The sequence below is a fragment of the Pelobates fuscus genome, chromosome 6 (assembly GCF_036172605.1).
Source record: "Pelobates fuscus isolate aPelFus1 chromosome 6, aPelFus1.pri, whole genome shotgun sequence".
NCBI classification, from domain to species: domain Eukaryota; kingdom Metazoa; phylum Chordata; class Amphibia; order Anura; family Pelobatidae; genus Pelobates; species Pelobates fuscus.
The window spans coordinates 172,749,416-172,893,594 of record NC_086322.1 but is presented as its reverse complement, the minus strand read 5'-3'; the positions used below and the strand labels follow the sequence as shown (position 1 = coordinate 172,893,594).

Below are 144,179 nucleotides of genomic sequence, written 5' to 3'. Positions count from 1 at the left end.
GGAGACGCGAGGCTTCGGGGTCTGCGGCCTATGCGGGTGGAGAGCGGGGCGGACGGCCGCCGTCCTGCTTTGGAACCTGGCTGCCGCGCAATAGCCCAGTGATGTGTCTCACGGGCCCCTGCTTCCCCCCCTATGGACCGGGGGGGTTATCCCGGTCCTCCCTGGAGGGAACCACCGCCTAATTCTGACACTCCGAGCCCGCCTGACAAAACGCACCGCACGCCTGGGCGCCAAAATGGCGGAGACGCGACTGATGCCGGGAATTGCATCTGCAGCTATCTGCAAGCAGCTCTGCCCACAGGACCACAAGCAGCATACACCATGAGCCTACAGACAAGCGTCGGGCACTCTGAACAGCCCCTGCTTACCACCAACAGATCGAGCCCGGCTCCACGACTGCCTTCCTGGGCGGGATGCCCCCGAGGTTGAAGCCTGCCAGCGGCGAGATAATCGCTGTACCACTCGAACAGAAGCAGACACCAAACACCAGGAGGATGAAAGAGCAGACCACAACCAGCAAACGCCGCAGATCCACCAATGAATAAACGGGTGACACACAGCTACAAAGACTAACACGTGGGGCACACACTCAGCCACGAAAAGGCATCAGCTGACTTGCACTTATTACCAGGCATAGTAACCACTGTCACTTAGCCTCCCATGCCCCAAACGAACTCTCATGAACCCCAACCACTGCTAATCTGCCTAACCCAATCAGTGAACTAGATAAGTCTGCTCATAGATATGAATGCTAAACCTCTAACATATAGTACAACATAGGGACCATACAGGCTCCTTCCCCGGCCGGTGCACCTCTGAGGGCATACCAGCCTACTTAACTGACACCCTCCCTGCTGCTGCAGATGTATCCCAGCTGAGATAGACATCACAGTGCAACCATTAGTCTATACCCTGTTAGCCTCTTTATCCTGCAATTAATCTTACCGTACATACAGTTAAGAAACTCCCTAGCAATGGAGATTTAGCATGCCGTTACACCATAAGGTTATTTTCGTGTTATAAAAAGTGCATTATTATCATCTGTTATATAGCCAGCAGCATTACCATACACGCAGACAGAGGACCTAGATACGCACTACCCAACCAAGCATGTTTGTATAGCTGTATTGTGTGTATAAGTTAATTCTCTAGGCTTTGTTAACAAACAGAGAAAACTAACTGTTAAATCATTTACTCAAAAAAAATAGTGCCTGACTAACAAATGTCACAACTCGTATTACATACTGTACTACTACATACCTTGCAATCGCTGTTGTGGCGTAGCAAGGCTGTCTGTTAATTTTGTGCACAACAAAAATAAAGAATTAAAAAAAAAAAAATAAACAACAATAAAACACACAGTATTTACCTGCAAAGAAAGGAGCAAAGGAAATGAGACCACTGCTTGCAGGAACAGACTGAAACAAAAAGGATTAATGGTGAAGGAATGGGTGTTGCAACAAAAAACAAAAGTATAAAGGAATCCAGGAGACCGGGAATTCCAGGAACAGAATCAAGGAATGAATCCAGAAAACCCAGCATAACGAAAACCAGACATAGAATAGAAAACCAGAAAAATCAAGAAAAACTAAACAAGAATTGTAAAAAGAGTACTGGATACCAAAAGCCAAGGACAGACATATCCACAGAATGGAACAGGACGTGACACCCTCGCTCTGCCGCATTTACCCTATCATATTAAACCCCAAATCCTGCTAGACTCACCTTCTCTTGCACTGTAACACTCCCTTCACCCTACCACACTCACTCTACCACATAAACCCCTCCAATACTGTCCCTCATCTCTGCCACACTCACCCCAAATCCTGTTACACTCTCCCCCACAACCCTGCCACACTCACCCTGTCACATTAACCCCCCTTAATCTTGTCACAGTTCCTCCTCCAAACATAGCACATGCACCCCAAACCTGTGCTACTCCCCCAACTATGCCACACTCACCCTGTCACATTAATCTCCTCAAATCCTGTCACACTCCCTCCTCCATCCATGTCACATCCCCCTATCATTCTCACCCTCTCTCATTCTGTCACACTCACCTTCCCAACCCTTTCTTATTTACCCCCCTCACCATGTCAAACTCTCTCTGTCACACTCACCAACTGAAGACATTCATCATTCGCACACACAGACATGAACCATAGCAAACAATACACAAAGGCCACAGGCAGCCCCCATAAACACAACACACAGCAAGCACCTACCCCACACACAAAGGTAACAGTCACATGCTCACAAAGACATACATTCACACACAAGGATACTCTCGGTCAGACACAAACTTTCAGGCACATACACAGGTAGACAAAATGAGACACACTCAGAAATACACACACCTGCACTTATGTATACATGACTGCCAGGCTATGTAACCATACCCCGTAATCGTGTATACATGATTAGCATAATTGTTAATTAAATGGTTTTATTACAAACTAATTTAGTTTGAAAATTATGCCATAACTTCAGTCAGAGAGCTCACAACGCAGCGGCACAGGGAGCCGCGACACTACAAGCTTCTGAACAACGAATACAGAGACTAGGTCTCTGTATCCAGTGCTGAAAGCCCATCCTTCAATATAACTACAGCACCTTATACAAACAGAATGAACCCCTATTTATTTTCACTTTGGGGGTTAGTGGGGCCTCATGTTTGAGTTTCGCCTAAGGCCTCACAAAGTCTAGAGCCGCCACTGCCCTGATATATACCCTTGCACAGGACAACTCGTGTAACGTTGTGTACAGTGGAAGGTGGCAGTGTGTACAGTGGAAGGTGGCTGTGTGTATAGTGCAAAGTGGCAGTGTGTAAAGTGGAAGTGTACATAGTGCAAGGTGTCAGTAAGTATAGTGCAAGGTGGTAGAGTGAAGTGAGCCGTGGCAGTGTATGTAGTGCAAGGAGGTACCTGGTTATGAGTCAGGATCAAACGGATGAGATGAGAGAAAGCGGTGCAACATAGCATGTGGTGAGAAGGGGCCGAGTCAGTACCATTTTGTCTTTCCAGCTGCTTCTCACTGCATCTCTTGCGGGAAGGGCCTGTGTGCCGTGCAGAGCATTGTCATATTAACCTGTGATAGGGTAAGTGTGGCAGGGTGAAAGGGGGGGAGTGTGACAGGGCTGGGGGTGAGTGTGAGAGTGCGAGAAAGGCTAAGTGACAAGATTAGTGGATGTTAATGTGATAGGGTGAGTGTAGAAAAGCCATGGGAGGTGAGTGTGACAGAACTGGGGGAGTTAATGTGAGTTTTGTAGGAAATGACAGTGTGTCAGATGTGACATTGTGCAGAGAGTGACAGGGATGCATTTGTGTGCAGTTTTATTGGAATGCTGATATATATACACCGCCACATGCACAGATATGCACACACACTCAGAAACACACAGATACACAGGAGCAAAGACACAGGTGCACATACACACTAACACAAGTATACATAAACAAATAGACTCTGACACAAAGGAGTATAGACACACAGCTACACATACGCGCTGAAACACAGGTACATATGTACACATGCACTCTGACACACAGATACACAGGAGCAAAGACACACAGGTTCACATACATGCTGAAACAGGTACACATACACACAGATGTACATACACAGACAAACAGGTACACAGGTACACATACTCTCAGATATACACACACACAGACACACAGGTACACATACACTCAGATATACATACATATACACACATGTAAACATACACACTGGTACAAACACAGACATACAGGTACACATACATTCTGACACACAGGTGCACATAAACAGACAAACAGGTACACACACTGACACACAGGTATGCACAAACTACACACAGGTACATATGCACATAACAATTGACATGTTTTCTTACTTTTGTTGCAGAAGGGTGGAGCTGGCTGGCCTAAGTTGATGGGATTTAGAGCCGGCGCCACCAGGCTTCCTCAGCGCTCTGCTCACTGTGTGCTGCTGCTGCCTCCTACCCATGCGGCTCCCTGTTGGCTGGCCGGGAGGAAGTCACTTCACTAATCTCACTTCCTCCTGGCAGGCCGCGGGGGAACACAGAGACAGGGGCCATGTCTAACACGGGCAGCTGGGGAACACAGAGACAGGAGCCCGGCTGCGACCCGCTAGGGAGACAGAGTGACATGGCCCCGGTTGCGACCATAAGCTTTAATATGCAGCCGCCCGGGTGCTGCTATTAGATTTATGGTGCTCACTTAAATGCTCTTTTCAGAGCAGCGCCCGCGCTCCCCTCTTTCTAGGTGATGCCGGCCTAACTGGGGCCTATATATTGCCCTGTGCATGGGGTATATAGCAGGGCAGTGTGTGAGATATAACTTTGTGTACATACTAAGGGTATGTTGCCCTCTGCTGCTATATATCATTCTAATCTATAAATAATACACTCTTCAAATGTGCTTTAAAATGCATGGTTTTCCCTTTTGTGAGTAAGCATATGACGCTATGATATGGGGCTGGTATAATGACACAATGCTATTGGTCTGGTATAAAATTATTCCCAGGGCTGGTTTTTATCCCCAGTCCGGCAATGATATGGTGTGATGTCCCTGTGTTATGCTTGTAAAAAGGTGCAATTTGCCTTTGTTGTGTTTGCAGTAAGGTGTAATGGCCTGTGTTATGCCTGTGACAAGGTGTGATGTGCCTGTGTTATGCTTGTCATTAGATGTGGTGTGCCTGTACTATGCTGGCAATATGGTGACAAGCATTCCTCGGGCACATCACCACCATCACACAAGTATAATTATGTGTGTGTAAATATATATTTATAATTTTAGGCTGATAACACATATTATCATTGGCATTATTTGGAAAGCATTGTATATGGAGCTTGCTATTTCATGCGCACTAGCAGATGGGAGGGTTGGTACAGCTCCTCACCAAGGGCGCTAGAGATTCTAGGTACACCTCTGGTTAAGTCAGCTGAGTATCTTTTTAAATTTGTATCTTTATTTAGTTAGAAATAACCTAAATTTGTGTGCTGAGTTGTTCTATGCAAACCGTCTGAGTGTGGTAACCTGAGTGTGTTATATAGGTAGTCGTTGTTCAGTAAATCTGAAGTCTAAAAGTGTGTAGAAATGTGTGTATTTGAGTTGCTTGTAGTATTTGTGTGTAGTGGAGATTGTTTGTGGTGTCATGTGGGCTCTTTGTAGTAGAACATGTGTATATGGGTTAACACATATTGTTGTGACCTTGAAAGGAGAGCAAAGACACCCATCCACTGAAATGCTGAAGCTTAGAGTTCCATTGCCTTTACAAAGACATATTTTCTATGTAGTTAAATTACTTATCTGTGACCTTTATAAAATATATCTTCTTTGCAGTTCTTGTTTATGGGATCTGCTAACTTAGATTTAGATGGTAATTTGACAATGTCATAATTAAGTATTTTAAGGATTAGTTGTCATTGTTTTAATATCTTTTTTCCCTCAAATAATTCTCGATGTATACATTCACATACAAGTGTGTGTGGACAATATCACTATAAAAAAATATATTATAAAACTGGGATGTAAAACTACATTGATCCTGAGTTAAAAGATTATACAGGCTGACTTGTTCATAAAGAGAAATTTCAGATGAAGAATAGTATATGTTAACATTGGTTATATTCTCACGTGCATTGAAATGTTGGTTGGACAGTAGAAGTTCCATCTGAGCTAGATTCTTATTTTAAGCCTGGGCAAGAGGCAAGGTTGAGAGATCTCACGTTAATGTCTCCTTCTCTCTCTAGTATTATCCAACATTTATTCCTTTTAAATATTAATCTTCAACTGAACAACGTGTTATTGTTATTCAGTAGCAAGTTCATTTGTTCAGGTGACAACTTTATGTAGCTGTTTAGATCCTCAGTAGTCCAAGTGGTAGCGTTGAGTGAGACGAGTGATTTACGCAGTATGTATTCATAGAAATATCAATTTATATCTATTCTATTATTCAAAGCAACGTTAGAATAAGCAAGGTAAATGGATGCAAACTGTTTAGAATTTAGAATTGACATTGGTCAGCCCAGAACTCCTGTTACATCTCCGGCAGCAAATGGTTACATTTAGTTTGTGCAGCATTTCAAAGTGAAACACTGCACGTACAAACGCCAAGAACCATGCACACTTCAAATCAGTGAAGTCTTCGTTGTGCTTGGAGTAGCCCTTTAAAGGGACACTGTTGGCACTATAACTCTTTCACCTCATTGAATTGATTATAGTGATTGGAGTTACCCTGGCGCTGTCTTTCCCATTAGTGATAAACCATTTTTGAGCAGTTTAACACTGAATGCTGGTCCCTGACCACCCGCAGGCCACATCCTTATAGTCATACCAAAGCATCTCTGCAATTACTACTGTAATAGGGTGAAAGTGGTTAGCTGTCAGTTGGTCGTAGCCAATCGCAGTTGTTTATTCCTTCTCAGGCTAATGATTCCTAATTAGTCTAAGAAGCACAGAGGGGATAGGCTGCTAGGGATTCTTGTTTAGCATTGAAACATTAAAAACAGGTTGATGGTGAATGTATGGACAACACCAGGGAAAGCAGTTACAGTGCTTACTGTGTCCCTGTAAGCAGGGCCATCTATAATATGAATAGGACCCTGGGCAAAGCATTTTCTTGGGCCCTTTGGGCCCCTACCAACCACCAATCACACCCAATCACACTTTTGACCCCAATACAGAGATTCAAAACATACTTACACAGCCATATACACTGACAGATATACACACACACAGACACACTGACACACACACAGACATACTGACACACATACACACACAGAGACATACTGACACACACACACACACACACACAGACATACTGACACACACATAGACAGACATACTGACATACACACAGATAGACATACTGGCACACACTGGCATACTGACATACACACAGACAGACATACACACAGACAGACATACTGACACACACTGACAGACATCCACACAGACAGACATACTGACACATAGACAGAGAGACATAATGGCACACACACACAGACATACTGACACACACACACATGTATACTGACACACACAGCCATACTGCTACCTTTAGCCAACCTCCAGGTTCTTACTTTTTTCTGGAGGGGTGGTTTCCTTGGGGTCCAGTGGCAGGTTGAGGCAGTTGGGAGTTATCTTCTGGAACTCCCCTCCTCCCGCGCGACTCTTATCTCCGGTGGGATGACGTGATGCGCGGCACTCACTTCCTCCCATCCGGCTGCCGAACAGGAAGGGGTCCGGTCATGGTGTTTAAGTGCCACAGCGCCCAACCAGGCCCCTGCTGACACATGCTCCTGGGGGCCTCCTTAGTGTGTGGGCCAGTGCGACTCTGTGCAGCCGCACCGCCTAGTCCATGGGGGCTGCACAAACGACGGGGCCCATGGGGCAGCTGCTATGAGGCCTCCCAGGAGCAACTGGGTCCGGGGCAACTGCCGTGTTTGCCCCGCGTTAAAGACGGCCCTGCCTGTAAGCATCACTTTGGTTGCCCCTGGTCCTGGGGACCCCTACTTTTTATCAGTCTTTTCATCCAAGGACATGCGTTGGGATAATTAAGAAAAAGAACTGACTGCTTTTAGCAATCCACAATGTTAAGATACTAAAATTCACAAACACTTCTGATATTATGTTGCACTTATAAGAGGGGAAACCTTTGTACACTAAGTGCATCCTACTTTGATACGCTAGGCTTATAGTAGATAGCAAATTACTTTTTTGGAAACACATTCCAAAATTGAGAAATAGTTTTTTCTTTCTCTCATACCTTGATATTCCTTTGTGTTTGCATTTCATACTCTAACAAAAGTAAATAATAATTAAAAAAAAGTTTATCTTCCTGATGTCTGATTGGATATCCTGCCAACGATTCAATACTTGTTCTTTTTATTTTTGCTCTAGCACAGCTGGTTGGAGTTTTGCCAGCATTACATACGCCATCAGATTATTTGATCATTTTCAGAAAGCATGGATTGGCACAGTTCAAACATTTAAAGTCTGGTTACACGTTTAAATTTCTGAGTAAATCTCCAATTCATACAGCATACCTCCCAACATGTGAAAGAGACAAATAGGTACACTTTCATTTTATGGGTTATGGGCTGTTCTGAGAATTTCAAGTGACTTACTAATAACAATTGTATAACAAATGCACCTAAATGTGAGTTAGAATAACAAAAATGTATCTTATTTATAGTGATGTACCGAACTGTTCGCTGGCGAATAGTTCCTGGCGAACATAGCGTCCCCCTATTCGTCATCATTGAGTAAACATCATTGAGTAAACTTTGACCCTGTGCCTCACGGTCAGCAGACACATTTCAGCAAATTAGCAGCAGACCCTCCCTTTCAGACCCTCCCACCTCCTGTACAGCATCCATTTTAGATTCATTCTGAAGCTGCATTCTTAGATAGAGGAGGGAAAGTGTAGCTGCTGCTCATTTGATAGGGAAATTGATAGCTAGGCTAGGGTATTCAGTGTTCACTACAGTCCTGAAGGACTCATCTGATCTCTGCTGTAAGGACAGCACCCCAAAAAGCCCCTTTTAGGGCTAGAACATCAGTCTGCTTCTTTTTTTTTTTCTGTGTAATGTAATTGCAGTTGCCTGCCTGCCAGCTTCTGTGTCAGGCTCACAGTGGATACTGTGCCCACTTGCCCAGTGCCACAACTCATATCTGGTGTCACAATAGCTTAAGCTTACATTTAAAAACCAAAACATTTTTTTCACTGTAATAGATTAGTTGTCTGCAAGCGTCTTGGTGTCAGGCCTTCAGCGTGTACTCTGCCAACCTCTGCAAGTGCACTTTGCCACTCATATCTGGTGTCACTATAGCGTGCCTTTAAAAATAAAAAGTTTTTCACTGTAAGCTAATAGTCAGTGTACTTAAAGCGGGTGTCAGGCCTTCAGCGTGTACTCTGCCAACCTCTGCAAGTGCACTTTGCCACTCATATCTGGTGTCACTATAGCGTGCCTTTAAAAAGATATTAAATTTTTTACTGTAAGCTAATAGCAGTCAGTGTCCTTAAAGCGGGTGTCAGGCCTTCAGCGTGTACTCTGCCAACCTCTGCAAGTTCCCTTTGCCACTCATATCTGGTGTCACAATAGCGTGCCTTTAAAAAGAAAAAAAGTTTTTCACTGTAAGCTAATAGCAGTTAGTTGTCTGCAAGTGTCTGGGTGTCAGGCCTTCAGCGTGTACTCTGCCAACCTCTGCAAGTGCACTTTGCCACTCATATCTGGTATCACTATAGCGTGCCTTTAAAAAGAAAAAAAGTTTTTCACTGTAAGCTAATAGCAGTTAGTTGTCTGCAAGCGTCTGGGTGTCAGGCCTTCAGCGTGTACTCTGCCAACCTCTGCAAGTGCACTTTGCCACTCATATCTGATGTCACTATAGCGTGCCTTTAAAAAGAAAAAAACTTTTTCCACTGTTATAGATTGAATAGCAGTTAGTTGTCTTCAAGCGGGTGTCAGGCCTACAGCGTGTACTCTGCCAACCTCTGCCAGTGCACATTGCCACTCATATCTGGTGTCACTATAGCGTGCATTTAAAACCAAAAAACTTTTTCCACTGTTATAGATTGAATAGCAGTTAGTTGTCTTCAAGCGGGTGTCAGGCCTACAGCGTGTACTCTGCCAACCTCTGCCAGTACACATTGCCACTCATATCTGGTCTCACAGTAGCTTGCGCGCATAGTACTACTAATCCAAAAAAAAACGATAGGCAGAGGCAGGCCACCCCGAAGGGGCCATCATGGTCGTGGTGCTGTGATTCCCTTTTGCCCTAGAATAATGCCCAGTTTTCAGAGGCCACGTACCCTGAACTTGAACATTTCTGAGGACATAGTTGACTGGCTAACACAGGACACCCAATCTCCTACAGCTTCCGCTCGGAACATTGATGCACCATCCTCCTCCAGCTTAGCTTCGGGCACCTCTCAAGATACCACTCACCCGCCTGCCGCCACCACCAACACTAGCGCCACAGCCGCTTCACTTGGTATGTCAGAGGAGTTATTCACACATCCGTTTGAAGAAATGAGTGATGCTCAACCATTATTGCCAGAGGATGTAGATAACATGGATATGTCTCAGGCAGGCAGCATTACACATATGGACGTACGGTGTGATGATGATGATGTTGTACCCGCTGCTGCTTCCTTTGCAGATACAAGTGAAGCAGTTGATGATGACGATGCGTCCATGGATGTCACGTGGGTGCCCGCTCGGCAAGAAGAAGAACAGGGCGAAAGTTCAGATGGGGAGACAGAGAGGAGGAGACGAGTTGGAAGCAGGGGGAGGTCGTCGCAAGGAGCTAGTGGCACAGTCAGACAGCATGCATCGGCAGCCAATCAACGCATGCTGTGTCCACCACCAGAATGCCGTCATTGCAGAGCTCAGCAGTGTGGCATTTTTTTTGTGTGTCTGCCTCTGACAACAGCGATGCCATTTGCAACCTGTGTCAAAAGAAACTGAGTCGTGGGAAGTCCAACACCCACCTAGGTACAACTCCTTTGCGTAGGCACATGATCGCACATCACAAACGCCTATGGGATCAACACATGAGTACAAGCAGCACACAAACTCAAAGCCGCCATCCTCCTCCTGGTCCAGCATCTTCAGCCACATCAACCACTGCTGTCCTCCTTTCCCCCTCTCAACCATCCCCCACTCCGTCTCCCGCCTCTAGCAGTTCCTGCTCATCTGCCCACAGTTAGGTGTCTGTCAAGGACATGTTTGAGCGTAAGAAGCCAATGTCAGAAAGTCACCCCCTTGCCCAGCGTCTGACAGCTGGCTTGTCTGAACTATTACCCCACCAGCTTTTACCATACAAGCTGGTGGAGTCTGAGGCGTTCAAAAAAATTGTGGCTATTGGGATACCGCAGTGGAAGGTACCCGGACGAAATTTCTTTGCACAAAAGGCAATCCCCAACCTGTACTCGATTGTGCAAAAGGAAGTAATGGCATGTCTGGCACACAGTGTTGGGGCAAGGGTCCATCTGACCACTGATACCTGGTCTGCAAAGCATGGTCAGGGCAGGTATATCACCTACACTGTGCATTGGGTAAACCTGCTGACGGCTGCCAAGCATGGAATGCGTGGCTCCGCAGAGGAGTTGGTGACACCGCCACGACTTGCAGGCAGGCCTGCTGCCACCTCCTCTACTCCTCCTACTCTATCCTCTTCCATAACCTCCTCAGCTGAGTCCTCTTCTGCTGCTGCATCTTGCTCCACATCAACGGCACCCCCCCAGCTCCCCAGGTACTATTCCACATCCTGGATACGGCAGTGTCACGCCGTCTTGGGTTTGACTTGCTTGAAAGCAGAGAGTAACACCAGACAAGCACTCCTGTCCGCCCTGAATGCACAGGTGGAAAAGTGGCTGACTTCGCAGCAACTGGATATCGGCAAAGTGGTTTGTGACAACAGAACAAATTTGTTGGCGGCATTGAAGTTGGGCAAGTTGACACATGTGCCGTGCATGGCACATGTGTGTAATCTGATCGTACAATGCTTTGTGCATAAGTACAAAGGCTTACAAGACGTCCTGAAGCAGGCCAGGAAGGTGTGTGGCCATTTCAGGCGTTCCTACACGGCCATGGCGCACTTTGCAGATATCCAGCGGCGAAACAACATGCCATTGAGGCGCTTGATTTGCGACACGTTGGAATTCAACACTCCTAATGTTCGACCGCCTGCTCCAACAAGAAAAAGCCGTTAATTAATATTTGTATGACCGGGGAGCTAGAACAGCCTCTGGGGAGCTGGGAATTTTTTGGCCACGTTACTGGACGCTCATGCGCAATGCCTGTAGGCTCATGCATCCTTTTGAGGAGGTGACAAACCTAGTCAGTCGCACCAAAGGCACCATCAGCGACACCATACCATTTGTTTTCTTCCTGGAGCATGCCCTGCGAAGAGTGCTGGATCAGGCTGTAGATGAGCGTGAAGAGGAAGAGGAAGAGTTGTGGTCACCATCACCACCAGAAACAACCTTATCAGCATCGCTTGCTGGACCTGCGGCAACGCTGAAAGAGGATTGTGAGGAAGAGGAGTCAGAGGAGGAATGTGGCTTTGAGGAGGAGGAGGAAGACCAACCACAACAGGCATCCCAGGGTGCTCGTTGTCACCTATCTGGTACCCGTGGTGTTGTACGTGGCTGGGGGGAAGAACATACCTTCATTGAGATCACTGAGGAGGAGGAACGGGAAATGAGTAGCTCGGCATCCAACCTTGTGCAAATGGTTTCTTTCATGCTGTCGTGCCTGTTGAGGGACCCTTGTATAAAAAAGCTGAAGGAGAACGACCTGTACTGACTGTCCACGCTACTAGACCCCCGGTATAAGCAGAAAGTGGCGGAAATGTTACCAAATTACAACAAGTCGGAAAGGATGCAGCATTTGCAAAATAAATTAAAAAGTATGCTTTACACAGCGTATAAGGGTGATGTCACAGCCAGGGCCGGCCTTAGGCATTTAGACGCCCTGTGCGAAAAATCTTCACAGCGCCCCCCCGTCATCCATGTATGCTGTAATGTTTGTGTTGTCGGTGTATGTGATAGTAGGTGTGATGACTGTGTGTGATATGTATGCTATGTGTGACACCCTATTTGTAATGGGTGTATTAACAGTGTGTGATATGCGTGTATTGGTTGTATGTGACACACACACACACACAGAGTCAGACGGCCATACACACACACAGGAAGACATCCACACACACACACACACACACACAGCCAGACAGTCATACACACACACACAGACACACAAAGGCAGACAGTCTCACACACACACACACACACAGACACACACAGGCAGACAGTCAGTCATGCACACAGACACAGACAGTAATACACACAGACACACACAGAGGCAGACAGTAATACACACAGACATACACACACACGCAGACAGTCATACACACAGACACACAGAGGCAGACAGCCATACACACAGAGGCAGACAGCCATACACACAGAGGCAGACAGCCATACACACAGAGGCAGTCATACACACAGAAGCAGTAATACACACAGACACACAGTGGCAGACAGTCATATATACACACACAGGCAGACAGTCTCACACACACAGACACACACAGGCAGACAGTCAGTCATACACACAGACACAGACAGTAATACACACAGACACACACAGAGGCAGACAGTAATACACACAGACACACACAGAGGCAGACAGTCATACACACAGACACACACAGAGGCAGACAGTCATACACACAGACACACACAGAGACAGACAGTCATACACACACACACAGGCAGACAGTCATACACAGAGACACACACACAGGCAGACAGTCATACACACAGACACACAGAGGCAGACAGTCATACACATAGACACACACAGGCAGACAGCCATACACACAGACACACAGAGGCAGACAGCCATACACACAGAGGCAGACAGCCATACACACAGAGGCAGTCATAGATACAGAAGCAGTCATACACACAATCACACACACAGAGGCAGACAGTAATACACACAGACACACAGTGGCAGACAGTCATACACACACACACAGACACACACATGCAGATAGTCATACACACAGACACACAGAGGAAGACAGTCATACACACAGAGGCAGACAGTCATAAACACAGAGGCAGACAGTCATACACACAGACACACACACAGAGGCAGACAGTAATACACACAGACACACAGTGGCAGACAGTCATATACACACACACACACACACACAGGCAGATAGTCTCACACACACAGACACACACAGGCAGACAGTCAGTCATACACACAGACACAGACAGTAATACACACAGACACACACAGAGGCAGACATTAATACACACAGACACACACAGAGGCAGACATTAATACACACAGACACACACAGTCATACACACAGACACACACAGAGGCAGACAGTCATACACACAGACACACACAGAGGCAGACAGTCATACACACACACACAGACACACACAGGCAGACAGTCATACACAGACACACACACACAGGCAGACAGTCATACACACAGACACACAGAGGCAGACAGTCATACACACACACACAGACACACACAGGCAGACAGTCATACACAGACACACACACACAGGCAGACAGTCATACACACAGACACACAGAGGCAGACAGTCATACACACACAGACAGTAATTAACACAGGCAGAGAGTCACACTCACCTGGCAATCCCTGTGGAGTTCATTGTGGAGGCAGTGCAGCTCCTGGTGACTGTTTGGTGGGGAAGCAGGGACTCCTTCCTGCTTCCCCTGCAGCAGTTTTCCGGCGCTTTTAGCTCCGCCCCCGCCGCACGGTAAGCTCCGCCCCCGCTGCAAATTTAAAAAAAAAAAAAAATTTTTTTTTTTTTTTTTTAAATCCCGGCCGGCTGTGCGGCCGCACGGCGCCCCCTGCTCCATGGCGCCCTGTGCGGCCGCACAGCTCGCACACCCCTAAGGCCGGCCCTGGTCACAGCACAACGGGAATCTAACAGGGGAAGAGGTTAAAGTCATCCTCCTCCTCCCACGACCACACCGGCAAGGACAGGACGCTTTATCATCCTGTTGATGGAGGACATGCGGAGATTTTTAAGTCCTACGCATCGCCACAGCCCTTCGGGATCCACCCTCAGAGAACGACTCGACCGACAGGTAGCAGACTACCTCGCCTTAACTGCAGATATCGACACTCTGAGGAGCGATGAACCCCTTGACTACTGGGTGTGCAGGCTTGACCTGTGGCCTGAGCTATCCCAATTTGCGATAGAACTTCTGGCCTGCCCCGCTTCAAGGGTCCTGTCATAAAGGACCTTCAGTGCAGCAGGAGGTATTGTCAATGAGAAGAGAAGTTGTCTAGGTCAAAAAAGTCTAGATTACCTCACCTTTATTAAGATGAATGAGGGATCCCGAAGGGACTGACAGTGGGCGATACATTCGACTAAAAAAGGCCTGATGAGATGAGCTGCCTTGGGCTAAAAATGGTGACCCTATGTAGGAGGAACAGTCCCTATTCTGCTCTGTGTCAGTGTGTATCAGGGTCCCTGAGGACAGGTGTCAATCCATATCTGCCAAGTGACCCTATGTAGGGGGAACAGTCCCTATTCTGCTCTGTGTCAGTGTGTATCAGGGATCATTAGGATAGGTGTCAATCCATATCTGCCAAGTGACCCTATGTAGGGGGAACAGTCCCTATTCTGCTCTGTGTCAGTGTGTATCAGGGATCATTAGGATAGGTTTCAATCCATATCTGCCAAGTGACCCTATGTAGGGGGAACAGTCCCTATTCTGCTCTGTGTCAGTGTGTATCAGGGATCATAAGGATATGTGTCAATCCATATCTGCCAAGTGACCCTATGTAGGGGGAACAGTCCCTATTCTGCTCTGTGTCAGTGTGTATCTGGGTCCCTGAGGACAGGTGTCAATCCATATCTGCCAAGTGACAATATGTAGGGGGAACAGTCCCTATTCTGCTCTGTGTCAGTGTGTATCAGGGATCATTAGGATAGGTGTCAATCCATATCTGCCAAGTGACCCTGTGTAGGGGGAACAGTCCCTATTCTGCTCTGTGTCAATGTGTATCAGGGATCATTAGGATAGGTGTCAATCCATATCTGCCAAGTGACCCTATGTAGGGGGAACAGTCCCTATTCTGCTCTGTGTCAGTGTGTATCAGGGTCTCTGAGGACAGGTGTCAATCCATATCTGCCAAGTGACGCTATGTAGGAGGAACAGTCCCTATTCTGCTCTGTGTCAGTGTGTATCAGGGATCATTAGGATAGGTGTCAATCCATATCTGCCAAGTGACCCTATGTAGGGGGAACAGTCCCTATTCTGCTCTGTGTCAGTGTGTATCAGGGTCTCTGAGGACAGGTGTCAATCCATATCTGCCAAGTGACGCTATGTAGGAGGAACAGTCCCTATTCTGCTCTGTGTCAGCGTGTATCAGGGTCCCTGAGGACAGGTGTCAATCCATATCTGCCAAGTGACCCTGTGTAGGGGGAACAGTCCCTATTCTGCTCTGTGTCAGTGTGTATCAGGGATCATTAGGATAGGTGTCAATCCATATCTGCCAAGTGACCCTATGTAGGGGGAACAGTCCATATTCTGCTCTGTGTCAGTGTGCATCACGGATCATTAGGATAGGTGTCAATCCATATCTGCCAAGTGACCCTATGTAGTAGGAACAGTCCCTATTCTGCTCTGTGTCAGTGTGTATCAGGGATCATTAGGATAGGTGTCAATCCATATCTGCCAAGTGACCCTGTGTAGGGGGAACAGTCCCTATTCTGCTCTGTGTCAATGTGTATCAGGGATCATTAGGATAGATGTCAATCCATATCTGCCAAGTGACCCTATGTAGGGGGAACAGTCCCTATTCTGCTCTGTGTCAGTGTGTATCAGGGTCTCTGAGAACAGGTGTCAATCCATATCTGCCAAGTGACGCTATGTAGGAGGAACAGTCCCTATTCTGCTCTGTGTCAGTGTGTATCAGGGATCATTAGGATAGGTGTCAATCCATATCTGCCAAGTGACCCTATGTAGGAGGAACAGTCCCTATTCTGCTCTGTGTCAGTGTGTATCAGGGTCTCTGAGGACAGGTGTCAATCCATATCTGCCAAGTGACGCTATGTAGGAGGAACAGTCCCTATTCTGCTCTGTGTCAGCGTGTATCAGGGTCCCTGAGGACAGGTGTCAATCCATATCTGCCAAGTGACCCTGTGTAGGGGGAACAGTCCCTATTCTGCTCTGTGTCAGTGTGTATCAGGGATCATTAGGATAGGTGTCAATCCATATCTGCCAAGTGACCCTATGTAGGGGGAACAGTCCATATTCTGCTCTGTGTCAGTGTGTATCACGGATCATTAGGATAGGTGTCAATCCATATCTGCCAAGTGACCCTATGTAGGGGGAACAGTCCCTATTCTGCTCTGTGTCAGTGTATATCAGGGTCTCTGAGGACAGGTGTCAATCCATATGTCAAGGTGTCAATATGTCATATGTCAGGTGTCAATCCATATCCTTTGTGATTTAGGAATGTTAGATGATTTATGCCCTTTATGGATTAAAACCAGACTCTGCATCAACTGTGTAATTTTCCATGGGAGTTTTGCCATGGATCCCCCTCCGGCATGCCACAGTCCAGGTGTTAGTCCCCTTGAAACAACTTTTCCATCACTATTGTGGCCAGAAAGAGTCCCTGTGGGTTTAAAAATTTGCCTGCCCATTGAAGTCAATGGCGGTTCGCCCAGTTCGCCGGTTCGCAAACGTTTGCGGAAGTTCGCGTCCGCCGTTCGCGAACCGAAAATTTTGTGTTCACGACATCACTACTTATTTACACAGACTGATTTCTAAACACATTTATTATAGTTTAAATATACATTACTGTAGTTTGTTTTTTTGCTGTGAAGCTCTTATACACTCAGATACACCAACAACATGGAGTTCCTATAAAAGAGGGTCATTAGGGTAGTAAAGAGGGACAGTGGGATAGAGAAGAGGCACAGAGGGATTGGGGCCCAAAATAGGAAAGGAACTTCCTAAATAGGGGCACTTGGGAGATCACCCCACTAATGAGAGAACATTTGATTTTAAATTTATGGAAATTTAAAGAATCGGTTCACTAAGTAAAAAAAAAAAAAACATCAGTGAGTAATAGCTTAGTAGGAAATGTCAGAATAAAGCATATGACCTACTGGGTCAGAACTTATTTAAAATGCTTTGAGTTATAATTCTAGTGTGAGCATAGTCAAAAAATAACATCCATATACTCTCCTAAAACAAATGAGTTCATTTATATAGTACAATTTGTTACTAAATGGTGGTACAGGTGAACAGTAGACAAATCTGGTATTGGACATTAAACTTTGCATTTATTCTTAGCACCACTAATTGCAGTTCTCTCCTCCCACTATTATTATTATTATTATTATTATTATTGCCATTTATATAGCGCCAACAGATTCCGTAGCGCTTTACAATATTATGAGACTTTCAGGAACGATAGGTTGAAGAGGACCCTGCTCAAACGAGCTTACAGTCTATAGGAGGTGGGGTATAAGACACGCTAGGACAGGAAATAGCAATCAAATAGGGTGGGAGTGAAGCAGAGCTGGAGGAGAGAATAAACTGCTGCCCTTTAGGAGAGAGCAAGGGACAGGTATGTAAGGTAGAGGTTACTCTGGGAGGCCATAGGCTTTCCTAAAGAGATGGGTTTTAAGGCACTTCTTAAAGGATTGAAGACTAGGGGAGAGTCTGATGGCGGTAGGCCTGTGAGAAGTTCTGCAAGCGTGAGTTGGCCGTATGGGTGCGAGCAGCGGTCAGGAGGTGGTCACGGGCAGAGCGGAGGGAACAAGGAGGGGCATACCTTTGGATCTCTGAAGAGATATAAGAGGGGCTAGAATTGTTCAGTGCTTTAAATATATGGGTTAGAACTTTGAATTGACTTCTATAGGATACAGGGAGCCAATGTAAAGAGGGGTGAGGTGTGAGAGGACCGACTAAAGAGGAAAATAAGTCTGGCGGCGGCATTCATTACAGACTGTAGCCGGGCAATATGGCTTTTGGGGAGACCAATCAGGAGAGGGTTACAATAATGGGAGGCACCTCCCAACTGCCACTGTTTAGGAGGCACAGTTCATATTTTGGTCCCAAATCCTTCTTTTCTCTCCTAATGTCCCTATTTTTCTAGGAGTTCCTTATTGTTGGTGTGTCTGTGAGTATAACAGAGCTCTACAGCAATAATACTCTCAGTAATGTGTCTTTAAACTGCAGTAAATGTGTTTAGAAATCGGTCTGTATAGATAAGATACATTATTCTTGTTCTCAATAACATTTTGGTTGTATAAATAAGCATGCATATATTATACCAATTACTAGATAAAACAAGTCTGTTTTTCTGTTACCTGTATACAAAGATTTCATGAACTTCAAACAGTAAACAATAAAACATTTTAATTCAACTAAAACACCCACTAACCAGCCCACACAGATGTATCTGACTTAGATCCAATAACTATTCTAGAATGTAAAATAATAGCCACAAATGCGTAAAAATGCAAGTCTGCTTTAAAAAAGAGGGACACTTAGTAGAAAAAAAAATCAATGAGCTGAACAGCTTAGTAGGAAATGTCAGAATAAAGAATATGAACTACTGGGTCAGAACTTATTAGAATGCTTTGACTTATAATTGTAGATTATTCTAGCTTTAGTGTAACTATAATCTTAATTTTATTAATGACAGGAGGCGAATATTTGCTTAAGTCTCTCTTTACTAGAACTCCACAGCAGCACATTAACATAGAGAGATAAACACCAAAGACAAAAACACAAGGTATCTATATAAGGCTCCTCCTAAGCCACCATTTCCTCTTTCACGCTGCAACAACGTAACGTACACAACAATGACAAAACTAAATGTAGAAAAATATACAACATAACAATGAATGCCATCTGGAAAACTTCGGATAATGGATGAACTTGATCTTCATCCTGCCAAACAGACAATTCTATGAACTGAAGTCGAACCATTAAACTGAAACGAAATAAACAGAATCGAAAACACTGATTAGTGAACGAAATGTACTGATAAAACATAAGTCCCACGATCCAGTACTGATAGAATAAAGACATGAAATCCATCACTAATGACCGTCAATACAATATAACATGCACTTCCCACAACATCACCCCAGACTACCCAACCTAGCCCAGATAATCAGACAAATCAACAGAAATACCATCAATGCAATCCATCCAAAACAAGGGGGGGAAGAAACCAAACTGGGTGGGATATATTCGCCTCCTGTCATTAATAAAATTAAGATTATAGTTACACTAAAGCTAGTATAATCTACAATTTTATAGCATGACAGGAGGCTTCATATTTGCTGTTTTAACGCTCCAACAGCAAAGCAAAAGAAACATAGTCCGACGGTCCAAAATAAACTGGCGCAAAAACTCCTCACGGGACCGGACCGTCACATACGAAAAACGTCCTGAGGAGAAACGCCCATCAAGGAAAAACTCGAAAGCAGTAGCGCAGCTAACCGAATGCACTCCAAGAGTCGCATTCACCCCTGCCAGCGTCAATAACCATCTCCTCCATCGAGATTGGACAGGGGCGAAGGATCGGACATCAGAAACACCTCTGAACAAAACCAGACACAACAAGAGGGCAAACACAGTAGAAAGCTAGCGAGGGGAAAAAACAAGGAACTCCGTCCGAATCCCGAAGAAAAACGCTAAAACCATACTTACCTCCCAGAGGGAAGGGTATTTAGGCGCCGGAGAACGTGCCAGCCTCATCCCCCGTAGAAATCTGCAGACCAGCGGGTCCTGATCGATGGGAAAAAATAGAACACGCGCTGCCTAAATAAATGACTAATCACAAGAACCAGACGGCACAGCCGTCCCAAAACATCGAGGAGGGACAAGACACTCAGCAAGTTGGTCACGGGCCGGAAAAAAGGGTTCAGCATCCTGTCCTAAGCACCAACGACACTATGAAAATCCATGCTGAGAGGAAACTTCCCCTCGTCCCGGGAGCTCAGGGATCCCAGAGAAGGTCCCTGACCAATAGTGACGACGCCCCGACATACCAGGCACTCCCGAAAGAGTCCAAGAGGAGAATTCGAGAGGACGGTAAGAGAAGAGGATCCCGACAAGAAAAAATCCAGAAGCTCCGTGAACCCGACCGATCTCGCCATAGCGGAGTCAACAACACTAAGGACACACGTCGACCACAAACTAGAAGTAACACCCGGGGAATAGAGGCGAAAGGAGGAAACACCTATGCTTCCTGAGAAAAACGACCGCACCCGTTGAAGCGCGACCATCACCGCGCACGCTGGATCCGAGAGTCAACCAAAGCACAACCGAATCTGATGGTCGTCCCGGAGGCGAATAGAGAGCGCCCAGTCGCTGGCATCCTTCCAATGTCTGGAGAACCAATCCGACGTCAGGTTTGACTCCCACGGCAGATACACTGCCTGTAATGCGACGTTGCGCTGGGGCAGAAGCTGGAAATCCCCTTCGTCACCTCCAGTGTGCGAGACCGAGCGCCCCCCAAGCGGTCGGTATATTGCACCGCTGAGACCTTGTCCTTCCGAAGGAGGACGCAGCAGTCCGACAGGTGACTTGCCAGTCTCCGAACTGCCAACGAACTCGCAATCAATCCAGGCGCTTGATGTGGAATTCAGATTCCTTGTTCGACCACGGGCCGCCCGTGGACCCGGTCACGCACATGGCACCCCAACCCAAAGGCGTACAGTCGATTCCAGTACAAAATCTGGGGTTGGTCCGAATATTGTCTTGCCATTCCATGCGGCCATGCGCAGAAGCCACCAGTGCAGACTGGCCTTCACGTCCGGAACAGAAAATCATCTGGTCTGAAGAAGGTCACATGCGTAGAACAGGGGCCTTTAACCGTTGCATGGTCCTGTAGTGTAGTGGGCCTGGGTATATTGCCTGTATCGAGGCTGAGAGGAGGCCCGCCACGCGAGCAAACATTTGAAGGGGAATCCGGACTTGCTGTAATATCCTTCTCATCACCTCCCGGGCGGTTGCCATCAGTGCCAGAGGCAGACGGGGAACGTATTCCATCGCATTGACCACGACACCCAAGAACCCCACCGTCTGGGAAGGTTCCAAAGCTGATTTCTTCAGATTAACTACGAATCCCAGGAGCTCCAATAAGGAGATCGCCGAACGCGTTCGAAATCCGAGCCAGGAGGGATCTTCGCAGAGGACTAGCAAATCATCCAGAAATAACAGGAAACAGACACCCTCTGACCAGAATCGGGCAACCACAAGCGTCAGCAGCTTGGTGAAGCACCAAGGGCCGAGCTTAGGCCGAACGGGAGGCCTATGAATTGGCGAGGGACGCTATTCCAGGTGAAGCGAAGCAACCCACGACCACTCTTGTCCACCAGGACGGAGAGGTAAGCATCCTTCAGGTCCAGTCACATGAACAAGTCTCCCGGCCGGGGAAGGTCCCGATGGAGATGAATGCCCCCCAACTTGAAGTGGTAGCAGACAACGAAGGTGTTCAATTCCCGAAAATTGACCACTGGGCGGAACTCCCCCGACTTCATCTTCACTAGAAATCGAGCCAATGGCGAGCAGAGTCCGAACCTCCGAATCTGTCAAGGAACGTTGAACCCACGCGATGATGGAGACCCCTGGAGGTCCAACCTGCGTCAGTGGGGATTGGAAGTCCATGACCTAATCCCATACAGTCCGATGGACCCATGTATTTGAAGACACTTCCTGCCACCTATCCCTGCAGAGAAACGATCTGACTGTACGTAGTAGAGGGAAATAGAAAAGTGGCAGGAGTTGTACTCACCCGCAGGAAATCTCGCTCGTCCTCTGGCACGGTCTCCACGACCTCTACTCGCCCTTTGAGTGTAGAGAGGTCTGGGCTGGTATGGTGGAAAAAGGGATGGGCTACGGGATCTGTGGGTCCGAAGACCAGCTGGGATAACCGTGAGCGAAACACCTTCTTAATAGAGGACTGTGCTTTATCCAGGGAAGCAAATAAATCGATGTGTTTCTGTAGCTCCTTAATGAAAGGTTCCCTGAACAGTAGGTCTTATTGCCAGGGGGCCCAATTCTTTGAACCCTGGCTCCGATAGCTCGGTGTCCATCCGAAACAGAGCCGTTTACCTGCGTTCGGTGCAGATAGCATTGCCTAGAAGGCACATGGGGTGTAGCGCCCAATCCCGCCTGATGGCCGGGTCCAGGCTCGTACCATCCGTGTAGGCCACGTCCGTCAGGGCCAAAAACCTGCACAAAGGGGCCCAGCCTATCCAGCTGTTCATCTTGCGTCGGGCGGAGGTGACGCTCGACCCCTGTCGTGGGGTCCCGACTCGTACGATTCAAATACGAGGCCGCCAGGGGGTCAAAATCCGGGGCCGTTGACACCTCGTCCGGCCGGACGGCCTGGGGCATTCCGCCCGCAGCTTCATGCGGGCTTCCCTTTCAAGGGGTCTGCGGATCCAGTAGTGCACGAATTGTGCCGAGTGGTCGGGCAGTGACCATTCCGAGGGTCTGTGGTGTCTGATAGACCGAGGGTTAAACAGAGGCTCTCCTGTAGCGTCCAAAAGGCATCGTCTCCCAGCATCGCCGTGGGGGTCTCTGTCGCCGGCGCGTCTTCATCCTCCCAGCGCCAACCGGGACCCTCCCCATGGTCCTCATCCCAATCATCTCCTTCATCCGAGGGAGACAGGGCTGCCCGCCACTCCTCCAGCAGGCTAATGTAGGGGGGGGGGGTAAGGAGGCCACCTCCCCTGCGCCCGAAAGACGGCGGCGCCTGGCCAGTGAGGCTCGATAACTTTGAACCATGTCGCTTCGCCGGAGCCTTGTCCTTCCGGGAGCGTGGTTCAGGGCCTTCGCCCTTCCAATAGCGCATTTGCGCACTTGCCTGCTCTCTTTCGTGAGAGTCTGACTCAGCTGAGTCGTCTGCCAAGCAGGGGGATCCTCTCGCACCCCTGTCTGGTCGTGATTGCGGGAGGGCCCTAGCCAGGGCCGTATTAACATAGGGGCTGATGGAGCTGCAGCTCCAGGTCCAGGCCCATGGAATAGGCCCATTGATTGAAAAAAAATAATGTTTTTTTGGGGGTTTTTTTGGGGGGGGGTTTTTTACACACTACTCATAGAGTTGTTCACCTGGCCGGTATTTATTTATTTGAGGCTGCCTGGCCAGTGCTGATATTGCAGTAATACCGGCAATACAAATGCCGGTATTATTCTCAGTATAAACAGAGATTACTCTGCAATACCATTACCGGCCAGTAGGGATCACTGTGTGTGGAGAGAGGCAGGGATAGGACGTTACAGCATATACCTGCATTGCTCTACTCACTGATACGCTGGGGGAGCAGCTACACAGCACAAAGAGTCCAGACAGCAGCTTCCAGCCTGCAGAAACAGCCTACAGCTCAAAGAAGTGAGGGATGGGGTAAAGGCCACAGGGAGACATGGGGACACTAAGACACTAGGGGACACTATGCGACATGGGGACACATGGAGACCTCTGGGGATGCTGAGACACTTGGGGACACTTGGAGACATGGGGACACTGAGGCAAGGACACATACACACACACACACACATGTGGACACTGAAACACTAGGGGACACTAAGACACTAGGGGACATGGGGACACAGACACACATGGGGACACTGAGGCATGGGGAAACAGACACACATGGGGACATTGAGACATGGGAACACTGAGACACGGGGAGACATGGGGACACAGACACTAGGAACACAATGTCCACAGGTGTCTGTGTCCCCATGTCTCCCAGCCAGTGTCCCTGGTATCTCAGTGTCCCTAGTTTCTGAGTGTTCCCATGTCTCCCAGTGTCCCTAGTTTATGTATGTCCATGTCTCCCAGTGTCCCTAGTGTCTCAGTGTCCCAAGTCTCCCAGTATCCCTAGTGTCTCAGTGTCCCCATGCCCCCCAGTGTCGGTGTCCCCATGCCCTGGGAGACATGGGGACACAGAGACATGGGGATACAGAGACATTGTGATGCAAAGTCTGTGTCCCCATGTCTCACAGTGTCCCCTCGTGACATGGGGACACATACACTAGGGGACACTGGGCGACATGTGGACACTGGGTGACATGGGGACACTGGGAGCAATCCATCTATACAGCAGAATCAAACTAAGTAGTTTTTTGAGGATTGTCACTCCTTGTGATTTACATCATGTGATGTCACGCATACATAATTAGTTATGCAAATTAGTAAGGCCTGTAATTTTTTTCCAAGAAAGGATGCACATACTCTTGCTTAAGTATGGAAACTTAAGAGGGATGTAGAGGAACAAAACTTGTGTTGACTAACTGAAATTAAATTAGTTAAGGTAATGCCGACTTTGGTCTCTCTAACACTGTGCCATGTTCCCTTTCTTCTACACTCACTACATCCACCTTTTTTCTGTCTCAGACTGTATACCAGGAGCTTCTTCCTTCTAGTAAGAAGGTTAGGATAGAAGTGGACCAGCGAATACTAGGGTACAGTCCTTAGAAAGCATAGAGATAGTGCATCATTAGATGCATTTATGCCAAGCTCAGGAAGCTGTTGGCCAGCATGAATGATTGGCAGGCAGTCTGACATGCATTCATGCTAGACTATCCTTCCAATTCTTTGGGCAGACACGCCTCCTTTTTGGGCATGTTCGGCCCTTTCGGAAGTTATGGTTACATGATCCGCGTCACTGGCCCGCCCTTTTACACCGCCCATTGACTTACTGCTTCACTGGACACCGCTGTTAGGGAGTATGGATTTACTTGAAAGATGAAAGCAGAATTTACAGAGAGATTAGCATATTTTAAGAGAATCTGAGTTTTTTTTTATAGCTGCATCCTATGAGTTTCCCTCCGGCAACATCTCCACCAGAGGATGTCTGTTTTAGTGTTTTTGGTCGATAAGATTCTGTACTTAGGCCCCTCATAATTGTCAGCACCAGACCCACTGGGCTCTTAATCCGGCCCTGGCCCTAGCCAGGGCTTTCTCCACAGTGGCGGGCACCGCCGCATTAATCAATGCCTGCAACTTCTGCTCCTGTGCAGAGGCCTCCATAATGTCCGAGAAGATTGTAGGTGATACCTGAGGAGATAGATAACAGGTATCCCTAGCAGGCAGTAGGGGCCGCACCCCTATAATTGGCAGAGGCAAGTATTAACGCATGCAGGCTCAATAACAGGGGTCCAGGAATGGAGCCGCCAGGCCAGTAGCATGCGTAATATGGCACAGACAACGCAGGCCAAATCATGGGGCACAGACAAAGCAGGCGAATCAAGGGGCACTGACAAAGCAGGCCAATCAAGGGGCACTGACAAAACAGGCCAATCATAAGGGCACAGACAAGGCTGGCCAGTATATGGGCACGGGTAGAACCGGCTCAGTGATAAATGGAGGCAGGAAAGCAAATCCCAATAGGTGACACGCAGGTAAATCCTGATATAGGGCGTGCAGGGTGTACCAGGTCCCCAGGTCAGGTCCAGACCAGTGTGGGGATAATGCCACCAAGCAGGGTCCCTCGTAGGAAACATGCATATGCAATGGATAAACCAATCCTCAATTAGTCCAGGCAGCATGCATAGAGAAAACAGGACAGGCACAGGATCCATGTACTGAGTGCGACTGCAGTTAGCAGAGTTTTAAACGACATGCATGCTACTGCTACCTGCATAGAGACAGGGAAAACAGAAAAGAGCCTAGCTAACCCAGTATAGCAGAATATATAGGTTACACAGTGGGTGTAGAAAGGAATAACTGAATGATATAGAAAAGTATTTAGAAAATATTGCCATTATCATCGTTAATTTATTTCCTAGAACTCACTTTTATAAAGCAAAATTATTAGATGTCAGTGACAGCAGTACCTGTAAGGTAGAAACAAATATTTCCAATCCCCTGCAGAAAGGGGAAACAACCTTCCAAAGCATAATGTAACCAGGGATTTGAAATGAGAAATAATGCCACTTAATGAAACGGGAGGCCCTGCGCCTTTAAGTGCAGGGCGCACACGCGGCATGAACAGCCGAGAGCCGCGCACCCCCGGACCCGACCATGCGGTCGCGGGGGAAGGGTGCACAGAAAGCCGAAGCTAAGCGGCAACAACGAGGCCCCTGACCCCTCCCCACGCCGCCCGTGAAGAGAATGCTGAGCGGGGACGCGGGAGGGACAGGGGAGCAAGTAGAGGATTCCCGCCCGGCGTCGAAAGACGGCAGGTGGGAATCAACATGTGAGGCCACCGGAGTCTTTCTCCGTGGCCCCAACAGTCGGCACGGGAGGCGGTCGGGAGACCGCTTCCCGGCGACTGCAAACAAGAACCAACAGGCAAAGGGAAAATGACGAAAAAGGGACAGACGGCAAAATAGAGCCGGAAAAGACAAACATGAAACAGGTGAAAATAAGGCAAAAAAACAGCAGGCAGCCAGAACTGCCAAACAGAAAGCACACAAACCCCAGAAAAAAGAGGCAACAAAACGAAAAAAACGTAATAACACACACAGCATAAACACAGAAAGATATAGGTAATAAAACACACATCCACCCATATAAAAAACAGGAGGCAGTGGTACTCTGACCTGTACTGTCTGCGGAGCAGCAAAGAAAGAGGAAATGGTGGCTTAGGAGGAGCCTTATATAGATACCTTGTGTTTTTGTCTTTGGTGTTTATCTCTCTATGTTAATGTGCTGCTGTGGAGTTCTAGTAAAGAGAGACTTAAGCAAATATGAAGCCTCCTGTCATGCTATAAAATTCTAGTGTGAGCATACATAGCCTTCAGACTCTGCCTAAATAAAGGCTTCTTGATTAGGAACAGTGTTGTGGTTTAAATTCAGCAAACAGCAATGCTTTCTCTAAGGAATGAAGACAAGGAATGGACACAGCAAAAATACGAGCTCGGAGGGCAGTACTCTTCCACACAAGTGTATGGCAGAATACTACTCCTCCGAGCTCGTATTTCTGCTGTGTCCATTCCTTGTCTTCATACCTGAGAGAAAATATTGCTGTCTGCTGAATTTAAACCACAACAAACAGTTATTCAAAATTAGGCTATCATTGTAGACAGAAGCTGTGCAGTAACAAGATGTGGGCTAGCCTGTTTTACTTGAGAGGCCTTTAGGTATTTGTAGGGTTTCTTTTTCTTGGGGATCTCAAGTTTATCCATTCAGACTTTTCCATTTCTACTGTCTGGGGATAGGATTTCTCCAGGGCACAGCTTTTGTGGCATTAGATAAAAATGACACACACATATATATATATATATATATATATATATAACCAAGAGGGCTGCACTCACCTGAACACACATACATTACAAGGGTGCTGCTGGGGCAAATTCATACAACATACAAGATCCAGAGCACTCACACATTTACTAAACAGCAATTTCAAGTTTCACAGAATGAATAGTTTAGTGTTTTGTTTTTTTAAACACTGTACCTAGGCAAAAATAATTGGGGTTTAGTTATAGTATATTATCATACATTGCATAAGCCTGCCACAATGTCAATATACACTATTATTGGCAGGTCCTACTCTATCAGCCTAATGCCTGCTTTTATGAGATTAACCCACTTACTTGGGAAATCCTTCTCCCTGGGACTCTTCTTGCAGTTCAAGGTTAAATAGGTTGTGTGTGTCAATATGTATCTGTGAATGTGTCAATATGTCTGTCTGTGTGTGTATGTGTATATCTGCGCTGGTAAGTGTTTTTCTTTGGTTTTTACTATATATTGGGGCTGATGTGTACTGTAGTCATTTGCAGCCGCCCAGTGATGGGAGTGAGCGCAGGACTTTTCTTTCTGCATTTGTATCCATTTTTTGTATCACTCAGCCTTGTTACAATGCAGCCGCCCATCCCATGTGTTCCCTATTAAGGGTTAATAATGTATAGGGGTGTATATAAAAAAAATACCCCTTTCTGTCTCAGTAGGAATTTTTGCCAGAGGCTCAAGGAAGCAAGGTGAATGGTTAGCGTTAGGACCCACCTAGGGGGGTCTGCCTTGACGTTGGCAGGTGGGCTCATCCTCTCATGGCCATTTAAAAAAAATCTCTAAAAAAAACTCCATTTGTTTAAAAATACATAGGGATTAAGGAGAGAGTGCAGGTAACTTGTTTTTCTTTGGTTTTTACTATATATTGGGGCCGATGTGTACTGTAGTCATTTGCAGCCGCCCAGTGATGGGAGTGAGCTCAGGACTTATCTTTCTGCATTTGTATCCAAGGCTAAATAGGGCCCTAGAATGAGGCACCTGTGACAAGGAGGGGTGCCTCATCCCAGGGCCGTATTTAAACTATTTTGTGCTGTTATACTCTATTTACACAAAACTGATCATACTTCAGTGTGCTCTATTCAGAGTAAACAAAACGTGATTTTTTTAATGCAAAACAGGCTCAGATGTTTTGTTTTTCAAACCAATCACATTACTGTAAGAAATGAATTTGAAAAATAACATACCATAATGTTCCATTTATTGGACCAAAATATGCTGAAAATACCACAAGATCATGGAAACATACACAGTAAAATACCAGACAAGACATGTAGAAAAATGCACATACAATTGCACCTTATTTTGTTAAATGACTTAAGGTTTTACTTTTTTTGGCCAATTTAATGGAAATAAACAGACATATTATCAGATATTTTAACAGACAATCTATCTTCTGTGTTAAAATATGTTCTGAGTAAGTTTCTTACTTAGCATAAAGTTCCACAAATTATGTTAAAAAAAAATGTTGCTTTGTTTCTTGCAAATAAGATGTAAAAGGATTGTACCAAACCTCCCAACTGCCACTGTCTTTAAAGTGTCTTTAAACTGCAGTAAATGGTTTAGAAATCGGTCTGTATAGCTAAAATACATTATTCTTTTTCTCAATTACATTTTGGTTGTATAAATTGTTACTAGTAAGTTAAGAAGAATTTATCAAAACAGCCCCGTCCCTGGTCACAACCTAAAATTAAAGTGTCCCTCTTTGTCCATTTGAAATGTTGGGAGGTATGTTGTTCTTACATTCTACTGTATATCTAATAGGGATCAGTCCAGATATTGCAATTATAGCCTGGCCTATTTGTGTTTGATTGCCTTGTTTTTTTTTCTTATGATGAGAAAATGTTGAAACACTGATATGTTTATTTTAATTTTAGTGAACAACATGAATAAAATATACGTTTAGATATAGTTATAATAATAAAGAAACGTATATTTCTTTATTATTCAATGCTTATTCACTAGTAGTGAATTGAAACCCCAACTGCAATATGTAGGCTAGCAATATTCTCCTTGTAGTCACGACTTTGCTAATTTTAGTTATTTCTAGCATACAACTTGCAATTTGGTTTTCTATTCACTACAGTCCAGCATTAGCGAAAAAAAAACCATAGTAATAATTCACAAAAGTGACAAATGCAGCATCTTGATTTAATAATTGGTTTTGACATTTCATTACCCTCGAGAGTTTGTATTCTGATATTTACATATTTGGAGGGGAGGGGAGGGGAGGGGAAATGGTTCAGAAATATTCTAATAAATATAGTTTCTACATATCGTGTTATAGAGCACTGGCTAATGGTTGCATATATGGATATTCACATAAAGTAGATTACAAATTATATTTTTTGTATATATATATATTTATACATTATTAAACAATCTCTAAATTTGTTTTGTACATAACACTAAACTGCAGCACATCTGATTGAGTCTCACCCTCTTAAAGTCTGTATATATATATGTATACAATGGTACCCAATGCTTGGCACTCACCATCCCCCAGTTCACTTACCACAGTGCCCATCTCTATCATAAATAGCTATCCACAAATAAGGAGAGCACTGGTTGGGTTTTAAAAAACAAAAACAAAATGAAAAACAGAGTACTGCTTTATTAAAAAAAAAAAAAAAAAAGCCCAGTGTTAATAAAAAACAATCAATGTTGATCATTGATGTTAACACTGTGCTGTTTGAATAAGGAAGCTAAATGATTTTGATTCACAAACAAGATATTTGAGTCTAAAAATGCATATATTTTGTGTACATATTATTGGTGGATATGTGAATAGTTAAAAAATAAAGCAATGTATGCAATACGATTTTATTTTAATTATTAATTTGTTTTTTCCAAAAACAGCAGGTGATATTTTTTTTTTTTTTTTAGATATTGTGTGGTATTCCTAATCATTTAAATTTCAGACAGGCTCTTTCGTCATAGAACAGAAAAACCATAGTTGACATATAAATTAGGCATGACAAAAATAAGTTAAATATTCTGCTGATAGACATTTGGACCCTGGTGGCATATATAACACTGCTATGCAAAAATGCAACCAGAATGTAAAAATACTGTCGGTAATACAGTTGACTGGCTAAAATCTAGCATCTCGACAGCATGATATGTCATGCTGGTATTCCACCTGGAAATATATCCTTAAGTGCTCAAAGCCCTTCTTTCCCTCCCTCACAGTTAAAATGCATCCTTGGCATTTCTATGCAACAAGAAAGGAGTGTAGGAGCATGAGGGCTCATTTGAGACAGTAGAAAAATGTGTTTCTCCACTGGAAGAAGAGCAGTACTGGAGCATAGGAGATGGTACGCATTTTTCTATTTTTTTTTTTGCAATACAAAAGTAAACAGAAAAGTAATGTATACTTGGGATTGGTACGTAAATGGTAAATGTTTCCGATTGATATTGGTGGGTATCTGATGGTACCAATGGTGTCCTTTCACTAGTGTGAATTATAGTGAACTGAGAATTAATGTGGACAATGTAAGCCATAATAGCATCCCTTCCACCGCCCAAAAAAAAAAATCTATGTTTTAAATTTCTCTCACTTTGCTTTTTTTGGCCACAATTTTGCAAGTTGGTTCTTAACGCAACTATCCTTTAACCCCTTAAGGACCAAACTTCTGGAATAAAAGGGAATCATGACATGTCACACATGTCATGTGTCCTTAAGGGGTTAAACAGACACCCTTTTTTAAATGAAAAAAAAAAAGTCTTAAACATGTTCATGAAACAAGCTTATTACATGTCGTTGCAGCATCTGGCTCCTTTAAAAATATTGAATATGGAACCAATCTCACAGATTGTATCAAGCACGTTACATGCTTTAATGTACCAACAGTGTAAACATTCATAATTCAATACTTCAATAAGAAGAGTGTGTTTATATATTTCAAAAAAGCCCTATGTGCCATCTATTCTGTTACCTAAGGGATAGAACTATTGGATTTGCTCCCCTTTGAAGTAAGTTTCTTGTGTACTGTGGTAGTACTTTGCGCTTTATGCTTTTTTGTTATGATTAGACAGCTGTATAATTGGATCCACATACATAATAGAATAGGATCTTTATGTCTTAGAAAACATATCAAGATTTAACAAACATATTGTTTGGGAATGTCATATGCCATGAATACATTAGTGTAGTTTATTTTAATTTAAAAAATACTATGTATTTTATATATGTTATTATGAGCGATATATCTAAAAATGGCTTATTTTTTTCAGTTAATACTTTATTGTGCCTTATTGGCATGCGTTTTATCTACATAAAAGTAATGCTTCCAATAATGAAGTGCTATGAAATGCACATTTTATATCTAACATTTTTTCTGTCAAGGCAAAATGTTAGTACATCACATGCAACAATACAATTTCACATTCCTTTATACTCAATTTCCAAAAATATAATTTTAGAGAAATAGTGTTAAATAAGATTTTTTTTTTAAATGTTTATATGATAATGGAAAGACTGTTCTCTTTGGTTTACCCAAAATAGTTTTTTTTTACTGATATCAAGGATTGTAGAATAAAATCAATAATCTTGATGCAGTTAATTGACCTGCACTTGTGTTTTAGTCCATTACGTGAAACACAGAAATGAATAAAAGTGACCACGTGCCATTCTCACGGGTTCAACATGTCTTCATTCTCTGGAATGTTCGCAGAACACAATTGGTCCAGTTCTATAGAATGCTGGGTGTTAAAATTAAAGACTGTATTACAGCCAATAACAAAACAGGTCTGTCAGTCCGGATGGTCAATTAATCCCGCAAGACATCCTTTGAATTAGAATGGAGGATCAACCACCATTAAGAGATTTGTTTTCCTTGTTCGAAGAGACTCTTTATGGGTTATCTGTAGGAAATAGTCACTATTGATTGTATACGTTGTGGTTCATAATATTGGTATTATTCAACGGTTTGCTAGTTGAGGCTGTCCTTGTGGATGCTCCTGTCGGCAATGTAGTAATGTTGATCATGGTTCTTCCACTGGATACTGGTCACATTCATTGGAGCTGTGATTATGTGTGGCTTAGACTGACAGCAACAGCACAGGCAGGACTGGAAATGAAAGAAGATCATATTTTAGAAGATACACACATGTAATAAGTGTACAGCTGTCCAAACACACTGCCTCATTTCATAACTATATCAAAGATTCAACATGTGTAGCTTATTATTCACAATATTTTATTTATAAAGGCATTTCTGATACAAAGCCATTTGAAAACTAAATAAATAAGTACATAATCAAAGCAAAAAGTATCATTGATTTCTTAGGAGTCTTTCTTGTACCACATGTTGGATTTATTCCACCTCTTCATTTTTTTTTTGTATCAGAAAGATTATTGAGGACTTATTAAAGAGGTAGTATGCCTCTCAGGTTTAATCAATAAACTACACATTGTAGGGAATTCATTTACTGATCTGAAACAATTCACCAACTCTGCTGTTGTCCCAGCTTGGCTACTTTAGCCTCAAAAAAACAAATATGACTGTGACATACATTGACAAAGTTGGTGTAAAACATTTACAATCCTTATTTAAACTGGAGAGCTAAACACATTTTATAAAATAGTAGAATAAATGAAAATACAATCTAACAATATTTTATTGTTGATTTTGTAGCTTCAATGTCATTTTAAAATAGTCAATCTTTTCTATGGGAAATAAGGAGTATTCATATGCTTAGCATTCAATAAAGTAAGTTTAAACCCTTCACTTTGAGTGACTGCTTTATTTAAAAAAACAAAACAATAAAAATGTATATTCACTTAAGTGAGAATTTAAAGCGAATTTCAAATTTAAGGTCAGAATAGCTGAACTAGAACAGTTCTCTAAGTGAGCTTACATTTAAAATTCAACAAAGGATGAATAGCTAGCAGATAAACATAGGACGAAATGAAACAATATAATTTACAGATTACATTTTAGAGGTACTTAAAAATGAATTTTAAATAGTGTAAAATTAAACGATTTATTATTTTATATATAATTATTTATTATTTTTACTTTTTGCTTATTATTTAACCAAAAAGTTAATGATGTAACAGATTACGCTTTATATGTCTGTCATTATCTTGCAATATTTTAGGCTGAATATGAAATATTTGGGTAGAAGCACACATTTTTGAAAATATTTGAGATATTCAAAGATTGCATCACATAAAAGAGTAAACTTGACAAATAACCTGTTTATTGAATGTAGTTTTTCATAAATGTCACTGAAACATCTATAACTGGGCAAAATGGCAACACATAGTAAGTACAGTAGCCTGGGTAAAACCAGGAATCTGTACGACAGAGCAAACTGCTGCAGTCTGCAAAAGTCTTCTTTCTCCCTGGTTGCTATTCAGCAGCATTGTACTGTTGACCATTGTAGGTACCGGTACAGTCGGGAAAGGGTGTTCTTTCACAGACTCACTGTCTGATAGAGATGGCATTTTAGAAGAGGTGAATTTGAGCATGGGGTTTATTGTATACATTTTGTATTGGACTGTTTTGCAATGGAAGAAGGGACATATGGTACATACATACACAAGATTGGGGGTAGGGAGGCAGGTTATTATAAAATTAGAATTCCATGACCTGTAACCGTACATATTTTACTGAAACATCTTATATGATTACATCATATGTAGTGTAACTGAGATAATCTGAAAAATAAAAATTAAATTTCTCTTGAACTGGCCTTGACTGTCCTGTAGAAGTTCAAGGGCAATGATTTGTATAAAGACCTATTCTAGAACTAGGTGCTCAACCTAGGTGCTAAACGTGCTATTCTAGAACTAGGTGCTAAACGTACTACTTGTACTTTGCCCTAGATTATATTCAATTATGCCAATACATTTATCAAGTAGTTATTTTGCAGGTACTATATAAAGTTTTCTTACCTGGAAACAGTTTTTGAACTTCTTGCTCACAAAATAGAGAGCTATTGGATTTATGCACGAGTTTAATGCTGCAAGGTTAATACTGATGAAATCCATTACCAACAGAAAACTAAAAAACACACAAAAAAGAGAGAGCGCATTAACATGACATTCTATATTCCTTATTGTTAATTATGGTTTTTACAAACTTCAGAACTTTAAAGCTGTTAAGTTGTGAGGCTAGCGATGACATAGTAATCATATAAAATTAGAGTTGAATATTCACCTTATTTTCCTAAATTAATTTAATCTATACCTACTTATGGGCAGCACACGAAAAGTGTTGCCCTAGCGTATGCAGAATTCAGAAGCTGATTTATTAAATTAAATAATTAGTCAATGAGGAATCCTGCAGAATATACATTATATAAACTGCATGGCATTAGCATGTGCTGAAGTTACAATCCGTTTTCCTGGCACTGCAGGTCCCCTCTCCCTCCCACCCCCCAATCCCCGGTTGCTGAAGGGGTCAATACCCCTTCAGTGACTTACCTGAGGCAGTGACGATGTCCCACGTCGCTGCTTATTCCTCCGCCGCCGCTCCTCCCAGTTATTGTGTCGGCCGGTGGGCGAGACTGATCCCTCCCATGGCTGGGGAGACCTAATGCGCATGCGCGCCAATGCCGCGCATGCGCATTAGAGCTCCCCATAGGAAAGCATTGAAAATGCTTTTCAATGCTTTCCTATGGGGAAATGAGCGACACTGGAGGTCCTCACACAGCGTGAGACGTCCAGCGACGCTCTAGCACAGGTTTCCTGTGCTAGGGACACGGAAGTGCCCTCTAGTGGCTGTCTAGTAGACAGCCACTAGAGGTGGAGTTAACCCTGCAAGGTAATTATTGCAGTTTATAAAAAACTGCAATAATTACACTTGCAGGGTTAAGAGTAGTGGGAGTTGGCACCCACACCACTCCAATGGGCAGAAGTGGTCTGGGTGCCTGGAGTGTCCCTTTAACAAACAAAATCTACCTCTACTTGGAGGTAGTGTGTGTTACAGTATAGTGCCTATACATTGAGTGCGCTCAATGTGTAAAGTGGAATACCACTATCTCCACAATCAATTTTAAACAAAAACACAATATATGGTATAAAACTATATACCAATTAGTAGAGCGCTAATAAATAAATAAGTGAATAAACAAAATAACTTGTGCAGAGGTTGACTTACCCCATAAATAATGTATAATAACAAACTTGAAGGCACATATGAAAAGAAAAAGAAAAAAAAGAGGAAAAATATAAAGTGTAGATCGTCTTGAGAATAATAATTATTAGTAGATAAATAACTAGAACTACTCACATGGTATGGAGCCTATATAATATTGGCTCTGTAAAATGGACCTCTTTGCTTTAGGGCAGCAACACACCACTCACTCTATAGTGTCCCTTTAAGTTTAAGCAATATTCCTGAAATGTTAACTTTAAGTTTTTGATTGGCAGATTTATAAACAGTACATAAACAGTTCTTCAGTCTCACAGTCATGCTAATGTGAAATGTAATAATCTAAAAATGATTGAGTAAATTACCTAAGCAGCTCACATCGCCCAGAATCCATCTCATTGTATACAGTTTTCTTAATTATCCGACTCAAATGTAAAGGGAACCAGCAGAGGGCAAATATCACTACCAGGCAGAAAACAGTCTTTGCTACTTCACGCCGCTGTGTAAGAATATTATACAGAAATTAGTACTCTTACTTAGCAGAAAAAAACACATCTTACATTTTTGTTCCAACATCACATGTGGATTTTTTATGAACAGGCAGCATCCATTTAACCTTTATTTAACCCATTTGAATACATTGATGATATTGTACACATAGTGACAAATGTGAAACTACATAACCTGTAGTGCTTTGGAATTACAGTCTTTTTCCATTGTATTTTATTACATAATGTCCCAATTAACTAAAGGTATTAGAATGGGGTTCGTTTGCTAAAATGGTACTAGAAACTGGTGGTGTACCAATAATTCATTTTTACAGTTCGTCATCCTCTTACCCAGAAAACATGCTTTGTACCAAGTCACTTATACAAATTAACCCAATCTAATATTAAATGTATTAAACAGAACCAATCATTAAATTCATTTTGTGTTAAGTGCTTCAGAGTACATCAAGTTGTTTAATACTCCTGCTCTTTTTATAATGGTTTTATTAAATCTCACCATCAAGCGTTCATTGCAGCTGCACTCACATGAATGTTTTATTTGATTTCATTCATTAGTTTGGATGCTTGTACCCGGTCTGGTTTATATATCACAGCTATCATATTTTTTACAACTCTGTCAGTGGTTTGTAAACTTCTCCTCGGAGAACACAGCCGCAATCACAGTACATCATAGCCAAGTTTAATTAAGATGAAGTGGAGGACATTTATGAACAATATACAATGGTTGGTGTGCCAGTGCTGTGGTATTCTAGAAGAAGAATCTTAGGAGTCCTAGGGTACGCATGTTGCCAAATGGATAAGTTGTGAAAAGATTTACAGTGGCTAATTAGCACTAATCAAAAGAGACATATACTATTTATACAATTCATAATTCAACCAGAACTTTCCAAAACAATGATTGTTTTCAGTATGCAAGAGTATTATAAAGCATAAAGCAACGACAACACTGTACCTGTTTCAGGTGTTCACTGAGAGCTATCCTGAGGCTTCCTTTTCTCTGATGTAACATTTCACAAGTCATTAGGGTGTAGAACACCCCTGTACATGCCAGAGGTACACAGAAATAAAAGCCAAATAGCCACCAATCCTTAGCATCTTTGTAGAACTGTAGGAAAAAAGAAATGTATATATATATATATATATATATATATATATATAGATTGTAAGATCTTGTCCAAATTTGTAATATTTTATCTTGTTTGTTGTTAATGTCTCCTTAATAATATTGTAAACCGGTGTGGAATAGGGTTTTATATAGTTTGTCGCTATATAGACGCCAATAATAATAATAATAATAATAATAATAATAATAATATATATATATTTTTATAATTGTTTGCATAAGTGACTTAAATATATTTTTAAAATACAGTCTAAGGTATAGAAAGACTGACACACATATTGCTTATAACGACAATGTTTGGCGTTAGTGTTATTTATATTATCTACAGTGCAATACATCAAGTATACATCTTGGGTTAGCATGTGCTTGGTAAACAAAGAATACTAAAATGAAGGTAAAATGACTGAAAAATAAATGGAACATGATCATGCTGACATTATGTTAATGCTGATTTGTGTTGTTTACAAAAAGGTTCTAAAATATTCAGATCTGAGTTGCACCACCAGTTCATAAGCAACATTATATCTATAGTTTGTAATGTATTTTCTACCTAATTACATCCATCTATACATTTCCATTGAGATTTTCTCCTTGACCATGAATGCTTACTGGTAGGTTAACAGTGTGATTAAGATTGTCGACATTGATGGCACTCAACAGGGACCAAACTAAGTCCTTCAAGTGACTGATGCAGTGACAGAGGTCAAAAGGTCAGTTGGTGCTTAATCAAGTCAAAGAGGTTTGTCATTTAAGCTCCTTAGTATCCTCCTTGAACACAGTGATTTAGATCTCCAGGGAACCTCGCAGAAATTCCCTGTAGGCACGCAAACTGTATTTCACAGAAAAAAATGCTGAATTGTAACTTCTCACTTCTAATAGGATTAATTACTACTTTTCTGTCAATATAAGTGTTTGTTTCAAGATGTTCCTATAGAACCAAACAAATGTGACTAAACAAAAACCCAGTGGAGTAACATAAGGCCTTCCATTGTAGAGAAAGGAGCAATATTTTAGTATACCATTCTGTGATACACTGTATAAAATATAACAAGGAGCAAAGTAGAATTTGTTCCCACCCACCATGCGCCGTGAATTAAGCCATGTAAACATTAGAATTAAATACAAGCTCTTCCCAAATAGACAACCTCCACATGGCAGGCAGTTCACTTCTTCATCTCAAGAATAATTAAAGGGACACTGTAGGCACCCAGATCACTACAGCTAATTGAAGTGGTCTGGGTGCTGTGACCCTTTTGCACTTAGTGTTGCAATGTAAAACATTGCCGTTCCAGAGAACTGCAATGTTTACATTGCATCTCTAAGTCTGCCCTCTGTGGCTGTCTACCAAACAGTCACTAGAGGGCTTTCGGAATTCAAACATACTTTTGGTCCGTTATCTGACGTTAGACGTCCTCACTGACCTCCAGCGTCAGATTTGCCCTATAGGAAAGCATTGAATAATGCATTCCTATGGGAAGGTTTAATGCACGGTTGACGTCGGCGGGGGAGGCTTATTTTGCTTGAAATCACCATAAACTCAGGGGAGGTGTTTTTAATATTTTTAGAATTAATTTTTTTCATTGGTTTATTGAGTCCTTTTTGGTGTTATGTTCACTAGGTCCTTAACAGTGTAGTTATACAGACACTCCTCCCTTACCGACCGGGTTCCGTTCTTACGACTCGGTCGTAAAACGAATTGGTCGGTAAGTGAGGATGCAGTACAGAGCATGCGCACCAGTGCAGGTCTATGTTTGGGGAAATTTCCCCGAACATAGACAAACACAGCTGAGCAGGGAATCCCTCAAATCTATGTTCGGAGAACGTTCCACGAACATAGATTAGATGGCTTCCCTGCTCTGGTGCGTTTTTCTATTTTCAGGGAAATTTCCCCAGAAATAGATTAAAGGGTGTGCTTGTCTATGTTCAGGGAAAATTACCCGAATGTAGACATACACACCAGAGCAGGGAATCCCTCAAATCTATGTTTGGGGAAATTTCCCAGAACATAGAAAAACGCACCAGAGCAGGGAATCCTTCAAATCTATGCTCGGGGAAAATTCCCAGAACATAGACTAGCTCTCTAAAGTGGGGAATCCCTTAAACCCCACCCTAGAGTGTTGGTCGTAAGTGAGGGCAGTCGTAAAACTGGTAGGTCGCAAAGTGAGGACCACCTGTACCTTCATTGGAAGGATTGTGATTGTGTAAGATTGCATGTTAAACATAAGGCACAGGGCCCTTTCCCCTAAACTAATAATAATGGTAAAACTCCTGTCAAAAAGTTTAGGAATGATGAGATGGGGATTGCTTTGGCATAGTTAAGAGCTCTAAAAGCTGCTAGCGAGTACTTAATTCAAAATATAGATTGGGATTTATCGTACATTCTAATTTCATTCTATAACTGAAATCATTAAAAAGGTTTAAGCCGAATGGTGATTAAATAACATTAACATATAATCATATGCACGTGCATCAAGAGACCGTGGAAAACTTAGTTAAAGCTCCAGAATGCTGGAAACGTTTGCCTATCCATACTGACTGTTGATGAGTGTGTTGTGTATGTCTACATAAAGGTCTTCGAAGAGGGACTGTGATTTCACTAGACTGAAAATAAGCGCGAGATCCAAGTTCTGTGTACAAACAGGATTCTAGGAGAATCTGAACTTTTTAGAATGAACTTTATTTCCAAACACTCATTAAACACTCTTGAGAGACACTGACAAACCAATATTATGCTTACCATACTCTCAAGAGCGTTTACTCACAGGGAGAATTTCTATCTCAGTGGACAAGCAAAGAACAAAGATATAATGTCACAGAACTCAAAGTATATTTCACTTTTTGCCAACAATAATTTTACATTTCATCCATAGCATCCATTTCCAGGCGGCTGTCAATAAAAAATAATAATAATAAAGTCATAAATGAGTATGTGATTATACAGTAAAGAGAGCACTGTACATTGTAAGCTAGTGGACTCAAAAGAGGTTACTATAGACATCTTGGGAGGGCTTACTTGTGAAGGAGAAGGGATTATCGGAGTATGTGTTGAAGCCAGATGAGTTGTACCAAGAGTGCTTGATTAGGAGGAGGTTGGCGCTCAGGAAGGGGTTGGCTTATAGGGGGCCATGAAACATATTTGTAAAGACATAGGGATGGTGACTGTGTGTAATTATTTCAGTATTATGACAAGAACGAGACATCTTCACTGCATTTGAGAATCTTAATATTTCTCGGCAGTCAGATGCATATAACAAAATTTTTAATTAAAAGTAAAACGTTATTAAATACATTACCGATTTTAGACTTGATTTAATATTTTGGAACAAGCTTTTCAAATTTAAGATATTTGTATAACCTTTTAAAATGTTTTATATTCTGAAGAAAAATAATAATAATCATTATATATTTTGATAATTATATTTTTACATTATACATTTTTTCTAAATTAACATTTTGAAAAAAGAATGTTAGAAAGTTTAAAAAAAATGGAATCAATTGAAAAGCTAATGCAAAAATATTAAATCGAGGCCTTTGTTGTAAATACGAGGGCAAGTGCAAGGTTGTCAGCAAGCAAAGGATGTAAAAAAGATGGGGATGGGAAAGGGGCCCGGATAGACATTTGTGGCCTGAAGAGAACACATTTCCCTGTACAAACCTACTTTGTCTGTAAAGTTTTTGGGTAAGCCAATATTTGCAGACTTTTCTATTGGTGGACAAGTATTGTAGTTTCTTCCAAGAATTCAAACATATAGCTATAATAGTATAAAATGTTAGTTTGAGTTGTTAACCTTTTACAATTAAACTGCACTGGAAATAAAAACTAACATACTTGCAGATCCACACAGCCTCCATAACTTAAACAAATATGTCTGTGTGGAGACTGGAGAGCCTGTGACTGATTAACTATGGGCAATGAACCGAGTGTCCCACTCATCTTACATCAGGGCTTCACTGAAAAGAAAGAAAAGTGCTTTTGTTTTTCAAACAGGTCCAGATGGAAACAGTTTTCAGCAGGAAGTGTGCATTTAAAACAAGTTTCCTTGTGGAGTACGATTCTCCTTATGATCTATCAAAGATTTCTGAGAGTTAGCTCCCATTTTCCTGCTTTTTTTAAGTATTAGTTCCATGAAACTGATCAGGATCTACATTTCTGGGTATTTCAGTATTTTATGTGAACAAAGGCCAGAAAACATAAAATGTTCAAACTTTATTAGTATGTGAGTTTGTGCAGTTTTTTTGAGACTTTATCGGTTTGTTTATATGATAACTCGGGTCCATTAACTGCTGCCTTTCAAGGAATGTACTATGCATGTAACTGGCTGTATGTAAAAGTCCAAGCAGGGCAACATGCCTTGTGTGAGTGTATATCCGTTGTTTTTTTATAATAGTTAAATAGATACATAAAATAGCATACAATGGTCACCAAGACCAAGATATCATGGTTTTGTTTACCAATATTAATTTGTGCATAATAATGGCTGCAGTGATTCTATTTTCTGAACGGAAGTCTTTCATGGCTAACAGCAGCCTATAATTTCTGTTTGGTGCATGATTATACCAAAGGAATAAAATACATTGCATACAACAGTAGCTAGCATTCATTCACATATGATAGCATACCAAGTAGTTTAGATGAACCACCATTCATTCAACTACATGTAGGCTTTTTAGAAGCATCACAACATAAATGACAAGGTCTAACAAAATAGCAAGCTTATAATTTGTAACATGAAAGAGAACATTGGAGTACAGGGGGGAGAACGGCACCCAACTCAACACATGATATATCTGTTTGTGGTCGGGAATAATAAGAATTGAGTTATACCAGTCGTTGCATGTCAGTTGAGGTGTGAAACCGATGAACGGGGTATGCCTAAAAAAGAGGGCATGAGTATCAAAAGGGAGAGGTGGGTGGGTTCCAAACTTGGGCGGAAGTCAGGAGGGAGCTGGGAGGAGGGAGTGTATGTAGGCAGATAATAAACCCTCTCCCACAACTACAGGCATTCTGCCTTAACATATGTCTTATTTTATCAAGTCAAAGTACATATGGAGCAGACCTTACTTTGAAACATTGATATTCACGAAGATGTGTGTGAATTAAATGACGTCAGATATGACGTACTGCCAGAAACCTTATAGGTAACTTATGAAATCCAGGGTAATTCTTTGAAACTATCTATATATATATATATATATATAGATATATATACACACATACACATATATATATATATATATATATATATATATATATATATATATATATATATATATATATGTGTGTATATACCACACAGGGGAGCATTCATGGATAGTTTCCCGCCTAGTTCGACTCACGAACGAGGACCACCAAAGAGCCCCATTAGTACGTTCACACCAATTAATCAGAACATTTGCACTCGCAACATAGGTGCGAAACCGCAAGGGAAGTAATTAATGAGTGCTTCCCTGGGTGTCCGTTGCTTGTATAGAACGCCAGCCAGAGGGAGCATTCATACCCCGAAAGGAGGTGCTTCCCTTGTCTGAGTTTCACACCAAGACCTCGCGAAGGAGCCTAGTCGATCGAGAGACCGAGGCAAGGGTCCCTGAGATTGGTGTGGGCACTTTTGGGGCACTGGCGAGTTTGATGGGCTCTCATTAGCCGGAGGGACAAATAGACTAGCTCTTTTCCTGCAGGCTGGCTTTTCTGTGCCTGGGAGACAAAGGGACAGTCCCTTTTTACCGCTCCTAGACCCCCAGACATAGAGGCACTTGGGAACCCTTGGTGTGGGGAACCCTGGGGCTTTAGTGACGGGCTTTGGGGACAAAGGAAACTGAGTCCCTTACCACGCTGGGACCCCAGGGAGGGGGAGTATCTTGAAGTGGGACCTTGTATATATGTATGTGGTCAACCCCTTGCACGGGGTTATGCATAAAAGCCATGCGTGGCCAATAAAATTGTGTTTTACATCCAGGACCGTGTGTCGTCCGGTTACTGGGGGGGAAGGGGGGAGGATGGGTCTCTTTGCACTGTAATGGTTCCTCACTGGCTGAAGGAATATAATATGCAGAGGTAATCGGTCGGGTTACCCATGTTCCGCTACAGTTCTCTCACATATTGAGGCATATTTGTAGGAATTCCTCTTAGCTGTGGTTTAGCACTTTACATATAAAATGTGCTACACATGCATGACATTTCATGTGCAACGATGAAGGATGCGCAACAAATGCAGAACACGCCCTACCAGTCATTAACACACATGTTCCAGGGGGCTCAATGGTAATGTGAGACCTCCCTCCAGCAGTAATGAAACTAATAAAAAAGTAATGATGACTAGACTGACTCTGACAAAAGTAATCCACCAGAAATTTCCAGTCCAAATAACAAAACTGTTTGTATAGCCATTACTAAATGTTTCAACTCACAGGCAAGGCAAGCTGTTGTAAGGCTGCTGGCTCAGCTTCCAGTTCGCCTTCCTTGTGCATCAACAAAATCTATGAACCCTTCCTTCAATGCCCTGAGCCAATACAAAAACATGCCTCTATTCATGGGCAATAACTTCCGACACTCACGTGGCAAATTAATTGGTGACTTACATATTCCTTCTTAAAGCAATCTAGGTATTTGCAAAATCTGCTGAAGCAATGTATATTTCACAAATGTCCTCTTTCTTTAACATGCTGCTCACTGTTTCTTCAGACATCCACTAAGCATGTGAGAGAAGAGACAGCAGAATTGTAACTGTCACATATACATACAGCATACTTTATTCTTATTGTACATGTGTAAGTGTACCTTTTTGTTTTTTTAAATAGTAGTAAATTGGTAAACTGGCATTATTAAATTGTTTACTTTTGTTTGTTTTTTGCAACAAAGCTGGTGGGCACTGTCTTAAATGTTCCTTTAGACATGCCTTTACTGCAGGAAAGTATACTAGCATGTAGTAAGGACAATCCTCAGGGGAGGCAAGTGAAACAATACATATATTTAGAAGACACTGCACCATAAAAAGAAATATATATAAGTAATGGCACATTTTATCTAAACTACTTAATATGTTGAATATTTACTATTAAGTGCAGAAAGGGCATATGGAAATGGTACAGAAGGTAGAGGGGGGGGGGGCAGAAGTTATAAATTATTTAGGTCTTCATATAAATTTACAATGCACAAGACAGAACAACAATACTCTATAACAATGTGTGGTGTAAATATGTGTATATTTCCCAGCCCCACAGTGTGCACGAGTAACACCAAGCCCAATAATAATATGCAGTATGCAGATGAACAGCCAGCAATACTCTGAGTAATGTGGAATGTGTATAAGTGTATTGCACTGTACCACAGCCATGGCAAGTGTATACATGATTGTGTAGGAGTGAATTCCAGAGTCCGATACAACACTAATACGTGATCATGTTTGAGGCGAATACAGCAATAAAACACACATTAAGAGGTCATGCTGATTAATTCTTTACAGCTCACTAGAGAATATGCAATATGTGCATTTTAGTGCTATACAGATTTATAAACAATATACAGGCATTTCTCACTTTATGAACTCCCGCTATATACTCCTGCCTTTATGATTTTTTTCCTGGATGTGCTGCCATTTTGTTTCACTGTCATTATGTGTCAGCGGTCCACGGATCTGGATCAAGGAGCATGCTTTGGAGCACAAACAAGAAGAGCAGAAGAAAAATTTGTGGCCAAGAGTAGACAAGAAGAGAGAAGAGGATCAGGAACACAGTTCCTGAAGATAAAGGGAAGTCTAAAAAACGGGTTTAGACTGTACTGTTGTCTTTCTGCACTTTCATAGACATACCTGTAATATTATTGCACTGTGTACTATTAAGTAGAGATTTGACTTGCTTTGTCTGTGTGTGTCTGACATTGCTGTGTGTGTGTGCGTGTGTGTTTGCTTGCCACTGTGCCATGTTTTGGCAGGCAGCATCAGTGAGGAGCAGGGCTGAAAAACTTAAAGAAAGGGGAGAAGGAAGAGCGACTGAGAGCTGTAAAAAGAGTAAAAGAAAAGTGCTAAAAAGGAGACGCAAGCTTGAAAGTAAGAGAGGAGAAGGAGGAGTGTTTGAGAGAGTTGTAAAAAATAAAAGAAGGAAAAGAAAAGTGATAAAGTAGAGGGGGAAGTTGATAAAGAAGAAAGTGAATAAGTAGGAGGGCTTAAGAGAGGTGTAAAAAGAAGGCTGTGCGGTGCCCCTATTCAACAAGTGCAGCATGTCTCTTCATTGAGGACGATGATGATTGAGGATGATTTGATGAAGATTTCACCATGGTATGTATTTCTTTAACATTCCTACAACAATATATATATATATATGAACAAAAAAAGCCAGCACTCTGGGTCTTGTAAAAACTTCTTAGATTTATTCCAGCAATAAGTCAACGTTTCAGTTCATATTAGAACCTTCCTCAGGACATAAATTAACACTCACAATATTGACTATATAAGAGAAATAACACACTCACCCATATTGTGAGTGTTAATTTATGTCGTGAGGAAGGTTCTAATATGAACTGAAACGTTGACTTATTGCTGGAATAAATCTAAGAAGTTTTTACAAGACCCAGAGTGCTGGCTTTTTTTGTTCATCTATTTATTGTGCAGCCTAGCTGCAAGAGGAAAGCTGGAGTGCAAAACTGTTTGGTATTGTATATATATATATATATATATTCTTTTCTATCTTCTATGCTCCATCCAAATAAATTATAGTACCCTTTGGGTTTGGCTGTGGATCGTTCTCGAGTACATAGAACAAAATGTAAAATGTTCTGTCTTACGGCAACTTAGTGTCAGGATTACAGTATGATCCAGCACGTAGAATTGTGTAACACAGAGGACTGATAGGTAACGTATACCAGACCTTAGAATGGCCGGACTAACCTACCAAAGCATAGTCAGGAATAGCCGAGGTCAAGGGATACAGAAAGAGACACAACGATAAGGAAAAACAAGGGGTCAGGGATGCCAGAAAACAGGGAAGTCAAAATCAATGCCAAAGTCAAATAACCAGAATAACCAGAATCAATAACGTGCTCTCGGACAACCACAAGGGAAACCACGACAGGGCACTGAGCAGGATGAGAACTGGGCCTAAATACCCCTCCTCTGATTAATCAGCCATTGACCCCAAAGGCAGTTACCAGGTTCCCATTTGCATTATTGCTGCTCAGCACAAACCCTCCTGTGGATTTGATTGCTGCTTGGCACAACTTTTCCTGTCAGGACAGTAATATTGTTCAGCACAACTTTTCCTGTCTGAACAGTAAATTCCATTAATCACATTTTATAAGCGGATGAATACGTGACACTTAGCAATGTTATTTTATAAAAAAAACACTTTTATTTGGATTTGTATAAAATTGAGGCTGATTGTCAGCAAGAGGTAAGTACAACAGTCACTTTGTAACGTGAGTACACTGGATGAACAAACATTTTTACATATGTGGGAACAAACCCAATGTTGAGGTATGGTTCTTTCCATTAACGACTAAAAGATAATATAAACATGAACATAAGATGCAGCCTAGCAAAATAACAACAAAAATATCAATATTTAATCTAGATTTCTGAGAAATTCTTAAATATTTATACTTGTTTACTATTATGTTTGTCTTATGAAGAAGCTAATTGTAATCACCATAGAAAACAAGCTAATAGCTGATGAATCCTGACTGAAGTCTATGGCAGCTGGGGTCAATGATACATCAGATCCTTAAACGAATGGCCATTGACAAATACATCATGCTGGTGAGAACAAACATCATTATTGAAGGCAATGCTTGCTAAGGATGATGGGAGCTCCACCCAAACTTATTTGAGCAGGGCCATTATCAACAAATGTTTGCCTCGATGTTACCATTTTGTTTCCATACTATGTTTTGGTAATTCTTCCCACTTATAAATGAAAATAATTGCAGTTAAATCAAATCAACTGTAGCGTCAGAGCCAGGGCCGGATTAACATAGGGGCTTTTTTTTTTACACACTACTCTTAGGTTTGCCACCTGACTGGTATTTTAAGGCACAGACGCTATTTGAGGCTGCCTGGCCGTGACGGCATTGCAGTAATACCGGCAATACAAATGCAAATATTTTTCTCAGTATAAACAGAGATTACTCTGCAATACCAGCACTGGCCAGTAGGGGTCACTGTGTATGGATAGAGGCAGGGATAGGAAGTTACAGCATCTTCCTGCCTTTCTCTACTCACTGATCTGCGGGGGAGCAGCTACACAGCAAAGAGAGTCCAGTCAGCAGCTCCCAGCCTGCAGAGACAGCCTACAGCTCAGGTATGTGAGGGATGGGGGGAAAGGCAGCAGGGAGACATAGGGACACTGAGACACTAAGGGGAAACTGGGAGACGTGGGGGACACTAAGACACTTGGGGATGCTTGGAAACATGGGGACACTGTGAGACATGGGGAACGCTGAGACACATGGGGATGCTGTGAGACATAGGGAGACACATTGGGACACAGTGTCTCCATGTCTCCTAGTGTCCCCATGTCTCCCAGCCAGTGTCTCCACGTCTCCCAGTGTCCCCATGTCTCCCAGTGTCCCCCATGTCTCCCAGTGTCCACATGTCTCCCAGCCAGTGTCCCCATGTCTCCCAGTGTCCCTATGTCTCCCAGCCAGTGTCCCTAGTGTGTCAGTGTCCCCACTTTTTCCCAGTGTCTGTGTCCCTAGTGTCCCCATGTCTCCCAGTGTCCCCAAATGTCTCAGTGGCCCCATGTCTATGTCTACAAGTACCCCCATGTGTCTGTGTCCCCATGTCTCAAAGTCTCCTAGTCTCCTATTGTCTGTGTTCCCATGTCTCTCAGAGACCCTAGTGTCAGTTTCCCCAAATGTCTGTGTCCCCATGTCTCCCAGGGTCTGTGTCCCCATGTCTCTGTGTCCCTGGTGTCTATGACCCCATGTCTCCCAGTGTCAGCAAATGTCTGTGTCCCCATGTCTCCCAGTGTCCCCATGTCTGTATCCACAAGTGCCCCCATGTCTCCCAGTGTCCCCAAGTGTCTCAGTGCTCCCATGTCTGCCAGTGTCCCCAAGTGTCTTAGTGTCCCAGGGTCTCTCAGTGTCCCCATGTCTCACTGTGTCCCCATGTCTCTCAGTGTCCCCTAGTATCCTAGTGACATGGGACACACAGACATGGGGACACTGGGAGAAATGAGGACACAGACACTGGGAGACTAGGGGACTGGGCGACATGGGGACACTGACACTGCGATACATGTGATGCCAGGCTGGCCTTCCAATTCTTTGGACCGACATGCCCCCTTTTTGGGCATGTCCGCCCCTTTTGGCAGTTCTGGTCACGTGATTTGCGTCAGTGGTCCACCCTTTTACCCCCCCATTGACTTCCGGCTTCACTGGACACTACTGTTAGGGGGTATGGATTTACTTGAAAGATGAAAGCATAAATTAGAGAGAGATTAGCATAGAGTATGTGTTTTCTTATAGCTGCATCCTTTGAGTTTCCCTCTAGCACCATCTCCATCAGATACATGACGCTTTAGAGGTATGACTGTTTTGGTGTTTTTGGTCGGTAAGATTCTGTAATTAGGCCCCATTATAATTGTCAGCACCAGGCCCACTGGGCTCTTAATCTGGCCCTGGTCAGAGCATGTCTGCCATTGGTTTTAGGGAATAAGGTAAACGGTAGTTGTGTAATATTATTTATGAGTTATACAGAGTAAAAACTGTCTTATACTTAAGTAAAACTGTCCTTTTCAATGTAAAAGGATTTTGTAAGCTCATGGATAGGATTGTTAAATACTGTATTTTAGGTTTTAAATAGGTGAAATTGTTGAGAATAGACAGCTATGAGTTAAGAAGTCTGTCTGTACACATAACCAGGTATCAATGGGAAACAGGAAAATTCCAAATTAAAATACATTTACTTCTAATTATTAAAAAAAAAGTAATGACTATGTTTTTATGATGGAAATCACTACGCAAACTATATTAAACGGTAACATGCATTGATAAAAATAAAGCTTCAAATGCAACCCTGTTCCTTTATTTTAGAAATCAAACAGGCTTTAATGTGACAGAAGTAGGTGATTCATTGTTCATCTGCCTAACTAATTCACAACATGAATTTTATTGTCATCACTGCAGCGTAAAATTTTCTTTTCAACTTTTAGCTCTTTAATCCTACTTTGTTTTAAGTCTCAAGCAATAAATTGAACTTGAAAGTAACTTCTAAATTGGCTTATTGTTAGTGGGCTGACTGTTAAGCTGCAGAACATCATAGAGAAGAACAAAATGTATATGGTCCACAGACCAGCAATGCCATTGATCCAGTCTTGTACTGATGTTTCATTTTATTTGTCATTATAAAGGGCACATTTGTAGGATCAAAAGGACACTTAGTTATTTGTTGTCTGTGACTCCTTCCGTTGTGTTTTGTTCTCATGCTTCATGTCACATATGATGAGTGACATAATTCTACTAGATTTATGTAAGTAACAAGGCCTAAGTGCATTGTGACAATAAACACAAGCTGAGTGTTTAAAAGATTTTTTTTTCTATTTTAAATTTAACAGTGTCATCACTAAACAAGTGCTTGTTACTAAATTGCAATTACTGATCGTATATATACTTTGGAAGGGATGATCAGATCAGGTATAAATATGTATAGGCATATCATGTAGTAACTTACCTCCATAAAACTAGATGTCGCGTTGAACATACAAGTTCGGATATGTTCACCACGGTACTCGAATGGTATCATGACAAACCCAATTGCTTCCGGCACTGCCAGGACAAAGGAAAGCACCCAAATGGAGATTATCTCGATGGCTGTGATAAGAGGAATTCCATTACCTTGGACACGGCTCCAAGATGCCACTGCTCTGTACCTAGAAATTAGAGATATCACTGTAAGCAGGATAGAATAGACAAATCAAGATGCCAGAGCTTTAAATTTAATTCCCCCTTCCCTTTTACCCGTCTGATGCTGACTTTATAGTATACTCTTATTTGAGGAAAACGTTAAGCAGTACAATCTGTGCAGTGATAATGCAACAAGGACTCTTATAGTACTAACACCAAATAGTTTCCAGGCATCCAAAGCTTGGCTTCTTTGCTGTTCAGATAAAGTGAAACTTCCCTTCTGCATTTTCTGTGCAAAACAATCAGCCATGATCAGGAAGGAGCCAACAGGGCGCAGTTTCTTTTGATACCATCTGTATATGTGGCCAAACTTACCCTTTCCCTTTCCACATCTGTTTCATGTGGCCACCATTTTACCACTAAAAACTAGCTGATGATCGTAGGGAATGAAATCCAAAAAGATGTAGGGAAATGTCATTAATGATGATGATTACAATTGTAATATAAAATAGCAAGCTCCCGAAGATCTGTGTGCATCATACTTCCTACAATGCTCATGCAACCTAAGCAACATAAGCAATTAATACATGTTATAATTTGGTTGAAGTGGTAGATAGCTAGGTGAATGGACAGATTGGGGTCAAGGATGGCTGGGTAGATGGTACGATTAGGCTCATGAATGGCTGGGTAGATGGTACTATTAGGGTCATGAATGGCTGGGTAAATGGATAGATTGAACTCATGGGTGACTGGGTAAATGAACAGATTAGGGTCATGGATGGCTGGGTAGATAAGGGTCATACTAAGGTCATGGATGGCTGGGTAGAAGGACATATTGGGGTTATGGATGGCTGGGTGAATGGATAGATTGGGGTTATGAATGACTGGGTAAATAGACATATTAGGGTCATGGATGGCTGTATGAATGAACAGATTGGGTCATGGATGGCTGATTAAATGGATGGATTAGGGCCAAGAATGGCTGGATAAATGTGACAGATTGGAATGGTAGATGGCTGGGTGAGTGGGACCGAGTGGAGTAGTAGTAGATGGCTGAGTGAATGGGACTAATATGGCATCGGTGAAAGTAACTGGTTGAGGGGTTGCTAGTGCCATTGTAATAATGATGGTTTGGTGGTGGTAGGTGACTGTATGAATTGAATTGGGTGAGGAATTCTGAGTGTGTGCAGAAATCCACAATACATTAGCCTGTTTTGTGAAAGCAGTTGGTTGTGAAACTTGTAGAAATAGCTTGGGGGAGTTTCCTGCTAGCTGGATGCTACTGTAACCTTGTTTCCACAAAATGAAGGCTGCAGGGCATATTGCTGCAGATAGTTAGAGGAAGGAGAAAGGAAGAAAAGGCAAGATGGCAGTCACACCTGGTTTATAATAAGCAGACAGCTTAAATGAAGGGCAAGTTGAGATGTCACATATAGATCAAATACATTAATTTCTGTATGCTGTAGCCACCTTATATGCAAGATGCCCTGGTACTGTGCACCCCCTGCCCTTAATCTTGCTCACCCTGGCTTTTAATGACAATGACAGGCTATGAGCAATGCATGCAGTGCAACGTCTGCATTATCTGAGTGCAAGCAGAAAGGTGAGCAATGGGCAGTGATCAGTAGTCAGCACCTAAGATTCGATGTGTTAGAAATACTACAATAAGCTCCAGTGGTTATGGTGCTTATGGTGTCTCTTTAAGAATTTTTTTCTAAAGATCATTGTTATCTCCATTAGCATTTCATTACTGCATATATTTTTTAAATTCAAAATGATCATTCTAGAGATAAGATACCCATATTTAGGTGAGTAGGGCTGCCTATTTAGCTAGCCAGATTGATATCTTCCTGCTTTTTCATCTGCTGTCAGCACACATAGCATGCTAACCCTGGCTGCCTTAACCAGACTGCCCGCAGATGGGTGCAATATACATAAGACGCTGAATTCTCTTAGCAGAGAAAGGATTTACTCTACTTACTAAATAGTAATTTGACGTCTACAAATAGCCATTCAGTAAACCCTTACTCAGCTAAATGAATCTAGGGCACAGTGTCCTGCTGTTTGATTCTTAATTTTACTCTGTTACTACCTATTAAAGAAAAAACATGAATTGGTTCCGTTTTTTTAAAATTCTTTCCTTTCTAGGAGCAGAGCTCTGAGAAAGAAAATAACAAAGGCCTTTAAGAAGATGTTTGCGCCTACTCAATTATAATTCCTGTCATGTTCAGTGAGATTCTGTTTGAGGCATGGGTGTTAAAATATACATATTTTGTAATGGGACAGTGAGACAACCCCTTGCTAAAAAAACTCCAATAAGTCCAATCATCCTCATTTGTGGTTGGCTGAGCCTGATAAGAATTTTAATTGACTGCAGCTTGAATAAGTCACATTTTAATAGACACCTAAAATTTTTTTTTTTTTTTTTTAAATGACACCTGAACTTAACATGTCATGTGTCCTTAAGGGGTTAAAGGACCACTATAGTGCCAGGAAAACATTCTCGTTTTCCTAGCACTATAGTGCCCTGAGGGTGCCCCCACCCTCAGGGACCCCCTCCCGCCGGGCTCTGGGATGAGGAAAGGGTTAAAACGTACCTTTATTCCAGCGCCGGGCGGGGAGCTCTCCTCCTCCTCTCCGCCTCCGATCCTCCCTTTCAGCTGAATGCGCATGCGCGGGAAGAGCTGCACGCGCATTCAGCCGGTCTCATTGGAAAGTATTTACAATGCTTTCCTATGGACGCTTGCGTGCTCTCACTGTGATTTTCACAGTGAGAATCATGCAAGCGCCTCTAGCGGCTGTCAGTGAGACAGCCACTAGAAGATTTGGAGGCTGGATTAACCCTATTATAAACATAGCAGTTTCTCTGAAACTGCTATGTTTTTAAAAAAAAAAAGGGTTAATCCTAGAGGGACCTGGCACCCAGACCACTTCATTAAGCTGAAGTGGTCTGGGTGCCTAGAGTGGTCCTTTAAAGAGCAATAAAGTACAACTTTTTTATAATAATCCCCAACTCATTAAAACTGGTTAGCTCTATGAGAGAATTTAAACTGGAGAATTCTCCTAAGTGCTCGTCAGAATTATTTGATTGGATAATGCCCACCAATAACAAAGGAAGTACTGGGCAAAAACAAATAAAAAAAATTGTGCAAATTTGACTAAATGCGTATATATCTTTTGCAAATAGAAATTATATGCAGTCAAACATATATGCATTTTTGGGTATATAAATTCCCTTTAAATATCTGCTTGCTTATAGATGGCCATTAAGAGTATATTCAAAGTGTCGGTTTTAGGTGCCATAATCACTACAGTTTTCTGTTGTGGTTATGGTGCCAGGAATCCTATAATAAATGGTCAAACTGTTTTAGAATGGTTACATACTTACCTGGGTTCCTTTGGTGCCTCAAATCCGCCTCTGAGATAGTTAATGTGGGAGTCCCTACTTCTGCACTAGCGATGTCAATTTCATCTGTGTAAGGAAGGAACTGATTGGCTGAAGCTGAGAGTGTCACCTGATTAATTTCACCCAAATAGTGATGGAATTGATTTATCTGTTGTAAAATAGGAATTTTTGCCTTAGATCTATCAGAGCAGGTGGCAGGGCTGAGGACCAATATAAGTTTTACTACTTACTGTAGGACATTGTCAGGGTAGTCCTGGCAGCATAACCACTGCAGTAGTTAAGGTGCTTAGACTGTTCATTTAGGTTTTAGCATTTTTCTTTGGAAGCTGTTTTTAGAACTGTTTTGTTTTGAGTTTGCCAAGTTGCTACACAGATTATGGGACGTTTGAATAGCTAATATCATGTGAGATTCAGGAGCAGGGAAGTTAGACACATATATGGAGATTTGAATAAAGCTTTTCTCATCTGTAAACAAGGTAATATGAAGTTTCAACATGGACAGAGTAGATGAGTCAATTGGTTTCTGTTGTTGCAATATTTATCTACACAATGACACATATTTATTAAAATACAGCTTAAACAAGCATCTCTTCTGTTTAAAGAGTCACTTTAAGCATCATAACAACTTATTATTGCAGAGTTTATGGAACAGAGAGCGCCCTGCATTCACTCTAAACTCGGAGTGTGGCTTATTACTGCATGATTTGTGAAAAACAGAGCTGTCAATTAGGCAAGCAGGGTTTTAACTTCTGGGACACACCACAGACACATCTCGGAATGTCATCCTTCTTCTCAGACACTTGAACTTGTTCCTTTCGCATTTCTTGTCTGGCTCATAATAACTTTGAAAGTTTCTGCACCAACTTAGAACAATGCCCTTATATTCTAATTTCCATTTCCAGAACTTTACTCACTTTTCCATTGTCTAGTGCAGTGTTTCCCAACCCAGTCCTCAAGGCACACCTACCAGTCCAGGATTTAAGGATTACCCAGTTTTGTCTAAGGTGTTTTTTCTTTTTTTTCTAAAAACACCTTAGACAAAACTGGGTAATCCTTAAATCCTGGACTGGTAGGTGTGCCTTGAGGACTGGGTTGGGAAACACTGGTCTAGTGCAGTGGTTCCCAACCCAGTCCTCAAGTACCCCCTAACAGTCCAGGATTTAGGGATTGTCCAGTTGTGTCTAGGGAGTTTTTAGAAAAAAAAAACCAAAAATACTTTAGACACAACAGGGTAATCCTTAAATACTGAATTGGTAGGGGGTACTTGAGGACTGGGTTGGAAACCCCTGGTCTAGTGCAACAAGTAAGCAGGTAGACCTGTTTTCTCATTCAGTACTCTGTAATTGTGCTATAATAACCTTTAAAAAAAACAGCTAATCTTAATCCAGTTTCTGAATGTGACAACTACATATTTGGTTTGTAAATGTTTATATGTCTAACCGTTAAACTGTACATGACATGGCTTAAAAAATAGTTACATAGCTGAAAAGAGACATGCGTCCATCAAGTTTAGCCTTTCTCACATCTGCTTTTGCTGTGAATCCAAAAGAAGGCAAAAAAAAGTCTGAATCGCTTCCAATTTTGCCACAAACTAGGAAAGAATTCCTTCTGAACCCCAGAATGGCAGTTTCAAGATCATTCATAAATTTGTTAAATAGAAGCGGTCCCTGAACAGAACCCTGATGGACACCGTTTACCACTTTTGCCTGGCTTGAAAATGTATCATTAATGACAACTCTCTGTACTCTATCTTCAAAAAGAGAACCCTCAGTCTATTTTTCCTGTTAAAACACATTCTAAATGCAATTAAAATAAAACCCTGACTTTGACAATATATTTAGATTTCAGGATGAGCGATTGTTGAGAAATGACATTTATTGGATGAAATACAGAGGTGTCAGATGTAAACATTTTCAGTTATCCATTGTATAACTTTAAATGGACACACTACTGACCAAATGTAAAAAAAACAAATAACAAATTACTATTTGGTTAATGGATGGAACACAAACATGTATTCCTGACCCTATAGTGTTAACACCACCATTTAGCCCCCCTGGGCCCCTCGTGCCTCCATAAATATAGTAAAAATCATACTGTATTCAAACTTGAAGCTGTAACTCTGCATGCTGTTAGACTCAGAAAAACAAGCAGTCTGCTGGCATGTGGTAGCCTGATCCAATCACAGTGCTTCCCCATAGGATTGGCTGAGACTGACAAAGAGGCAGATCAGGGGCAGAGCCAGCATGATTCAAACACAGCCCTGGCCAATCAGCATCTCCTTATAGAGATGAATTGAATCAATGAATCTCTATGAGGGAAGTTCAGTGTCTTCATGCAGAGGGAGGAGATACTGAATCACAGGATGCTGTGCACAGTGCTGCCCTGTGCTCTGCTGATAGCAGATCTGAGTGGATGGAGGCATATTATGCCTCCATCAACTCCGAAGTCCCTCTGGTTCACTCTGAGTGACTGCAACTGGAGGTGTTCCTAGCTTTCAATGTAAACACTGTATTTTCTCAGAAAATACAGTGTTTACATGAGAAAGGCTGCAGGGAGCTATAGTTCTTACCTGAGCAACCTCATTAAGCTGAAGTTGTACAGGTAACTATAGTGTCCCTTTAATGAAAACATGCATTTAATTATACTTTTTTCCATTGGGGGTATATCTAAAAACAGCTTGCAAACATTGTAGATCTCTTGACTGCAGCCTTTGCAAAGCCTTCCTTTTCAACTCAGGCTTTCTGTGGCTGTCCAATCACAGACTTCCCATGCAGCTCAATGAGAAGTCTTTGCAAGCAGGTGCTCTGTGCAATTACTAAATAAGCTAAACAGACAGTAAGTAACAGGATTGGTTGTCTGATTGACAGCCATGGGGTTGTAACAAGGTTAGATTATTAAAGTGCCACATTCTATTGAAATCTGCACTTTTGTAAAATGAGGACACACTCCTCACATATGAAGCACTTCAGCAGGCTAAGTGCCTTAGGTGTATTGGAGCATTACCTTTAACTTAAAATTGATCACATGTAAATATGGGAAAACTGGCATTCATTTAATGTCAATGATGTTTGTATCACTCTTAAAAACTCAATAAATATGGCTGAAACAAATAGCTATTGAGCTATATGACCCTTATGCGTCCTGCATTGTGAGTTGGAGATATATTAACACCATTGGGATGGGTAATAGCAAGGAAATGCACCAAGCAAAGCCTATTAGTTCAATTGTACCGAGGTAAAGCTACAGGGATTAGTTAGGTACACGAAAGATGACTGGGAATTAGTTGGCAACATTTGATATTGGAATAGTAATAAAAAGTGAGGAGATACGAGGGGGATTTGGGAATAAATATAATGTACATGATACTAGAACTATAAACCATTTACAGATGTAAAGTAGCTGAGTTCAGAGTATAAAATTAGAAGAATAAAGGGTCAAGAACTTGTCCTTGTGAGATGCTAACATAGAGAGAGGGAGCGTGTGTGTGTGTGTGTTTGTGTATGTATGTGTGGAGGAATAAAACAAAATGATCAGAGTATGTGATACAGAAATATATATATATATATATATATATATATATATATATACATATATATATACTAGAATTACCCTTTTGGATTGAGTGGATGTAGATTTAATAATATTTGTACTGCTACGTTGTATATCTAAACATATATAAAATACAGTCTTAGCTGAGTAGTGGTGAATAAATAGCAAAATGTCAAATTGTGGGTGAAAATCTAAAGCCACATATTGCAGGTTACTCTCATAACAGTCCAATAACCCACTCAGTGACAGCAATTGCATGGCTTGATGTCCTAATGAGAGAGCATGAAGTGTTATTTATACACTGTGCTAGAAGATTATTAGAAAATGTTTTATATCTAAAAAGTTATTTCTCCAGCACAGCGTGCAGATTATATATATTCCTACCGTAATATGAACTTGTCATCCACACAAATTATAAATGACAAACCTACTTTAAGTTGTAAATATAATGAGTGAGATGGGACTTTTCTACAAGGCCATTTCTTTTTTAACTCCAAGAGGTTATGTTCTGTTAGACACGAGCTGGAATACAGTTTATGATACTAAGCACGGATCACTTCCAGTCTTTCTGTGGACGTGAGTCATCTTCTTACTATGATTATCTGTGTTTACAAGCTCGGGGGAGCTGAGAAGTCTCTGAAGAGCCAGACAATGTTGAAATCTGGAGACCTGCACTGTGTCATCTAAAATGGTTTTGTCCTTGCTCTCTTAGCTTTGCTAATAGCAAATGTGCTATAGCCTATTATATTAATAGAAAATCACATCAGCCCAGAAATATGCAGTATATGTATACCTCTCACTTATGTCAAAGAAAGAGTACGTCAGTTTATGCATTAACCAATAATATGCCTCAAGGACAGCACTAACTACAATATTAATAAGTTACATCTATTTAAAAAGTCGGTATTAAGCCCATATCATGGTGAGGTATTAATAAAATATACATGTCTGGAACACCCAAAAGACAAGAGCCAAGAAGTGCACAAGGTATTAAAACAGGGGTCTAATAAGAAATGTGGGGAATTTTGAATTTGTGGTTTCCTTTTGGTATTCAGGGATTTGAAAGGTATGACTGGAGCCTTAATAATGCAGCTGAACCTAACGAGCACAATTTCACAAAATATTGCATGTTATGCCCATTTGAAAGTTTTAATACATTCTTTTATCTTGGCACCCTCCTATCCAGGCATTATAAAATGATCTATCATTGCTAATTTATTTGCTTTACAGCTGTTATATAGTGCTCTTATCCAGACAAGCACATCATGCAGAGAGAACATTTTATAGATTTTAAAGATATGCTATGTTACAAATCTGTAGAAATGGTTCCAAAAGGATCTATCATTTTTGCTGTTTATCCAGTACATATTTTTATACTGACGACATCGTCGTGATGGTTTCATTTCTAATGACTTCTAATAACTGACTAAACATACTCTGGAACACATCATCATACTGATTGTCAATATTAAGGTCAAAATAGAGCGCAGGACAGACAGAATGCAAAGCACTTGGGAATTTTAATATGTGAATGAGTTAGGGATGGGCTGCATGAGACTGAATGTACTGGCAAGGTCCTGAGTTTTTTGGGTTTTTTTTATATTAATGAGACCATGGGAAGCCTCTGTTCCTGGGCAGTCTCCAAAGATCCTATTTATATGCACCCTCCTTCCATGGCCCATCACCAGGGCCTCCATCACAGGGTGACAGTAAGCTGGTGACAGTAAGCTGATAAGGGGCTAAGTGAACCACTGGAGTAAGCATTGAACATACAGCATAGTGGAACTTAAAGGACCATTTCCCACTTATAAAGCTATTCAGCTTGTGCAAATTGCATATTATAAAAACAAAACAAAACTATTATATGAAAAATAAGGACTTTTGTAGAACAATGGAGACCTCCCTGGCTGTCAATCATATAGCCAGGGAGGTTCACTTCCTTCTTCCTTTAGCTCCACCAGAGCGCACCTGCCACTGGTTCTGACTGCTCATTTTTCCACATGTCCTTGACTCCTGCTGCTCTTTTAGCTCTGGCCTCCTCCTCTGGCTCTGATTGGCCATTCCCTGGGAAAGACTGTGCTTTGGAAAAAAGGGATAGGCTTGAAAAGGCTGCAGCCAGAAGTATTGGAACGTTTGTAAGCTCTTTTTAGATATACTACCAGTGCCATGAATAACTACATGCATGCCTGTTTTCAATGGGGATATGTCTAATAAATAGTTATTTTAAAAAAATAATGATATTTCATATGGACTGTCTATTCAAGCAGACTGTGCCCCTTAACAGACGGCACTGACTGCTCCATCCTCTCTCTTGTGCTGCAGCGCTGGGAGGAAGTTATGTCAGATTTCTTTCAGTGCTCTTGGAAGCCATGAGGGAGATTAGAAGACGAGTTGTAGATCTGCCCGGTCTTTACTAGACCTCATGGAAGGAACACACCATTTGCAAAACAGTAACTTAAAAGGAGAGTGGCTTACTAAAATCTAAATGTGAATGTGTTTAGCGGGTGTTTGTACTGTATATGTCTAGCATTGTGTATGTGAGTAGTTGGGTGTGTGTGCATATAGAAATGTAAGCGTACCTGAGTGTGTGTAGCAGTGTACGTGGGCGGATCAATATTGGATATGTATTAATGAATGTGAATATAGCAGGGTGTGGGTTTAGAAATGTGTGTGTTGCAGAGTGTGTATCAGAGCATGTGTATTTGTGTATTAGGGTGTGTGTGTGTGTAACAATGTGTATGTGTTTATTCGTATGATTTTGCGTGTATGTTTAGCAGAATGTGTGTTTAGTATTGGGTGTGTTTCTGGCAGTGTGTATCGGAGTGAGTTTATCAGTGTGTACCCGGATCTGTTGTGTATCAGTGCTTGTGAGTGTATTTCTTTGTTTGTGTGTATTCTGTGAGAATATTGGAATGCACGTGTTATGGTTGATTATATATTTCCTACCTGTTCTATGTTACATCTTGTTTATATTGTGTATTAATATTGTTTTTGTATTTTATTGCACCCTATTGTATCAATGCAATGTTTTGTTGGACCCAGTACATACTTGAAAACGAGAGAAATCTCAATGTATCTTCCCTGGTAAAATATTTTATAAATAAATAAATACGTGTTTGTGAGTGTGCATAGCTCCCTGGGGGCGTGTGTTGAAGTATCTATGTCTAGAAGCCAGGGTGTGTCTGCGGTGTATATAGGGGGCCCAGTTAATAGGTTTGTAAGGGGCATCACGAACTTTGATGACTGGTTATGCTCATCACAGCCACCCTTATCTACCTTCTACCTCAGCATTTCCTCCCCATACTTATTATTTAGTATATATGTGCTCTCTCCCACTAAGCATCTCTCCTTCCATCTTAGCATAAATGTCTCTTCCACCCTCTAACTTGTGCTATTTATCTTATTATTTGCCTTCTCCCTATCCATCATATATCCTCTCTTGTTACATGTTTGAATCTTGCCACTTACTGTTTTCTCCAATATAAAAACATATGCTGAAAGTTATGCTCAGATGTTACCTGCGGGATGCAATAATAAATATCATGAATCTTTTTATGATTTTCAACCACAACTCATTTTGTTTGCTACTCTTGGTCTCTGGCAACTAGTAAATACATCTGAAAAAGTACACCTACATGAATGTTAGTGTTTCATCTTTTATGGGTGACAGGACCACTATAATTTATAGATCATAATCCTTTTAGTGTATGCTGCTTTTAAGTTAATAAGGCCATGGAATGAAGTGGATAAAAGGCTGGTAAAAAGAAACTGTGATGATGAAATGTGTGTTTTCTCCCATCCCTAGTCCCTGTTTCTCCTTAGTGAACTATACGAGTAAGCCACTCAACGTAATGTGTTCCACCTTCTTCTGGTTGTTTTCTGAGGTTAAAATCAACATATAATCGACCGCCTCCATGTTTTTGTGTTTTTCACATCTGAGCTTTATGTCTGCAGTTATATCAGTAATACAGATTTCCCAACCACATGTAATTTTTGTTTCATCTGAAGCAGTAAACGCTGACAGATTTGTTGCTTTTCTACATAAGCCTCATTTGATTATGTAAGATTTCTTATATGAGTTCTTGATGAAGTTGAAAGAAATGCTTAAAAGAAATGTATAGCTGCATAGTTGGAAATATAAAGCCATATTTCTTTATTATTCATAAATGTATGTGTAAAATGTTCAGCACCTTGAAAGGGTTTTAAAGCATACTTCAAGCACCATAACAACCTTGCTTTTTGCAAAGGTACGATCAATAAGCCTTTCTGTCTCCCATCATTATTCTAATGTTGCTATGGCGATGTGAAAAGTGCATTATTCTACTGTGATGTGAATGCCATGCAAATCCTTAGCAATTTGCATGAGCTTTCTCATAGCTTTCTGTGAAAAAGCCTCCTACCAGTAGTGGAAATGATTGAACATAACTGATTGCAATTATCTTTATTCATGAAGACATGGCCGAAGCTACTCAACAATCTAATCTGAGCTATTCACTAGAACTTGGCTCATTAATACTAAAAAAGAGAAAGTACGAGTCTTTTTTAAAAGCTTATTTCCCCCCTTTTTTTAAAAGAAGCAATCTAAGCACCAAATCTCTTCTTCTTAACCCCTTAAGGACCAAACTTCTGGAATAAAAGGGAATCATGACATGTCACACATGTCATGTGTCCTTAAGGGGTTAAAGTAGTGATTTGGGGAAATAGTCTCTGCTCGTCCAGCTATTATAAATAACGCCTTTGCAACAATATTAGTTTCTGAGAAACAGCACTTTTAACAAATTCCATGTCTCCTGGTGGATGTCAAACACCAGTGGCTTTACACTGAAATAGGTTCAAAAATTGTATCTCTTTGACATCTTGCATCAGCATGCAACGTAAGCTGACATCAGACACTGTATGTGTGCAATGCTTCTGTATGAGCAGCAAAGCTTTTCATAGAGATGTACTGGGTTGGTTGATTGATGTGACTGCCACACCTGTAAAGTGTGTCTTCAATGCTTTTCTGCTAGAAACAAATAAAAAAGTTCAATATTGATTTTTATTTTGTTTAACCCCTTAAGGACCAAACCTCTGGAATAAAAGGGAATCGTGACATGTCTGACATGTCATGTGTCCTTAAGGGATTAAAAGGGAGACAGTAAAGTAAAGTCATAAAGGAACACAGCTAATAAAAAGAAATATATATATATATATACACACACACTTTGTTTAACTAGTGTTCCTTTGATCCTTTGGAATGCCGATGCCTTAAAAAGGGTCAACTCCTTGTATGTTGGATCACTGCTGTACATTTGGTGAAATTGCTCCAAGAACATCACCAAAAGGGCTCTCTGACGCATTTTCAAATCAGATTAAGTAGTGCAGTCAAGTTAATAATCTATAGATTTTTGCACAAACCTATTACCACTCCACTTCAGGCCTTAGTTCAGGATGTAGTCATTGAGGGAAGTTGAAAGCTTTCAATCTCATGCCCTAGAGCAGGTGCAGGTAATCTCTGGCACCCCAGATGTTGTGGTAACCTTTGGCACTCCAGATGTTTTAGACTACATTTGCCATAATGCTCTTACAACAATTTGGCTGGCAAAGCATCAGGGGAAATGAGGTCCACAACATCTGGAGTGGCAAAGGTTACTTACCTCTGCCCTAGAGACACATGTAAAATATATCCAAACATGGTTTTACTGGTGGAAATTCTTACAATGCCCATCTTCAGCATACTCTTCTCTGCTAGACCCTGAAGAGCAGTAAATTTGAGCTAGCATTTTGCTGCTTAAGTTTCACCTCCACCCCCACACTTTTTCACAACCCTAATTTATTTATTTGTAAAGCTTTAAATAAAATTACAGCTACACTGTATTCAGTTGTATGACCTTAACTTTGTTGCCTACTGCACTTCAAATATTAGGCAGCTGGAGGCTACTATGAGATGGTGTGTGAAAGGGATTGCTGAAAAGTGGATTCACCAAAGTTTCTACAAAACTACTCAGTCTATCATGGTATGAAATCTCCAAATAAAGCCTTTAAGGAATAGCTAACACCTTTTACCATCTCAAAAATGAATACATTAAAAAATAAAATAGGAAGTTAAAATGATTAGGAAATAGCAGTTAATCCTATTTCAATGCCAATATGCATGCCTCCTGCCAAATCATCTCTGTTCGTGTTTATGTGCTCTTGAAAATCATGTTAGAAGTTGTTGTATGAGTGTTAACAGATGGTCGGATGTGTTCTGGTTAAAACATGTTCTATCATTACTCTGTCTCCTATCCTAAAGTAATAATGAAAAGCACACTGCAGCATTTTGTTGATAACTTGCTACATCTGGAAGAGCCGTGACTGGAATATGAAGGAATCAGATAACCGGGTAAAGAAGCATTACTAGTGTAGAAGATTTTATAATCAATAACAACAGAGCAGAAATGTACATTTCAAGTGAAGCATCACCAGTAGATGCCCAGATGCCCAGTTATTGTTGACCAAGATCTCTTATGGTTCTCAGGCAGCCAACAGCAAGGATGGCATTAAGATCATTTGATATATAGCTTAAATTGCCAGGTTTCCCACATGTATATTCAGCGATGGTTAATCAGGCAATTATTATGCACAACCCTCCTGATCCTTTGCATAAGGATAATGGGGGGGGTATTGGTGAGATCCTGAAGAGAAATACTTGATAAAGTATATTTGGGGACACCAGGGAATTAAAGCAGAAAATTCAAATTGTTGGGACGCATGAGTAAATATGAGTATATTATCGAGATCAAAAGACATCAAAAGTAATATGAGTGCATACAAGTGTATAATAGAGCTCTACAATAATATGCAGTACACATGAGCATTTTACAGAGCTTCACAGAAATATATACTATTAGATATTAGCCATAGATCTGTGAGGGATCTTGTGGTCTCCACCCCCGGGTTACCAAGTCCACATTCTGCTGGAAGGAGCAATACATGTGATCTACATCTGTCAAGAGTGCAGTCCAGGTGATTAACCCTAGTGACTAGCAGGTGATAGCATTCCCCCATTCCTGGCCCAAGGTAAGCAAGAGGGAGGGGGGTTTAAACATCACTTTTTAAAATATATTTTTAATATACCTCCCTTCCACGTTACAGATCCCAGCAGTCCTAATCACTCCCTAAAGTCCCTCTATCCCCCAACATACACAACATTCACCATCAAACATACATTACAGCCCTTAACCATCACACAAACACTACAGCCCTAACCCTAATATACACATCAACTACAGCCCCAATTTGACACTTACTACAGCCTCAATCCCCCAACACTACAGCCCCAATTCCCTCACACCCAACAACCCCAGTTTACCCATACACACACACACATATACAGACCCAAGCATGCTCAAACAGTGACCCAAGCAGACACACACACACTGATACAGACACACACAGATCCAAGCAGACATGCACAGAGACCCAAGCAGACACACACACACTGACCCAATCACACACACTGATCCAGACACACACACACACACACACTGATACAGACACACATGCACACACTGACTCAAGCAGACGCACACACACACACACTGATCCAGACACACAAACACACATACACCCAAGCAGACACACACACTGACCCAAGCAGACATACACACTGACCCAAGCACACACAAACATACTAATTGAAACAGGCATACACACACACCATGAAATCCCCCTCTTGCCTTCATTTCATATGGTCTCTCTGTAGTTCCCAGTCCAGGCCTGGCTGTTGTCACTCTCTCTCAGCTCCGCCCTCGCTATTCTCACACCACTTGACCCCGAGTACAGGGCAAAAGGTGGGAGCGATCGTATGATGCACCTTTGCACTGCCGGCATATGAGGTGTTTAGGGGGTTCCGGCTCTATATGTTCTTTGCGGGCTGAGGTTGATGGCACCAGATGCTAGTCTGCAGCTATGTAGGTGCCCCCTAGCACTTGACCTGCGGCACGCAATACACAATTTGACCCACATAAAGGGGCAGCTCAAACAGCAGTTTCACTGCTGCCAGCACCCTTGCTTAAGAAGTGCCCTAGGTCGCCTAATCAGCCTATAGGATGTGCCTACCCTGCACACACACACACACGCGACTCTCCTAATTTCTGCACACACACTTACTACAGCCACAGTTCCCTTCCCCCACAATGGCCCTAGTTTTACTTCACACACATACACATAATACAGCTACAACTCCCCCTATACACACACTACAGCTCCAGTTTCCCCAAACATAGATTAGAGCCCCTATCTCTCTTAAACACACACAGTAACGCTGCTATCCACATACAGTTCTTATTCATATGAACACAGATATTATACCATAAACATCCCCATCCAATCCCACACAATCCCACAAGCAATGTCTTCAAAAAAAGCAACAACACAAATAGCTACCACACATGCACCTCCACAAGCAGGGTCTCCACAAACATACAACTAAGCAAGCAGCTTTCCCACACACCTGCAACATCTCAGGCAGCCTCCAAAGACAGAGACACCCCTCTCCTAGCCCTGTCCCACTAATCATTCAGCCATTCATCATCCAATTATTCCTCAAACTATTCACCTTCACACATTCAATCAAATACCCCAAAATCACATACCTCAAACTAGTCACATTCGCCAATCCAAGCACATACCACAAACTGGTCTCATTAACCTATCCAATCATATACATCAAAATATTTGCAAATATGTATGTATGTATGTATGAAGGAACAGGGGATGGGGGTACATTCATTTAACTGGCTTCGGGGTAGTATAGCGGGTAAATCCGGCCCTGGAGGTGGGATGAACTAAGGAGCAAAGTTGAAGAGGAGAGATATCCCAGAGATAAGATGTAAAAGGAAAAGAAGAATAGTGAGAAAACAGGGGAAGAAAATTTAGGTAGTTGAGCAGAAATTTAGAGGACAAAGGAGTAGGGATATTATGTGAATTTGTGGTGTGTGGACAAACCTGGGGCATATGTGGGTAGAAGATTAGAGTACTATAATTGTGAAAGAAAGGGCAGAATAGCCTGGTAGCAGATGTAGAGGATGATGGACATGGTCCATGTGAAGGACATGGTCCATGGGGCAGACGCTTTGACAGGAATAGGAGACCAAATAAAAGAGATCAGGAGAAAAACTGGGTGACATAGAATTGAGTAAGCATGGGTAAGTGCTTTGAGAGGAGAGGACAACATAAAGTGACAGACATGGTCAAGGGAAAGGAGAAAGAGTAGAGACAAGACTTAGGTGGAAACATTAGGCTTCAGGAAATTAGATCTTCCTTCAACCCTGCCATTATGAACACTGAAAAACCACCTGGGTCTTTTGTATGCTGTTAAAGAGGTAGTCTCTGCTTCTCTGAGGTGTGCTCAATAAACCCCACTGTTAATGTGCTCTAAAAGGGTATTTATTTTCTGCACTGCCTTTTATGTCACCATACATACCACGAACGATCTGGTTGTTTACATAATTTATTCAGAAACAAGTGTTGTAGCCATGTGTAATTCGGCCATTCAAAACTGTCTCTGGGGACTTGATTTAAAATCATCTACAAAATGAAAACTTCAAATTTACCTGTCCACGCTCAGGGCACACAAATTGAGGACGGTGATTCCAACTGAGGCTTTTTGTATGAACGGCACAAGTTTGCAAAGTAATTCTCCAACAGGAGACTGATCGAAGGGCCACCGCTGGGCTAGAAGCTGTTGAATTAAACAAAAGAAAAAGTGGTTAGAGAGTTTTATTTAGTAAATAGTCACGATTTTAACAGCACTGCCAACCCCCATTTTCCATGAAATGTGAGATAATAACCATTTGGAAGGTATTGAAGAACTTTATGTTTGGTTTCAATTACCTAGTGATAAATGACCCATAAATGCTATAGAATAAACAGTGACCAACTCTTAATTATCACAGGTTTTGCTTGTAACTTCAGATTGAAAACTAAATCTCTTGGAAACAAATCAAGGTTTATGCTTACAAGAACAGACAAAAAATGAACCTTATCAACCACTCAGACAGGGAATACAATAAGTATTGAGGGCCTTGCTCACACAGAATAAACCCCATGGAATAGATTGTTACATTTAAAGTATCATCTCATGCATCATCTCTTTAGTGTGGTTATGCTCCAGTGTCCATACACCAAGTACACATTTAACCCTGGCTTACCCAATTCACTATGATGCCCTTACAGTGCTTTATAATATCAGTTGCAGCCAAGCTTTGCAAAATACACTGGTTTATATAAATATATGAAATGCTTAGTCTAACTGTATTTCTTTTAAGAAGGTAGTAATAACAGCTAATGTCATCAGGAAGTAATGTAAAGCTATAATGGAGAAACAAATAGCAAACAATGTATCTAATGCACTCTCAAGGTAATGTCTGATTTATTATGCACACATTCTTCCTTGTAAGAGCCAATTCAGCATGTTAAATAGGCCATTTAGCATTTGTATCCCTACAGATTTCAAGAACCTGCTTGTTTTGTAGATGTGATGGCTTGTATTACATATTCAGGTAAACAACTCTTTGGACAGAAAATACACCAGCAAAGCCAAATTTTATTGTATGTGAGGAATATAGTACATGTGTAATATTAATGAGGGCTGTGATGTATTGTGAAGGCTAGTACATAAGAAGTCCTAATTCTTGGAAACAAAATTAAATCTCATACTGGTTCTGTATACCATTTCTATACCATTACGACCTCGATTTTCCAAGTCTCATTGGAAATTTTTCTTACAGTGTTAAACCATTTAGGAAGCCTATTAAATTGGGGCCTATTTTGATGTTTGCCTCATTTTAATAAGTTGAGTTTTAACTGACTTTGAGTCTGTACGGTTTTCTTGGTGCATAAATAACATCTTCCTTGTTTTTGTGTTTCATAGTTTCGTATTACGTCTTCAATTAAAGTCTTGCGAAACAGCCCAAGGCAAATGTCAGCCTGCAAATACCTATGTTCTATGTTCTAGATTTCAAGCTTCACATTACTCCCAAGTCTACTTGGTATTTGAGGTCAGGAAATGATTTTCATATTGTGGTTTGCATTAGGATCTTCATGAATTTTGTGTTTATTCTACCTAGGACCTCAAAAACTGGAAAATGGAAAAAAAAAAACCAATAATTGTCTATGAGCATATGGCATTTATTTTGGGATGGTTCATTCTTTATGAATAGTTCAGTAAACATGTGCCAAGCCGTTCACAGACGCAATATAGCCAGGGAACACATTTGTTCTTGGAGCATTGTATAAAAATGTTCGGTTTGAGACTGGTGTTGCAGATAATTTTAAATTGATTTTGTGACTTACTGGGTTATTTACTAAAGTGAGAATTGTCAGAAATTCAAAGTGAATTTAAATTTTAAGGTCAAAGTAGCTGAACTGGAAATATAGATGATTTGGAGAATTTGTCCAGTTTGACGCTTTTGGGCATAAATGTAAAATTCACTTTGAATTCATGGCAATTACATAGTTACATAGTTACACAGCTGAAAAGAGACTTGAGTCCATCAAGTTTAGCCTTCCTCACACATGTTTTTGCTGTTAATCCAAAAGAAGGAAAAAACCTAGTCTGAAGCGCTTCCAATTTTGCAACAAACTAGGGAAAAATTCCTTCTTGACCCCAAAATAGCAATCAAATGTCTCCTTGGATCAAGCAGCTATTACCCCACTAATTAGAAATTATATCCCTGTATGTTATGTTTTTGGTAGTATTTATCCAATTGCTTTTTAAACATCTGTATGGACTCTGATAAAACCACCTCTTCAGGCAGAGAATTCCATATCCTTATTGCTCTTACGGTAAAAAAAGACTTCTCTTTGCCTTAGATGAAATCACCTTTCTTCCAACTTAAATGCATAACTTTGTGTCCTATGTACAGCCCTGTTTATGAATAGATTTCCAGATAATGGTTTGTAATGGCCCCGAATATATTTGTATAATTGTGTGGGATGTTATCATATCCCCTCTAAGGCACCGTTTTTCCAAACTAAAGAGATTAAAAATGTTTGACTTTTCTTCGTAACTAAAATGCTCCATTTCTTTTATCAATTTTGTAGCTTGTCTCTGTACTTTTTCTAGTGCCATGATATCCTTATTTAGAACAGGTGCCCCAAATTGCACAGCATATTCAAGGTGTGCTCTTACCAGCGATTTATAAAGAGGCAAAATTATATTTTCATCACGAGAATTTTTGTCCCTAAATTTCTAATTTAGTATCTCATTTCAAACAAGTACAAAATATTTTTACATACAGAAACAAATCTATAAAACTTGTATTACAATCTAAACACACAGAGAGTCAAATGCCAGGAACCAGCTAAGTACCAGTAAGATGTGTAATGATAAATGTATCTCCTTAGTACCATTATCTAATCCAATGGGAGTATCTATGATATGTTACCTTACTCATCTATCTTATTAAAAGCACCCATCTTTAAATGTATTAACACATCCTATAGGTATTTGCGTGGTTTCAATTTTTTTTCCACAACCTTTGAATTACCCTACAGTAATTCACTCCCACATAATTTATTCTGAAATCCTAGAATAAAGGGCAAGGAAGAGAGTTTTGGGTTTTAAAAGAGTAACTGCGTCTCCTAAAGCACAACACTTGGGAGGTAGACTAAAGTACACAAAACATTCAGGATCTGTAAAAAAAAAAGTCATGTTTTGGCCACTTGACAAACCATCTTGCACAATTTCGACTGCAGTAGTTGTATGTAGAAATAATTTGTAGTTCAGCTCAGCTGGAGATTTTTGTATAACTATTCTATATTGGCCTAACTTTGGTAGTTTGATTCACAAGTCTCTATAACTTGTTATTCATTGAAAAGTGTACTATTTAATTTCCGTGGATACAATTTTATGCTAATTAAGTAAGCAATGCTCCAAGCAGAAAACACAGAGCAAATCATATTGAAGAAACACAGTTTTCTCTCCCATTGGCATCTGAAAACAGTCTGAGACATACAGATTATACAAAAGGTTTCATTAGGAAAGAGCAGGTTTACACTTAACATACGATGGACAACAACACAAAATTATTATTTTGAAGACGCAATTTTCCCTTGGATGACGCACATGATATCTAAATTGGAATTTAAAATACTGTGCTTGAGATATAACTTGTTTTCACCTTTTTATAAAACATACGCAGACTCTGCAATGGCATTCTAACTTACTAACTTTTTGCTACTTAGAAGTATAAGTGATGCTCACTAAGGTTGGAAGGAAGTAGAAATATTTTCTCCCATCAACCTTTTAACCTCCTTACTGCAAGGTCCTAACCTATGCCCCAAAGCATTTGCTTCATCAACAGCCCCTAGTTCTCTTGGATATTTATACAAACACCACTTAGTACATTCCACTGTACATAATGAATCCATGTGCCATTGTCTAAAAAAGAAAAACGTTACCATGCAAATTTTACACACAAAGCAACTCACTAAACTTTAAGCAAAAATTGTTATATTCATTAAACAAACTTTTTTTTTTCTTTTATTGTGACTGCATTATATTTGTGTGCAACTTGAAATGTCTAGAGAATGCATTAAAACCTTAAAAAAACAAGCACAGAAAAAAAAAGTATACATTCCTATATTACTGTCTCAGAGCCAGGGTGGCAGGCTTATAGTTGGAGTAATATTTGACAAATTCTAGAGCTATATATCACTCTGAGCAGAGAAACAGACTGCATGATACTCTATGTACCATAACATTTTAAATTATGATGGTTAGACTAGACCTTTAACCCCTTAAGGACCAAACTTCTGGAATAAAAGGGAATCATGACATGTCACACATGTCATGTGTCCTTAAGGTGTTAAGGTGACTATCTAAAAGCAATACATAACTGAGAAAATGGATCATATGCTTCAATGAACATATACTTTTGTCTGCATTCACTGCATATGCTTTACTACACCTGTGTTTTACTCTGCACCGCCCACAGCATTAGTCCCTGTTTCTATATATATTTGTGATCAGTACTTTTATCTGCATTGATGTCATCTCACCAAGACATCCACCCTTTCCTGCTGTGAGCTGTAACTTTAAGTACTAAACCATTCCTGATCCCCCACCCATTTTTAATGATTAGAAATCACAACGTGCTATTTCTCATTGCTATTTACCTTAATGATGCTGCTAATAACACTATGATTTCTCTATTTTACCAGGTCTTATTTCCACTTAACATTTTCCATGTCTTTCCCAGAGGAATTTAAACTGTCTTCTACCTGAATACCGCCAAATACTTTATTCTTATTCTTCCTATCTTTAATGTGTTTAAGATAGCTCTCTATTTCCATTTGTTTTTATTTTTCTTATTTATTAATAAGCTCTTCAAAATATTGCATATTTTCTCAGAATACACTTTAAGTGCGCTTAGGAAGTAATACGATTTAATGTAACAGTTCAGAAGTTCCCCATTAGCTCTTGAGTTTCCTTGCTATGTATGGTGATATATGCTGTCTGGGGATACTAGTGCGGACACTTAATTGCAAAAAAAAAAAAAAAAAAAAAATGATCTTGCCTAATGTAGATACCAGACTGAATCCAAACAAGTGTTGCAACTCTTGAGAGTGACAAACAACATTAACAGAAATATGTAAAAATGTATCAGAACATACATCTATCTGTGTGTCTGTCTATATCTATCTATCTATCTAATAAATGCTCATGTGTTTGGTGCCCAAAGTATGCCTTGGGTGTCCCTTTAACTTTACCCAGTAGTCACTCATTTAACTCCCAATTTGATTAGAGGGACTTATATTATGCTTATCTTTTTCTTTCATTTCCAACAGAAGCCAAGAGAAAAAAAATAGTATAATACATACAAGTAAAGTATAAGTATAATACATCAAAAGTCCAGATACTGATTGTACAGGATGGTACAGAAAGTGACATCACTCTCACTCACCAATCACCTCTCAGCATAGGCTATAAATAACAGAGTTAGATTCTTCTTAAAGGGACACTATAAGAACAAAAACCTTTGCCTTTCAGTGTAGTATAAGGATGCAGTCCCCTTTTTAATAATAATAACAGGGCAATATTACAACAAGCTCATTCTTTGATGCTGCTTGAAATAAATGAGTATTGCTTTTCATGTATTACCTCAGAGGTTTCTGCAGTAGTTCTATATTGCGCAGCAAACGTACAAGTTAAAAAACATATTATGGACCAGGAGCTGGTATCTAGGTAAAGTCACAGCCTGACTTAAAAAACAAACAATCCATAAAAAAACTAGCTATGAGTAAAAAACAAAAAACAAACACTAAAAAAAGCTAAAAACTAAAAACTCAGTAGCAAAATACAGCATAAACAATTCAACACAATCTTCCAATCAAAACCCAAGTAGAGTATACTACAATAAAAGGCACATTGAAAAAAACATTTTTGATCACTGATTTATGATCACTTGTAAATAAGAGGGATACAATGTTAATGTAGAATAACATAAAATAACAGTGTAATAGCAGTCTTATTATGATGACAGAGTCCACAATATGACAGTAAGTTACACAGGCTTCTGCACAAAAACAGGGGTCATTGGGACTGGCAATGATGTATAATATTGTACTAGCTAAAATGCACTGTTTGGTACATCACCCCCCTACTTCTAATGAAAGCAAAGATCACAATAATAGGTCAAAGAGCGCAAAATTTGCAATATTGCAATAGGTATCTAAAAGACAAAAAAAAAAACAAAAAAAGAGACATATTGCTGGCATAGTATTTCTGTATTGTGTGTATTATATTTTAGATTTAAATATTACCTATGTTCAGTTGCTTTGGTCATTTTTTCCCCTTTAGTTTATTACAGTTATCCTGTCCCCAATTTTCTTTCATTTCACTTAGACAGTGGCAGCCATCTTGGGGTGGCTGTCTGGAAAACCTTCAGTCTTACAAATTTAAAAGTAATGTTAGTCAAAAAAGAAATTTGGAGTACCACAAAGAAATCACTCATGATGTTGAGATATTTGGCCAGAATAATCGGTTTGCTATCAGCCTCTCAACACATGGAGTAGTGAAATTGAATCTTCAGGATAATTCCAGACTTCATTATTAAATCAAATGCCACCAGAGTAGGCTGGGGAGCAATATGTGCATATATTTATGAACAATAGCTTGCTGATGCTGATTATTAAGTCTATGAAATGGGTCTCTGTCTAACAGTGACTAAAAACATGTTTTCAGCCAAATATAAACAGTGCCGTTTCTCAGAAACACCAGTGATTTACAGTGACAGAGAAAAGGGACAGCATCCTTGTACTGCAATAAAAGGGAGAGGTTTTGGTTTTTAGAGTGTCCATTTAAGGATAATTCAACTACAAATAAAGAAGAATGTAACACTGTTATATTGGAAAAATGCTGAGAGATGATTGGTGGGAGGGAGTGATGTCACTAACTGTACCTGTCCATTAACTTCTGTTGTACTATGTGTTTAAGTATTGTAATTGGTTTCTCATTGCTGTTATTGGAAGTATAAGAAAAGCATAACATGAGTCTCTGGACCTTTAATAAAATCATGTCTTTCCATTTCCAACTAATTTTGCCAAAGTAATGTAAATGTCCAAAGGTACCTTTATCATATCCATTTACTTTTTATAGTGAAAATTGAATGCTAAGTACAACCAATGTACTAGTATGCACAACTATACAATTCTGTATCCAAAGCTTCCAATGAGCAAAGCACAGCTGAATTTTATACTCTGACTCCCAAGTAATCGCCAATGTTAGAACATACTGTGACAGGGAACGATAACAATTCTGGCAAAAGCAGGATAGCAGCAGGTCATTACGTCTGGAGTTCAGACAAACAGTCCATTTATGTTCATAGACAACACTGTGAATTAATAATTATATTACTGCATTGTTTTTATTTATGCAGATGTAGAACAAAGTCAGCATAATACAAGAGGAGTGAGGAGCAGTAGCTGCAATATGAACTTGAAACAAGTTTAACAGGACTCCAGAAATCTGGTAATTGAGCATATCTTCTTCACATTACTGCCACTGAATTTTTTTTTAAACATATCACGTTAATAGGTGATCTTTTAAAAACCTCTTAATTCGTAAATAATTCTATATTCCCTGGCTTGGTAGACTAAAGTTAGCTACCAAATCATTACATGGAAGAATAATAGAATTGTTGCAAATATCTATACTTGTATCTTTTGGAAGTTTCCAATTAGAGAGAGCTAGGTCTGGCATAACCTTCTCTAAAATTAGTATATTAGTGCCCCCATAAATTGTATCTGTAAGATGTAACTCTTTCTTGATTAATTGCCATTATTTTATAGTTTGTTGTAACGTAATTGCTGAGCCATTTGGGAAGGTAAACCCTTGATCATTGATATCTTGCCATAATAAATATTGTAGGTGTGTTTCCTCCACTGAATCTGCTTCTAATTTATACCAGACTTCCAACTTTGCATCAGTTAGTTGTCATTTATGAATAGGAGCCATCATGTTAGCTAGATATACTTCTCTTGTTACCGGGTAGCCTAACCCACCTTTACATCCGTTCTTCGCTAGAGTTTGAACGTTTATTCTAGGACTCCAGAAATCTGATAATATATTGAATTATATAAATACTGTGGCATAACTAGAGGCTGGTAGGACATATTACACAAAACTATAGTGGCTATGGTGCCTGGAGTGTCCTGGTACCCCCTCAATATACCTAGAACAATTTTACTCCAGCTAGAAGCTTCCCTTAGCTGTCCTGAGCTAAACCCTATTGGCTGGGAGTATCAGCTAATTTCTCTCAGCCCAGCCCTGTGCTGCTGGGTATAGTTCAGGCAGAGAGCCTCCGGCTCTCACTAAGGCAAGGCGTGACGCCCAGCAGACCTCAGGTAGGAAGTCAAACTGTTATAAAATGATTTGACTACTTACATTGAGGGGTATTAGATCACTCCTGGCACCATAACTAATAAAGCGCTCTGTAGTGTTTATGGTGCTTCAATTGTTCCTTTAAGCAGGGATCTTAGTGTGTACCTCAATTAACACAGTGTCTTGCAGGCATTCCTTTCCTTATATAAACTCTAAAGTCTTTCAGAAAGTTATATTCAGCTTTTTATTTTGATATTTTGGTTGACGATTCAGTGTATTTTATTATAGAAAACCATTGTAGTGTTCTCAGAACTGCAAAAAATAGATCAATGAAAAAAGTAACATAACAGGTAGTGAACAAAAATTGCTTCCTTGGAGGACACTATAGTGTTAGGAATATAAAAAAACTGTATTCCAAACGCTGTAGTATCCCTCTGCCTCCGTAGCCTCCCACCCAGTTTCTGAAGGGTTGAAAACTCACCCAGTTTTCTTACTTACCTCTTTCCAGTGCCAAGGTCTAGATCGATCTCCTCCTCCAGTGACGTCAAGCCGTGCGTGCATTAGACCCTGAATCAATGCTTTTCTATGGAGATGCTGGACGCCCTATAGCAAATTGTTTAAAGGAACACTATAGGGTCAGGAACACAAACACGTGTTCTTGACCCTATAGTGTTTAAACCACAATTTAAATGGCTTGCCCCCTTTTACCCCCTTAAAATGGATTAAAACCTACCTTATTTCTAGGCAGCACTGAGACGCTGAATTTTCCTCATAGAGATGCATTGCATTGATTCAATGCATTTCTATGAGAAGGTGCTGATTGGCCAAAACCAGGCTTTCCCAAACCCTCCAGATGTTGCCGAACTCCCATGATTCTATGAATGACATAGATAGGCTGAGAATCATGGGAGTTTGGGGAAGCCTGGCCAAAACAGTGTTTGGCCCCTCCCCGCAACCTTGGTGACATCATCAGAATTTACAAGAAAGAGGTGGGGTGGGGGTGCGGCCAAACACTGTTTTGGCCAATCAGCACCTCCTCAAAGAAATGCATTGAACCAATGCAATGCATCTCTATGAGGAAAATTCAGCGTCTCGCTGAACGGCAATGCTGCCTACTGTGCATCACTTCCCCAGGAAGCATCTCCAGTGTCCATCTGAAGAGTGGCCACTGGAGGTGTCCCTAGGGGCAGTGCAAACAATGCCCCTTTTCTCTGAAAAGACAGTGTTTGCATGAAAATGCCTCATCAATGAGATATATGCCTATAATGTCTGTTTAAGCATTAAAAAAAGGTTTCTACATTCATTGAACTTCAGTTAACTACACATACCACCCAAGCAATACTATCTGAGTGGTGTCTACTGCTCCATTATATGTGAGTAGATTATTCTTTTTTCTAATTATTGTATATTTTACAGAAAGCAATATTGTCTGCCTTTTATATATTTTATATGCACCTCTATGCTGAGAGACTGATTCCTAGAGCTACATATCCATCAGTGGGGATTGTATCACTATATGCTGTTTTACTAGGGCTGGTTTTATAGCTCTATCAAATGTGAGTGCTGTACCATATATTTTCTTGTTGTGTATCCTGTACCTAGCACTAGATACTCTGCACCGTCATCATTTATTTTTCTGTTTTATTACGTGTACCTCCAATCACCTAAAGTCTGGACGATTACCAGCAAGGAACATTACAAGCACTTAACGTATTATTGGACTTTCTATTTGGCACAACCTGTTTTTATATTTTGTATTGTCATGTTCTGTTTATCCGTAAGGGACTGGGGTATTCCTTGCTATCAGTGTTTGCAGCCTGTTTGAATTCTCACCCATTGTTGTTGTTTTTTTAGCCTTTAAATGTATGCTTGTACACTGTATATATATATATATATATATATATATATATATATATATATATATATATATATATATCATATTGACTTATTAAAAAAAAAATTCTCCTGAGGGCTATACTAGCTTAAAAGTTGTTTATCAACTACAGTATAATACGAAGGAACAAACCTTATCAATTCTGTGCAACAGCTATGATGCAGAAAGCCGTAAAAAGGAAATTCAAAGTCAAAATATCCTGAGTCTGTAAAATGATTAAAAGAATAAGAAGGAAAAGCAGACATCCTTAGACATTAGTGTTAAATGATCCAAAAGATCTCTCCGGCATGATTAAAAAGACTATACAATTACTGTTTATTGTAACACAGCAACAGCCCAGTCAAGAGAACTAACAAACCACTTTCCATTAGATGTATTGTATTTTACACACGGAACATGGACTGGTGGTTACTGGGTCCTAGTGCATCTGAAATTCTATTCTAATTGTACTGCTCTAGAAATGAACTTGCTTTAGGGTTTGGGCATGGCCAGAAAAGTACATCTGAAAGAATGCTATCTGATTATTGTGAATACACCGAGGGTGACTTATTAAATTGCCTAGGATATTGGATGAATAGTTTTACAAAAAGATTTATTATCTAAACCAGGGGTTCCCAAAAGGTAGATCCCCAGATGTTGTAGAACTACAATTCCCAATGATGTTTTGCACGTCTTTAGAATGCCTTTAGAATTACAAAGCATCATGGAAGCTGTAGTTTTAAAACATCTGGGGACCTACCTTTTGGGCACTCCTGATCTAAACACTACATTTTATTAAATTCTAAATTGAATTGCAAAACCTGGCTAAAATGTCAAACTGTGGCTGTAGATGAGTTGGATAATTTTTCCATAAAATGTAATTTGGCCTATGTTGTCCTATTCTGTTTTTTTTTTTTTTTTTTTTTTAAATTCTTTATTTATAGCGTGCAGGGGGTTACAATCATGCATGGTGTGCCACGATAGCACGATCAAGAGTATACATTACAGATTTTCATGGCTGGTATAAACAAGCCTGCACATTTTATATTTACGATAAACAAGTTAGACTAAGCATTTTTCATTTTTAAATGGTTCACATGCTGGTGTTGAGTATGTCAGTTTACGTTAAGTCGTACATTAGTTGGGTCATATCGATTAGATGCATGAGGTATGCCTAGTCAGAATATATACGTTAAGTTACAAAATAACTAGAGTACAAAATAAACATGCTTTCAACATTGTAATAGATGGCTGGAAACTACGAACAGGCTAATTAGAGCAGACTAACAGTTATCCGAGACGCTAGCCACGGAAGTTTTCTTGAGTAGAGTAAAGCAGGGGTTACTGAGCTAACAGTGTTGCCTAACAGACAGTATACTCGCAAGCTGAGCTATATCTCCGTGCCGACATTTCTTACAAAATTAAGTAAGTAGTGGGTGAGTGTCGCCGTCTAGACTATGAGCAAGAAACTAGAGCACAGATTGTTCACTTACATTGTGGGAGCTTGCGACTAGTGAGACATGGAGAGGCGTGCGGGAACCCATATATGCTTAAGACGTGTTTGATGTGGGTTGTATAGACCCGAGTGGGTATGCTGGTGTGTCGCTTGAAGCTTGTTGGTGTGAGTCGTGTGTGTACTCTAACCTATTAACAAGACCAATGGTTGTTTGACTAGCTGGTATGTCTTCATGAGATTAGTGAGTTGCAAGCTAGTACTGTGGCTGAGTAGGTGCTGTACCTGCTAGTTATCAAGATGCGAGGAGGCAAAACAAAGTTAAACAAGCTGATAATGAGTTAAGTGTGAGCGTGGTAGTACACTGGTTTGTCGAATTAGTAGTATTGATAAAGTGCATTCCCCTCTCTATTGGCCTGCCAACGCATGTATAAGACTGCTGCAATGGGACCGTGGTTAGGCAAAGCAGGGCTCCGTGAAACAACAAATCAGGCATGCAAAACGTAAGTGTTCATTTAGTAGGGACCAAGCTCAGTTGCGGTAAAGAGAGTCTCTATAGCTGCAGTCCCCGGCTCTGCTAACAGCCGCACTTTGACACAGACTGTGTGAAGGAATTTTGCAGTGTCTCTGCCTTTGGGCCTGCAGGGGCACAGTCTCTGTCTGGGTCGGTCCTCTTTAGTCAGCCGACGCCGACTCGGAGAATTTGGCATGTGGGCTCGGGACGGTGGTAGGTTGCGTGGTTTGACTGGCTTCTGTCTCCCAGGGAGGGTCTCCACATGGTCCTGTCCTCTGTACAGACCCGCTTGATATGCCGATTGACCTTGCTGTTTTCGGGAGTCTGTAGAAGCTGGGATGTGCTCCGTTGGCTGCGGGCTTTAGGTGCCGCCAAGCTGTGAGCGGGTCGGGCATACTTCAGAGTCCCGTGTTGGCATGCACGAGGGCTGGTGTTGGCGTCCGCCATGTATGTCATTACCCGCCTCCTCGATCTCGCTACTCGCATTCGCCTGCGGGCCCCTCTGGGGGGTTGCGGTGGGTCACTGCTCGTTTGGCGCCGGGTGGCAGGGCAAATCCACGCCGCCATTGCTTTTGTCGCCTGCCTGTAGAGCCATCTCCTGGTGCAGAATTTGGTCCACAGACCGGTGCACTGTCGCTTGTAAAATTCCAGCGTGCAGTCAGGTGGACGAACAGGTAGGCTTTTAGTCGTGGGTTGTGCTTGTGGCGCCATCTTGCTTGGGCCTCTACCGCCTCGTTGTCCTGTTAGTGTTGTCGTTTGGCCTTGTCGCACTTTGGGGGTGTTCGTCCCCCACGAGGACCGGGATATCCCCCGCCGGTCCAGAGGGGGGGGTTGCAGGGCTGAGCTAATTTCTCGCGTGCAAGTGGGTCCTGTGCCGGGCGATCGGCCGCCTCCCCCAGGCTGCAGGTCTCACTTCAGTTTAGGCCGCGTGGCCGATTTGAGTGCTCGTGTGGCTTGTCGGTACACGTTTGGTACCGTTTTGGTCCTGGTGTGGTCCAGTATCCGTTTTTGGGCATCATGGGCTATTGGCATGGGTCGTTTCTGTAGGGTTCTCGTTTTTATGCCCACTGATGCACGGGCTGTTAGGGAACACGTCCGGCCATCTTGGCTGTCAGGCCCCGCCATTCTGTTTTTAACCCCTTAAGGACCAAACTTCTGGAATAAAAGGGAATCATGACATGTCACACATGTCATGTGTCATTAAGGGGTTAATACTGAGATTTGAATTCTCAATTCTGCAATTTTCTCTGTGGCTTGTTTTTATGTGTATACATTTTAATATACTGATATTATATTCTCTCAAATCCTCAATTTAGTCTGCATGGTTAAAGCCATATTTGACATTTAAAAAACAACATTACAGAAACAAGGGGATACTACAAGATGAAAAGTATCTTAATTTTCATAGATGCTATTCTGCAGTGTCAACTGATTCACTAATCCAAGTTAAAAGCTGACAAAGCTTGGTGTTTTTTCCCCCTTTTTCTAAACACCTTAGACACACCCACGTAATCCCCAAATCTTGGACTGGTAGGAGGTCCTGAGGACTGGGTTGAGAACCCCTGCTTTATGTGTTAAATGTTTCTATCATATCCACCTGTCTCGTCTTGAAGTAAGGCTTTCTGGCCTATAGTTGCCTGACTCCTCCGTACTACCTTTCTTGTGAATGGGCACAACATTCGCTAACTTCCAGTCTTCTGGGACTACTCCGGTTAACAATGATTGGTTAAATAAATCTGTTAATGGTTTTACTAGTACACCACTAAGCTCTTTTAATAACTTTGGGTTTATTCCATCAGGTCCCATTGACGTATTTGTCTTTACTTTTGACAGTTGAAATAGTACCTCTTCCTCTGTAAACTCACATGTAACAAATTACTCATTTGTCCTTTTTCCTAAATGAGGCCGCTTTCCTTCATTTTCATCTGTAAATACTGAACAAAAATATTCATAGAGGCAGTCGGCTAGACCTTTATCCTCTTCTACATACCTTCCTTCTTTAGTTTTTAATCTAACTAATTCTTGTTTTACTTCCCTTTTCTCATTTATGTATCTAAAAAATGTTTGTTCCCTTTTTTTTACTGACTGTGTTAATTTCTCTTCTGTGTGTGATTTGGAAGCTCTTATAACTTGCTTAGCCTCTTTCTGCCTAATCTTATAGATCATTCTGTCTTCCTCACTCTGTTTTTTTTAATAATTACTTAATGCTAACTTTTAGTTTTTTACTATTTTGGCCACATCTGCGGAGTACCACAGTGGTTTCTTGAATTTCTTGCTTTTACTGACAAGCCTAATGCAATTTTGTGTTGCATTCAGCAGGGCTAATTTTAAATAATCCAATTTCTCTTGGACTCCATTTAAATTGCTCCAGTCTGATAACTCCTTTACACATATTCTAATTTTAGAAAAGTCTGTTTTTCTAAAGTCTAAAACTTTGTTTTTTGTGTGGTGTGACTCAGTCACTGTTCTTATATTAAACCACACTGACTGATGATCACTGAATCCTAAACTTTCACCTAGAATAATATCAATCTCCATTTGTTAACACAAAATCTAGTATGGCCTCTTTATGAGTTGGCTCCTCAACGACTTGTTTTAGAGACAATCCCATTAGGGAGTTTAGAATATGTGTGCTTCTGGCACAAGCAGCTCTTTTGGTTTTCCAGTTCACATCAGGAAGATTAAAGTCACCCATGATTATAACTTTCCCCTTCTTTGTCATTTTTGCTATTTCCTCAACTAGAAGATTATCTAACTCTTCTATTTGTCCCAGGGGCCTATAAATCACACCTACACGAGTTACTGTGTGATTACCAAATTCTAACGTAACCCAAACAAACTCTATGTTCGCCTCACTAACTTTTATTAGGTTAGATTTTATGCTATCATTCACATACAGGGCCACCCCTCCCCCTTTCTTGCCTTCCCTGTCTTTTCTATATAAAGAGTACCCTGTAATTGCTATGTCCCAGTCATCTTTCTCATTATACCATGTCTCAGTAACAGCAACTAAATCTACACTATCAATTGCCATTATTGCCACAAGTTCATAGATCTTATTCCCTAAACTGCGAGCATTTGTAGACATGACTCTAAGCTTATCATTTTTTAACACACTTGCTACAGGCACCTTCTGTTCTTGTTTTGGGAGGCAATTGAATTGATATTTTGTCCCCCTTTTGCCTCCCCTTCCCCCTCCTGGTTTAAATACATCCTAGCAAAACCTCTGAACTGCTCACTGAGAACATTTGTTCCCTTTTGAGAAAGATGCAAACCATCTTTTTTGTAAAGTTTATTTCCATTCCAAACAGAGCTACCATGAGAAATGAAGCCAAATCCTTGCTCCAGATACTATTCACCAAGCCACAAGTTAAAGTCCCTAATACACATCCGCCTGTTGTTCTGAGTGTTAGGCACAGGCAGAACTTCAGAGAATGACAGTGTGGAAGCAACCTGCCGTATATCATTGGCAAAAACACAAAAAAACTTCCTTTACCCCTGAAACCTTATTGCAAGCCAAGTCATTTGTCGCTAGATGGACAAGTACATCCAATTGCCCTTCCTGCTTTGCTCACTTAACAATATTACAAATACGTCTTCTGTCTCTGTGAGCAGTATCTCTGGGAAGACACAAGACCATAATATATTTTCTATTGGCAACATGATACCCTATCATAGAGAAGGCTCTTAATAGAATAAAAAATTGACTTATTAAGTCTAACCGTCCATTTAATGTATAGAAATATGCATTATCGCGCATAAAAATAATAATCCAATAAAGGTCTTTCTACATATTTTTTTTTCATGTTCTACGCTGAGATGACCTCTCCAGAACTAACTGCACTTCTTTGTACAGGTCATTCACATCCCTTTTACTGAAGTTTACCCCCTACAGGTTTTCGCTCTTGGTCACATCCATTCATGACATATGTTGGCCCTACTCAAGATTCTTTACTATCATGGTGGATCAGCATGAGAAAGTTGTTGGTTCCATACTAACTTTTACCTGGTCCAGTAAGATGAGAGCCAGAGCTTCCACAAATAATTATTTACTTCCCCATCTGAAGGGAGACTTGGGAGCTGCTGATGTCTCAATATCTTTCTCTATAACAGAGCACCACAGCTTACCCAGATTTTGAGATGAAGCTCTTTAGATGTTTGGGGTGTTGGACAGGTATAGAGGGATCTTTTGTTCATTTGCTTATGGAACTTCCATAAGTACCTATATTTTGGGTACTTTGTATTATTATTAGTGGCCTGTAGTAGTAATTGTGCTTGAAGTGATCTTTGAATATTCATGTAATGACGGTTAGGTGCTTTAAGAGTATTTTCTTCTGTTGAGTTTAATATCAATAAGTCAATAATACTTTATGACCATAAACGTGCATTACTCCCTCTTACTCTAGATAGCTCCTTACTTTAGTGGAACAAGGTCTATTAAAAGAGGACTGTGTGGATTTATAACGGAACACTGGAGAAATGAATGGAGTTCTTACAAGGCCAAATGCTCAATTGAGAAATCCGGCATCTTCCAATCCACATTGTTCTCAGATGAAAGGGGTAGGTCAAGAAACTTTTCTGGAATAAATTTACTAAACACTGAATCTAACACATTTTAATATTTTTCTTCAAAGTAGCATGATCTTTGTATCATCTGAGCTCTGTTATTCAGTACAATACGTTCTTTATTGTTAAAGACAAACATTCTTTTGCATCCGTTATATTGAAACGCAACACTGTTTTCCCATTTTTGCGGGATCATAAAAAAGTAAAAAGTCAAAAAACTATATGAGGTCTCTTAAAATAATCAATTGATCACTGTCCCTTATACAAAACCACAAAACATTATTTGGAAAAAAACAGACAAACAAACAAACAAACAAAAAAACGAGCAATCACTTAATTTGGGTTACAAATTAAAAGCAACATACTGTTTAAATGCATTCGACAAGAATAAAGAAAAAATGTTTCTGAATAGATTGTACAAATACACAGACGTCTTGGCAACATGATGCATAGTGTATTAACCCATTAAGGACACATGACATGTGTGACATGTCATGATTCCCTTGTATTCCAGAAGTTTGGTCCTTAAGGGGTTAAACATTCTCCTCATGGGTGTTGAATTGGTCACTATTTATCATATTTTACATCTATGATGTCAGTTTCTCCTCATATATTGAATATAGTTTAATGCCTGAATTTATGTTGGATTTGTTTTAATATTATTGTCATTTAGTAGTAATTTCACGTCATGCAATATTAGTGTGTATCAGGCAGAAAATCTTTTTATTTCCTAGGGCGAAGGTAGACAGATAGACATGCAAAAATGAACCTTGTTCATTACGATGAGAAGACGAACTGAAGAACAGAATCAGTATAAAAGATCTATTCACGTTTTAGATAAAACCAATTCTTGGTTTAAAGAACAGTAAACAGCTTTTTGAAAACATAGTTTATTAATATGGGAAGTGTTTAGAACTACAAAATAAAATTAAATGGGCTTTTAAATGGTTCAGATATGAAAAGCAAAAAAGGGAATGGAATATTTTAGGCTAAATGTAAAAAAAGGGTTTATGACTCTTTAAAACTAGCAACAACACAAAGTAAGGGAGGACCCGAGAGATTTTACAAAACTCTTCTTTTAACCCCTTAAGGACCAAACTTCTGGAATAAAAGGGAATCATGACATGACACACATGTCATGTGTCCTTAAGGGGTTAAAAATCAAGGTAATTTGATGGTCAATAGTGACAGAATATTAAAATGTCTTTAAGAAACCAAATCTGAACTAACACTAAGGCATTCTTATAGAGAATACAAAAAGAATGGCAAAAAGAGAATACATTCTATTTCACGCTGACAAAGTGGAAAATAAGCATGAAATATAACATCATTAGAAAATATCTCTATGATTTTAAAACAATTCCAAATATTTTGTTAAAAAAAAAAAAAAAAATCACCAAAATCACTGAACAGTTATAAACAATGTATTCTCTACAACAGAGCAATCACAGTTAAGATATAGGAACGAATAAATGAATAAACTGAATCCTAGCAAGAAATCAACATCCCTGAAGACAATGAAATTGAACTAAATACAGCACAACCGAAATACAGGCATCACTATATGTGCTCTTGGACTCTACTAATCCTTTATGACAAGACCCTATCTGTAAAAACAAAAAAAGAAATTAAATATTGCTGCGACTAATTATTATTATAATTTATAAAGCGCCAACTGATCAAAGTACAAATAATATACAATTGAAACAAATCCATGATTTAGTGCAACTTTGCTAGATTTACATCAGCTGCCTCTCTCTGCCTTTACAGAAGATGCTAGCTTGCAATTCCATGCTAACACATGTATGTATATATATATATATATATATATATATATACCTTAAAGTATTTGCACGGATGAATGAAGGGGGGCACAGAGAAAGCCTCTGACATTCCAGCTGATGGTCAGTGAAAATGCTCTCCATATGTATTGGAGGTGAATGTTAACCTAACCCAGATGTGACCTGTGTGACCGCATGATTGGCACAGATGTGAAGTAGTATTTTATGGCCAAAATCATGGAACATATAAACATTCTGATTCTGAATTATAGATGAGTAAAAGTTACAAAAACAAAGTATGTTTATATTGGATATTTAACAGTTTGGATTATGTGACATAGCAATGAATTGAATGAACCATTGGCTGTATAAGAGGTAACCATTTTAGTTTGAATGTATTCTGTGTATTGATTAGGAAATATCAGCAACAATAAACAGAGAATAAAAAGATTTCTTTAACCGAGTCCTCTACCATCTCATTTCCAAATATACACTGGATGAAATATAAAAAAACTATTTGCACTGAGAAACATATTAAGTGAAAATTAGCCTATTAAGCTCCACTTCCCATCCTCTTCACTCAAGCACTGTTTTTTACCAGCATAGAAATGTGGTGGTCTACATTACTGGCAAGCTTTAGAACCATAACTACTACAGTGCGCTATGATGGATATGACGTCAAATTTGCACAGGCACTCTCCACCCCGCAATGCAAGCAGTAAACTGTTTTAGGATAATTTGACTTCTTACCTGGGGACTGCCGGCACTACTTCCTGCCATCTTTCAGCAGCCAGGAGATCAGAAGCTCCTGCTATGAAGCTTCCATTAGCTCTCCTGAGCTAAGCCCTACAGTGCTGATCAGCTGATCGCTCTCAGTCAAAGCGCTAAGCCTTACACTGCTGGTCTTAGCTCACAGAGGTTCTGGCTCTCTGAGTGCTGTAGTGGAAACAGAGAGCAGCTGGACTTCAGGTTTGAAGTCAAATTGTTCTAAAACAGTTTTACTACTTATAATGGGAGAACACCAGAGCACTCCTAGTACAATAACCCCTCGAGCACGCTTAGTGTCTGGAGTGTTCCTTTAATGTTAGACATTTTATCAGACTATGATGTAGCTTAAGTTGAACACCTGCAGTTACTTAAATTGCAGTACTTGGAATTGTGATAATCCTTACTTTGTATGTTTCTGAGGCTCACGATATGCATGCACAGCTAACTATAGTGGTATTGTCAAAGTTCTCGCCTTTCTGGTAGAATTACAAAATGCATTCAGCATAAACTCTGGCTTCAAAAGTATCCTGAAGATATATATATATATATATATATATATATATATATATATATATATATATATATATAAACTACATTTAATTCAGACTTAATCTTATGTAAAACATATGTAAAATTTTCTGTCACACTGTGGTGTACTTTGGCACAGTTTATAGGGCCTGTTCAATAAATGGCTGACTTTTCAGCTAACTTTTAAAGAGAGTTAATTGAGATTTTTAATGTTATTTCAAGACAGCTGCTTGAAACTGTCAGATATTCAAAGTATCGAGCTATTCTGACCCCAGAACTATTGCTAAAGCACACTATGCACTGAAGTCTGGGTGGTTGTGTACTCCACAGAGGTTGCCAAGCTCTCTGTGTATCCTATTCCATGAAGTGCTCACAGTAACCACTCCTTTTAGCCTTTAAAAAATATTTAAATCCCAGCAGTAGAGGAATCATGCACAGCTATGGTGACCTTTTTCAGCCTTGTTCAAGCTAGTATGCATTTTCATAGGAAGTTGCTTGACACATTAATGTCACATAACATATGTATACATAATTACTTCCAGAATAAGAATGATTGAGGCAGATGCATCACATTCTAGATTTTTATGTGATGCTGATATTCATACTTTAAAGAAAACTCTTAGCCTTTCTCCAGAGACTCGTGAATTGAATAAATGTCAACTTTATCTCTTTACGAACATTCCTGTATTGACTATGTAGCAATAACTATTCTTGCACGAAATAAATGCATAGTCACTTTTATCCTATCAGTTGTGTCAATGAGGTGAGAGTGTTTAAATATCCCGTAAATAGATGATTACGGGAAAGTGTTAACTCTTCTAAGTATAACGCTCCAATTTGTATGAGCTCAGTGTCATTGAAGGTTTTATTTAAAAAAAAGATGCTCAACCTAGAAAATAGAATACAGAAGACAAAACAAACGGCAGTAGAAAACACCAACATCCAAAATATTCAGAAAGCCTCCATTAGTTTCTTACCTTAAACACGGCTATAGGAATGTCAATGACAATATAGATAAGATCCCCAAGAGCCAGGCTGGCTATCAGTGCATTTGGTCCATTCCTCATGCACTTGTTCTTGTATATTATCCTTAGCAGGGTTGCATTCCCAACCATTCCAACAATGAAAATAGCACAAGATAACACTGTGTTAATGTATTTGAAGGCTTGACTGATTTTGGTCCTTTTAGGGCACATATCTGATCTATTTGACCTTCTTGGAGGTGGCGGATAAGTCTTATTCGTCATAGTGAATTCTGTACTTGAATTAGTGTGATTTTCATAGAATTCCCCAGCAGTGTTACAGATAACAAACCCAGTCACCACAAAGAGCAAGAAGAACCTCAGAACGGCTGCACCCATCTTGGCGGCCAGTGATACGTGATTGGATTATCTCAGTTGTCTATGGTTTATCTAAAACAGAAATAAAACAGAACTCATGAAGTTACTCAGGCACAGGTTTTTAATCTGACTTTTGTGTATATCCAATTCTATCAACATAATAATAACTATTAGTTATTGCTATTGCACAATGCATTTTTTTTTTTATCATACACCGATGAATTACAGCATCTCTCTTTCTATTTGTTAAGTAGAAATGTAAAGAACAATTTGTTTAATGCCATACACAGGACATTCAAGAATGTATTTTCATGTCACTCTACTAAAAACAAGGAAAAACTGCCACCTTAAAAAGTAAAATAAAAATAGATTATTAAAAAACCACAGTTGTATTTCTGAATATTTTTTTAAACATATACAATGTATTGAGACATCTTTACCAACTCCTTAAAAGCTGTCAGTATTATTCATAAAGTATGACTTGTCAGCTATGATAGTGAGTAGAGCCAGCCTGCTGTAGTGGTAATGGTGCCAGAAGTGTCATGTTAAGGTCACACAGTAATCAAGTCATTTTAGTACAGATTGACAAAATAACTGGGTCCCAATAGCATTTGTGCCACATTGAGTCTTCTGCTGCAGGAGCAGCCACATGTTTATATAGAACAGAATAAAGCACAGCTGGGGCAGGACTGCACTCATTGGCTGACAGGGATCAGAAGGCCCGCTTGGCGAATAAGTGCGATCCTGCAAAGCCCTTCTGAGCTTTTTAGAGCTTACCGGATTCTCCTACTGGAGAAGATCGGAAGCACTGGCAGCCAGATCACTTCTTCTCATTGTAGAGAAACAGCAATGTTTACTTTACAGTTCCTTAAGCCTAACTGTCAACCTGCAAAAAGGTAATACTGCATATTCAATAAAAAATTTTTTTTTACTAAATATATGTAAAAACGTTTAGTAAATATATATATTCAAACAGACAAACAGACATGAAATGACAATCTACAGATATAAAGATATAGTGAAAAATGTCAAGAAGATTGATTATTGCTCTACCAAGAGCCTGGATTAGTTTAGCCTTTAGCTCCATTATCTGAGCTCTTTCAGTATCCACAAGAATAACTGTGACACATATATCTGACAGTGGGGAGATTAAATTAGGACTTGCTACAGATATTTTATCTCATATGTTTCAAGCTAGTGCATTAGGCAAAGTGACAAAGACTCTAGTGCAGGCCATGCATTAGGGTAGTCTGGGAAAATAGGTTAATGTAAAATCAAGAACAACTCCGGAGTGGATTGCATTGCTAGAGATAAATATGATTGATTATTGAATAGTAATTACTCAGTTATTCATGGAAAAATTACATGAAAATGACTATTCAATTACTAGAGATAATCTTATTTTGTATACTATTATCGTGTCCTATGCTTCCAGTTTGTAATGAATAATTAGACAACATAAAGCAAACTATAATCTCTACAATTCATAATTTATACTAGGCAGCCTATATTGCAAACATTTGTAAATATTTTAATACAGTGGGTCAATAATATATAAAACATAAGAACTGCAAAGAGATCTTCCTCTCGGAATAAACATACTGACACATTGTTCATTAATAAAGTCTATGCCAACCATCTCTTCTTGTGTTATGAAGAAAATGGTAAAACCATTTGTGTTTCATATGTGGTTTCCACTCTCTAATAGTCATAGAATAGTCTAATAGTCAATAGTCTAAATGTCAGTTAATTCCATCGAACAGCAGATTTTCAACAGAATCCTGCAAAGTGTTATTTTACAGTGTTCTTATGTGCTATCAGTCACAACTTTAGTGTGAATAATAGTTATAAAATTGCTCTAAGGAATTCCATGTGGAACTGATTCATCATTGCCTAATGACTGCAGAAAAATCCACCTTGTTGCTTTTAAGGAATAATATGATCAACATATCTTAAAGTCAGTGATGCATACAACACGCATGAAAAAAACATATGTTCTTGAAAGATGAGTGTATTGATGATAGATTGAGAGAAAGAGATTGCGATAAACTTTGAGAGATTAAGATGGAGATATAGATGGAAAAATGGCTAGACAGATGATAGATAGATAGATAGATAGATAGATAGATCCTATAGACTGTAAGCTCGTTTGAGAAGTGTCCTCTTCAACCTATCATTCCTGTAAGTTTTCTTGTAATTGTCCCATTATAAATCCCCCCCTGTCATAATATTGTAAAGCGCTATGGAATCTGTTGGCGCTATATAAATGGCAATAATAATAATAATAATAATACATAGATAGATAGATAGGTAGATAGATAGATAGATATCCTTGCATTCATAAAATTAATAAACCATCCAAATTCATGCAGCTGTTCCTCACGGGGCATATCGAATTTAATCGATGGGGAAGATTATATTGCTAAGGATATACTTTATAAACCTGTAAAGAGATTTTAAGTTCGACTACAAATGACTGATTTTTTTTTTTTTGAGGAACTAAAATGATATATTTAAACATGTAAACATATACAAACAACTGCTTATAAAGACAAAGTACTATAGAGTTGTTGATCTCAAACAAGACATCTACAGCCCTCGAAGAGCAGTAAACCATTTAGTTTAATTAGTGTTGCAAAGACCTGTTTGAGGTCTCAAATTGGGATCCGCATATTCTACCGTTATTTTTCCATATACACACACTCACACACAAGCAATACTATATTATACTATCTGTTCTTTATAATGCTATAATTGTATAATGGTGCAGACATAGGTTAATATTATTTCCCAATCACCAGGAAACTTTTTTTTTAATTCTATTCTCCTTTGCCCTCTCCTGAAAGCTGTTTTATCCGGTACAAAATAAATATTTGGATCAGACTCTGGGAATCATGTTCATTTGAGGCTGAAAAGTGGCTACACAACTATTTATAAGCAGGATTCCAGAACACGCTAGTCTGAGAAACCCACATACAATACTGTAAAATCTCAGACAATCCCTTTGGGATGAGCAATGTTTATCCAAATATGAACAGCACTACAGGGATTACATGTGACCCTAGAGAGGTATGTGAGGTTTAGACTTATTGTCTTCAATTGTCTTGTATACAATAACAGCAAGTTATTAAATAGAGGGACACACTTTACACACACACTGCATTAAACAATGCACATTTGTTTTCTTTTATATTCCTACTTGTGTTTAACTCAATATAATTTAAATCCTGAACCGTTTCTGAAAAGGAAATAGGAAATGTGTTTTTGTGAAGTGACATGGTATCTGTTAGTGGAGTGAAATAGTATTTTGTAGTACAACCCAAATCAGGCTCAGTCAGCCATCTAACTGCTAGTTTTGATTGACATGCCATTTTTGGATTTTAAAGTCTTGAACCCAAACCTAACATACCAAGCATTGCACGCTGACCACTTTCTGTGACCAACACCATCATCTAAAAGGGATAACAGCTTTTAGAAACAAACGTAAATCGACATTAGGTTTTATCAGAACATAAAGCTTGTAAGTACAATCAGTGCTTGTCGGTAATTCATATTACAGATGTCAATCAAATTTGCTACATTTCAAAAAACATGAGGAACAAGAGCACAATCATACTATATACTTTTTCCCTCTGGCTTTTTTGATCACATAGTTCCCATTTAGAAAAATCTAATAAATGATACATAATGGCTAAACCAACATTATACCCAAGAGGTACACTCACACATTATACCCAAGAGGTACACCCACACATTATAACCAAGAGGTATACTCACACATTATACCCAAGAGGTATACCCACACATTATGCCCAATAGGTATACCCACACATTATACCCTAGAGGTATACCCACACATTATGCCCAATAGGTATACCCACACATTATACCCTAGAGGTATACCCACACATTATACCCAAGAGTTATACCCACACATTATACCCAAGAGTTATGCCCACACATTATACCCAAGAGTTATGCCCACACATTATACCCAAGAGTTATACCCACACATTATGCCCAATAGGTATACCCACACATTATACCCTAGAGGTATACCCACACATTATACCCAAGAGTTATGCCCACACTTTATACCCAAGAGTTATACCCACACATTATGCCCAATAGGTATACCCAGACATTATACCCTAGAGGTATACCCACACATTATACCCAAGAGTTATAACCACACATTATGCCCAATAGGTATACCCACACATTATACCCTAGAGGTATACCCACACATTATACCCTAGAGGTATACCCACACATTATGCCCAATAGGTATACCCACACATTATACCCAGTGCTATGGGCATTAAACTGTGGAGTTCACAAATACGGTTTATTGATGATTTTGTTCAAATCAACCATTTTACCTAAATTTATCACAACTCCCCGTTGAATGAAGAAACCCCTATACAAGACTATCACTAGCATCACTTATAACTAGCAAGAGATGTGTCTTACATGGGATTCTACGAAATGTATGTTCCGCTGCTAACACGATGTCAATGCATTACACCCATATATCATGGAATGCTTTCATCACAGACATATAGAGAATAGTGACCTTGAAAAAGAGATTCACTGGGTGTTAAAAAAGATGAAAAGTGTGTCTGTAATTCCAAGGTGATACATTGTAACGTTTTCTGAACATGCCCTAACCTTCAAAACAGAGCAACACGCATTTCTAGGCGATTACTTAATTACAGTCATTATGAGATTACTTGCTCTTTTAGTTGCTGCACTTAAACAGAAATTAAAGTTAAAATCATTTGGGGGGTCTATCATTATTAACATCCGGAGTTTAAACCCCTCTTCAGACTTAAATTAATATTAACCTCACAGAAATTGCTTAACCTCTTCAGTGCTGGATAGGATAGACTGCTGCTATAGCATGAGAATTACAAACACACACAAAAACACACACACACACACACACACACACACTCTCTCTCTCTCTCTCTCTCTCTCTCTCTCTCTCTCTCTCTCTCTCTCTCTCTCTCTCTCTCTCTCTCTCTTTAATTAAATAGTAGTTACCATGTATTGTAATCAGATGATTTGGGGGACTCCTATGTCTTCCAAGTCTCCAGAGGAATACGTGAAGCAGAGATCTGTAGCATGGGAACTTGTGACATCCAACTTCCAAAGCAAGTTTTCCTCCACACTACCTCCAAGCACTGAATTACTAGTGTTGAGATCACTGCTTCGTCTGAGCCATCCTGTCACAGGCTAGTGGCTGGGTGGGATGGGATAATCTCCACCTCCTAGTGAAGACAAAGAGGGAAGCAGGGAGAATAGAACCCAGTGCACGCTGATCCCCTGCCAACCTCCAGTGCATGCATCAAAAAGATTCTGCCTTCCAGGCATAGGGAGAGCTAAGTTTCTTAACCATTTCCTGGCTTTAGCTAAAGCTCCCACAACATGTTGCTTGTAGTTATGGGTCCTGGGAGCCTCGCCTGGGTTTAATTTAAAGCTGGGAGGATGTTATGAGCAGGAGAGTGAGATAAGACCGTAACATGTTTGTTGTTGGGTTTCATAGATAGCTGTGTTTTATTTCACAGTAATTCTGATACATAACGAAACAATTTCAGATGTAAAGAGAAAGTGTCTGCACACATTCCTGAGTAGAAAAATAACTTCTTTATTAGTATGTGTGTCTGACCTATTAAAATACCTTCTATTCCTCTGTACCCTTCTCTCTGTTTCTATCCTTTCCCTTTTCTCCCCTCTTTCTCCCATCACGTTATCATTATTAGGGTTACCAATCAGTACATAGTTACTCCTTTATACATAACCCTCATTGTATTTATTGAAAGCAATCTGTGCTCAGACTATTATTGCAAGGCATCCTATTGGTACGTACACTACTTAAGGTGGTGTTTTGCAACTTTCTGTGCTAGTGTGTGAGGGCATCCCATTGACACTGTGATAGCAGAATCAGGCCACTGTTACTACAAGGTGATGATGGTGGTTGTGGTGGGGGCTGTTCAATGCCCCCTGATATTGTTTAAACAAAATCGGCTGGGAGACGCATTCCAGCCAAGACTTTCAGGTAAATGGATCCCTTTGATTTAAAGGGACACTATAGTCACCACAACAACTTTAGCTTAATGAAGCAGTTTTGGTGCATAGATCATTCCCCTGCAATTTCACTGCTCAATTCTCTGCCACTTAGAAGTTAAATCACTTTGTTTCAGTTGATGCAGCTCTAGCCCTTTCTCCCTCCACCGCTGTGACTCACACAGCCTACATGAAGCCTAAATGGTTTAATTTCAATCAGATGTTACTTATTTTAAAGGTTTTTATCTCCTGCCCTGTAAATGTAACTTTAGTTACATACGGGAGGCTTCTGTAGGTTCTAGCAAGATATTAACTGAGCAGGAGATAATAACTTTTCTAAATTAAACAGAACAATAAAGGAAGTGTAAACATTAGATGAATCTTTACAGGAAGCGTTTAGGAAAGCTTTGTAAGTCCGCATGTAGGTGTGACTAGGGCTGCAGAAAGAAAGTGATTTAACTCTTAAATATCAGAGAATTGAGCAGTGAGACTACATGGACATACACCAAAACTGCTTCAATAAGCTAAAGCTTTCTTGGTGACTATAGTGTCCCATTAACAAATCCTCAGGTGCTGCACATTTTAAAGAGGGCTATGGGAGGTCATTGATTCGTAGAATGTTGTAGGGATTCACTATGACCTTGCAATACCTTCTTCCACTCATAATATATTGGATGGTGCCTTCCATTATCATGCCTTTACCACTCTTTGAAATCTGCTGTTTGGGCATGTAGCTGTAATTCTTTCTGTAAACACCTAATGAAGACATGCAGATGTTGTATATTGCAAATTGGTTCACTTACTATGCAGAGATTTAAGGAAATTCATAAATGGTTTATGGGAATGGAATCGGGTGGAGATTAGGTGTAACTTTGTACAAACCTCACTGGCAAAACGGCATACTATGTAACTAGTTTAGCCATCTAACCACTGTTGCTCAGTTAGTCCAGTCGTATACAAGCCATATCTTATTATTAAATATAAAAATTCTAAAGACCAACATAACCAAATAGGACAAATCTCCAAATCAGATATCATTTCAGTGCAGCTTATTTGACCTTAAACTTGTAAGCACTTACAATTCACTTTAGTAAATCCTCCTGATATGTTAATTCTGAGGCAGGAAATTAAAATATTGGGGGCTACGTATATTGAAAAAGAGTTGTGCTTAATTTTAGACAGTTTTTTTGGTGCTATTCCGTATAGTAGCTAGTTATTCCCTCATTTATGTCAAAATATTTTTTACTGTTCCGTCACTTTATTTTCATGTCCCCCTATTTTAGAAAAGAGGTTCAAGAGCGTGCCTTTCTCTTCTGACAAAGTTTTTCACTACAGTCAAAGTAGTGTTTTTTTTGTGACAGGTAAGCGGCTTTCACTGTCATCCTTTTCATTTCAGGTGGCATTACTCATTTGCCTTATGTTGTGCACGTAATTAATAATATAGTGATATCACAAGTAAATAAAATTAGCACAAAAAAAAATCTGAAAGAAGAATAATAAGTGCCATAAAGACACATTATTTCGGTATTACAAAAAAGGCGAGAAAAAAAAATTCCCAATGTGCAAACGTTGAGTAACAGTTTAACAACTAAGAAAATGGCACTTCTCAGAAAACGGATTCAAATGTGAATACAAATTTGCCAACTATTGTATTTAACCCTCTCCCTTTCTGCCCCCATTGACTTTAGGGCAGGACCAACAGAGGAAATAAAAAATGATTTTGGTCAGTGGAAAGTGAATTGAATAATGAGGACCACATTCTAGCATGATGTCAGATGTAAGGATTTTAGTTGGAAGAGTCTGGGCACCATATTGTAACACATAATGCTGCCCCAAGCGGCAACATGTCTGTACTTGGCATATGTATGAATTGTAGAAGGTATCTGAGTCTTCATGTGCATGTTTTTGTGTGTGTGTGTGTATGTATGTGTGTATGTATGTACGTACGTATGTTTGTTTTCTTTTTCTTTCTTTGGTCCCTTATGAGCATTTTCAACATTTGGCAACTCTATACATTAAAGAAAATAATTTCCAAAAGGAGTAGAACTTTGATAGAATGATGCAAAACAAATCCAGCAGGGACAACATAAGATAAAAAGAAAAAAAAAAAAAACCTTGTAAAAAAGCACAGAGGAAAACGCCACAAATGTATGTTTGAGAGTTGTATCCATAAGGAGTTTCCCTGTGTTTTACCTTGGTGGATATCCCTTGCTGAAGACATCACGGAGAGTGAATCTACTATGTAGTAGTTTTAAAAATTCAGTTGAATTTCACATGCATTTTCTTCATTACAATTGCATGAATTGTGAGTTGCTTACAAACTTCCAGCAAATTATAAAGGTCGCTCTCAGATGTGGAAATGCTGTAAAAGGGGCCCCTTGCCAGTAACAGCTCAAATGAAAAGGTTACATATGTTAGTCAGATGTTGTGAATACTAACATACAAATAAACCATATCCCATATTGTAGGCCATTGTTTGAGGAAAGAATAAATTAAAACTTTTATGCTCCGTAGTAGATTTGGGATAGATTTATAAAGAAGTAAAAATGAAATCTATCAAGCTGAATAGATTAAATACTTAAAACCGAGGAATTTTCATTCTTTAATTTTTTTACATTGTCTGAGCCAGGGTGCTTTCAATGTCCTTTAAGAAACACCTTAGCCTACATGGTGCAGGACCGCCCAGTTGTCTTGCAGAGTAGAAACAAAACAGTGCAGATATTGCTCCAGAGATTGATTGGCTCAGCTGCTCCATTAGTTTATGGATGATATACGGATGAAAAGGATAATGTGATTCCCATTTCAGCACAGAATCTCCTCCAAAATCTAGATACAAATTGTGAACCCCTGTCTGATACTATAACCTGAGGAATGCCATGCAACCGGAATACTTCACTGGCAAATGTCTTGGCCAGATTAGCAGAGGATGGCAATTTGGGCAAGGGTATAAAATGAGCCATCTTACTGAAACAATCTACTATTATGAGTACCACAGTGTTTCCCTTGGATGGAGGTAAGTCCACCATGAAGTCGATGGAAAGATGAGTCCATGGTTTTGTGGGGATTGGTAACGGCTGTAATAAGCCACAAGGTACTTGATGAGAGGCCTTTGCTTGTCCACATACAGAACATGCCAGGACATACTCTTTAACCTCTCTCTGAAATGAAGGCCATCAGAAATCACGAGAAATCAAATGAACAGTATAATTTATAAATGCGTGTACTGCAGTTTTTGTGTCATGTTAATGGTTAAGGATATTCATTTTCTCCTCCATTGGGACAAACCTTTTCTCCTGGGTGTCAGGGGGAGCCTGTGTTTGTGCCCTTTGAATATTCTGAATCAAAGAACTAAAATACAGATGTGTGTTGGCACACAATCCTGTAACTGGGTACTGGTACTAAGGTTACCCACCTGTAATTACTTCAAACAAAATATACACTAAATACAAAATATTGATACCGCACACCAGATGAATTGCTGAAAAAAAAGGGTTTTAATTCATATTCTATACAAGGCGATTCATTAGTGCATTACTTCAATCAATTCTACATTCAAAATCAGCTTTAACAGCTTCATTCTCTCACACACCGCCAGGACCACAGAGGGATGATAATCCCAAGCGCGCAGCCCCCAGGTGGACTTAATCCTGAATGTGGTAAGAGACACAGCAGTAAAAGGCACAGCATCATGGGCACTGCAACCCCTGCAATCAGCCGTTCTTTGGGAGTTTCTAGGAGTCTACTACAAAGTGGTGCCTCTGGACCTGAGACTACCCACCTGCATCTAAGCTAAGGACCAAGGTTTCTCTGCACTATTTATTGATTGGTGAGATCCAACCATAATTATTACCAAAATAAATTTCTACATTTTTCCTTGCTTGAATTGAGTTATCAGAGAACATACAGAGACATGCTTTATGACCTTTGTTTCTGTTTTTCTGTTTTTGTTGTTATTGGTTTTCTCATTTTTTTGAGGAAGTACCTCAGCATATCTACTTGATAGTGATTCTTGATGCAGACAGGATTCAGGACTAGTGATGTCGCGAACATAAATTTTCCGTTCGCGAACGGCGAACGCGAACTTCCGCAAATGTTCGCCAACTGGCGAACCGCCATAGACTTCAATAGGGAGACGAATTTTAAAACCCACAGGGACTCTTTCTGGTCACAATAGTGATGGAAAAGTTGTTTCAAGGGGACTAACACCTGGACTGTGGCATGCCGGAGGGGGATCCAAGGCATAGTTGATGCAGAGTCTGGTTTTAATCCATAAAGGGCATAAATCACCTAACATTCCTAAATTGTTTGGAATAACGTGCTTTAAAACATCAGGTATGATGTTGTATCGATCAGGTAGTGTAAGGGTTACGCCCGCTTCACAGTGACAGACCAAACTCCCCGTTTAACGCACCGCAAACAACCGCAAACAGTCCATTTTCACAACCGCAAACTCCCCATTTGCACAAGGTTGGATACCAAGCTAGCCATGTCCTTGTCCTCACTGATGTAATTGAAGGTCTTTTCCTCCACCCAGCCACGTACAACATCAAGGATCCCCAAAAGGTGACAACAAGCCCCCTGTATTTTTTTTAAATGTACACTACTGTTACACCAGATATGAGTTGCACTCGTGTGACACTTGGCCCTGGCAGGCCCTGAAATGCACACGTGTGAAGGAAACTGACTGCTATTATTTCACAGTCAAATTTCTAGTTTTTTTTTTTTAATGTACACTACTGTTACACCAGATATGATTTGCACTGGTGTGACACTGTGCCCTGGCAGGCCCTGAAACGCACACGTGTGAAGGAAACTGACTGCTATTATATTACAGTCAAAAAAGTTTTTTTTTTTTTTAAATGCAAGCTATTGTGACACCAGATATGAGTGGTGGCACTGGGCAAGTGGGCACAGTATACGCTGTGAGCCTGACACACACGCTGGCAGGCAGGCAACTGCAATTAGATTACACATAAAAAAATTAAAAAAAAGCAGACGATGTTCTAGCCCTAAAAAGGGCTTTTTGGGGTGCTGTCCTTAAAGCAGAGATCAGATGAGTCCTTCAGGACTGTAGTGGACACTGAATACACTAGCCTAGCTATCGATTTCCCTATTAAATCAGCAGCAGCTACACTGTCCCTCCTCTCACTAAGAATGCAGCTTCCGGGGGGCGGGGCCTAGCTGTCATGGAGGAAAGACGCACTTCGTGTGAGCTCCCTCAATATCTCACTTTAAGCAGCTATCAACAAGCGAATTTCACCCCAGAAGGGGATGGCCCAGCAATGTTGCTCCTACCTGACCGAACCGACATGCTTACTAGCGGTCAGCAACTCGACAGAGTCTTACTTACCTCCGCGTGGCAAGTGTGGCCTGGTGCTCACCGGGCGGGAGAGGCGGACGATCTCCCGATCCTGGGATGCCCAGGAGCAGCTACTTCCCGGAAGGAGCTCCGTTACCCCCTCCCCCCCCTCGGACCGGTGGGTGTTATCCCATTCCACCCCTGAGAGGCTGTCTGGAGCTAATGGATGCACAGAGCACAGCCGCCCAGGCTGACATACTCATCTGCGACTCTCCCAATATGGCGGCAGCCGCTTGTCCTCCTGGTACAAGCAAAGCATGGCAGGATATTGAGTCTAAGCTGGACAGACTCTTTAATCAATTTTGGAAAGAAAATAACAAGCAGGGAGCCCCAACAAGCTCCACCACAGCTAAGCGAAGCAGTCCCCATTAAAATCGACCAACGCAAAAGGTGTCGAAGACGGGACCGGAGGCACAAACAGAAATGCAGAGCCTGCCCCACGTCAAGCACTCGCCTCCACCTTAAGCCACCACAATCCCGCACCGGACGTGAAGCACCACCGGGACAGATCCGACCATCCGACAAAACAAGCTTCCACCACCTCAAGCCGCAAACCCGGCACTCAGCCAGAGACTTGCCTTTGTTGTTCCAGGTATCAGGTACTCCCAGGGTCTGCACCTGGCGCCCAGAAGGGATCGGATGAGCACAAGCAGTAAACAGCAACCTGCCAAGCATGTCCCGCTATAGCCGATCCTCCACACCATGCCTTTGATCACATGAACTGCTCTCTGCACATTAACTAATCGTAAAGTAGCAAGCGTTTAAACATGTCATTATTTCACCTCCTAAAGAGTTTATTGTCGTAGTTCCTTACATGCCTTTACCTTAACCGTTCATGTATTATGTTATTCACTAGTCTCATCTCATGGGGCGACTCACACTTGATTTATAACTAGTGGTGGAGCTGCTGATATAAATACACAGTTGATAACGTGCAAGCTACACCCTAAACATGACAGCCATCTTTCACAACAATGTACTGCTATATACTCATACCCTCAGTGCAACTAGCCATGATATACGCACGTTCAGCCTAGCATGCTCAAATATAACACACTTCTGTCTAAAAAAAATAATAATAATAATAATAATAAAGAATGCAGCTTCCGAATGAATCTAAAATGGATGCTGTCCAGGAGGTGGGAGGGTCTCGGAGGGAGGGTCTGCTGCTGATTGGCTGGAATGTGTCTGCTGACTGTGAGGTACAGGGTCAAAGTTTACTCAATGATGACGAATAGGGGGCGGACCGAACATCGCATATGTTCGCCATCCGTGGCGAACGCGAACAAGCTATGTTCGCCAGGAACTATTCGCCAGCGAACCGTTCGGGACATCACTACTGGCTATGTTTGTATACTTTTTATTTAAAATTGTTTACAATGTAACATTCTTCTTCTTTCACTGGGTAAGTATATTAGTACTTAGGCAAAACTGTGCTTCGAACTTCGGCACTTCGGCACTTTGACACTTCGGAACTTTGGTAATTTCGGGACCTCGGCAATTTGGCACTTTGGCAATTTGGACATTCAGAAGTACCCGAATGTCCGAATTGTCCGAAATTCGTCCAAATTCATATTCGGACCGAAACGAATTGCACATGTCTAGCCAATACAAACCATTGTGTGGACATTTATTCACAAACAGGACTTTACATAGGACACAATATCATGCATTTAGACTGGAAGAAGGAAGATTTAGTCTAAGGCAATGGAAAAGTTTTTATTTACCATAGGAAAAATAAGGATATGGAATTATCTGCCTGAAGAAGGGGTCCATACAGACATTTAAACAGCAACTAGATGCATACTTGCAAAAACAGAATATTCAAGGATATAATTTTTCAATGTAGGTTAATAGCTTCTTTGTCCAAGAATAAATATGACTGCCATTCTGTGGTCAAGACGGATTTTTTTCCCCTAATTTGTTGCAAAATTGGAAGTGCTTCAAACTGGGTTTTTTTTGCCTTCTTTTGGATCAACAGCAAATAACAAATGTGAAGAAGGCTGAACTTTATGGACACATGTCTCTTTTCAGCCTATGTAACTATGATCATATACTGTAACTGTAACATTTTAATGTATGTATGTTTAGGGCAGTGCAGCCCTCTTGGTTTTATATATATATATATATATTTATATATATATATATATATATATATATATATATACATTCACACACACACACACAGGTATCAACAACTATCCCACATGAGATGAACTGAACCTCGTCACTGGTTCTTGGAGGAGCCTGTTTGCCAGCCTTTTACCCTGTGACTATGGCCCCTGCAATAGACCTGGCTAAAATACTTTAAACAGGCTCTGTTCTTGCAATTGAGACTATATGGTTAATTCACCGAACAACCCCACGAACCAGAGACAACCCTGGAGCTTGTCAACACCTATTAACAACTTGGAACGTTTCTCACCGCGGTGTTCTAATTGTTCGTCCGGGTTGCCGCAATTCCTATGGACAACCACGAGGTGGCGGCCATCTTATTCGCATGAACGCAGGCAGTGATGTTTGGGCATGAATTTCCTGGAACTAAAATCGGATAGGGAAACTCCAGCGGACTTCGGTTCTATACAAGTTAGAAGAGCACTGCTCGGTTGAATCATTTGTTTGGATGAAGGGAACAAGGTCCAGGGTTAGACTATTGACTCTGTTTGGTAGTGTGTTAGTTTTCAAACTACCGAACTAGACCGACCGCAAGTCCTGATTCTCTGGAAATGTTTTGGGCATGAGACCAAATATGTGACTTCCATAAAATTCCTGAACCCCTGAACTGATCTGGGTGATTTTTAGATATGTTGGTCACCCAGATCAGGGCTATCAGGGGATGTATCATTTGTGGGGATATTTTTTTGGAGGTACTTTTGGGACTTTATAGAATTGTGTGTTTTTTCTGACTGGAGATAATTGGGTTAATACAGTATCTGATCAAATTATCTCCCAGGCAGAGAGGAGGGATTATGCCCTGTGTGTGAGAGTGTCGTGCCTTGTAACCTTATTGTTATTGGTCTGTGAAGTTTCAAATCAGTCCCCCACAAGGTCCCTGTAGGCATACCCTTTGCACGGGGATTGTCATATAAGGTCAAGTGTGGCTCACATTAAACTGAGATTCGTTTACCCTCAGTGCAACTAGCCATGATATACGCAAGTTTAGCCTAGCATGCTCAAATATAACACACTTCTGTCTAAAAAAAAATAAAAATAATGCAGCTTCAGAATTAATCTAAATTGTATGCTGTCTAGGAGGTGGGAGGGTCTGGGAGGGAGGGTCTGCTGCTGATTGGCTGGAATGTGTCTGCTGACTGTGAGGTACAGGGTCAAAGCTTACTCAATGATGATGAATAGGGGGCGGACCGAACATCGCATATGTTCGCCATCCGTGGCGAACGCGAACAAGCTATGTTCGCCTGGAACTATTCGCCAGCGAACCGTTCCAGACATCACTATTCAGGACATGTGATTGTTTTCAATTAATTTATTCAAAGATTTTTTGAATGAAATTTTCCAATGATTTTTTTCTATTATTTTTCTAAATCATAATCATTACATGGATACGTTTTTCCTTATATATGAATTAAGTTCACTGATATTATTGGTGTACATAATATGAATTCCGATTTCTTTGTAAAGATTACTGAACATATTATGGATTATTTTGTTTGATTGTAGAATTGGCACTAATGAATTACTTTGTATAGAATATTAATTAAAACCCTTTTTGATTTTTTTCAGCTATTCATTTGGTGTGCGGTATCAATATTTTGTATTTAGTCCATCAAAAAACTAGACAGAATGGTTATGGTCATAGCTACGATTCTGTCAGAAGGTACTATAGGTGAATTCTGTTGGTCTTCAGAGTCAGGAGCATCAAATTGCCTGGAAAGGGAATCAGCCTTTATATTTCTACTACCAGGTCTATATGTAATCACATAGATATAGTGTGATAAAAGAAGAGACCACCAAGCCTGTCTATATTTCAAACTTTTAGTATCACTGATGTAGGACGAATTTTTATGATCTGTAAGTATCATAACTGGTATATTAGAACCCTCCAGGAGATGTCTCCATTCTTTCAAGACAAGAGTAATAGCCAACAACTCTCTGTTTCCTATGTCATAGTTCCTTTCTGTCTGTGCCAATTTCCTTTAAAAGAAGCCCCAAGGATGTAAAGGAGACTCAGGAGATGACATTTGAGAAAGCACTGCCCCCACACCAACTTCTGACGCGTCCAATTCTCAAGGGTTTACGAGGATCATGTTGGGCAGGCACAGGAGCAGAAGAAAATGTTTTTTTCTGAGTCTCAAAAGCCTGCTTGGCTTCCTTAGGCCATTGTTTGGTATTAGCACCCTTCTTTGGTCATGTTGGTGATATGAGCTATTATCTTAGAGAATCCCAGGATGAACCTTTGATAATAATTAGCAAACCCCACAAATCTCTGCATAGCCTTGATTCCCAGTGGCAGAGGCCATTCTAACACTGCTTTCAATTTCTTTGGGTCAATTTGAAACCCTGTACCAGAAATAACATAACCCAAGCAGTGTACACTAATTTGGTCAAATGAACACTTCTCAAGTTTGCAATACAGGTCATTCACAAGAAGTGTTCGAAGAATAGTACGTACATGAATGTGGTGTGTTTCAAGATCAGGTGACTGTATGAGAATGTAATCGAGATAAACAATAACAAAACCTAACCTTGATCCTAACCAGATTATAGGCAACACTTAAATCAAGTTTAGTAAGCCATTGTGGACCTCTGAAGACGTTTAAAGAGTTCGGGGATGAGTGGAATAGGATATATGTTTTTCACTGTGATTTTGTTCAGACCTCATTAGTCTATGCAGGGTCTTAGATTCCCATCCTTTTTGGATACAAAAAAAATCCTGCTTCTGCGGATAAAGAAGACCATCTAATAAATTCCTATCAAAGTGCCTCCTGGATGTATTCCTCCATGACTAAATTATCCTTCAGAGAGAGAGGATAAACCCTCTCCCTAGGTGGCATAGTACCAGGCAGTTCGTTTATGGCGCAAGCATAAGATCTATGAGGCGGAAGACGGTCTGCTTCACCCTTATAAAATACCTCAAATCACAGTACTGAGAAGGTACAACAGTGGGTAAAAGGGGGGTACAGTAGGAATGTTTATATTTCTTACAGGTTTAACCATAGACAGACATTTTCCCTGACAAGAGAGGCCCCAGGCTATTATTTGATCAGTGACCCAGTCAATAGAGGGGTTGTGTTGGTAGAGCCATGGAAAACCCAGAACAACAGGGAAGGATGGAGAAGATATGAGCTTTAGAGTAATCTTCTCCTTATGTAACACACCCACAGTCATAGTGATATTTTGGGTTTCATGAGTAAGATGAGGATTGATAAGAGGTCTACCATCTATGGCTTCTATTGCCTGTGGTGTCTCTCTGTTTACAATAGGAATAGACATTTTAGTAACAAAATTAATGGCTATGAAATTTTCTGCTGCTCCCGAGTCAAGTAAGGAACTGGTAGAACAAGATCCAGAACCCCATTCTAAGGTTATTGGAAGAGTGATATGAGTAGGCAGCTTAGGTGACAAAGCACATACATTTAAGATCGGTCCCCTGCAAGGTCTTATGTGGGAGTTTTCTGGCCTGGAAGGACAAGAGTTCCTAAAATTCCCCTACTTTTCCACAATACATGCAGAGCCCCTCCTTACGTCTAAAAAGTTTGTCTGCATCTGTGAGTTTAGCTAACAGCATAGGCTCTGGTTCTGGCTCAATTAGAGGTTGCAGAGGGGAAGTACTATGCGATAACCTAAATTTAGGTTTGCATCCCTTTTCTCTAGCATCAAATCTGTCTCTTAATTGATTATCACATTAAGTGTCCAATAGCGCAGTGGTATAACTTTTACAACTCATTGTCTGGAAGAGGGCATGTTTAAACCGGAACTGTCATGTGAATGTAGGCCTAATAAAGAATACTCAGCCTCTTCAAGGTGTAGACAAAGAAGGACAATTTCCCCCTTGTTCTTATATATAATAGGAACTACTACTAAGTTCAGAATTCATGGATGGTTTAGCAGAAATCAGATATTGTGCGTATTAAAGAAACGTCAAGCTGAACGGCGGAAAGTGGTGGCTACTGAACTATGTATCAAGATCCGCTCTCCTTGCTTTCCTGTACTGTGATTAATATTGTGTATTTTGTTAATCTAAAAAAAATATTATAGTAACACAGTGCTGTTCAGTAACATCTGCAACATAACAATGGCCTGTATCAGTATTGCTTAACTATTGCTCACTTCTGTAAGCTTTGAAATTGCTGTTTAGTGAACGAGTAAGTTTGCAGGATTTTACATTTTACATGATATACACTACATGGACAAACGTATGGTAACACCATTTCATTCTAAATGCATAGACATTAATATGTTGTTGTCACCCAATCCCTTTGCAGCGATGAAAGCTTCCACTCTTCTGGGAAGGCTTTTCACAAGATTTTGTGTTCCTGTGGGACTTTTTGTCCATTAATCCAGTAGATCATTTGTGAGGTCAGGCACTGATGTTGGAAGAGATGAAGAGAAGGCCTGGCTTACAATGTCCATTCCAGTTCATTCCAAAGCTGCTCAATAGGGCTGAGGTCAGGGCCTGCCCTCAGGAAAGTCCTGATCGGGGGCTGAAATGCTGGCATTTATGTATGAGAGATATTTTTAATTCTATGTGAATAAATAAAGGAATCAGACTACAAGACCAAGAGTGCAGATACCTTCATAAATAATATATATATATAACACTCTCAGAAGCCCATGTCACTCTTATTGTTCAAACACTAACTGCTATCTTCCGGTCAGGACTTCTAAGGGAAGCTCCATTCTCATTACTGGAACTCGTGATGCAAATTACTGTTCCACTATTTACAGCAGTGTTTACTCTGCTCTCTTAGTAACAAAACCCAATTCCCTCCTCTAAGAACTCATAGAACATGCAGTGTGGTCTTTTTAGTGTTTTCTTTCAGTGTTTGATCTCTTTTACCTGGTACACATAGCAGGAGCTTCTCAATCCATCAAAAAAGTAATAGCATATCCTGCAGTCATAGAACATATCCAGTTAAACGAGAAGGCATATATAATAGCAAAATCATATCACTGAATATATAGTCTGGTATACCTACATACCTACTGTTATAATTTTATTTTCCAGAAATAAAACTGCAAGGGGGATATTCAATTTTTGTCAACATACTAAAAAATAACTGCACTTAACCTTTCTTTCAACTTAACATATAAAAACGGTATGAGTGTTTGTATGTGTGTGAGTGTATGTATGAGTGTGTGTATTTGTGTGAGTATGCGTGTATATATATGTCTGTGAGCTTCTGTGTCTGGATTTGCACACACATCTGTGTATGTGCCTCTGTGTGTCAGGGTGTGTGTTTTTATGTCAGTGTGTGTATCTGTGTCATGGTGTGTATCTGTGTATCAATAGTTTTGTGTGTTTTGGGGTGTATGTATGTATTTCAGTGTGTATCTATGTGTGTGTATGTGTCGGTGTCTATATGAATTTATGTGTATGTGTCGGTGTATTTATATGCATCTGTATGTTAATGTGCATGAATATCTGTGTAAGTATGTATGTATGTATGTGGTAGTGTATGTGCATACATCCAGTCAGTCAAACACCAGCACAACATACAAGCACACTCCTGCAATCTAACACAAATATTAAATACAAACACACCCCTGCATTCAAACTAAAAATATATATATACAAATACACCCCTTCACTCAAATACAAATACTTCACACAAATGTACATCCACATTTAAAAGTGAACATTATATTCAGACACACCCCTGCAATCAAACGCAAACATTACATACAAACACACCACTGTATTAAAGCACAAAAAATGTATACAAGCACCTCTTCAAACACCTACACTGCACTATAGCGCCAGTAAATGCCGCAGCGCTGTACAGATATACAACCTAGAAATTTTGACTTGGGGTGCCTTGGAAAAATACTGAAATATTAAGGGTGCATTGAACCTAAAAAGTTTGGGAATCGCTGGGCTACACCTCATAAAAGAAAACAAATGACTCCATACTTGTATCATTTTTTTTTTGTATCAAGGTTAGCTTAAATAAACGGATTAACAAGTGTTCTTTTTATGTTTTCTTTTAGGCCAATAAACCCGTCATGTTAAGTGTTAAAATTCTATATTCACGCTCAGAAATAAGTCTTATTAATCTATAGGCATCATTTTTAGAATGACACATGGGAAACAAATGGCGATAGTATTTAAACACCTGTACACACTTTTCCTGTAATTAGAGATTTAGAAGCACAACTCCACCTGCATTTTATAAACAATAAAGTCTCTTTCTTCCTAAGCCATTATAATTTATCATTGCGCTAGCTTTATATCCTTCGGTCTGAAATTGTATTGTACTTCAAAGGAAGTTTTCAAAGATTGCCAGTAATTTAGTCATGGTAATGCTAAATTTTGGTTACCATTTATTGTAATTGTGAAAATCAAATGCATGCCTCCTTTTAGAATAAAAATGTAATGTTTCTCATTTTTTCATATGTCCTTGCTTAATATGATAAGAAACATGAATATTCTTGCGCTGGTTAGAAGGAATCAAACATGAGCAAATTAAATCCACAGATGTTCACAGTATGATGTAGTTTAAAGATTTAAGGCTGTCAATTTAAAGTAAGACTTAAAGCAATGCAAATAACTATTTGATGGTGGATTAACCATGACCCAAAACACTATCATGCAATCTACAACAATACATCATGCAGTCTATGACTATGCCAATGACTAATATCCCTATTGTTGCCTCCTAAGTAAGCTTCAGTGACCCCTGCAACAATGACATCATTACATTTAAAGGGACACTACAGTCTTAATGTCTGTACTTAGTTTCAGCCCCCTCCTATGATTTAGTTATAGATAATTATTGCATAATGCAATGATTTTTTGATTTATTATGGCTGACTGTGAAGGCACTGCCCATGCACATGTGATGTCACAGTATGCCGGGGTATAAGAGCCGAGAAGTAATAGTCCCAGCTCAACTACCCAGCGGGCTTGGAGGCGTTGCTTGAGATCACAATCCCATGCCTTCTAACTATTAAAATAAAAGGTTTTGGACTCTGGGGGTAGGAGAAAAGGCACTACAACAACTTCAATAAGATGAAATTGCTATGGTGCCTACTGTGTTCCGTTAATAGTACTTTTTTTATACAATCAACACTGTTAGGTACTACTGTTAAATAAAAAAGATAATGTACATCCTTTATTATTATTAATAACATCAAGCCTATTCTTTTCTCGGTCAGTGACCTACACTAAGGTTTGTCGCATATTAACATATAAGGTTTTGTCCACCAAATGCAAGACAGACAGATACATATATGCACAGATACACATACACACACATGCAGACACACAGATACACATACACACAGCTACACATACACACAGATAATTATGCAGATGCACAGATACACATACACACAGCTACACATATAGACACACAGATGCCCACAGACAGACACACATGCAAAATGTACATTTTTAAGCCACCCTCCTTTGTCCTACCCTTTGGGTGCAGGAGGGTGGCCTCCCTGGGGTCCAGTCAGCTGGCTGAGGCTGTTGGGAGTCAGAGGCACTCCTGGAATGCGACCCCTCCTCTCTGCCTCCCCCATGCGGCTCTGTGTTAGCTGGGAGGAAGTGAACGACTGTCACTTCCTCCCAGCGCTGCCATCATTAAAGGGGCTTGGTGCTGTTACAGGGACGCAGTGCTGATCGGGCCCTTAAGGACACATTACTATAGGTGCACCATCAGTATGAGGACACATTACTATCAGTGCACCATCAGTATGAGGGCCCCACTTCCCCTGCTACTTGGCATATTCCTTTAATTGTATTCTGTTGTTTTTTTTAAATATTGCACTTCCAGTTTATTTAATTTTATTCTGTAGGCTCTTCTGCATTGACGGAAAAAAGGATTAGTGGATTATTTAGTAACCCACACTCCAGTTTGTGAATACATTATGTTAACAATTTTTTATTGGTGGTGGTTAGGAGGGGTCAAATACTGTCTAAAATAAAAAAATACAAATATTTAGCTGGGAGCGTAGGTTTGCCCTGACAGAACAGCAGATGGTAGAGGAAATATTTTTTTGGTCTGCTGCTGAGTTTTCCAATTTGATGTAAGAGGACCACACATTTGGTGCATTTGGTTAAAGCATGTTTCAAGCTTTGTTTTGTGTTCTACTGAATGTTAACCCTTAGCGTATATGCATTTGAGTTCATGAAAATAATTTAGCTTGCAAGCAGTCAAAATAAATACATAACTGACGTGAAAATGTTTTCAGATTCAGTTATTTTGGCCTAAAATATGAAATTTACTTTGAACTCACTTTGAACTCACTTTGCATTCCTGGTAATTCATATATTAGTGAACAATTTAAAACGCTTCATTGAGTGTATACAAACAGTCACAGCTACATTCCCAAATAACATACATTAAAAAAGACAAACACACACACAAATATACCCTGCCTGGCGGATACAAATATTCACACACTGTGAGACACATATATCTCAGACATATAGTACAACAAACACTTGAATACAAAATCATACACAGATACACACTGTCACACATTCAGATGCACACTGCCACACATACACACACTGATACACATTACCACACAGATACATTGACACACATGCACAGACTGCCACACAGATACAATATCACACACATGCACTGCAACAAACAAACTTTGACACACTCTGATTAAGTCAGAGGCTAGGAGGAAGTGACTGCCCAGCAGGGCCGACCACCAGAAATTTTGCATACATACAGACATACATTCATAATGATATACATACATATATACATACATACATAATGACAGGGGTCCTCAAACTTTTTAAACATGGGGCCAGTTCACGGTCCCTCAGACACTGTTGGGGGCTGGACTCTAAACAATATGAACAAATTCCTATGCACACTGCACACACACGCATAAGGACATAAATACACACACACACACATACTGACATACATACATATATAAACACACATACACATACATACATATTGAAGTACATACAGATACATACACACAGACAGACATGCAGACATACACATACTGACTTACACACACATACATACATACTGACATACACACATACATACTGACACATACATACACACATACATACTGACATACATACATACATACTGACATACATACACACATACATGCTGACATACATACTGACAGACACACATACATACATACACACATACATACTGACATACATGCATACATACTGACATACTGACATACATACACACATACGTACTGACATACATACGTACATACATACACACATACATACGTACATACATACTGACATACATACTGTGAAAAACAGAAAGAAATAAAGCGGAAACCACCTTCACAAAAATAATAAAATACAACCTGGGGAATATATCCAAAATTGGAATATTCTATATGAATATGTTATACAATCTGGAATGAAAAAAAGTGTATATCATAGCGTAACACAGTAAGATAATAATAATAAAATGTGGAGTAAGTTATGCACTCACAAACAAAAGTGTAAATCAGGCCTCTCACCCCCCTGGGGTATATGTAGTATGGGACTTGATAGTAGATCCAGGTGTTAGAATGTCTTCAAAGATATGAGAAAGAAAGAACCATACATAGTGAAAGTACGTAAAAAAATATATAAATATCAAAAGAGAATTTATTGGTACACTTACATAAGAAGTCCTCCATTTACCACGGACGAAACGCGTTGGATATTGAACTTTTTCGGACTGTTTCTTGATTTTATTTGTTTTATAGTCCTTTATTGTTCCTGTACTCTGCTACTCCGATTGGATCTGTGTCTGGTATCTACTATTCTGCCTTCCAGTTCCACTGAGAGTGGAGACATGCTTACTACCACTTTATGTCTGTAAGTGTACCAATAAATTCTCTTTTGATATTTTTTTACGTACTTTCACTATGTATGGTTCTTTCTTTCTCATATCTTTGAAGACATTCTAACACCTGGATCTACTATCAAGTCCCATACTACATATACCCCAGGGGGGTGAGAGGCCTGATTTACACTTTTGTTTGTGAGTGCATAACTTACTCCACATTTTATTATTATTATCTTACTGTGTTACGCTATGATATACACTTTTTTTCATTCCAGATTGTATAACATATTCATATAGAATATTCCAATTTTGGATATATTCCCCAGGTTGTATTTTATTATTTTTGTGAAGGTGGTTTCCGCTTTATTTCTTTCTGTTTTTCTACTATTGGTGTTTAGTGAGGTTCACCTGGAACCACTTTCAATTTAGCAGCTCTATTGCTTTTGGTTAGTGGGTATACTACTGTTTTGTCACTTTGACATACATACTGTGATAGGCAATTGTAGGTATAATACACATTGCTAAATTGTATTTCTTTAAACTGCAATACATACATACTGACATACATACATACATACATACTAACATACACAAATACAGCTAATTTTGCTTACCTTTTTTTTGCAGGTGGAAGGCTGTGGCTGATGGGAGTCGGCGTGGCTCCCGCAGCCTGGCTTTCTTCTCTCCCGCGCGGCACGGAGGGGAGGGAGCTGGGAGGAAGTGACGGCCACTTCCTCCCAGCAGTACTTTGCAGCTGCAATTTTTTTGAAAGGGCCCAGTCACCCTATTGCACGGCTGCAGCTCTGACCGGGCCCCTGAAGATATAGGGCCCATCGGGTGGCCCTAAGTGCGTGAGCCACCCGATAGGCCCCAACAGCGTGCGGGCCCCGTTGCAACTGCACCGACAGCAGTTCCGCCGCAACACGTGGGTTGTCACCCCCGGATGGCGGCCTGACTGGGAGCCGCGCGGGAGGAAGAAGAGGGAGTCAGAGTTTGAACTCTGACTCCCATCAGACTGAGCCACCACTGGACCCCAGGGAAAGGTATGTGTGTCTGTATGTGAGTGTATGTCTGTCTGTGTGTCTGTATGTGTGTGTGTGTATATCTGTCTGTATGTCTTGCTGTGTGTATGCCTGTGTGTACGTCTGTATGTCTGTGCGTCTGTATGTGAGTGTGTGTATGTCTGTCTGTGTGCCTGTATATGTGTGTATATCTGTCTGTATGTCTGTGTGTGTCTGTATGTCTGTCTGTATGTCTGTGTGTGTTTGTATGTGTGTGTATGTCTGTTTGTGTGTCTTGCTGTGTATGTCTTTTTTTTTTTTTTTAATTCTTTATTTTATTGTGCAAGAAGTAACATATATGCATGCAGTGCCACGACAGCAGTAGCAGGCTTAATAGAACAGTGTTAAACATGTGTGACATTTAAAATAGCTGCACATTTTATAAATTTTATAGGTCAAGAGTAATACAGATATATTCAACGGTGGCTACCTAAACACCGTGATGGTGTCGGTGCAGATTGACAATGCAGGTACAAGCTTAGTAAAGTTTGGCTTAGCTAGATTAATACGTTTGATTAATGTGAAGCTATGCTTGTAATGACACTTGTGGTGCTGGAATGTAACGTTGACTATATGTGTCATATATGATTATAGCAGTATGGTTTTAAGTAGCTTGGCTGAGTATTATGTGTGAGTAGCTTTGTCTGGAGAGTGATACTTCGCTTCTTAAAACACGGATCTCGCTGTGTATATATGCAGTGACACCAAATCAGCAGGTTGGTTCCTTAATACTTAGTTTACCCTCAGCTTGTATGTAGCCTTCATCTCGCTAGTAGCCTGGCATGCCATAGGATTTAGCTATGTTAGGCATTCTACATAAGGAGACTTGTGGGCCCGGAGATTAGCATACAACTCATGGGTATGTGGCATTAAACAGACCCACGAGAGAGTGTCCGTACAATACCGCTTAGTAAAATAAGTTGAAGGGCTTGAATAGTCCTAGTTCATATGGTTGGCAGGTTTCAATGTGCTGTCTGTTCAGCATGTACCCGACGGGTGGTGGTTCAGTGACGGAAGCTGGGTCTAAGTTATACAGCCCTATTGCGGCCTCTGAGTTTAACCGCCTCTCTCTTCATCAGTGGACTGTCTTGTGCAGGTGGGAGAGGTTGCTTGCTCCTCCGCTTTGTTCCCGCTCTTGTCATTCTCACCGCTGCCGGTCTCAGTGTGGTCAGCTGGAATAGCCCTGGAGTAGGTCAGATGGGTAGTCTCCTCTGCGATCGGCTCCACTGTGCTGGCAGTTCGCGCACATGGCTTGCGTGCGGCGGCCATCTTGAGGGGTACTGCTCTGTAAGTGTACCTCGGCGGGGTGGTTCTTTTAGGCCTGGTTTGGCACATTAATGGATGTCCGTGTGGACCGGGATGTCCCCCCTGGTCTGGGGGGGGGGGGAGGGGGGGGAAGCCAGCCGCCGGCTGGAGACCCGGGAGTGCGGCCGTCTCTTTTTGCACCGGGGCCCTGTGGTTTCTAGTTACGCCTCTGAGCCCAGGGGAATGGAGAATCCACTCCTGTACTCCCAAAGGTAGGGAGGCTGGGGGGATTGAAATTTAAAAAGATATAATAATTGTGAATGTATCAGTGTGTGTCTGTTAGTCAGTTTGTATGTGTGTCTGTGAAAAAGCGTGTGTGTTTGTCTGGGAGAGTGTATGTGTTTTTTTCAGTGAAAGTGTATATGTATTTTTCAATGAGATTGTATGTTTGTCAGTGAGTGTACATGTGTGTCTGTCAGTGAATGTGTATATGTATCTGTTAGTGTGTGTATGTTTGTCTGTCACTGAGAGTGTAGCTATATACTGGATACTGCACTTACCAAATAACCCAAGTGCTCTGAAGCAAGGGCTGGCAAGGCATCCCTTTGAAGATATGCAGAATAAATAACAGTTCAGGCACTCTGGATTAACAGAAATAGCTGATTTTGACCCTACCAGCAACGTTTCGACCCTACCGGGTCTTTATCAAGCTCAAGCCCCAATAAATTTATTTGCCCCAATAAAGCTGCTATTTCTGTTATCCCGGGTTCCTGAACAGTTATTTATTTTGTCAATGAGAGTATGTCTGCCAGTGAGTGTGTATGTGTGTTTGTCAGTGAATGTGTATGTCTATTAGTGTGTGTCTGTCACTGAGTGTGTGTATTTCTATCAGCTAGTGTATGTGTGTCTGTCATTGAATGTGTATGTCTGTCTGTCAGTGTGTGTGTGTCTGTCACTGAGTGTGTGTATGTCTCTCAGTGAATGTGTATGTGTGTCTGCCAGTAAATGTGTATGTCTGTCAGTGTGTGTGTGTGTGTCTGAAACTAAGTGTGTGGGTGTCTGACACTGAGTGTATATGTGTCTGTCATTGAGTGTGTAAATGTGTTTGTCAGTGTGTGTCTTTCAATGAGTATATGTGTGTCTCAGTGTGTGTATTTGCCTCTGATTTAGTGTGTGTCTGACACTGTGTGAGTGTGCATCTGTCAATGAGTGTGTATGAATTTCTGTCAGTGAGTGTGCATGTGTGTCTGTCAGTGTGTGTGTATGTGTGTCTGTCAGTGAATGCATTTCTGTCAGTGAGTGTGTATGTGTGTCTGTCGGTGAGTGTGTGTGTGTGTCTGTCAGTGAATGTGAGAGTGTTTGTCTGTCAGTGATTGTGTGTAACTTTGAGTGTAACTGCGAGTGAGTGAGTATGTCTGTGAATGTGTATGTCATTGACTGTGTGTGTTTCAGTGAAAGTGTTTGTTGGTTAAACAGTGCGTGTGCCAATGACTGTGAGTGTATGTCAGTGTATGCTTCAGTGAGGGTATGTGTCTGTCAGGCAAAGAGCGTGTTGGTTTTAAAAAGGAAGATACATTTAGATTTGGTGTGCCTGAATTTTGTCATGCCTAGGGTAGCACAAACTAAAATACACCACTGGCTGGAAGTTGCGTCCTGTAGGCACAACGGCATGACGTGTCCCAGTATCAGGGAGAGAGTGACGAAGGTTCCAGAATGCATGCAAGCCTCAGAAGATGGCATCACAGCATGGACAGCAGTCCTGCAGGAGCCCATTCAGCTTTCAGAGTACCCCAGGCAGACCAGGACCATGCTGCACAGTGGAACTTTGCAGAAGATGACACTGGATTGGAAGTGGAAGCTCCTATTCCTTTTGTCCAGTCCATGTTTCAGGCCAGTGAGTACTGCACTGAATCATGGACTGGAGAACAAGAATAGGAGAAAACTCACAATTTCTGCTGATCCCTGCCCTAGCGCTGCACTCCCTGACTACCCTAATGCCTCCCAGAACACCAAGAAGGGTGATGGTCGGACCTTGGGAAGGCCACAGTCTGCAAGTAAGGCTGATGGCAAGTGCTGGCTGCTGCAGGCTTTTGGACTTTCAAGGGTTAACGTTCTGTTGGATTTTTTCCTCAACAGCTGACAGTTTGTTAAAAGATGGAGACTGTCTGGTTATAGGATGTTATGTTGAAGAGTTAATAAAGCTGTGGCTGTTGCCCCTTCCATAAAATGTTGGTGACAATGTGGTTAGTGGGCAATGGGATCTGGGTATGATTTTTTGTCTTTAGTCAAAATATCTAAATTGATTAGTAGAAAAACTAACAATGAATGCAAATATTTACCATATATTAGAAATTATACAGCGTAGGTCTCCATCACTCCACTGTTCCTTACATTGTATTTCTACAACCTCGCCACTGTCCCTTTCATTCTCTTCCATCTACCCACTATATTCCTTTTTTTCTGCCTGCTGTTTCCACACTATATATTGTATCTCTCATTATATGTTTGTATTTAATCACTATCCTTGTCTGAAGCTAGGTGCTGTGACATAATACAGGAGGTGGAGCAGAGATGGAACTTTACAAACTGAAATATGTAGACCTCAATTTTGAGTCTTTCAGGCAGTGGAGAGGAGGGGGCAATAGAAGTGAGAGAGAGTGAGGCACAACAAGTGATTGGAAGCTCACTATTTAATCTCTTTCTGTATCTTATTCCATCCCACCTCCACCCTCACTTCCGGGAATACCCACTACTAGAATGATTTTAAGGCTATATGTAATATCTAAGGTTCAAGTTAACAGGAGACTAAGCACAATAATTGCTACAGTTTATTGTAATGGCTATGGTACAAGGAGTCTTTGGGTGCAGTCCCATTGGCTTTGTACAGTTTATTTGTTTTTTGTTTTTATAAAACTAGGGTGCTCTTTGCACCTAAACAATTGGGATAATGAATAGGTGTTCAAATCTGATTGATAAGCCCTGAGTTCTTGGTTCACTAATCCAAGAGTGCTCACACCCTATAACAGCCATGCAAATTTGGACAGATATGGAAGAAGAAAGCATGGAAGAAACATGCAGAGAAAGAAGCCTGGAAAAGACATAAGTACAGCAGATGAAGAATATATGGAGAAGAGTGGAAAAGGGGGAGGATGGCATTGAAAGAGGAAGAGAGATAGGAAGAGCATGCAAAAGATATGAGGAGGGCAATGGGAACCGCAAGGAAGTGCTCATGCCATTGCACAGAACACTGGTGAGACCTCACTTGGAGTATTGTACGCAGTACTGGAGACCATATCTCCAGAAGGATATTGATACTTTAGAGAGAGTTCAGAGAAGGGCTACTAAACTGGTTCATGGATTGCAGGATAAAACTTACAAGGAAAGGTTAAAGGAACTTAACATGTATATCTTGGAGGAAAGACGAGACAGGGGAGATATGATAGAAACACTTAAATACATAAAGGGAATCAACACAGTAAAGGAGGAGACTATATTTAAAAGAAGAAAAACTACCCCAACAAGAGGACATAGTCTTAAATTAGAGGGGCAAAGGTTAAACAATAATATCAGGAAGTATTACTTTACTGAGACGGTAGTGGATGCATGGAATAGTCTTCCAGCTGAAGTGGTAGAGGTTAACACAGTGAAAGAGTTTAATCATGCGTGGGATAGGTGTAAGGCTATCCTAACTATAAGATAAGGCCAGGGACTAATGAAAGTATTTAGAAAATTGGGCAGACTAGATGGGCCGAATAGTTCTTATCAGCCGTCACATTCTATGTTTCTATGTTTCAAGGGGAAAATGGGAACAGAAGTAAGTGGAAAAGGAATGAGAGCAACGATTAGCAATGAATGGAGCTAGGAAGAATAATTTAACACAGACACAGAGCATGGAAATAGAGATTGGGTGCTACCCAGAGAGGACTACTTGGAAGATCAGGCTTTGTGCCAGAATAAGAATTCTCAGTCTTACACTTCTGTTGCCAGTCCCAAAACTCGTGGAAGAATTGTGTGGCTATTGTATGCAAAGACAAATAGTTTAGCGAGAGCGAGGTCTTCTTTAAAGAAAATAATATCATTGTCTTTCAAGTTTGTTAATTTGCCTTTTTGTGATTATTTCTTGCTTTACACCATAACCTCCCTGCATGTAGTAAACTCTGCTTAATGCTCTTTATTAGGAAAATATACAGGTTTTACTAAACAGACAATAATAGCTAGCAGATCAAAAAGAGATTAAAGCAGTTAGCAGATATGGATCGTTTTCTTTTTGTATTAAAGTTTGATCAAAGGCAGCATCATGAGTCAATGTTGTATGTGAACACGTGTATACATAAACTACAGCAAATCTGCAACAAACTTGCAGTTTTCTAACCACGGATATTTAAAAAATCAAAAATCAAAGGAAAGAGTCCATGGACGCCACACAGGAATAATTCCTGGAACTATTCCCCTTTGTCCTAATTCGCAAAAGTGAAGATTTCAAGAAAAAAATTGCACTTTTAAGTATTGCTTTCAGAACTCCTTCCTGACAGTCAAGCTGTCTGCCAGGAGGGATTCGTGATTCACTCTACTTGAACAACAATTCAAGTGGAAGTGAGAGCTTTTATGGGGAAGCATTAACTTTTGTATGCTATGCAAAAATTGTAGCGATTGCCGAATTGCTGCACCAATTTCTATTGGACAAGAATGTAGAATGTCTTCACAGACACTCCTAGGTGTAGAGAAGAGCAGTGGCAAGGGGGGACTCACTATTGCAGAAAAAGGTACATATATCTTATTTTTGGGGGGTATAAGTAGCACGTAGTATTTACAAGATGAACGAAAAACTATACCCATTTGGGGAAATTTACATCCCAACAAAGATGGTCAGAGCGCTGGGAACAAAGGTTGAGTTTTTGCGTAAATCCCTTTACAGCTTGCCATCTGGTTGGAAGGGATGAACAATGTAAGATATGCTGAGCAAGCACAGTCTTGCACTGGTCTGACTACTAATGAATCCTTAGCTGATATGGTGCAGGAGAAAACAAACACCTAGTCTAATAGGAAGGGAAATATGCAGATTTCTGACCGAAACTGCACAGACCATAAAAAGTCCCTATTGCATTGCAAAGGTCCCCACTTTAGCAAGATCTAAATCAGCATCAAAAAGGTAGGTATCACTTTTTAATCGATCTCAAAGTATTCCTACAGGCCCAGCCAAACATATCTCATTGAAGTTGTGGAAGTTTGAAGCTTTGGATAACACCTGGATTCAAAAGGCAGTCTATTTGTAAGGAACTGCTGCCATATGCAACCATTAAGCATGGCAGCAAGATCTCACCTCACTTACATGTCTCTTTACCTTGTGTGTCTCTGCACTCTCTGAAGCCCACATAATCACATGTGTGTCTTTTTAACCCTCCTTCACCTACCAATTTTGTAGTGTGGCCACGCAGGGTCATGGTGTGTTCCTCTGCCTTGTCTCAAGGAAAGCACCAAGCAGTATGCCTTGAGTAGCCAGAGAGGCGAGGATATGACATTCAGTTCCTGTGCCCTCTACTCACTACATGTCACTTGCAGTTCTGTCAGATTGGGCAGATGAATATGAAGATGTTTTATGGCTGTCCTGCATGCCAATGCTACAATGAATGAAAATACATTGCTCTATGCAACTCCCTTCTGCCCATCACCAGTCTTGTACCACCACTCGCCACCACTCCAAGTACACTTCTGGTTATGCCACTCACCAAAAAATCATTCCACTTGCTCATATGTTTTTATACACGATTAAGTGGACATGTATATATACTTTTTTAACATTGTCATTTCTTTCTTGACCTTCCTCTTATTTGATGTTCATATAATTTCAGAATTTTTGCTTACCTCGCTGTACCAGTGATACTAACAAGGGTATCTTTCTCTTTCACTACCTTTACTCTATATCTCCCTTTATTCTTTGATACCTTCATATAACTCTGTTAGCATTATGACAGATTAGAATATCTGTTTTCCTACTATTTGTATGCATGATATACATTTCGTTGTGTTTTATTATGGGCTTTAATTGACAGACTTATGTGCTATCTTAGTATACACTCGCCTGAATTGAACACAATACAGTTCCTTTACCACACTTTTAGACAGTAAATTCAGTACAGACTTTGATTTTATATATACCTTGATACTGAGTGTTTTTGACATGAGAATATCAATAAAAACCATTGCCAACAAACCGCATAGTGTTCATAAGACATAAAAAATGTATAATTGTTATTTCTTTGTCGTTGATTCATTGTTATTTTTATTTTTTAATTTCTGTTGAACAATATCTATCTATCTATCTATCTATCTATATATATATATAAACACCCCTACAATCACACACACATAATGCATTCAAAAACATGCTTACGGTCAAACACACAAACATTGCTCAGTGCAAAATACAACCCTGCACCCTTGTGATGGGGGGAAGCAAATACATTCTATCACCAGAGCCCTCTCTAAGTTAGTTAGTTCCGCTACTATATATATAACTATATATATATATATATATATATATATATATATATAACTTTATAAATACATCTGTCTATTTTTTAAGTCACGGTTTCTTTAATTGGAAGATTTAAAAATTGGATAAATGTTTGCTAGCATGAGAGGCTGTTAGATAGAAAGTCGTGTGCAGGTTCCAAGTCCGGAAAAAGTCTGGATGTAATCTAATTTAAGGGGTAAGATGCTCATAATATAATGGCCAATACATTATGTGTTTTGGCTCCCTTAGCTGGTAACAAGTGTAACATTTGATATTATAAGAAAAAAAGAAAGCAATACATTAGACTGTGAAAAATACAGAACACACATAAAAGGAAATTGATTTGTCAATTTTTCTTTGTACTTGCAATCAATTGGGTACTATTAGGTGGGCCTGTGCCATAAGTTACATCTGAGAGGGGGAACTGGGGAAGTGTTTGAGAAACACCAAACTGGGCACTAGTGAAAAGTGATGCTCACAGGAAAAGGAAATGGGAGGGAATGGAAGGAGAGACACCTGGTGATAACGGAAGGAGACACATGAACAGTTCTTAAGTCAAGGGAGGCACACATACAGGAAACAGTTGTAAGTTGGAGGAGATTGAGTAATAGGAAAAAGTGAGATGGGAGATGGGGGCATAGAGGCACAAGTAGAAATATGACACAAAGAGAATGTGGAGGAGAGTTGCAAGTGGAGAGAGATGGGGAGAAACAAACACATGGGAAAAAGAGAGACACAAGTAAGAGAGAAATAGGAAGAGTTAAAACTTGTTGAATGGATGGGAGGGAGACACAGCTTGGTTAGAGATGCGGTGGGTCCACAAGGAACCACACCCGTAGATTTCTTGCACCATGAACACTAATATACACTGTAATGGTTATTGTGTTTGTAGAGATTGGGTAAATGTCTAAAATGGTGGACATCAACAGTTAAGTTTACCTTTAGAAGCAACTTTATTTGTCATTTCAAAATTGAACACAATGTTTATAAATGGCAACTTTGTTTAACTGAAAAAATATATATTTACAGACTCATCACACCTTATTGTTGATTTAGATTCTGGAATCTCTAAGAACATAAGAAATTAGCATACAGGATTCTATAGTATAATGGTTGGGTTCATCACATGTGCTCCCTGTCATGCAAGCATGTTAGACAGTGGCACACTAAGCTCAATTGGTCATCCTCATTAGCTATCAATGGACTAGGACTGTAGAAATAGACAAAACTAGATACTATATGGAAATTTTATAAGAAAAGCCAAATGATTAACCCTATAGATGATAAACATTATTCAAAATGTGTCTATTTTAAAGGATTTTAACTGACAGTATTACACATGGTAACACACAGCCCCATTTATATTTACCTGTTTTACTATTACTACTTATTTATTTTTATTTTTTTAATGGAGAAGCAAATAAATGTAATTAATGTTAATATACTAAGAGCAGAATCCAATATAATAACAATAAGACCCCCAGAGCTTTTTATCAGGTCCAAGAACAAAGTAAAAATGTATCAGAACACCCCTTGAGTTGAACAGAGATTTTCAAGATTAGAAACATAGAAACATAGAATGCGACGGCAGATAAGAACCATTCGGCCCATCTAGTCTGCCCAATTTTCTAAATACTTTCATTAGTCCCTTACCTTATCTTATAGTTAGGATAGCCTTATGCCTATCCCACGCATGCTTACACTCCTTTACTGTGTTGATTCCCTTTATGTATTTAAGTGTTTCTATCATATCTCCCCTGTCTCGTCTTTCCTCCAAGATATACATGTTAAGTTCCTTTAACCTTTCCTTGTAAGTTTTATCCTGCAATCCATGAACCAGTTTAGTAGCTCTTCTTTGAACTCTCTCTAAAGTATCAATATCCTTCTGGAGATATGGTCTCCAGTACTGCGTACAGTACTCCAAGTGAGGTCTCACCAGTGGTCTGTACAATGGCATGAGCACTTCCCTCTTTCTGCTGCTAATACCTCTCCCTATTTATTTATTTATTTATAAAATACTTTAACAAGAAAGATACAGTGAGATTTCTCTTGTTTTCAAGTATGTCCTGGGTCCACAAATCATTGAATTGTTACATTAGGGTACAATAAAATACAAAAACAATATTAATACACAATATATACACAATTTAACATAGAACAGGTAGGAAATATATAATCAACCATGACAGGTGCATTCTGTTTTGAGGGGCCAATATAAACCATTGTGTTGAAATCTATTCACAAACCGGACTTTACATAGGACACAAGGCCATGCGTTTAGACTGGAAGAAAGAAGATTTTGTCTAAGGCAAAGGATAGGTTTGTTTTACTGTAAGAACAATAAGGATGTGGAATTCTCTGCCTGAAGAAGTGGTTTTATCAGAGTCCATACAGATGTTCAAACAGCTACTAGATGCATACTTGCAAAAACAGAATATTCAAGGATATAATCTTTCAATGTAGGGTAATAACTGCTTGATCCAAGGATAAATCTGACTGCCATTCTGAGGTCAAGAAGGATTTTTTTTTCCTAGCTTGTTGCAAAATTGTGCTTCAAACTGGGTTTTTTGCCTTCTTTTGGATCAACAGCAGAAAACAAATGTGAGGAAGGCTGAACTTGATGGGCGCAAGTCTCTTTTCAGCTATGTAACTATGTAACTATGTATGTAGAGAGGGATCTCTTAACCCCTTAAGGACCAAACATCTGTAATAAAAGGGAATCATGATATGTCACACATGTCATCTGTCCTTAAGGGGTTAAAGGTCTTTAGGCATAAGGAAGATTTTAAATTGTGCGGGAGGTCGTTCCACAATTGCGGTGCTCTGTAGGAGAAGGAGGATCGGGCTGCTTTCTTTTTGTATTGAGGTAGACTAAATAAAGTGTTGGTATTCAACCAAGCATTCTGCAAGCATTTCCTGCTGCTCTATTACATTGTCTGCCTACCTTTAAGTAATCAGAAATAATCACCCCTAAATCCCTTTCCTCAGATGTTGAGGTTAGGACTCTATCAAATATTCTGTACTCTGCCCTTGGGTTTTTATGTCCAAGATGCATTGTCTTGCACTTATCCACATTAAATGTCAGTTGCCACAACTCTGACCATTTTTATAGTTTACCTAAATCATTTGCCATTTGGCTTATCCCTCCTGGAACATCAACCCTGTTGCGAATGTTAGTATCATCAGCAAAAAGACATACCTTACCATCAAGACCTTCTGCAATATCACTAATAAAAATATTACAGAGAATGGGTCCAAGTACAGATCCCTGAGGTACACCACTGCTAACTAGACAATGATTAGCTGCCAGACTGTCTGGAGAAGGAAATATCATAAGAAGTAAAAATAAATTAAGAGAAATGAACTGAGATCACATTGATCATACATAATGAATCAAAAAGTACTTCAATACAAATAAATAAATCATCACAGTAGATACAAATCCAAAAATATAAAACATCTATATATATGCTACTAATTAGTTACATATACATTACATTAGACAAGGATGGACTTCATTAGCAACAGCCGTCTGTAGATACCAATTATTTAACCGGCATTAAAAAGCATTACTCTGAATGTGACCAACATAGTGCAGTATATGGGAAGCAACAGATCACAGGCATATTGTTCATGGCAAAATAGACAATATTTACTGAATGTTAGATATCGACATAATGCTAAAGTGTTTAACAGGGGAAAATAGTGCCATATCCGTGTTCTGGAGACATATACAAACCACTTGCTCATTGCATTCATGTTTTGTATGTCTGCAAAGTCCTTTTTTTTGCCATTTTCAAGAAATAATATTGAGTTTATTCCAAAAATAGATCATTAAAAAAAATAAAGCTTTCATGTATTAATAAAGTGATTAAAACACACACTATGCACTTTAGCTATTAGACTTTTATTGACGTAATCTTCCGTCAGTCTACTGGGTAATCATGTAATGGCATTTATAGCAAATGATGCTGTTATGTAATGTAATATTATTTCCTGTTCTGGAGAAATACCAGCTTACATACAGATCTACAGAGTCATGTGTTATATTCTTGCAATTTAGTTATCCTTACGTTGGAACATATATATTTTTAAGGATTATAAGCACAAGCTTACAGTACTGAGATTTTGTGACTCTACAGGAAGCAGGTGGACATGACTAACAGGGTTATTTACTAAAGTCAGAATTGTTGGGAATTTAAAGTGAATATTAAATTTAAGGTAGCTAAATTGGAAGCATATCTGCCTGGGAGAATTTTTCCAGTTCGGCTACTTTGGGATTCAGTTTGAAATTCTCACTTTAGTAAATAACTCTCTAAACTTTAGTAACACTTGGTCTTCCCCCAGGTATTCTACTTATCTGTCTGTTTCATGTTCTCCATATCTCCAAGTACCTCCTCCACTATTGCTTTTAACAGGACTATTTCATCACTATTTTCCCTGAAATTTCTCACATATGTCTAATCTGGGTACCCGTTTTTTTGTTTTTTTTTGTTTACCCCGTATTCCCTTTCCACTGTTTTTTGCCCACATCCTCTCTGCTGCTCCTTGACCTCTCTACTAAACAGCACTTACGACTCTTGTTTTTTCTGCCTCTACACATGTGGCCTGATCTCTCTCTCCTCTACGATTTGTGTCTCTCGATCTCTCCCTCCTCCATAATCTGTGTAATTTGTTCTCTCCTCCACTACCATGCCATCTGTTCTCTCTCCACCATTATCAGCTCTCTGCACTTCTCTTCTGTGTTCTGAATTCGTTATCCATTATTATTGTTTCACTTGTGCTCCCCTTTCTATCCATCTTTTTCATAACAGTGATTGTTAGCGGGATTTGAGCAGTGGAGTGTTCCTTTAAAGGAGTATTCAAACTGATGTGCACACGCTAGATATTCCAACTGCACCCTAGATCATTGCTGTACTGGGTATTTTGCATCTCCACAGTGGTCCATGGAACTGCAGAGTGCCCCCTTGTTGCAGCTCTCTAGGTAAATACATATTTAATCTTTATGTAACACAGTAATTGTGCACATATACAGTGGATTAACATATTTCTTTACAGTTAGGATGCACAGTCTCTGTGATTTACTAACTAAACAGTGGCTTGTGGAGATCTGAAAAACAAATCGCTAAAACATTATGACTATAACTGAGTTGACAGATGTTTCCAAATTCATCTATTATGGTCTAAATTTTACACACTTGCTTTCATCTCACACAACATTTAAGGGTCCTTGGCATGGGTGTTTGCATATATAGTATATCTACACCAATAGTTACATTAACTTTCCCTATAAGCATGCTTGGTTTCCAAGCTTGGCTCTTTAAATATTAAATGAGTGAACTTAAAGAACTATTCAGGAAAAAGTTAATGTTAATTTACACGTTAGAGCAAAATTATGGTTTGCGTTAGAAATGAAGTATAGCCGACAGTCCATACTGTTTGAATTATCTGAAGACAAATAATAACAACTGGAGTTGCTGGCTACGTCAGCTTTTTATGTGCTGTGCATAATACTGTTTTAAACAAAAGCAGATGATCTTTAATACACTAAGGGAAAGGAATATTTTTAAAAATCATTTTGAATTATAAAGATATTCTCAAGTCACTGAAAAAACCCAGCGTATGCCAGATTTAAATTAGACCAAAGGAAGAAAAAAAAAGTTCATATAAAATAATTACTTAATTAGTTATTTATTAAAAAAAAAAAATCATATATTCCCAGCTTCTCAAGCAAGCATCATATTTAAGTTCAACAAAATGAATTAAATTAAAAAACTAAATAGGTTAACTGGAGATAATATAAAGGTTTTGCGCAAGCACTCAAATTTAGACATTTGCAGAGCTATTCAATTCATTATGAATTTTTGATAATTAATGAGATAATTTCAAATTTTATGCCAAAATAGGTGGCCTTGGACAATTCTCCAACTCATCTATTCTAGCATCTCAGCTGTTTTGGCCTAACATTTTAAATTCAGTGGTCAGTACCTGGTATAGTGCATAACTCTGTTAAAGTGATATATTATATCTCTGGCTATATAATATATACAGTACACAGTAAACATATGAAGATAAGAAAATCTGTTTCTTTTGAAACACCTTGTTAGAAAAAAAAAATTGAGTCGCCAACATTTAGTTAATGCCCCTATTCAGCCCGGACAAATTTAAGTACCGAAACAAATTCTGGAAAGCCACTCAGGCAGTCAGAACAGCTACAGCAGGAAACAATGCTGCCTATGACAGTGCTAATAAGCAAAAATAGCTACATTATTGCTTCACCTAACTTTACGTATTATCAGCTATTTTTGCAATGCCAATTCTGAGTTGCCAAACTTAGATTATTATATATCTGGGGGGAAAAATAGGATGTGAGTGAACTTTCTTTTAAAATAATTGATTGCAATCTTTTATTATGAAAAATGGGGAGCAGGAGTAATTTTACGTTTGAAACGGGATACATTCAAAAAGCAAAGGAAAAAGTATCTACCCAATTAACCACTCACTCTCCTCTTCCACCCTGACAGGAAGAAAAGTTTCACACACATCCAGTCTATATCATCAGTCACTGTCAGTGACCATCCTTCAGTGTGGGAAAAAAAGCTATGCCCTCTTAGCTTCTCACAACTGGGTCTGCCTGGCAAGGTGAAAGTGCTACAATGAAAGGCATTTTTAAAAAGTTGGAGCCGTAGCAGCAGGAGGAATTTAATTTGACATTTGTTTTATACAGCACCAGATTTTAGAATACTTTTACAAATTTAGAAACAATTTTGGAGGTACAGGTGAGTGGCCAATTAGATGTCAGCTAGCAGATGATTATACCTCAAGTATTAAACTGTAGAGCAGGTAACCCAAGTTGGGGTAATTGTACTATTTTCTCCATCAGTCGCAGGAGCATTTGTGAGTGTTGGAGATTCAGAATGTTCCCTGTAACAAAAAACACTTGCACACTTTGGTTAGTGGTCGGTGGACCGTGGACATGACAACAGCAGCGGGGCAACCAGACACAGAGCAGGCCACAAACTTTTCTTCTTATTCCAATAACTCAGAGGCTTCTCAGTAGGAGTCAATTCAGTACAGATAGGTAAACTCTGACCATTTCAGTGGTAAGACATTCCTTTCGGCTGCTTGCTGCTTGTTCCCACCAAACCGCCAACAACATTAAGCCAAAACTCAAGTGCTCCACTCTGCTGTCTTGGGGTTATGCTGCTGGTGCTGCTGCTGGGAGTAGCTGACAAAGGCAACATGGCAGGTTCATCCACCAGCATACCGCTCTTTCGCTGCATATCATAGACTGTGTAAATCTCTTTCAGTGCATATCATAGACCGTGTAAGTCAGGCTGTTGTATCAAAGTGCCACTTTCCCCTCAATTCTAGGATCAAACAGGGAAGCTTGCATTAGTTCAGGGCAATTAACAACTATGTATAGTGATGGTGGCACTGCTGGTGGTGGAGGCAGTGGTGGAGGTGTCAGCAGTCCTCTTGGCCGAGGAAGAGTTGTGCAGACTATCATAGACCATGGAACAACTGCTGATGTTAGATTGGGGAATGCGACCCCTTTCCTTTTATTCAGCAAAAATAGTTAGTGTTATAAAATGGGATGGTGTTTGGTGGATTCAGTGGAGGCCAATCCATAGGGACACTTGGAGCGGTGCCTCACCAGTTTTTATATGGAAGAAATATTTGCAATAGTTTAGAAACACTAAGATTCTTTTTCTTGGGAAAAGAAGCTAATCTATCAAATCCGGGAAAAAGGATTAGCACACTGTAACCATTGCCTATGTGTGGGTCAATGTTTCTTTAATTGGGAAATACGTTTCAGGTCTGCAAGACCCCATCAGTCTGATTGGTAGCTGTGTGGAGTTTTTATGAAAGCAACTAAGCATGTTAAAAAAATGGGACAGATTTGGAATCTGCCTTATTTCAGCAGGTTTTGCAGATGCCTAGTGTCGTTCAAGAAGGAATTTCTGGTGCCTGTAAAGCATGGCAGCTACTTCTTGGCTCCATATTACAGCTTCAGGTTACTTTTAGTCAAGAGTATATCAGTATCCTGCTGCATTAGCCCTGTGCACACTGTATACCTGATGGTTTATAACAGAAGGGATATTCACCAGAAAGCTAGTGAATTGAGCCGCTACTTCAAGGCACTTAACAACCACTTGCAAAGAATGTTCTTAGAAACATAGTTACATAGTTACATAGCTGAAAAGAGACTTGCGTCCATCAAGTTCAGCCTTCCTCACATATGTTTTTTGCTGTTGATCCAAAAGAAGGCAAAAAAAACCCAGTTTGAAGCACTTCCAATTTTGCAACAAGCTAGGGAAAAAAATCCTTCTTGACCCCAGAATGGCAGTCAGATTTATCCTTGGATCAAGCAGTTATTACCCACCATTGAAAGATTATATCCTTGAATATGCTGTTTTTGCAAGTATGCATCTAGTAGCTGTTTGAACATCTGTATGGACTCTGATAAAACCACTTCTTCAGGCAGCGAATTCCACATCCTGATTGTTCTTACAGTAAAAAAACCTTTCCTTTGCCTTAGACGAAATCTTCTTTCTTCTAGTCTAAACACATGACCTCGTGTCCTATGTAAAGTCCGGTTTGTGAATAGATTTCCACACAATGGTTTGTATTGGCCTCGAATATATTTGTATAATGTTATCATATCCCCTCTCAGGCGACGTTTTTCTAAACTAAATAGGTTTAAATTTGTTAACCTTTCTTCATAGCTGATATGTTCCATTCCTTTTATTAATTTTGTAGCCCGCCTCTGCACTTTTTCTAGTGCCATAATATCCTTCTTTAGAACAGGTGCCCAAAATTGCACAGCATATTCAATGTGTGGTCTTACCAGTGATTTATAAAGAGGCAAAATGATATTATCGTCCCGAGAATGAATGCCCTTTTTCATGCATGACAATACCCTACTGGCCTTGGCCTCTGCTGATTGACATTGCACATTGTTGCATAGTTTGTTGTCTATAACAATTCCCAAGTCCTTTTCGTGTGTTGTTATCCCTAATTCGCTTCCATTAAAGGTATACGTTGCTTGTGTATTCTTTACGCCGAAGTGCATAACTTTGCATTTTTCAACATTAAATTTCATCTGCCATTTGATTTCATCTGCCAGTCCTCCAGTCTATCTAAATCCCTCTGCAGCAAAGTAATATCTTGCTCACATTGTATTGTTATGGTACTTTTTGAAAGTAAACCAAAATGTTCAAAGTCTATCTGTTCCTGTCCAAATCTGAGATGATTAAATTGCGTATACGCAGAAGTAAGCTCACACTGACACATGGAGTTCAGGTTGAAAGCACTTCAGAAAATTTAATACAATCTGGTTGGAAAACAGTTGTGCAGATCTTTTTAAAAGCAAAATGACATCATCATTGAATATCAGATAATAACTAATAAACATCATTGATTGGATTAAACATTATGTGACTAACTTCGTGTCCACCCAACAATATTATTAATTGGCTCAGGGGTTTGAGTGACCAGCTAGGTGTCCTCCCACCGGGAGGTGGTATTGTTCTGGACAAGGGTGTGGACAGAAGGCTCAGGCGCCATCTTTCCCAGCATGAGGTTTACTCGGTGGAAAGGGGGGCTTGAGCGTCATTTTACACAGTCAGTGATATCAGGCCTCATGTCCAGGTGCAAGGTCTCTTATGAATAGAACATTTCATTACTACTGTGTTCTCGTGGCCTTCAAACTATACTATCTTACAAGTCCTAAGGAGTAGCCGGCAAGTCTTAAGGAGTAGCCAGCACCTCCTGGTACTTGTCCTTGTAGGAAACACGGTCTTTGTCTACTGTATTAATTGGGTTGAGAAGTTCAGTCACGTAAGGTAGTTTTAAAATGAACAAGTTAAGTCATGAGGACAAAATGGAGGATTTGAAGAAGTCAGGTTAGGAGGACAAAATGGAGTTAGTACAATAATTCAATACAAGTACAATAATAATTTTTAATAATTCCACATCAGTCCCCCCTATGAAATGTTAGATTCTAAGAGATAAAACTTTATTATGTTAGTATCAGAAGACGTGTTAACCCAAAGGCACAAAAAAATGACTGGAGTAACGGTTCTCAAAGTCTTCTTAGTTCTTCAGAGGGACATCATAAATAGACAAGCTTACATTACCATATGGACTTGTGTTATCTGGAATATAGGCACAAGTAGTCATGGTGACAGGTAAACGTTGTTGGTTGCAATAGATATAATAAATGCAAATCAAAATATTATTATTATTATTAGCAGTGACGGTTGGGAAAATGGACTCAAACTTTCCTTTTACTGCAAAATCATCTGGTACCCCCCTTGGCACACCTATGGCATCAATATATATATATCAATCAAACTTTCCCTTTAGAGGGGTGCTCCTCTTTATGTTCTGAAGCATGAATGTGGTGTGTCAAGAGTACCTTGTCATGTATTATGTGTATGGACATAATAACCTTGGCTAGGGCGCATTTGCTTATGCATTGTAGTATTAAACCTGTCCCACGCTACATCAGCGTAGGTGGACTCGGATCATTTAGTCAATATTAATATCACCACAAACTCAGGATGGGCAAATAATCCTGAGGGAGCTTGGCGTTTGGATCTCTTTAGCTTCACGAGGTCTCCTTTTGGGGTCCTCGGCTTTCCATCGATGGCAGGTGGTCAGGCATTATTATGGCCATCAAACACCTACTTGCTGGTATCTTTTTATTTAACAAGTCATTTTTTTTTTTTTTTTTTTCTTTAGAGTCAAAAGTGTGTCAAAATCAACAAATGTCACTTCTCATGTTGCAGAGAGAGTCTTGAATCTGGAACAATGAATCCACTGAGTGATCTCTGCAACTTTCACAATGCATTACTGGGTATATGGTCTTGGATGTCACATTGATGACCGACTAGGCTTCTGGCCATCCTGACAAAATGTCTATGATAACTAGTGCATATTTGACCCAGTAGCTCTTTGTCACCTGGATTCTTGAAAGGGATATTGAGAGTTAGCTAGGTGCTTAGGGGTATTTTAGAGATCAAAGAGTTCATGAGGGTCTTGGATAGGTATAAAGTTCCATGGGCTCACTGCCCAGTACATGTTTTTGGGTAAACAGAGCTTAAGAGCGTTGGAGTACAGCCCGTCTTCAAGGGTTGCCCCTTTCTGTTTTTCCAGCTTTGTATTTCTTCAGGGTCAGTAGCTGCTTTGTCATTCTCTTAGAAGCTTGAGATCTGTAGGTAGGATCTACATGGTGAGTATAGAAGTTTCTTTAGCGGACACCATTCTGTCCACTTCCCTTGGTGCACTTGTGGCTTGGTTGGCAGCTTTTAGTCAGCTGAGTGGTGCTTCTTATCTTCCAGATTGATCCAAAATAATGTGCTGCACCCAGGGCATGTCTTGAGTCAGTGTAGATATTGGCATGTCTTCCTTCAGGCATTTTGTATGCCACTGAGAAGGCTGTCAATTCAGCGTCTTGAGCAGATGTGAGTGAGGAAAGTGAAGGTGCTTGACGTACCTGATCTTCTGTAGCAACAGCAAATCCAGTATGGTACCTTTCCTCTTTATCCGCAAACAGAGTGGAGTCAGGATCTGGTAAAGCTACTGCATGCTCTGTTGAAAGGTGTCTTGTTTCTTCTTTCATCTGTTCAAAGCAACCATGAGGAGCAGTAGAAGAGGTTTCCTCACCTATTTCTGTGTGAGATTCGGGGGTATTTGTCTTTCTATTCACAGTTCTCTTGCTGACCCCCCTCTGTAGAGATCTGTAAATTGAATGTTCATGTTTTGTTCTAATGAGTCAGGTTCCTTTCATGAGATTTCTGGGGACTTAGTGTAGAAAAAACATGAGGGACAGCCACCTCCCTTACAGGTGTCTTACTTCCATGGGAATCTGGGTCAGGACCGCACTATTTCTTTGAGAGTGCCCAAAACAGTTCTTTCATGTCTGAATAATTTTAATTTTTCGTTAGTGTGGTATTCCCCCCTGGGAAGTGGCGGAAGAGTGGCCAGAGCAACTTTTCTTCAAAATATAATGTTGTCAGGTAGAGGCAGAGTCGTCTATGAGTGGAGGAAATTGGTAAGGAATAAGAAGGGAGGAAGCATATAAAGGATACAGATATGGTGGTGGGGAGATGGAAGAATGAGTAGCGGATAGAGTGAGAGGGAAGAAGGTGGAGTAGGAGGAGGAGAAGGAGGAGTAGAGGAGAAGTAGGAGGAGAGAGGAGAAGGTGGAGTGGAAGGAGAAAGTGGAGTAGAGGGAGGAGTAGGAGGAGGAGTAGAGGGGAAGTAGGAGGAGAGAGGAGAAGGTGGAGTAGAGGGAGGAGTAGGAGGAGGAGAAGAGGAGAAGTAGGAGGAGAGAGGAGAAGGTGGAGTAGAGGGGAAGTAGGAGGAGAGAGGAGAAGGTGGAGTAGAGGGAGGAGTAGGAGGAGAAAGTGGAGTAGAGGGAGGAGTAGGAAGAAGAAGGAGGAGTAGAGGGGAAGTAGGAGGAGAGAGGAGAAGGTGGAGTAGAGGGAGGAGTAGGAGGAGGAGAAGAGGAGAAGTAGGAGGAGGAGAAGAGGAGAAGTAGGAGGAGAGAGGAGAAGGTGGAGTAGAGGAAGGGGTAGGAGGAGAAAGTGGAGTAGAGGGAGGAGTAGGAAGAGGGGGAGGAGTAAGAGCAGGAAGGAGGAGTAGGAGGAGGAGAAGGTGGAGTAGAGGGAGGGGCAGTAGGGGAAAGTGGGGGACTGCAGATGAAGGGGAGGGATCGGTGGGAGGAATAAGCGGGGGTGGGCAGGTAAGGGAGCAGACAGGTGATGTAGCAATGGAGGATACATCAGAAATCAAGACTAGGTAGAAATGCAATGGAGGCTGCAAATAGCCCATGTACAACAACTATTAACTGGCCCTATGCTTTCCCTAGAGAAAAATAATAAAAGGCTAACATGCTCATCTTGTCTCCACAAGCCTCGAACGTTTCACTCCCATGGGTGGCCCATGATGGCTTGCCCACCACTTCTCCACACGGGGTCTTGTGCCCGCGGAGACAGACGCTATCCCTGACTCTCGTTCTTAATTTAATAATTTATAATCTAACATCTCAAAATGTAATTTCTACTTATATCACAAATATACATTATCACAATTTTATGTCTCGTAAATGGGATAAAATTTATTCTACTCTTTACTGATAATGTATTTTTAAAACATACAAAATAGACAAATAACATTGCCTTCTGCAAAATAAATGGAAAAGATAATGGAGATTTTGTTAAGCTTATAAATGGCTATACATTAATTCACATTTCTTGTACTCCAGTTTCTGGCTGTTAATGACAATGTACAATGTAATAGAGCAGCGGAAAATGCTAGTAGAATGCTTGGTTGCATAGGGAGAGGTATTAGCAGTAGGAAGAGGGAAATGCTCATGCCATTGTACAGAACACTGGTGGGACCTCACTTAGAGTACTGGATACAGTACTGGAGACCATATCTTCAGAAGGATATGGATACCTTAGAGAGAGTTCAAAGAAGGGCTACTAAACTGGTTCATGGATTGCAGGGTAAAATTCACCAGGAAAGGTTAAAGGATCTTGACAGGTATAGCTTGGTGAAAAGACGAGGCAGGGGAAATATGATAAAAGCATTTTTAAATACATAAAGGGAAACAACACAGTAAAAGTGGAGACTATATTTAAAAGAAGGAAAACTACCATAACAAGAGGACATAGTCTCAAAAATAGAGGGACCAAGGTTTAAAAATAATATCAGGAAGTATTACATTACTGAGAGGGTAGTGGATGCATGGAATAGCCTTCCAACTGGAGTGGTAGAGGTTAACTCAGTAGAAGTGTTTTAAGCATGCGTGGGATAGGCATAAGGCTAAGCACTTGCTGCTAGTAACAGATCTAGAATTAATATACTATAATGCCCAAAGTCTCAATTCCTACGCATATGCAATAATAAAATATCTGGGCTTACAACAAAAATTATGTTAGTCAGTCTTTAAACTTGGCTTATTCATTTGTTCAAGAAATCTTGGTTTATTAGAACTTTCTTTTAGTAAATGTTCTTTAAGATAACCCTTCTTTCAGCATGTTATCAATCTTTGTACACAAAGCTAAAACACACTTGTTACTTATACGTGAAACGATAGACATATATATTCTATCTACATATTAACCAATACTTGTCACAGACACCTTCCTGACACAGGGAAACTAATAGCAGGATAATCCTAGTAACCGTAACCTTTTTGTTCATAATATATGGGAATTAAGGAAGACAGCATGTCTTTAAGATAGGATGAGCATGACACAATACACGGGCGGAAAATAAATAAATAAATAAAATAAATAAATAAACTCACGGAATGCAAACAATATACCTACAGCCATTAATCACTTTTCCTCTTCACAATCTAGCTTAACAACTTTGCATATTCCCTCTATCCACATTGCATAGCAATGCAACAAATCACACTTGCCTTTACATTTTTAACTCGTCCAAATAATTCTCTATTCCTGCATCAGATTCACTTTCCTAACCTTTGTAATAAACACTGAGCTACATCCCTGGCTCCTTATCTTATACAACAGTCTTGGAGAAAATACTTTGTTCCATTGCTAAATCTTATTAGTTTCTGAATAATTTTACTGAACGCTGAATTGAAAAACCAGGAATGTCACCCCTCCCTCTCCCCCCTCGCGTCTCACAGAAGGCAAGGAGAGAGCCAGCATGAAGTTTTTTAACCATGTCAGCGCTGGAAAGACAGTTACGTTACAATTATTGCAAAAGCAAAGGGACACAAAAACACAACATTTAATAATACTCTTTAGTAAAACTCAATACAAAACCCCCACCCTCTACCAGGGTAATGGCTAACACAAAATACAAAAACAATTATTATAATATACATACATTCTTAACCCTTTGTGATCTAGTTCTTCCTCAACCCTACCTTCCTGCTGAATAGCATTGCTACTCTGTACCAGTAAGCTTGCTTTCTTCTCTGTCAGTAATCTACCACATGAAGGCACAGCAATTTTACACACTTTAGCAATCTCTATCTTCAACTAGATCACACGCGCTAGCCAGCCCTTATTGGGCTTTTCTAACCCTGTTCCATTCCCCTCCTATACAGGCGTCCCAGATATAGGGGGGAAAGGTTTTAAACAGTGTCTACAATGGTGGACTGACACTCGAGAGGGGTGGGTCCCCCCCCAGTGCGTCTTTCCAAAACGTAGACTAGTCACTAATTGGAGGTGAGAAGTGTGTGACCAATCACTTCTCTCACAATAGAAATAGAAGAGGATAGAATAATAATATAGGAAGTATAGAAAAGGTAAAGAGTAAGGAAAAAATCCTTAGGGACAGACACAGGAGTTTAAATGACTCCACATTAAACAAACAACAGTACAGTTGAAATACAGTGCATGCATCACAGTTCAAATGAAATCAACAGTAATCCCTTTCCTTCTACATGTGCTTACTCCAAAGTCACCTTTCTCAACCTCGTAGTGTCCCCGCTCGGAGAACGACTTTCATAAGTCTCACTACCAGCGGCCAAGGATAACAGCTAACACCGGTCCGAAATCCTTTCCAGCCTCCCTCTACTCTGCAGTCCACAAGAATGTGGCCACGTCTATCCTCATTCCCGTAGTGCCCCTATAAAACCCACTTTATAAGTCTCACTACCACGTGATGCGAAAAACAAGCAATACCTGCCTGAATCCCCCCCGGAAACTGAGTCCCCTGCCACAAGGCTCAGTCTCCTACCACAATTAAATAACCAGTGGATCTCCGGCTCAACTAGAGCCGAAAGGTCCGGGCCAGGACGTCCCCAACTCAACTAGAGCTGGATGGTCCAAACGTGCACAGTGAAGCTAGCTAGGCTATCAAAGTGACACACCATTGGATCACAGGAACCTATGATTCTACACAGATCCCACAGTTCCACCAACTTCTTTTTCCTTACAGCCACAGCCACGAGGCTCCTAAAAGAAGTAAACAGGCAACAGAAGACCCCCAGGAACACATCCACAGGTCAACCCCCCTTTTTCCTTACAACCACAGCACAGTGGTTCCTAAAAGAGGTAAAACAGGCAACAGAAGACCCCCAGGAACGCATCCACAGGTCAACCCCCCTTTTTCCTTACAACCACAGCACAGTGGTTCCTAAAAGAGGTAAAACAGGCAACAGAAGACCCCCAGGAACGAATCCACAGGTCCACCCCCCTTTATCTCAGAAGGGGTAAAATACAAACAGATAGACAGACACACTGAAGACCCAGGCAAGTCCCCTCAGGTCCACCCCCCTTTATCCCAAAAAGGGGAAAACAAGCAAGACAGAACCCCAGGCAAATCCCCTGCAGGTCCACCCCCCCTTTATCTCAAAATGGGGAAACAGGCAAACAATTCAAACACACCCAGGCAACAGATAGACTAAAATGCAGGTAAACAAATGAGTAACGAGACACCGGGCAAGATATTACCTGTCTTTGATGTCCTCCCGGGAAGCAGTCACAGACACGTGGACGGGTCAATCAAAGGGGCCGGAACATACCGGTGGCTCTGCAGAAGTCTCTACCGTGTACTTGGAGGTGATCAGTCTCCCTTCCTACCCCCAGGATTCCCCCGTCCAACAGCATCTTCCTTAGGACGGCTCACCGGCCAGACATAGCCCGATGCCCCACGTTGGATGCGCCAAGTTGTTATGGTACTTTTTGAAAGTAAACCAAAATGTTCAAAGTCTATCTGTTCCTGTCCAAATCTGAGATGATTAAATTGCGTATACGCAGAAGTAAGCTCACACTGACACATGGAGTTCAGGTTGAAAGCACTTCAGAAAATTTAATACAATCTGGTTGGAAAACAGTTGTGCAGATCTTTTTAAAAGCAAAATGACATCATCATTGAATATCAGATAATAACTAATAAACATCATTGATTGGATTAAACATTATGTGACTAACTTCGTGTCCACCCACCAATATTATTAATTGGCTCAGGGGTTTGAGTGACCAGCTAGGTGTCCTCCCACCGGGAGGTGGTATTGTTCTGGACAAGGGTGTGGACAGAAGGCTCAGGCGCCATCTTTCCCAGCATGAGGTTTACTCGGTGGAAAGGGGGGCTTGAGCGTCATTTTACACAGTCAGTGATATCAGGCCTCATGTCCAGGTGCAAGGTCTCTTATGAATAGAACATTTCATTACTACTGTGTTCTCGTGGCCTTCAAACTATACTATCTTACAAGTCCTAAGGAGTAGCCGGCAAGTCTTAAGGAGTAGCCAGCACCTCCTGGTACTTGTCCTTGTAGGAAACACGGTCTTTGTCTACTGTATTAATTGGGTTGAGAAGTTCAGTCACGTAAGGTAGTTTTAAAATGAACAAGTTAAGTCATGAGGACAAAATGGAGGATTTGAAGAAGTCAGGTTAGGAGGACAAAATGGAGTTAGTACAATAATTCAATACAAGTACAATAATAATTTTTAATAATTCCACATCAGTATTATGTTACAACGTTTTGTGTCATCTGCAAACACTGAAACATGACTTTCAATGCTGTCTTCAAGATCATTTATAAACATGTTAAATAGAAGGGGTCCCAGAACAGACCCCTGAGGGACACCACTTGCCACCTCTGTCCAGCTTGAAAATTTACCATTAACGACAAATCTTTGTACTCTGTTTTTAAGCCAATGTTCTACCCAAGAACAAGCATTTTCATCTAGACCGATTTCCTTGAGTTTGAACACTAATCTTCTGTGTGGAACTGTATCAAATGCCTTGGTAAAGTCCAAATAGATCACATCCACTGCAACACCCTGATCTATACTTCTACTTCTTCGTAGAATGCAATCAAGTTAGTTTGACACGACCTGTGCTTCATAAAACCGTGCTGATTTTTGCTGATAACCATGTTCTTCTCAAGGAATTCTTGAATATAATCCCTTAATAACCTTTCAAATATTTTACCAGCCACAGAAGTTAAGCTCACAGGTCTATAATTTCCAGGCAAGGATTTTGAACCCTTTTTGAATATAGGAACCACATCTGCCTTCCTCCAATCCTCCGGAACACTTCCTGAAAGAAAAGAATATTGAAAGATTAAAAACAGAGGTTCACTTATTTCTACACTTAGTTCCTTAAGTACACGTGGATGGATACCGTCAGGCCCTGGAGCTTTGTTTATATTAACTTTCTTTAGTTGCTGCAGCACCTTGTCTTGAGTTAACCAATTACAATTATTCTGCAAGTTTTTAGTAGCAATCATTTGCACATCTATTGCCATGGGTTCTTCCTTAATATATACAGAGGAGAAATAGTTATTTAAAATTCCTGCCTTTTCCTGGTCTTCATTGACTAACACCCTCGTTTCAGTTTTTAGTGTAGCTACACTTTCATTTTTGTTTTTTTTAGAATTTATGTACTTAAAAAATGCTTTAGGGTTGGTTTTGCTCTCTTTAGCTATCATTTTTTCATTTTGAAGTTTAGCAAGTCTAATTGCCTTTTTGCACGCATTATTTGCTTCCTTATATCTTTTATAAGATGCATCTGATTTGTCCGATTTAAATGCTTTAAATGCCCTTTTCTTATTTTTAATCTCTTGTTTTACTTTTCTAGTAAGCCACATTGGTTTTAATTTGTTTCTTTTATATTTATTTCCCAATGGTACATACTGAGAAATGTACCTTTCTAATATTTGTTGGAAGATGATCCATTTATCCTCAGTGTTCTTTCCACTAAATAGTTTATGCCAGTCAATATATTGTAAAGCTTCCCTTAACTTATTGAAATTGGCCTTTTTAACATTATATGTTTTAGTATACCCCATGTGCTTTTTTTTGAGTTTATTTCAAAGGACACTATATTGTGATCACTATTTCCCAAGTGCTCACCTACTTGAATGTTGGTCAAAAGATCAATGTTGTTTGTTAAAACCAGGTCCAGACAAGCATCCATTCTAGTTGGTGCTTGTACTAGTTGTGACATGAAGGTGTCATTTAACAAGTTTAAAAACCTAATTCCCTTTGCTGAGCTACTAGTCCCTCTGTCCCAATTTATGTCTGGGTAATTAAAATCTCCAATAATTAAAGTGTTACCCAGATTTGCAGCTTTCTCAATTTGCTCAAACAGCTGTTGTTCCTCGTCAATATTAACATTAGGTGGTTTATAACATATCCCAACCAATAGTTGGTTTCCCTTATTTTCCCCCAAGCAGATATTTACCCATAAAGCCTCCACATTTTCCTCATCACATTCCATTTGCTTATCAAAACATGCCATCAAAAAGAAAAAAAAAATCAGACAGGTAGCTAATGGCTGATAGGTATTATGCACAGAACACTTTGAGCAGCTATCCCTATCCACCTTGTTGACTCAGAATATGTAGACATGAGAGTTAGGCATGGAGACTATTAAATAGATGCACAAACATCTTGACAGGGCCTTAAACTGCTTCCTGCTTCCAGTAACGGGTTAATGTAATATAGTCAGTATTGCTTCAGAATCTAGTGGTGCAAATGACTAAAACTGGAAAAATCACAATGCAAATCAGTAGAACCAGCAGCCATATTTGATTATGTATTGCTCCATGTACTTTTTAGATCAGGATACTTTAAAGGGACACTATAGTCACCAGAACAACTACAGCTTATTGAATTTGTTCTGGTGAGTAGAATCATTACCTGCAGGCTTTTTGCTGTAAACGCCCTCTTTTCAGAGAAAATGCAGTGTTTACATTACAGCCTAGTGATAACTTCACTGGCCACTCCTCAGATGGCTGTTAGAGATCCTTCCTGGGTCATGGCTGCCTAAAATGCATCCAAACATTCAGTGTCTCCTCCCTTTGCATGCAGACACTGAACTTTCCTCATAGAGATTCATTGATTCAATTCATCTCTATGAGGAGATGCTGATTGTCCAGGGCTGTGCTTGAATCATGCTGGCTCTGCCCCTGATTTGCCTCTTTGTCAGTCTCAGCCAATCCTATGGGGACGCATTGTGATTGGATCAGGCTACAACTTCTGCTGATATCAGTAGGCAGTGGGCAGGTCTAAAGGAACCAGGGACAAAGTATGCAGCTGCACACTTGAATTCAAGTAAGATTGTACTATATGTAGGGAGGCATGAGGGCACCAGGGTGGCTAGATGGTGATTTTAACCCTATAGGGTCAGGAATACATGTTTGTGTTCCTGACCCTATAGTGCTCTTTTAATAGTTCTCCACATTAGAGAAGAAAACCTCCTTTAGTTACATACAGGGCAACCAAATATTCCCTTGGATGTATCATTTCTTTATTCCTTCATTGACAGAATGAGGGAATCTATCTTCTCAAAATGTGTTTAATTACATCAAGATAGTGTATGGCAGGAAAAAAATAACAACAATTTCAGTACATACTGTGCCCTTCCTCCGCCATAAAAATGAATACAGAAGAATACGTAAGACCGAAAAAAATATTTAAACATGAGAATATGTAATTATTCAGATTTTTCATTATATTTCTTTTAAATATTATTGTATTTATTTAAATATTAAGTTGCGCAGAATACAAGTTTCCAAAAGAAAACACTTGGGAAAATTGTGGAAAATTTACACGAGGCTGTTTCTACAATTTAAGGAGTGACGCACGAAAATCATTGTTTAACATAACTCAGTAAAAAATGACAGATAACTTTTGCATTTGTTTTAAATACAGAAAACCTTTACACTGATTTATGGGTTATTTTGACTAAATGTCTAAAGATGTAAAAAAATGTTTATATATATTGAATAATACAATAGAAACATATTCAAATAAATATAGATTCTAAAGTAGCAAGACAGTGATGGCTAATCTTGGCAATGCAAATATTTTGGAACTCTATTTCCCATTGATCTCAATCATCCTAAATTCCAAAATAACTCAACCATTGTTGAAGAAACATTGTAGCTGCCGCAACCACCTCCTCAAGTGCTGTCATTGTTGAGGGAAAACAGGCGCATGTGAGGCACTTGCCGCAATGCACCTACAATTCTGCTATAGAGAATTGGAAAATCATACTGCACTCAGTGGCGTACACACAATCCATGGGGCCCCAGTGCGAAACTGATCCATGGGCGCCCCTCCCCTTTTCTCCCCCCCTCTACCTTGACCCCCTCCCCCCTGACCGTGGACCCCCCGACACATACATACAGACACAGACAGACACACACCCCGGAAGACACACACAGACACATACATACACACATGCAGACACATACATACAGAGACACACACACAGAGACACAGACACACACACAGAGACACAGACACACACACACATACAGAGACACAGACACACAGACATAGACAGACACACACACACACACACACACACACACAGACACACACACACATACAGAGACACAGACACACACATTCATGCAGAGACAAACACACACATGTACATACACACATACAGAGACACACCCACATATAGAGACACAGACACACACATACATACACACACACACACACACACACACACACATACAGAGACACAGACACATACATGCATACACACATACAGAGACACACACACACACACACATACATACAGAGACACACACATATACACACATACACGCATACAGAGACACACACACATACAGAGACACAGACACACACATACATATACACACACAGAGACACAAGCACACCCATACATATACACACACACACATACAGAGACACAGACACAAACATACATACACACATACAGAGACACACACACACACACACATACAGAGACACACACATACACACATACAGAGACACACACACACAGAGACACAGACACACATATACAGATACACACATCCATAGTCACATACATACACACATACAGAGACACACACACACACACACACACACACAGAGACACAGACACACGCATACATACACACATACAGAGACACACACACATACACAAAATGTTTCCTACCTTTTGTGACTTTCCCTGGGGTCCAGTGGTGGTTCAGCCTGATGGGAGTCAGAGTTCCCACTCTGACTCCCTCCTGCTTCCTCCCACGCGAGCTCTCTGTATGCTGGGAGGAGTGACGTGCAGTCAATTTCTCCCAGCAGTGATGTCATCACAGGGGGCCTAGTCGCGCTGTTAAAGTGCGCTGTAACGCTTGAAAACACCATAAAACCTGTACATGAGGGGTACTGTTGTACTCGGAAGACTTCGCTGAACACAAATATTTGTGTTTCAAAACAGTAAAAAGTATCACAGCAATAATATCGTCCGTGTAAGTGCTGTTTGTGTGTGATATCATCGTTGTGATATATATTACTGTTTTGAAACACTAATATTTGTGTTCAGCGAAGTCTCCCAAGTAAAACAGTACCCCCCATGTACAGGTTTTATGGTGTCTTGGAAAGTTATAGGGTTAAATATAGTGCTAGCAAATTAAATTCCCTATACTTTCGGCATGGGTTGTCAGGCAGGTCCCGCTAATTGTAATTAATTAGGATACCTAATTATGTAAAAATATTACATAAATATATGTGTAGAATTAATATATGTATATATATATATATACATATGTGTATATATATGTATATATATATATAATTTTTTTTTAATATTTTTATTTATATATAGGTATATATATATAGTGATATATACGTATATATTTATGTATATAGATATATATATTATTTTGTTCTACATGTATTTTGATATAAATATATATATATATATATACATATATATATATATATATATATATATATATATTAATATCACAATACAGTTAGAACGAAATAACACACATCTATATATTTTTTAATTATTTATTTTTAATTATTTTTTTAATTTTATTTTTTTACGTATTTAAATTTTTTTTCTATTATATATAAATATATATATAACAAAAATTATATATATATATATATATATAATCAGTATCAGTCTACGTGCAATTTGATATCAATATATATATATATATATATATAATTATATATATATTAATAGTAAAATACACCTAGACGATCAGGGCCGGCGCTACCTGTTAGGCGGACTAGGCAGCAGCTTTGCCCGGGCTGGTGCGTCCATGAGGGCGCAGCCAGAGGAGAGGGGCTGACAGGAGGGAAGCGCTCAGCGCTCCCTCCTGTCACTCCCTCACTGTAGCGTGGCCGAGCCCTGTATGGTCCGGCCGGGTACAGGGAGCATCTGTTTCCTGTACCCGGCCGGACTAACAGGAAGTGAACACTGAGTGTGCACTTCCTGTTAGTCCGGCCGGGTACAGGAAACAAAAGCTCCCTGTACTCGGCCAGACCATACAGAGCTCGGCCACGCTACAACAGAGGTAGGGGAGGGGGGGGGAAGAAAGAAACAGGGAGGGAGGGAGGGAGGGGGAAGAAAGAAACCGGGAGGGAGGGAGGGAGAAGAAAGAAACCGGGAGGGAGGGGGAAGAAAGAAACAGGGAGGGAGGGAGGGAGGGGGAAGAAAGAAACGGGGAGGGAGAGAGGGGGAAGAAAGAAACAGGGAGGGAGGGAGGGAGGGAAAAGAAAGAAACAGGGAGGGAGGGAGGGGGAAGAAAGAAGGAGGGAGGGAGGGGGAAGAAAAAAACTGACAGGGGGAGGGGGGAGAAAGAAACTGACAGGGGGAGGGGGGAGAAAGAAACTGACAGGGGGAGGGCGGGAGAAAGTAACTGACAGGGGGAGGGGGGGAGAAAGTTTCTTTCTCCCCCTCCTTCCCCCTGTCAGTTTCTTTCTCCCCCTCCCCCTGTCAGTTTCTTTCTCCCCCTCCCCCTGTCAGTTTCTTTCTCCCCCTCCCCCTGTCAGTTTCTTTCTTCTCCCTCCCTCCCTCCTTCTTTCTTCCCCCTCCCTGTTAGTTTCCCCCCTGTTAGTTTCTTCCCCCACCTCCCTGTTAGTTTCTTTCCCCCACCTCCCTGTTAGTTTCTTTCCCCCCACCTCCCTGTTAGTTTCTCCCCCCGTTAGTTTCTTCCCC

The 144,179-nt window shown here is 40.3% G+C and overlaps 1 protein-coding gene across 1 annotated transcript; it reads right to left on the bottom strand.

Moving 5' to 3' along the window:
- Positions 1–31,029: 31,029 nt before the first annotated feature.
- Positions 31,030–93,381, bottom strand: EDNRA (endothelin receptor type A). Its single transcript, XM_063458484.1, has 9 exons — positions 93,066–93,381; positions 87,657–88,091; positions 66,924–67,051; positions 50,215–50,413; positions 37,385–37,537; positions 36,289–36,422; positions 34,723–34,831; positions 31,513–32,890; positions 31,030–31,437 (listed from the first exon to the last, which is right to left on the bottom strand). Exons 2-8 carry the CDS (start codon positions 88,038–88,040, stop codon positions 32,753–32,755), a joined length of 1,245 nt encoding a protein of 414 aa, XP_063314554.1. The 5' UTR covers positions 88,041–88,091; positions 93,066–93,381; the 3' UTR covers positions 31,030–31,437; positions 31,513–32,752.
- Between the last annotated feature and the right edge of the window lie 50,798 nt (positions 93,382–144,179).

Bases quoted from the DNA above. Each gene is read 5' to 3' on its own strand.
- EDNRA (XM_063458484.1), bottom strand. From the start codon at position 88,040: ATGGGTGCAGCCGTTCTGAGGTTCTTCTTGCTCTTTGTGGTGACTGGG. The intron at 67,052-87,656 runs GTAAGAAACTAA...TTAATTCAACAG, and splicing joins TTCCTATAGCCGTGTTTAAG to CTTCTAGCCCAGCGGTGGCC. The intron at 34,832-36,288 runs GTAATTTACTCA...TGTGTTTTTTAG, and splicing joins GGGCGATGTGAGCTGCTTAG to TTTTCTGTTGGTAATGGATT.